We start from the raw sequence: 144,179 nt of genomic DNA on the forward strand, positions 1-144,179 counted from the left end.
TATTTTAGAGCACGGCGGTGCGTGACTTGGTAGTTGGTTTGTGCTATGAAAGTAGTCCCAAAGGTGATAGGTACCCAAAGAGGATACAAACACTTCCATCTTCATGTGCATTGAGTAGAAAGAGAAGTCTGATTCCTCTCAATTAGTTTTGAGACGTGGATTTGGTAATATTAAGAGTTATGTTAGTAGGGTGTTGTGGATCTAGAAATACTTGTGTTGAAGTTAGTGATTCCCGTAACATGCACGTATGGTGAACCACTATGTTAGGAAGTCGGAGCATAATTAATCTATTGATTGTCATCCTTTGTGTTGCGGTCGGGATGACGCGATGGTTAACACCTACCAACCCTACCCCTAGGAGTATGCGTTTAGCACTTTGTTTTGATTACTAATAAAAACTTTCGCAACAAGTATGTGAGTTCTTCATGACTAATGTAAGTCCATGGTATAGATGCATTTTCACCTTCCGCTATTGCTAGCCTCTCTAGTACCGCCCAATTTTCGCCGGTGCACAAACCCACCATATGCCTTCCTCAAAACAGCCACCATACCTACCTACTATGACATTTTCATAGCCATTCCGAGATATATTGCCATGCAACTCCCACCGTTCCGTCTCATGACTTGCGCCGTCACTCTCATATAGCCATCGCATGATCGTAAGATAGCTAGTGAGATGTTTCAACGTCATACGCCAAGCTAGATCGTTGCACATCCTGGTACACTACCGGAGGCATTTCCTATAGAGTCATCATCGTTCTAAGCTTTGAGCTGTGAGTAAATAAAGTGTGATGATCATCATTATTAGAGTACTGTCCCATGTGAGGAAAAAAAGGAAAAAGTTGCCCACATAAAAAAAGAGAGGCCAAAGAGCCCAAATAAAAAAGAGGGAAGAGACAATGCTACTATCTTTTTCCACACTTGTGCTTCATAATAGCACCATGTTCTTCATGATTGAGAGCCTCTCGTTTTGTCACCACCATATACTAGTGGGAATATTTATTTCATAACTTGGCTTGTATATTCCAATGATGGGCTTCCTCAAAAATTGCCTTAGGTCTTCGTGAGCAAGCAAGTTGGATGCACACCCACTAGTTCTCCTTTTGAGCTTTCACATACTTATAGCTCTAGTGCATCGTTTGTATGGCAATCCCTACTCATTCACATTGATATCTATTAATGGGCATCTCCATAGCCCTTTAATATGCCGAGTCAATGTGACCATCTCCTCCTTTTTTTGTCTCACGACCACCACCACACTCTATTCCACCTATAGTGCTATATCCATGGCTCACGCTCATGTATTGTGTGAGAGTTTAAAAAGGTTTGAGAAAGTAAGAGTGCGAAAACAATTACTTGGACAATACCGGGGTTGTGCGTGATTTAAGTTAGTTGTTTGAGTATGATGGAGCATAGCCCGACTATATGATTTTGTAGGGATAATTTTCTTTGGCCTTGTTATTTCGAAAGTTCATGATTACCTTGCTAGTTTGCTTGAAGTATTATTGTTTTCATGTCAATAGCAAACTATTGTTTTGAATCTTACGGATCTGAACATTCATGTCACATGAAAGAAGTTACAAAGGACAACGATGCTAGGTAGCATTCCACATCAAAAATTCAGTCTTTATCACTTCCCTACTCGAGGACGAGCAGGAGTTAAGCTTGGGGATGCTTGATACGTCTCCAACGTATCTATAATTTTTTATGGTTCCATGCTATTATCTTGTCAAACTTTGGATGTTTTGTATGCCTTTTATATCTTTTCTCGGACTAACTTATTAACTCAGTGCCAAGTGCCAGTTCCTGTTTTTTCGTGTTTTTGACCCTTTTCACAGGAGGATTTTAAACGGTGTCCAAATGGAATAAAACTTCCGAAAAGATTTTTTCCGGAATAGAAGATACGCACCACACTTGAGAACCAAGGCAGGGGCTAGCAGGGGACCCCACAAGCCCCCTAGGCACGACCAGGGGGGCCACACCTAGCAGGCTTGTGGGCCCCCTGTGGCTCGTCTGCCCTACCTCTTCCACCTATAAATTCAGAAAAATTCCAAAACTACGCGAGAGATCCACGAAAATACTTTTCCGCCGCCGCAAGCTTCTATCTCCGCAAGATCCCGTCTGGGGCATGTTCTGGTGGCATGCCGGAGTGGGGATTCGGATACAGAGGGCTTCTTCATCTACACCATGACCTCTCCGATGATGCGCGAGTAGTTCACCATAGACCTTCGGGTCCATAGCTAGTAGCTAGATGGCTTCTTCTCTCCCTTGGATCTTCAATACAAAGTTCTCCATAATCTTCATTGAGATCTCTCCGATGTAATCTTCTTTTGTGATCTGTTTGTTGAGATTCGATGAATTGTGGATTTATGATCAGATTATCTATGAATCTTATTTGAGTTCCTTCTGATCTCTCTTATGAATGATTTCATATCCTTGTAATTCTCTTCGAGTTGTGGATTTTGTTTGGCCAACTTGATCTATGATTCTTGCAACGGGATAAGTGCTTAGTTTTGGGTTCATACCGTGTGGTGACCTCACCCAGTGACAGAAGGGGTAGCGAGGCACGCATCGTGTTGTTGCCATCAAGGGTAAAAAGATGGGGTTTTCATCATTGGTTTGAGTTTATCCCTCTACATCATTTCATCTTGCTTAAAGCATTACTCTGTTCGTCATGAACTCAATACAGTAGATGCATGCTGGATAGTGGTCAATGTGTGGAGTAATAGTAGTAGATGCAGAAAGTATCGGTCTACTTGTCTCGGACGTGATGTCGTCATGACTTTGCGCGGTTCTATCAATTGCTCGATAGTAATTTATTCACCCACCGTATTATTTGCTATTTTGAGAGAAGCCTCTAGTGAACACTATGGCCCCCGGGTCTACTTCACACCATATTTTCAGCCTTACACTTTTACTTCGTTGCACTTTCCGCCTTCAGATCTCACTTTGCAATCAATCTTGAAGGGATTGACAACCGCTTTATAGCGTTGGGTGCAAGCTATTTTGTGTTTGCGCAAGTACTCTGGATTTGACGCGATTCTCCTACTGGATTGATACCTTGGTTCTCAAACTGAGGGAAATACTTAATGCTCCTGTGCTGCATCGCCCTTTCCTCTTCAAGGAAAAAACCAACGCAAGCTCAAGAGACGACAAAAGGATTTCTGTCGCCGTAGCATTGATCCACTTGCCTGACAGTTGCGTCATCCCCACGAGGCGCGTGGAAACCAAAATTTTGAATCCCGTAAGATCCGGACTTCAGCAGTGATCACTCATATCAAAAGATCCTGTCAGTCACTCGGAATGAGCCCAAACATCTGAAATCACTCGGGTAAACTTCACAATAGAATCGATCAAGGCGAATGACAAAGATTTCAGTCAACCAGAAGTTTTGTCAATCCCAGGAAAAGGACCAAGATCAGAACGACTCGACAAGAACTCACGTCGACTCCTTCATCACTCGAACCCCGATCCATTCGGGGGCTAATGATGGGGATACGTACCTAGGGTAGGGTCACAAGCCTGACCTAAATGTCCTACCCAAGGGCACCTCATTATTAGGCCAAGGGTCAGACAGAAGATTTCGACTGGATTGAAGACCAGAAGTCACCCACAAGGGCCAACGGACACACGTTCATCCAATGGTCTTTAGTAGCATTTATTACCCACTTACGTTATTAGTAACGTATATCTTTAACTCATATTGATCGAGCCCTTAGATGCTGAGGTATTGATGAGAGGTGGCGCACTCTATATAAGCCACCCCTCCCCTCTAGCACAAGGGTTCGCACCCCCTGTATTACACAATCCACATCGCAAGAGCTCCCGAGCACCTGAGACGTAGGGTTGTTACCTCCAATAGAGGCGCATGAACTCATACATCTTGCGTACAATCTTGCCATAGCTAGGACTCTGCCCTCTCCAATTGTACCCTACACCTCTACTGTCAGGTTTACTCCCACGACATCTCGTGGACTTGTTGAGAACACGGTAAGCATGAGAATTTGTAGCATAACCAAAAAATATGCCCTCATGAGATCTAGCTTCAAATTTAGCCAAACGAACACCTTTCTTGAGTATGAAACACTTACAACCAAACACCCGTAAGTACTTGAGGTTGGGCTTGTTCCTGGTAAGAATCTCATATGGAGTCTTGTTCAAGCCTTCGCGGAGGTAGAGTTGATTCGATTCATGACATGCGGTGTTAATGGCTTCGGCCCAAAAGTTATACGGAGATTTGAACTCCGCCATCATGGTTCTTGCCGCGTCCATCAACGTCTGATTCTTCCTCTCTACCACACCGTTTTGTTGAGGGGTATAGGGTGCTGAATATTGGTTCTTGATCTCCTCGTCTCTAAGGAACTCATTCAAGGTGTAGCTCTTGAAATCAGTGTCGTTGTCACTTCTAATCATCAATATCTTTGCTTCATGTTGATGTTGAGCTCCATTAGCAAAGTCGATGACGGTTTGTTGAGTCTCGCTCTTCCTCTTGAAGAAGTATACCCAAGTGTACCTTGAATAGTCATCCACAATCACCAAGCAATACTTTCTTCCCCAAAGATAATCAAAAGTTGGAGGACCAAAGAGATCCATGTGAAGAAGCTCCAAGGGCCTTTTAGAGTAGATGATAGTCGTGGGACGGTGAGCTGTTTCGTGAAGCTTGCCTTCAATACAAGCACTTCAAACACGGTCTTTGGAAAAACTCACATTTGTTAGTCCACGAACATGGTCCCCTTTGAGGAGACTTTGCAAAGATCTCATATTGACATGAGCTAGATGGCGATGCCAAAGCCAACCCACATCAACTTTAGCCATTAGACTAGTCGCGATCTTAGGAGGTCGCTCCGAAAAGTTCACCACATAGAGACCATTCACGACATGTCCAACAAAGTTTACTTTAAGAGTCTTGCTCCACAAAAGGGCCACAGTATCAAGATTAAAGAATGTGGAAAAGCCCATAATTGCAAGATGGCGAATAGAAAGCAAATTGTATGCAAGGGACTCAACAAGCATGACCTTCTCTATGGATAAATCTTGAGAGATGACTACCTTACCAAATCCCATTACCTTAGATGTTGATGCATCAACAAATTGGACATGGGTGGGCATAGATGGAATTGGATGCACGTCCACCACCAAGTCCTTGCTCCCGGTCATATGATTTGTGGCTCCACTGTCGAGCAACCATGACACTCCACCGGAAGCAAACTCCTACAAGAGATCAATGCTTGGAGTTAGGTACCCATTCTTGAATGGGTCCTTTGATGTTATAAACAAGGGTCTTAGGAACCCAAATATCCCATTCAATGTACTCATAATAAGAACCAAAAAAATTTAGCATAAACATCCCCATCACTAGCAGGTCATAAAACATAAGAGGGGTTAAAGTCACCGGCTTTGTTGGTAGAGGTGGTTTGACCTTCTTGGCATTATCACCCCCTTCCTTGTTCTTCATCTTCTTATGAGTACTATCACCCTCTTTGACAAAAAAGTCCTTGAGAGGGGAAGATAGCTTGGTCTTGTTCTTCGTTTTCTTCTTAGACTGGGGTGCAAACCCAAGTCCCTTCTTTCCTACAACTTACTTTTGATTACTCAAAAGGTCATTTAGGTTCTTCACGCCTTGGATGCATGAAACAAGGCCCTTTTCAATTTGTTCTTTCAACTTAGCATTCTCCTCCACAAGATGCACATGCTCACAACAAGGATTAGTAGCATAAGCATTATCGATTAGAACAAAAGGAGGACAAGTAGAAATATCCTTGGTTAGTTTTACTTGGAGTTGATCATGAGACTCCTTAAGAGAATAATGAACACCTTTCAAAACCTTGTGGGCCTCGTCAAGTGTGTCAAATTCTTTCTTTATTCTATCATGGCCAATCACAAGTGCAACTTTCTCGGATTTAAGCACACGGGTAAGAATAATAGCATGATCAAGATCTTTTTGCAATTTAGCATGATCAACATTGTGTGACTCCTCAAGAGCCAAACGAAGACCACGCTATTCTTTTAGAGCAATGGATAGCTCCACAATCTTATCGACATAATCACGACTATGTCCCACCAACTTGGAGATAGTATCCTCATGAGTCTCAATGAGATCATTGGCATCACCAAGTTTTTCCAAAAGAGCAACAAAGTGCTTCTTCGTTTCACCTTTGATCTTACACAAGCATTTGTCAAACTCATTCTCATCAAGCTCCACAACTTCACTATCATCAACTGAGTCTAACAATGAAGGAGAAGTAGTGATAGTGGTCTTGATGTTGGGGGTCACCTTATTGATACCTTTGGCCATGATGAACTTGGCAATGCGGTTCTCGTTGGTGGCGCCGAAGAGAGACACATTGGGGGAGGAAGTGGCAATGGCCACGGTAGCCATTGCATCCCCTCACGGCCTGTACCATCTCCGTCATCATCGGGGGTGTACTCTTTATGGGACACCAAATCCCTTGGAGGAGTATTCTTGGTGAAGGTGTTCTTTCTTGGGAAAGTCTTGGCTTTTTCTTTGCGAATGAGCTTGCCCCAATTGTCTTCATTCTTCTCATAAGGACAATCTGCCACAATGTGACTCACATTGCCGCAATTGTAGCATGTCCTTACTCGTTGCTTGTTCTTTGACCCACTTGAGTTGTTCTTGGAGAAGTTGGGCCTTGAGTTTCTTTTGTTGCCCCAAAATTTCCTTGATGCAAGAGCCATGTGCTCGTGATAAACATACTTTGTGTCTTCGGGGCAGACATCTTCTTCCTCTTCTTCTTCTTCATCAACAATGACCTTGGCTCTCAAGGCAAGGTTTGGTGATGCTATCTTTGACCGGACATGAGCAAGAGCATTGTAAGCGGTCTTGTTCATGATATTCATGGCAATGAACTCATCCAACACTTCGCTTGAGGTCAAGGTGTGGAAATCCGGCCTTCGATGAATGATGGAGGACATGGGTTTGTTGAATGGCATGATGGCCTTGAGAAAGTTGCCCTTGATCCAAGTGTCATCCGTACCCTTGCTCCATGATCCTGAAGAGCAACAGCAAGAGTAGTCACCCTCCGGTAGAGAGCACGGGGGTCCTCATCTTCTAACATCAAAAACTCATCGGCCTCATCTAGAACCACTTCAAAGTTGGATCGTTGAATGCTTGAGCTCCCCTTGTACAACACCATGATGTGCTCCCAACAATCCTTTGCACGGGTGAAGTGGCGCAAGTGAGATAGATCCTCAGGAGGAACCACTGGTTGAAGGATGAACAAAGCAGAATGATTGTATTGATTGTCTGCCTGTTCTCTTGGAGTGAGGTTGTTTGGATCATGTGGGTAGAAGCCTTGTTCGATGATTCTCCAAAGATTTGTTGAGCTGTGATTCAAATGAGACTTGATGCAAAAGCCCCAATTAACGAAATAACCTTTAACAAGTTTAGGAGGAGGACCGAGGTTATTAATATGCGGTTTAGGGACCGGTCCTCCATAGTCCACGGGAGGAGGAACCGAGGAAAAGGTTCCCGTCCCATTCTTGTCAAGAGGGAAGAAGTTCGAGTACCCTTAGCCATTCCCTTTTCAGAATTGGCCTCCGACTCTGATGTGGTGGGTTTAACCACAAGAAACGGGTCTAGAGAATTATTCATCCCCTCAAGTAAATCTTTAAGCATGGACTTGACTTCGGTCATCATGGACGTCTCGAGTGAGGCCATAGCCTCATTCAAGTCATCCCGTGTGATCGAACTTAACTCCACGTCCTTGGGCACTTCGTGCCCAACCACACCGTCGTCAACCATACTCTTCAGGTGGTGAAACCCTTAATAAAGAGATGTGACTCTGATACCAATTGAAAGGATCGATATGGTTGACTAGATGTGTGTGTGTGTGGGGGGGGGGGGGTGAATAGGCAATTACCAATTTGTAGCTCTTCTTAACAAATTAGGGTTAGGAACAAAAGGTTCTCTAGATGAACAACTAGGTGAGCAACCTATATGATGCTAACAAGCACGACAACAAGTGCAAGCAACGACTACACCACAACAATAATAAGTACAAAGTAAAGGTAAGAGATAACCGCAAGTGGAACCGGTGGAGACGAGGATGTGTTACCGAAGTTCCTTCCTTTTGTGAGGAAGTATGCCTCTGTTGGAGTGGTTTGGACGCACAATGCTCCTCAAGAAGCCACTAGGGCCACCATATGCTCCTCACGCCCTCACACAATGCGAGATGCCGTGATTCCACTGTTGGCGCCCTTGAAGGCGGCGACCGGATCTTTACAAACAAGGTTGGGGCAATCTCCACACAAAGCTTGGAGGATCCCAATAAGACCACGAAGATTCACCACAATGGAATGTGGCTCCAAGGTGACCTCAACCGTCTAGGGTGCTCAAACACCCAAGAGTAACAAGATCCGCAAGGGATTAGTGGGAGGAATCAAATATCTCTTGGTGGAAGTGTAGATCGGGACCTTCTCAACCAATCCCTAGGAAATCAGCAAGTTTGATTGGCTAGGGAGAGAGATCGGGCAAGAATGAGCCTTGGAGCATCAATGGAGCTTGGGTAGGTAAGAGGTAAGCTTCCAGAGGAAGAAGACCCCTTTATATAGTGGGGGGGGGGGATCCAACCGCTACGCCCCACTCACAGCACGAGCAGAGCGGTACTGCCGCTGCTAGGAGCGGTATATTGGAAATATGCCCTAGAGGCAATAATAAATTAGTTATTATTATATTTCTTAGTTCATGATAATCGTTTATTATCCATGCTATAATTGTATTGATTGGAAACACAATACTTGTGTGGATACATAGACAAAACACTGTCCCTAGTAAGCCTCTAGTTGACTAGCTCGTTAATCAAAGATGGTCAAGGTTTCCTGGCCATAGGCAAGTGTTGTCACTTGATAACGGGATCACATCATTAGGAGAATCATGTGATGGACTAGACCCAAACTAATAGATGTAGCATGTTGATCGTGTCATTTTGTTGCTACTGTTTTCTGCGTGCCAAGTATTTATTCCTATGACCATGAGATCATATAACTCACTAACACCGGAGGAATGCTTTGTGTGTATCAAACGTCGCAACGTAACTGGGTGACTATAAAGATGCTCTACAGGTATCTCCGAAGGTGTTAGTTGAGTTAGTATGGATCAAGACTGGGATTTGTCACTCCGTGTGACGGAGAGGTATCTCGGGGCCCACTCGGTAATACAACATCACACACAAGCCTTGCAAGCAATGTAACTTAGTGTAAGTTACGGGATCTTGTATTACGGAACGAGTAAAGAGACTTGCCGGTAAACGAGATTGAAATAGGTATGCGGATACTAACGATCGAATCTCGGGCAAGTAACATACCGAAGGACAAAGGGAATGACATACGGGATTATATGAATCCTTGGCACTGAGGTTCAAACGATAAGATCTTCGTAGAATATGTAGGATCCAATATGGGCATCCAGGTCCCGCTATTGGATATTGACCGAGGAGTCTCTCGGGTCATGTCTACATAGTTCTCGAACCCGCAGGGTCTGCACACTTAAGGTTCGACGTTGTTTTATGCGTATTTGAGTTATATGGTTGGTTACCGAATGTTGTTCGGAGTCCCGGATGAGATCACGGACGTCACGAGGGTTTCCGAAATGGTCCGGAAACGAAGATTGATATATAGGATGACCTCATTTGGTTACCGGAAGGTTTCCGTGCATTACCGGAAAAGTTTCGGGCTCATCGGTAGTGTACCGGGAGTGCCGGGAGGGGTGCCGGGGACCATCGGGAGGGGTGTCACGCCCCAAGGGGTCTCATGGGCTATGGGAAGAGATAAACCAGCCCCTAGTGGGCTGGAATAAGTTCCCACTAAGGCCCATAAGGTTTGAGAAGGAAAAAACACAAGGTGGAAAGAGTTTCCAAGTGGGAAGGTGGAATCCTACTCCAAGTAGGATTGGAGTAGGACTCCTCCACCTCCAATTTCGGCCAAACCTTTAGGTTTTGAGGCTGCCTCCTCCCCTGCCTCCCACCTATATATACGGAGGTATTAGGGCTGATTTGAGACGACTTTTCCACAGCAGCCCGACCACATACCTCCACGGTTTTTCCTCTAGATCGCGTTTCTGCGGAGCTCGGGCGGAGCCCTGCTGAGACAAGGTCATCACCAACCTCCGGAGCGCCGTCACGCTGCCGGAGAACTCTTCTACCTCTCCGTCTCTCTTGCTGGATCAAGAAGGCCGAGATCATCGTCGAGCTGTACGTGTGCTGAACGCGGAGGTGCCGTCCGTTCGGTACTAGATCGTGGGACTGATCGCGGGATTGTTCGCGGGGCGGATCAAGGGACGTGAGGACGTTCCACTACATCAACCGCGATCTCTAATCGCTTCTGCTGTACGATCTACAAGGGTACGTAGATCACTCATCCCCTCTCGTAGATGGACATCACCATGATAGGTCTTCGTGCGCGTAGGAAAATTTTTGTTTCCCATGCGACGTTCCCCAACAGTGGCATCATGAGCTAGGTTCATGCGTAGATGTCTTCTCGAGTAGAACACAAAAGGTTTTGTGGGCGGTGATGTGCGTTTTGCTGCCCTCCTTAGTCTTTTCTTGATTCCGCGGTATTGTTGGATTGAAGCGGCTTGGACCGACATTACTCGTACGCTTACGAGAGACTGGTTTCATCGCTACGAGTAACCCCGTTGCTCAAAGATGACTGGCAAGTGTCGGTTTCTCCAACTTTAGTTGAATCGGATTTGACCGAGGAGGTCCTTGGATGAGGTTAAATAGCAACTCATATATCTCCGTTGTGGTGTTTGCGTAAGTAAGATGCGATCCTACTAGATACCCTTGGTCACCACGTAAAACATGCAACAACAAAATTAGAGGACGTCTAACTTGTTTTTGCAGGGTATGATTGTGATGTGATATGGCCAATGATGTGATGTGATATATTGGATGTATGAGATGATCATGTTGTAATAGAAATATCGACTTGCACGTCGATGGTACGGCAACCGGCAGGAGCCATAGGGTTGTCTTTATACTAACATATGTGCTTGCAGATGCGTTTACTATTTTGCTAGGATGTAGCTTTAGTAGTAATAGCATAAGTAGCACGACAACCCCGATGGCAACACGTTGATGGATGATCATGGTGTGGCGCCGGTGACAAGAAGATCGTGCCGGTGCTTTGGTGATGGAGATCAAGAAGCACGTGATGATGGCCATATCATGTCACTTATGAATTGCATGTGATGTTAATCCTTTTATGCACCTTATTTTGCTTAGAACGACGGTAGCATTATGAGGTGATCTCTCACTGAAATTTCAAGACGAAATTGTGTTCTCCCCGACTGTGCACCGTTGCGACAGTTCTTCGTTTCGAGACACCACGTGATGATCGGGTGTGATAGACTCAACGTTCACATACAACGGGTGCAAAACAGTTGCACACGCGGAACACTCGGGTTAAGCTTGACGAGCCTAGCATGTGCAGACATGGCCTCGGAACACATGAGACCGAAAGGTCGAGCATGAATCGTATAGTTGATATGATTAGCATAGGGATGCTTACCACTGAAACTATTCTCGACTCACGTGATGATCGGACTTGAGATAGCGGATTTGGATCATGTACCACTCAAATGACTAGAGAGATGTACTTTTTGAGTGGGAGTTCTTAAGTAATATGATTAATTGAACTAATTGTCATGAATATAGTCTAATGGTCTTTGTGAATTACGATGTAGCTTGCGCTATAGCTCTACTGTTTTTATATGTTCCTAGAGAAAATTTAGTTGAAAATTGATAGTAGCAAACTTTGCAGACTGAGTCTGTAAAACCGAGGATTGTCCTCGTTGCTACACAGAAAGCTTATGTCCTTAATGCACCACTCGGTGTGCTGCACCTCGAGCGTCGTCTGTGGATGCTGTGAACATCCGACATACACGTTTCTGATGACTACACGATAGTTCAGTGCAAAGTACTTAATGGCTTAGAAGCAAGGCACCGAAAACGTTTTAAAACGTCACGGAACATAAGTGATGTTCTAAAGAGATGAAATTGTGATTTCATGCTTGTGCCCTTGTTAAGAGGTACAAGACCTCCAACAAGATTCTTTGACCACAAAGTGGAGGAGAAAAGCTCAATCGTTGAGCGTGTGCTCAGATTGTCTGAGTACAACAATCACTTGAATCAAGTGTGAACTAATCTTCCAGATGAGATAGTGATGGTTCTCCAAAGACACTGCCACCAAGCTGTGAGAGCTTCGTGATGAACTATACATATCAAGGATAGATACAATGATCCTTGAGCGATTCGTGATGTTTGACACTTCGAAAGTAGAAATCAAGAAGGAGCATCAATAGTTGATGGTTTGTAAAACCACTAAAGTTTCAAGAAAGGCAAGGGCTAGAAGGGATACTTCGTGAAACGGCAAAACAGTTGCTGCACTAATGAAGAGACCCAAGATTAAACCCAAACCCGAGACTAAGTGCTTCTGTAATGAGGGGAACAGTCACTGAGGCGGAGCAACTCTAGATACTTGGTAGATAAAGAAGGCTGGCAAAAGTCGAAAGAAGTGTATTTTATATACATGATGTTGATGTGTACTTTACTAGTACTCCTAGTAGCATGAGGGTATTGGATACCGGTTCGGTTGCTAAGTGATTAGTAACACGAAATGAAAGCTACGGCATAAACGGAGACTAGCTAAAGGCGAGGTGACGATACGTGTTGGAAGTGTTTCCAAGGTTGATATGATCAAACGTCACACGCCCCCTTTACCATCGGGATTGGTGTTGAACCTAAATAATTGTTATTTGGTGCTTGCGTTAAGCATGAACATGATTGGATCGTGTTTATTGCAATACGATTATTCATTCAAAAGGAATAATGGTACTCTATTTGCTTGAATAATCACCTTCAATGGTTTATTGAATCTCGATTGTAGTGTTACACATTGGTGACAAAAGATACGAGTTAAATGATGATAGTACCACTTACTTGTGGCACTGCCGCTTGAGTCATGTTAGTATAAATTGCATGAAGAGGCTCCATGCTGATGGATCTTTACTCACCTGATTTCGAATCACTAGTGACATGCAAATCATACCACATGAGCAAGGCCTTGTTTTCATTGAGATGAAACAAGATAGTAACTTGTTGGAAGTGATACATTTTGATGTATGCAGTCCAGTGAGTGTTGAGGCACGCAGTGGATATCATTATGTTCTTACTTCACTGACGACTTGAGTAGATACAGGAGTATTTACTTAATGAATCACAAGTCTGAAATATTGAAAAGTTCAATTCTGTTTCAGAGTGAAGTTCGTCGTAACAAGAGGATGAACTGTCTACGATATGATCATAGAAATGAATATCTGAGTTACGAATTTTTGGTACACAGTTAAGACAATGTGGAAATTGTTTCACAGTTCATGCCACCTGGAACATCATAGTGTGATGATGTGTCTGAACGTCATAGCCACGCACTATTTAGTATGGTGCATGCTGGGATGTCTCTTATCGAATTACCACTATCGTTTATGGGTTATGCATTAGAGACAACCACATTCACTTTAAATGGGGCACCGCGTATTTCCGTTGAGATGACACAGTATAGACTGAGGTTTAGAGAAATCTAAACTTTCGTTTCTTGAAAGTTTGGGGCTTCGAAACTTATGTGAAAAAGTTTCAGTCTGATAAGCTCGAACCCAAAGCGGATAAATGCATCTTCACAGGATATCCAAAACAGTTGGGTACATCTCCTATCTCAGATCCGAAAGCAAAGTGTTTGTTTCTAGAAACGGATCCTTTCTCGAGAAAAGGTTTCTCTCGAAAGAATTGAGTGGGAGGGTAGTAGAACTTGATGAGGTTATTGAACCATCACTTCAACCAGTGTGTAGCAGGGCGTAGGAAGTTGTTCCTGTGGCGCCTACACCAATTGAAGTGGAAGCTGATGATGGTGATCATTAAGCTTCGAATCAAGTTACTACAAACCTCGTAGGTCGACAAGGTCGCGTACTGCTGCAGAGTAGTACGGTAACCCTGTCTTGGAGGTCATGTTGTTGAGCAACAGTGAACCTACGAGTTATGGAGAAAGCGATGGTGGGCCCAGATTCCGACAAATGGCTGGAAGCCATAAAATCCGAGAGAGGATCCATGTGTGAAAACAAAGTGTAGACTTTGGTAGAACTACTTGATGGTCATGGGACTATTGGGTAAAATGGATCTTTAAAAGAAGACAGACGATGATGGTGATAAGTCACTATTAAGAAAAGCTCGACTTGTCGCAAAGATGTTTTCGACAAGATCAAACAGTTGACTATGATGAGTCTTTCTCACTCGTAGCGATGCTAAAGGTCTGTTAGAATTATGTTAGTAGTTGCTGCATTATTTATGAAATATTGCACGTAGGATGTCAAAACATTGTTTCCTCGACGGTTTCCTTGAGCAAACATTGTATGTGATACAACCAGAAGGTTTTGTCGATCCTAAAGATACTAGCAAGTATGCAAGCTCCAGTGATCCTTCAATGGACTGGTGCAAGCATCTCGGAGTTGGAATAAGCACTTTGATGAGATGATCAAAGATTTTGGGTGTGTACAAGGTTTATGAGAAACTTGTATTTCCAAAGAAGTGAGTGGGAGCACTATAGAATTTCTGATAGGTATATGTGGTTGACATATTGTGGATCAGAAGTAATGTAGAATTTCTGTAAAGCATACAAGGTTGTTTGAAAGAAGTTTTCAAAGTAGTACCTGGATTATGCTACTTGAAGGTTGAGCATCAAAGATCTATGGAGATAGATCGAAAGCGCTTAATAGAAGTTTCAACAAGATGCATGCCTTGACAAGTTTTTGAAAGAGTTCAAAATAGACCAGCAAAGAAGGAGTTCTTGGTTGCGTTGTGAGGTGTGAATTTGAGTAAGACTCAAAACCCGACCACGGCAGAATAAAGAGAATAGATGAAGGTTGTCTTCTATGCCTTAGCCGTAGAATCTAAAGTATGCCATGCTGTGTACCGCACCTGAAGTGTGCCTTGACTCAAAGTATGTTGAGAGGTACAGAGAGTGATCCATGTTTGAATCACTAGCAGCGGTCAAAATTTATCCTTAGTAACAAATGGACTAAGGAATTTTTCTCGATTATGGAGGTGGTTAAAGAGTTCGTCGTAAAGGGTAACGTCGATGCAAGCTTTGACACTAATCTGAATAACTATGAGTAGTGAAACGGATTCATATAGTAGAGTGGATATTTGGAGCATTTCCGAATAGCACGTAGTAGCAGCATCTATAAGATGACATAAAGATTTGTAAAGAACGCACGGATCTGAAAGTTTCAGAACCGTTGACTAAAACCTCTCTCACAAGCAAGACATGATCAGACCCCATAACTATATGGGTGTTGGATTCGTTGGAATCACATGGTGATGTGAACTAGATTATTGACTCTAGTGCAAGTGGGAGACTGTTGGAAATATGCCCTAGAGGCAATAATAAATTAGTTATTATTATATTTCTTAGTTCATGATAATCGTTTATTATCCATGCTATAATTGTATTGATTGGAAACACAATACTTGTGTGGATACATAGACAAAACACTGTCCCTAGTAAGCCTCTAGTTGACTAGCTCGTTAATCAAAGATGGTCAAGGTTTCCTGGCCATAGGCAAGTGTTGTCACTTGATAACGGGATCACATCATTAGGAGAATCATGTGATGGACTAGACCCAAACTAATAGATGTAGCATGTTGATCGTGTCATTTTGTTGCTACTGTTTTCTGCGTGCCAAGTATTTATTCCTATGACCATGAGATCATATAACTCACTAACACCGGAGGAATGCTTTGTGTGTATCAAACGTCGCAACGTAACTGGGTGACTATAAAGATGCTCTACAGGTATCTCCGAAGGTGTTAGTTGAGTTAGTATGGATCAAGACTGGGATTTGTCACTCCGTGTGACGGAGAGGTATCTCGGGGCCCACTCGGTAATACAACATCACACACAAGCCTTGCAAGCAATGTAACTTAGTGTAAGTTACGGGATCTTGTATTACGGAACGAGTAAAGAGACTTGCCGGTAAACGAGATTGAAATAGGTATGCGGATACTAACGATCGAATCTCGGGCAAGTAACATACCGAAGGACAAAGGGAATGACATACGGGATTATATGAATCCTTGGCACTGAGGTTCAAACGATAAGATCTCCGTAGAATATGTAGGATCCAATATGGGCATCCAGGTCCCGCTATTGGATATTGACCGAGGAGTCTCTCGGGTCATGTCTACATAGTTCTCGAACCCGCAGGGTCTGCACACTTAAGGTTCGACGTTGTTTTATGCGTATTTGAGTTATATGGTTGGTTACCGAATGTTGTTCGGAGTCCCGGATGAGATCACGGACGTCACGAGAGTTTCCTAAATGGTCCGGAAACGAAGATTGATATATAGGATGACCTCATTTGGTTACCGGAAGGTTTCCGTGCATTACCGGAAAAGTTTCGGGCTCATCGGTAGTGTACCGGGAGTGCCGGGAGGGGTGCCGGGGACCATCGGGAGGGGTGTCACGCCCCAAGGGGTCTCATGGGCTATGGGAAGATATAAACCAGCCCCTAGTGGGCTGGAATAAGTTCCCACTAAGGCCCATAAGGTTTGAGAAGGAAAAAACACAAGGTGGAAAGAGTTTCCAAGTGGGAAGGTGGAATCCTACTCCAAGTAGGATTGGAGTAGGACTCCTCCACCTCCAATTTCGGCCAAACCTTTAGGTTTTGAGGCTGCCTCCTCCCCTCCCTCCCACCTATATATACGGAGGTATTAGGGCTGATTTGAGACGACTTTTCCACAGCAGCCCGACCACATACCTCCACGGTTTTTCCTCTAGATCGCGTTTCTGCGGAGCTCCGGCGGAGCCCTGCTGAGACAAGGTCATCACCAACCTCCGGAGCGCCGTCACGCTGCCGGAGAACTCTTCTACCTCTCCGTCTCTTTTGCTGGATCAAGAAGGCCGAGATCATCGTCGAGCTGTACGTGTGCTGAACGCGGAGGTGCCGTCCGTTCGGTACTAGATCGTGGGACTGATCGCGGGATTGTTCGCGGGGCGGATCGAGGGACGTGAGGACGTTCCACTACATCAACCGCGATCTCTAATCGCTTCTGCTGTACGATCTACAAGGGTACGTAGATCACTCATCCCCTCTCGTAGAAGGACATCACCATGATAGGTCTTCGTGCGCGTAGGAAAATTTTTGTTTCCCATGCGACGTTCCCCAACACGGTACTACCACTGCTAGGAGTTGTACTACCGCACGGTAGGTTCACCAACCACGGTAGTAAAAAAATACTACCATGCCTACCACTTCCGAGGCAAAAGGATGCGCAAAAAAGTCCGACGTAGCGGTAGTAAAAAACTACTACCGCCCAGAGAGCGGTACTACCGCCCATAGAGCGGTAGTGAAAAACAACTACTACCCAGAGAGCAGTACAACCGCTATGCCTGCGGTACTACCGCTGGCCCTTTTGCACAGACAGGGAAAAACATGTTGGATCTCCATTGAAGCAAGGGAAAGGTGGTGCAATAGAAATGTGTATGTGTTGATTCCACCCAAACCTTTTCGAAGCGGACCCCCTCTTATTAGTACGGCTTTTCTACGACTCAAATCCACCAAAGAGAAACATAGAAAGAAACCATCTTTGAAAGACTCTGAGGGGCACTGAATCGTCTTGTGCCTAGTTAGGAATTATCTGAAATGCTCAATGCACACCATTAGTCCGCACATGTGTTGTCATCAATCACCAAAACCACTTTGCGAGAAATATGCCCTAACACATGCTAGTCCAATGATGCATATGTTGTGATCAATTATCAAAACCACCCGAGGGAGCAATTGTGCTTTAAACCATGCCCATTCAATGCCCCATCTATCCGTGTGCCACCATTAAACAGGCTCGTGGACTGAGGAACCCACTCCAGCGCTGAGCATTGATGCACCCGGACGCATGGCCTCTCCAATATCCACTATTTAAAGATGTCCACAGACGGCTAACTCCACCCCATGACATACGCCGCTCCACACCCTCATCCCTTGCACCACATCCGCATGACTTCATGCGTCAACGCTCTAAGGGAGATCCTTTTGATGGAGATGAAGCATGAGGTGGCCACCCTTGCAGCCACCTGGTAGAGATGACGTCCTAGGCGTATTGAGGCCAATATGCTGGCCAACTCGCCCGAGGTCTCCGATGACGTTGACAACCCCACGAAGGAGACGAGCTCCTACGACACCGCACCAGAGCCCACGCCTGTGGATGCCGACTTTACCATGGAGCATGCGCATGAACACTTCAACACCGCCATGGCAGAGGAGCAGCTTGCGTTGGCGCCTATGTTGGCGTTCTAGAAGGCGCGGGAGGAATAGAGGTACAACCTTTTGCTCCTAGAGTAGCACCATCTGGCGGAGGGCCAAATTGGCAGCGAGCATGTGAGCAAGGAGGACGTGGCGGCCATGGCCATGACAAACCCCTACTTCGTCGTGCAACAATGTGCGATCTACGAGGCCGTCCGCTCTCGAGCCGCCGCTCGCCATGAAGTGGCCTCCACGGAGGTGCACATGCGCAACTGCTTGCGGTCACGGACGAGAACAACGCCAGGTGCGCCTGCTACGTGCTGTTGACAAACTATCAGGCGACCCGATGGGATGATGATAGTGAGGGTGCCATCATCTTATTATGGACATAACGTCCAACGACGACGGATAAGGCGCAAACTCCTCCCAGGATGAGTAGGGCATGGGAGGCAGCAGTGCCTTGTGTCTCATGTGGGCCAATTTGTACCCCATTTTCTACTCTTCCTCGTCGGAGATCGCATCTTCACTTCATTCGTCTTATCGCCGGTGTTCATGGAAACGACAGATGGAGAATGACAAGGGAATTGACGGCGGACGTTCTCATAGGATAGGTTTACGGTCGAAACTTTTTCTTTTGTTCGAAATGTAATGAAAATCCATCATGTTTATATGAATGTCGTCCGATTTTTGTATGAAATCCCTCATGTTTGCATGAATTTTGTTCGGTTAGTTCAATTAGTTGTTGAAATGTATGCACACAATGTTGAATGACGGCCTAACACATGAGTGTCTGCTGACTGGTCCTCTTGTGTGCGAATAGATGCCGAAAAAATGGGTTAGCGTTGGAGGTGCCCTTAGGGCAACTCCAACGCACGAGGTGCCCTTAGGGAAAATCCAATGCATGACCCCAAATAATCCGGGTCTGCCTGTTTGGGGGTAAGCGGACACACGAGACGACCCAACGCGCAACCCCATCCGCAAAAGCATCCATTTGTGGTCCGGCTCGCCCCATTCTCAGCGCATATTTGGTCGAGGTCAAGCGGACACCGAACGAACGGTTTGTTTGTCCTCCGCGTGTGCTGCAGCTGAGCACTGGCACATCTGCCATCCACACTAGAGGGACTCACCCACCCACCCCTCCTCCTTTCTCTCATCCTTTCCAGTATTGCTTCTGCCCACCATGCCGACAATGGATGTCTCGCTGTTGCTGCACGTTTCCACCACGTTGCGGTGATGGATCCCCCACCGATGCCGTGAGAACGCCCGACTCCTGGTCCTGCCGCCGCCCCCATGCTGCAACCGAGCATTGGATGGGGATCGGCGAGCGCGGCGCGCGTACAGGCGGGAGCGTGCGGCCAAGGAGAGCGCGGGCACGCGATGGGCGCGCTTAGCGTGACAAGGCGAGGGAGCGGCGGAGGGCGGAGCGCGGCGACACGGTGGATGGCTGGTGCGACAGTGCGAGGACGCGACTGACATGGGTGGGCGGCGGCTAGCGCTGCGGGGTGAGAGGCGGCCAACGCTGCGGGGTGCGGCCAACATGAGCGGGCACGTGGTCGGACGGTGGCCAGCATGGTGGGCACGGCTGGCGCTGCGACGAGCGTTGCAGGGTGCGACAGTGTGCGCGATGGCTGTTGGGCATGCGAGCGCGGTGGCTGGCATGGTGGCGGGCGCGAAAGGCACGGTGGCTGTCATGACGCGCGAGCAGTTTCAGATGGGATAGCTTCGTTGGATGCACACACGACTTCCGAACTAAGAGCATCTCCAACAGGCGCCCAATGCGCGGCGCATAAAATTGAGCTTACAACGCACACATCGCAAAATTTAACTCGCCGGCGAGCGCTGGCTCCAGCGAAAGCCGTAAAATTTGGTGCGCGCGCGACACTCCAGCAGACGCATGAAACTTCAGCACATGCAACCTGCATTTTTTATCATATGGTATTTTAAATGATACATAGCGATACATAGCATAGTTGCATATATAGCCTAGATAGATAGAAAACGCTAAAAAACGCTAAAAACGACACATAACATAGATAGTCTAGATAGATAGAAGACTACTCCTCATTGTCGTCGCCGGACTCCGATGCGCCGGTGTCCAATTCCTCCGTCGTGATGAAGGCGTCAACCCAACGATCATTGTCGGAGGACCAAGTCGACAATTCCTTCAACTCAATCTGAAAGAGTGTGGCTTGCTTCCGCGTACGCCTATCTTCACGATAGACGGCTTGCTCCGCCCTCTTCGCCCTCCTTTGCGCGAACAATTCACGCTCGTTTAGGACGTCCTACGTGAACTGTCGGCGCCACTCCGCCATGGCATGCTCGTCCATCTCAGCAATGCTGAGGTGGCGCTCCCGCCTCCGATTTCGGCGACGGTCCTTTTCGGTGACAACCCGTGGACGAGGCGCGAGGTTCTGCGCCCACTCTAGCGTCATCACCTCGGGGAAATTCATCTCCCTACAAGGCCTGTTGAGGTGCCACGCCTCCGCGTCGTACGCGCGGGCGGCCTCGTGGGCGGTCTCGAACGTGCCGAGGCCGAGGTGCATGTCGTCGGATCGGATCTCGGCGTAGAAGGTGCAGGAGGGGCGCGCGTGGACGCCACGGTAGCCCGAAATTCCTCGGCGGCGCGGCGGCGGCGAGGCGAGAAAAGAGGCGGAGGGGCGCGTGGCATGGCGAGGGAGGGCGCGTGGCGAGGCTTGGGGGCGACGTTTTCGGTGGAAGGGCGTGTTACGGGCGCCGCATTTTATAGACGCGCTGGACGTTGCGCCCCAAATCTAGCGCGCCTGCCCGCTTTTCCTCGCGCGCACAATCGTTTTCCGCGCGCTTGAGTTACCGCCTCCGTTGGAGCGTGCGAAACCGTGCCACGTGCGCTAAAATGGCATTTTACCCCGCGCGCACGTTTTGTACAGACGTTGTTGGAGATGCTCTAAAGATAGACGTCCGACAGATACCGACGTCTGTTTTTCTGTCGCAAACAACGAAATCAGGACAAAACGAACATCTTTTTTGGGTCTAGCGTTCAAGTTCCACTGCGTGAACATTCGGTTCAGTTGGTCCTAGCTTGTCTCCGCCTAAAACCTGGGGAATCGACAAGTGTTCCTCTACTTGATGAATGAGTCCACTCGCAACCCTGGCTTGCACTAGTCTTATTGCTCCCTTCCGTACCATGAATGTCGGCTCTTGTTACTTCACACTGACAAATACAAGGCGCACATGTATCGTGGCTCTTGTTTCTTCCTACTGACAAATACAAGCCACACATGCAATCGTCTAGCAAAGAGACCACATTTCATCTTCTGTGAGGCAGCGTCTGCTCTCCAATCTGCCAGCATGTTAGATTGTGACCACAGACAGGGAGCAACGTCGTTTCCTTGCGCAAGTGTTACCCAGCGGCAGTAGGTTGGCAGCCACTCGAGCAACTCGTTCGATCATGCAGACAGATGGGACGCTGCTGCTCTAGTTAGTTAGGCCGCGTTCGGATTCCCTCCGCTCCCCGACTCTGCGTCGGAGCGAAGTGACGTCCAGTTATAACTTGTGGAGCTGGTCAAAACGAGCTCTGCGGGCTTCGCTTCAGGGGGCGTTGCCGAACAGGCACTTAGTGTCAAGTATCATGCAGAGAGGTGCAGGAGCCCCAAGTCCCTTGCACTTACTTTTTTTTAGACTTTTGATTTCAAAATTTTCATATATTTTGAAATAAAAAAATTTAAATTAGGTTCTATTTTTATATCCTATCACGAGTCGTTTCGAATACCTTTGGAGAATTTTAAAAAATACGTGAGGTTCCAACCATTAAAAATTAGTATAAAATTATAAGTTCTAACCATTAAAAATTAAAACTTACTATGAGTTCATACGGGATTAAATTACTTCACAAATCACGAGGTAATCGAGCGGTCGGACATGGCTTGACAGATGCGCACCTGTGTACCCCTGCGAATGTCCGAAGTCTCATGTCTTTCTTTTGTTGTGAGTGTGTGAGATCATTTGGCCGGTGGTAATTGGAGTACTGGGCCAAACGTGCGGTGATGCGAAGGAGTGATGATACTATTCTGCTCACAGCCGAGTCATGCGTCTTTTCTTCCGTGAGGAGGCCGCGAGTACTCAACTTCTCTTCTGTGAGAGCGAGTGTGCCACTACACAGATAAACAAAATCAACGGACACTTTCGATCAAGTCTTACTGCTAGCTACCGTCGAGTGAAAGATCAGAACAAATGCGTCTAAAAGGAAGAAAAAAACAAAGGACACGACTACGCAAACAATAGACGAACTGTGCACACAATAGACGAACTGTGGGTTGTTGTGGTAATGCATCATACATTGATGTACAACTAGTAAAAGGCCCGTGCGTTGCAACGGGAAAAAAGTACCGTTGTACTTGCTTGCCAAAGAAAAGCTTAAAGCACCACTCAAGATCTTTCACTTGTCAGAAACGAGAAATTGAAATTCTCTTAATAATATTCCAACTCTATAAGATCAATAATAACATTTATAACTCCTAAATAGATTTAATTTAATGATGCTTTGCTACAATCAAACACCATTTGCAATGTACTTGGGTTGACCAGGTCGAGTAACATGATGGAAGAGCGCTTTTCGTATCCCACTGGCGAGAGAAGGATAAAGATACTCCGTCCTTGGTCTAATATAATAGGGAAAATTGAGGAATTCATGTCGCTGATCTGAGCCGCTAACTGCGTTTTTCATTTGTTTCCGATTCCGCTACATTCTCTCATGTTGTTCATCTTGTTCACACCACATAAAGGTTGTATGTTTAATTGCATAATTGCATCTTTGCTTCTGGTTCTGTTTACCATAAACAGAACAAAATATTAGGTTGACTCATAATAACTTCAGCATAGAAACATTACCGTGTCTCTGATCATCTCAAAGTCATATAATCTTATGCTTTTAGACATCGAAACCGAGATATGGCCAACTATGTTGTCGCTGCTGTGCTGCAAAGGGTAGGCGCAACCAACATTTATTAGGCTACCAGATAATTCTTTTGTGTTATGAATGTACTCCAAATATCATGATAATTTTAATAGATTGTATTCCTCTACAACTGAATTAAATGAATATATAATTGAAAGATGTCACGTGCCATCATCAAACTTCAAAGAAACGAATATCATGTATAATGTTTCGTCCCATTCAATCTTGAACAATTAATCTAGTTTCACAAGAAGATTTTGGGCTTTCCCTTGGCAATGTTCTGAATCTGGTTCTTCAACATGTGTAAGACAAATCTGAACATATATGAAAATCAAGATCCAACAAATACGCTAGCAAGAGTATCAGCAAAACTCTAGCCTACAAAATATTTAGTTTGTTCTTGTTGCCTGGACATGAAGTAAGAACATGAATCAATTTACCTAATGAGGACGTGTCTAGTTTCAACTTATATTCTCATCGGAAAGAAATTGTTATGATTATTGTGAAAAATCTCTTCATGCACCAAACCACATGATGAAATTAGAATGAAACTTCAGGGTGTTACTTGTTGAGAACTTGCCCGACATTCCAAATTATAAACCTTATCTACACAGAATGGGCGAGCAACCCTACCCCATTAATCTATTATACTAATCTTTTGCCAGGCATTTATTTAGGTCCATCAATAGAAGGTTTTTTTGTAAAACCGCCAGCGACGGACGACAGAAACGCTCCATGCTTTATTATTAGGGGAAGATATGAGCCTCTATCTCAATCTATACAAGGAAATAGAAGGTTAGTTTGATGTACAAGAAATAATCTATACATGTCACAGTATACACTCAACATCACTCCGCAGTCGAAGCGTCGTCATCACGTCGGCGAACTGTTGTGGTGTCGGAACGTGAAGGACACGTATGCGACCAAGAGCAACATGTCCGCACACAAGGTGAATATCCATCTCAGTATGCTTCGTCCAGCGATGATGGTCAGGGTTGGCGAAGAGATAAACAACCGAGGCGTTGTCGCAGTAGACAATAATGGCGTTATGAACCTCATAAAGGAACTGAAGGAGCCAAGAACACTCGGCAACGGCATAAACCTCTGCTCGGTACTCCGCCTCAACACTCGAGCGAGAGACCGTGGGTTGTCGCTTGGACGACCACGGAATCAATGAGGACACGAGGTAGACAAAGTAGCCGGACGTAGAACGACGCGTGTCAGGGCAGGCAACCCATTCAACATAGGAGTAGGCGACGATGTCGATAGGGCGAAAGCCATGAGTGTGAGACCCATGCCTATAGTGCCGCGTATGTACCGAAGAATACGCTTCACTAGAGTCCAGAAGGAGTCGCATGAGGAGTGCATATGTAGGCACACCTGCTGAACAATATACTGCAAATCCGGTCATGTGAGTGTCAAATACTGCAAGGCGCAAAGAATGGAGCGGTGAAATGCGGCATCGGCGAAGGAGCACCCTCCAGAGGTGAGACCTTGGCCTTTGTGTCAACAGGTGTGGTGGCGAGCTTGCAGTTAAGCAGGTCGGTGCACTCGAGTAACTCATGGGCATACTTTTGCTAGTGTAGAAAGAACCCATCACCACGCCTGATAACCTCAATGTCGAGGAAGTAATGCATCAATCCCAAATCCTTGAAGGCAAACTCGTCATGGAGGCGAGCACTGAGCTATTGAAGCAGCTCACCAGAGGATGCTGTCAGGATGATGTCATCAACATAAAACAAAAGATATGCGGTGGTAGCCCCTGATGGTAGACGAAGAGGGAGAGGCATCAAAACGGGTGGACCGAAAACCAGGCTGTTGGAGAAATGCTGCAATACGATGATACCATGCCCGTGGTGCTTGCTTGAGCCCTTAGAGAGAAAGGGAAAGTGGACGAACGTGATCGAGATGAGCAGCATCGAAGAATCCAGTGGGCTGCTAACAAAAGACCTGCTCGGCAAGGTGCCCATGCAGCAAGGCATTGGGGACATCCAATTGATGCACTGGCTAGGCACGAGAGACTGCCAACTGGAGAACGAAATGAATGGTACCCGGATTAACAACCAGGGCAAAAGTGTCAGTGAAGTCCATGCCAGCACGCTGTCAAAAACCACCGACCACCCATCGATCCTTGTAGCACTCGAGGGATCCATTGGTACGGGTCTTGTGACGAAATACCCACTTGTTAGTGATGATGTTAGCGTGGGAAGGCCGCGAAACAAGCCGCCATATCCGGTTGCGCTGAAGAGCATCAAACTCCTTTTGCATTGTAGCGCACCATTGAGGATCACGAAGGGCTGCCCGAGCTGACGAAGGAAGAGGGGACGGTAAAGACGGAACAACCACGAGTAGATACTCGTAGATCGTGTATCGGGTGCTCGGGCAATGAATACCCGCCTAAGCGTGTGTCGTCATATGGCAAGCCGGTGGAGCCAGGGCGACAGGGGTTGGACATGATGACGATCCCATCGCTGCAGTAGGTCATGCCGGCAGAGCCAACCAAGCCGGCCGAAGAGGCTAAGGGGGTCTGCCAAGCTAGCCGAGCCGACCAAGGGGGCGAAGTGGGTGCCACAGATATGGACACGAGCGCGGGAGCCCGGGGCGCCTCAAAACCAGGGGATGTGCCAAGGTGTGCGTGGAAGCGCCCTAGAGGGGAGGCCGACAGAGGGCCATTGGGAGCCGATAGTGACGGGGGAGCAGCTGGAAGAACCTGGTGAAACGGAAAAACCATCTTGTCAAAGTAAACGTGCCTCGATGTGAAGACTCAATGGGAAATAGGACCATAACAACGATAGCCTTTGATGTTGGGAGGAAATCTAAGGAAGATGCAAGCAAGTGAGCAAGGTGCAAGTTTATGAGGCACAATTTCTGCGGTACTGGGATAACAAAGACACCCGAACACTTGTAAACCATCATAGGAAGATGGAGTCGCGAAGAGTAAGTGATGAGGTCCATAGTTCCAATGAGGACGACATGGTCGGATGTTAATAAGAAGGGATGTGGTAGCAAAAGCATCCAACCAGAAGTGAGGTGGCACATTAGCATGAAATAAGAGTGTACGAACACAGTAATTGAGCGTGCGAACGACCCTTTTTGATATGAAGTGTAAGGACATGTAAGTCGAAAGACAATACCATGGGCGGTAAGTAAGGAGCGGATGCCTGATTGTCAAACTCTTTCTATTGTCGGTTTGAAGTGCATGAATGGGCCGACCAAGCTGCATAGTGACATAGGAATAAAAATCATTCAGTGTAGGGAGCACATCCGATTTGTGTCGTAATGGAAAAGACCACACATATTGAGGGAAGTCATCAAGAATAACTAGGTAGTGAAGAAACCCCATGTTGCTTGCAACCACAGAGGTACACACATCACTATGTAGGAGTTGAAAGGGAAAGGATGCAATGGTGGCAGAATTATTAAAGGGAAGCCTAACATGTTTGCCAACACGACAAGCATGTCAAGTATGATCCTCAATCTTATTACAACTAAAACTAAAACTCTTAAGAATATGACGAAGTGTGATGGGATTGGGATGACCCAATTGAGCATGCCAAAGATCTAGGCCGGTGGAGAGAGCGACTTGGGTGGTGGCGGTGGAAGACGAAGCACGAGGTAGAGGTCTTTGGGACTATCACATCGGTGAAACACCATCCTAGTTCGTTCGTCCTTGACACAACAACCAAGTTTGTCAAATTCAACACTAATAGGATTTTCTCGAGCGAGACATCGAACATAGACAAGTTTTAATGAGGTTAGGCAAATCAAGTATGTTAGACATCGGTAATCGTGTGGAAGTGGATGGAACTGATGCATGCCCAACATGTGTAATGGGAAGATAAGAACCGTCATTGACGATGATGCGAGTAGAAGTAGTGACAAGATGATAGGATGTGAGATTACCAGGATGAGAGAACATGTGAGTCGTCGCCCTAGTGTCCATCTAACAATCGCCGCCACCGGTGTAGCTGTTGGGTGAAGGAGCAGTGTGGAGCGTGGCGCGGAGGGCCAGAACCCACGACGTGGGCGGTTGGGGAAGCAAGCTGGCTGGGTGCAGCGGAGGAGGTAAGTAACCTCCTCGCAGGGGGCTCCATACGGTGGCCCGAACTGCGGCTGCCCACCATACTGTGGCGCGACAAGGTACGCCTGGGGAGGCACCGGGCGAGGGCCAAGGATGCCAACACTCGGGGCGTGAGGGATCGGCATGGTGCACACTTGCATCATGTTTGTCCACGGGTTGAACCCGCCGACCCACAGTAGCATAGGCTGGTGCTGGCGAGGCCCCCTGCCCGGTTCTGCGGCGGCTTGCGGCCACCGCGTTTGGTGTCATGGCCACGAGCGGTAGGAGGTGTCGGCGACGGCTAGAAGGTGGGCGGGGGCGTCGTGTACTTCTGTAGTGGCGGGGCAGGAGGACACAACTATCGGAAGTCGGGCGGCGGTGGAGGATGCCCGCCCCAGGTGGTACCAGCGGTGAGGGCGGTGTGCATCGCGAATGTCTTATCCCGCTTCATCCAACGCTCCTCCAAGCGAAGGTAGGCGACGAACTTGGAGAAGGAGGGTTCCGTCATCAAGGTGATCTTGGACGCGACGTTGCTGAAGTCGTCATTGAGCTTGGCGGTGAGTGTGCTGAGAAGAGGATCATCATCGATCTTTGCACTGATGTCATGAAGCTCGTCGGCGAGCGCCTTATGGTGCCGGCAGTAGTCATCAATGGATTGGTCATCTTGGTGACACCCAAAGAATTCTTGCTGTGGAAAGACGCAATGTTGGAGACGATTGTCGGTGAAGAGTCCACTGGGCTTAGTCTACACGGCACGCACATCATTGCCATTGCTCACGACCAAGTGAAACAGGTCCTTCGAGATGGTGAGATAGAACCACCGGATGAGCATAACATCAATGGTGGTACACTCATAGTCATCGCGCATGGCGCGCGCGCTGACGGGGCCGTCGACGTTATCGAGGAGATTATACTTCCGGAATACGAGGGCGAAGTAGGTCTTCCAGGTGTAGTATGTGAAGTCCTGTTGATCAAGAAGGACGAAAACCCGGTCGAATATGTTCATGTCGCGGATGTCGGTGGGATCGTGGCACTAGTGGAAAACGGGCCTTTGGCCTGGACCCTTTAGTCCCGGCCTCCCTCTGGGTCGGGACTAAAGGCTCGGCCACGTCGCCCCAAATCGCAATGCCGCCCACGAGGCTTTGGTCCCGGCCCGTAAGGAGCCTTTAGTCCCAGTTTTTCTCTCAAATCGGGACTAAAGGGCTACGCTGTGTGCAGCCCGCATGTGCGCCACCTTTAGTCCCGGTTTGTGTCTCAAACCGGGACTAAAGTCCTCTGCCTATATATAGCACAACCCCCCTCTCCCCTCTTCCTTGCATTTTTCTTGGATGGAAGAGTGTGGGTGTGTGCTAGCTCTCCATTTTTTTGATGCACTAGAGGTGTTTGTTGAAATGTGTGTTAGAGCGATGTCGCTTCAGTTCACCGAACACAACTACATATGAGATGCCCGAGCCACGCTGAAACCTCTTCCTCTTTATTTCTACTTATTCTAAAAGGTTAGCAACTATATTTCCTCGTTTAGACCGTGCGGTACTAATTTTTAGGATCGTGATTGTATCTGATATACTGTCGTATAGCGCAGATGAGCCATCCATGGATGTACGGTGATCGACGCACAACCGCTTACAGAGAAGGCGTGCATTCTTTTCGAGATGCAGCCGATGCGAACAAGCATGGTGGTGGCTATATGTTTTGTCCATGTGTTGAATGTCGGAATGAGAAGGATTACACTTCCTCAAGAGTCATTCAGAGCCACCTGCTTCGGTCCGGTTTTATGTCGGGCTATAATGTTTGGACCAAGCACGGAGAAAGAGGGGTTATGATGGAAGACGACGATGAAGAAGAAGAGAACGATGATGACAACTACCGATCTATGTTCCCTGAGTATGCTGATACCGCAATGGAAGACAATGAAGAAGAAGATCAGGATGAAGAACGGAAACCAGATGAGCCCGCTGATGATCTTGGCCGGGTCATTTCTGAGGCACGGAGAGGTTGCGACACAGTAAAGGAGAGGTTGCAGTTCGAGCAGATGTTACAGGACCACAACAAATTGATGTACCCAACTTGTGAAGATGACCAGAAGAAGCTAGGTAGCACACTGGAATTGCTGAAGTGGAAGGCAGAGACCGGTGTGACTGACTCGTCATTCGAAAAGTTGCTGGTACTAATGAAGAAGATGCTTCCAAGAAAGAACGAATTGCCCGCCAGCACGTACGAAGCAAAGAAGCTTGTCTGCCCTCTAGGATTAGACGTGCAGAAGATACATGCATGCCCTAATGACTGCATCCTCTACCGCGGTGAGAAGTACGAGAATATGGATAAATGCACGGTATGCACTGCATTGCGGTATAAGATCAGAAAAGATGACCCTGGTGATATTGAGGGTGAGCCACCCAGGAAGAGGGTTCCTGCCAAGGTGATGTGGTATGCTCCTATAATACCACGGTTGAAACGTCTGTTCAGAAATAAAGATCATGCAAAGTTGTTGCGATGGCACATGGAAGATCGTATGAAAGACGATAAGTTGAGGCACACCGCTGATGGTCGGCAGTGGAGAAAAATCGAGATAGAGTTCCTGAGATTTGCAGCTGATGCAAGGAACTTATGGTTAGGTCTGAGTACAGATGGCATTAATCCTTTTGGGGAGCAGAGTTGCAGTCACAGCACCTGGCCCGTTACTCTATGTATCTACAACCTTTCTCCTTGGTTGTGCATGAAGCGGAAGTTCATTATGATGCCAGTGCTTATCCAAGGTCCAAAGCAACCCGGCAACGATATTGATGTGTACCTAAGGCCATTAGTTGATGAACTTTTACAGCTGTGGGCCGAACCAGGTGTACGTGTGTGGGACGAGCACAAACAAGAGGAATTTGACCTTCGAGCGTTGCTTTTCGTAACCATCAATGATTGGCCTGCTCTTAGTAACATTTCAGGACAGTCAAACAAGGGATACAATGCATGCACGCACTGTTTGGATCAGACAAAAAGTATATATCTGGACAAATGTAGGAAGAATCTGTACCCATACAATCGTCTTTTTCTTCTGCCCAAGCATCCCTTAAAGAAAAAAGGCAAGCATTTCAATGGCAAGGCAGAACCCCGGGGGAAGCCTGTCATCTGTACTGGTGCTGAAGTATTTGATATGGTCAAAGATTTAAAAGTAATCTTTGGATAGGGTCCTGGCAGCCAACCTGTTCCTAACGGCCCTGATAAGCGCGTACCCATGTGGAAGAAGAAATCTATATTTTGGGAGCTACCCTACTGGGAAGTCCATGAGGTCCGCTCGGCAATCGACGTGATGCAGCTGACGAAGAATCTCTGCGTGAATATTCTAGGCTTCCTGGGCTTGTATGGGAAGTCAAAAGATACACCGGAAGCACGGGAGGACCAGGAACGTCATAAAGGAAGAGATGGCATGCATCCAGGGCAGTTTCAAGGGCGTGCCAGCTACACTCTTACTAAGGAAGAGAAGGAAATCTTCTTTGAAGTCCTTTTTAGTATCAAGGTCCCGACTGGCTTCTCGTCGAATATAAAGGGAATCGTAAATATGAAAGACAAAAAATTCCAAAACCTAAAGTCTCATGACTGCCACGTGCTTATGACGCAATTGCTTCTGGTTGCATTGAGAGGAATTCTATCGGAAAATGTTCGCCTGGCAATTGTGAAGGTATGTGCATTCCTCAATGCAATTTCTCAGAAGGTAATCGATCGAGAAAGTCTGTCAGGGTTACAGATTGATGTGGTCCAATGTCTGGTCAGCTTTGAGTTGTTGTTCCCGCCATCCTTCTTCAATATAATGACACACCTCCTAGTTCACCTAGTCGAAGAGATTAGAATTCTCGGTCCTGTGTTTCTACACAATATGTTCCCCTTCGAGAGGTTCATGGGAGTCTTAAAGAAATATGTTCGTAACCGTGCTAGGCCAGAAGTAAGCATCTCCAAGGGCTATGGAACAGAGGAGGTCATTGAGTTTTGTGTGGACTTTCTTCCTGACCTTAAGCCGATTGGTGTTCCTGAATCTCGGTATGAGGGTAGGCTGACAGGAAAAGGCACACTAGGAAGGAAAGCAAAATTATGTATGGACGGGCATTCTTTCTCTCAAGCACACTACACAGTTCTACACAATTCCACCGTGGTGGCTCCGTATATCGTGAGACACAAGAATATTCTACGCTTCGAAAACCCGGGGAAGGTTGACTCTTGGATTAAAGGGGACATGAGAAGACTTTCGGCAGTTGGTTGCAGACACATCTCATGAATGACGACACCGTTGGAGATCAGTTGTACTGTTTGGCCAGGCCACCATCTTCGACTATATGTAATTTCCAAGGGTATGAGATAAATGGGAATACATTTTACACGGTTGCCCAAGATAAAAAGAGCACCAACCAAAATAGTGGTGTCCGCTTTGATGCAACAGGTACATAGAGGAGATATGGGAACTTGACTATGGACCTACTTTTAAGATCCCTTTGTTTCGGTGCAAATGGGTGAAGCTGACAGGAGGCGGGGTAGTTGTAGACCAAAAGTACGGCATGACAACAGTGGATCTCAACAATCTAGCGTACATGGACGAACCATTTGTCCTAGCCAATGATGTCGCTCATGTTTTCTATGTGAAGGACATGTCTACAAAAATGAGAAAAAGAAATCAGCAAAAGAAGATATCGTCCGCTGAGCCAAAACGCCACATAGTTCTTTCAGGGAAAAGAAACATCGTGGGAGTAGATGACAAGATAGACATGTCAGTAGATTATAATAAGTTTCATGAAATTCCGCCCTTCAAAGTGAAAACTGACCCAAGCATCCTACTGAATGATGAAGATTCTCCATGGCTACGACCCAGAAGAAAACAGAAATAATAGATAGGAATATTGGTACAATAATGTAATAATGTCGTAGCCCTCTCAACTTTTTAACACATGCTACGTGGGTGAAATGATGACAGCATGCCAACTTTCAACATTTTCAGAGTTCATTTGTAGTGCTTTTCAATTTCAGGGTCAACTAGCTCAAAAAAAAATAAGTAAATGCACGAAGAATACCAAATGAAGTCAGAAATTGTTGAAATTTTGTGATGTACCTTTGAATGGTGCATTTCGAACACACAAAAAGTATGGAGTTCAAATAAGTTCAAAAAAATGAAATCCCTTTGTAAGAGATGAGTTCTCGTTCGAAACCCTGATACTTCGAGAGAGATTGTCCGTTTTGTACACGAAGTGCATCCAGTTTTTGTAGTAGCCCTCTCAACTTTTTAACACATGCTATGTGGGTGAAATGATGATAGCATGCCAATTTCAACATTTTCAGAGTTCATTTGTAGTGCTTTTCAATTTCAGGGTCAACTAGCTCAAAAAAAAAGTAAATGCACGAAGAATACCAAATGAAGTCAGAAATTGTTGAAATTTTGTGATGTGCCTTTGAATGGTGCATTTTTAACACACAAAAAGTATGGAGTTCAAATAAGTTCAAAAAAATGAAATCCCTTTGTAAGAGATGAGTTTTCGTTCGAAACCCTGATACTTCGAGAGAGATTGTCCGTTTTGTACACGAAGTGCATCCAATTTTTGTCGTAGCCCTCTCAACTTTTTAACACATGCTATGTGGGTGAAATTATGATAGCATGCCAACTTTCAACATCTTCAGAGTTCATTTGTAGTGCTTTTCAATTTCAGGGTCAACTAGCTCAAAAAAAAGTAAATGCACGAAGAATACCAAATGAAGTCAGAAATTGTTGAAATTTTGTGATGTGCCTTTGAATGGTGCATTTTGAACACACAAAAAGTATGGAGTTCAAATAAGTTCAAAAAAATGAAATCCCTTTGTAAGAGATGAGTTCTCGTTCAAAACCCTGATACTTCGAGAGAGATTGTCCGTTTTGTACACGAAGTGCATCCAGTTTTTGTCGTAGCCCTCTCAACTTTTTAACACATGCTATGTGGGTGAATTGATGATAGTATGCCAACTTTCAACTTTTTTAGAGTTCATTTGTAGTGCTTTTCAATTTCAGGGTCAACTAGCTCAAAAAAAAGTAAATGCACGAAGAATACCAAATGAAGTCAGAAATTGTTGAAATTTTGTGATGTGCCTCTGAATGGTGCATTTTGAACGCACAAAAAGTATGGAGTTCAAATAAGTTCAAAAAAAATGAAATCCCTTTGTAAGAGATGAGTTCTCGTTCAAAACCCTGATAATTCGAGAGAGATTGTCCGTTTTGTACACGAAGTGCATCCAGTTTTTGTCGTAGCCCTCTCAACTTTTTAACACATGCTATGTGGGTGAAATGATGATAGAATGCCAACTTTCAACATTTTCAGAGTTCATTTGTATTGCTTTTCAATTTCAGGGTCAACTAGCTAAAAATATAAGTAAATGCACGAAGAATACCTAATGAAGTCAGAAATTGTTGAAATTTTGTGATGTGCCTTTGAATGGTGCATTTTGAACACACAAAAAGTATGGAGTTCATTATCATAGTTTTGTCAAATTCTCAAATATGCTAAACATAGTTTTTAATTGAAAATAACAAACTAGTTAATAGTTTGGATAGTCAAAATAATTAATTTCGAAAATAGAAAATAGTTTTGAATTATTTATTCAATTTCAAACACTTTTCATTATCATAGTTTTGTTAAATTCTCAAATATGCAAAAAGAATTTTAATAAACATAGTTTTTAATTGAAAATAACAAAAGAGTTAATAGTTTGGATACTCAAAATAATTAATTTCGAAAATAGAATATAGTTTTGAATTATTTATTCAATTTCAAACATTTTTCATTATCATAGTTTTGTCAAATTCTCAAATATGCAAAAACAATTTTAATAAACATAGTTTTTAATTGAAAATAACAAAATAGTTAATAGTTTGGATAGTCAAAATAATTAATTTTGAAAATAGAAAATAGTTTTGAATTATTTATTCAATTTCAAACACTTTTCATTATCATAGTTTTGTGAAATTCTCAAATATGCAAAAAGAATTTTAATAAACATAGTTTTTAATTGAAAGTAACAAAATAGTTAATAGTTTGGATAGTCAAAATAATTAATTATGAAAATAGAAAATAGTTTTGAATTATTTATTCAAGTTCAAACACTTTTCATTATCATAGTTTTGTCAAATTCTCAAATATGCAAAAAGAATTTTAATAAACATAGTTTTTAAATGAAAATAACAAAATAGTTAATAGTTTGGATAGTCAAAATAATTAATTTTGAAAATAGAAAATATTTTTGAATTATTTATTCAATTCCAAACACTTTTCATTATCATAGTTTTGTCAAATTCTCAAATATGCAAAAAGAATTTTAATAAACATAGTTTTTAATTGAAAATAACAAAATAGTTAATAGTTTGGATAGTCAAAATAATTAATTTTGAAAATAGAAAATAGTTTTGAATTATTTATTCAATTTCAAACACTTTTCATTATCATAGGTTTGTCAAATTCTCAAATATGCAAAAAGAATTTTAATAAACATAGTTTTTAATTGAAAATAACAAAATAGTTACTTTTGAAAATAGAAAAAATTGAAACTATATGAGAATTTATAGAGAAAATTAAACCTAAATTCAAAGTGACCTCACTTTGAATTCAGGTTTAATTTTCTCCATAATTTCAAATATAGTTTCAATTTTTTATTTACATTCAGTTTAGGCCCGTAAGCCTGCTTTAGAGAGGAGCTCGATGGAGATGCTGCGACGGGGCTTATAAACTAGTGTTAGTCCCCCTCACTGGGCGAGGTGGGACTAAACTTATAGTGCAGCGAGTGGACGGGCTTTAGTTCCGGGTGGAGCCACGACCCGGGACTAAAGCCCCTCGCCTGCCGCCTGCCGAGCACGGGCCTTTAGTCCCGGGTCGTGGCTCCACCCGGGACTAAAGGCCCCTGCTTCCCGCCTTTTGGTCTGCCGAAAAAGGCCTTTAGTCCCGGGTCGTGGCTCCACCCAGGACTAAAGGGTGTCTTTAGTCCCGGTTCGAGCCCCGAACCGGGACCAAAGATCCTACTATATAAGCGGAAGTTGGAAATTTCCAACCCAAATCGCCATTTCGTTCTTCTTCCTCGGACTCTATTGCCCGACGCGACACCGACGAACTCGACGCCGCCAAGCTGCCCCCCGTCCTCCTCGCCGTCGCCGTCATCCTCCTCGCCGCCGCCTGCCGTCCTCCTTGCCGTCGTCGACGCCCTCCCCTCCCACTCCGGCCGGTAAGCCCTCTGCCCCCTCCTCCCCAACACTCCGGCCGATAGAAGAAAAAGGAGAAGAAAAGAAGAAAAAGGAGAAGAAAAGAAAAAAAAGGACAAGAAAAGAAGAAAAAGGAGAAGAAAAGATGAAAAAGGGAAGAAAAGAAGAAAAAGGAGAAGAAAAGAAGAAAAAGGAGAAGAAAAGAAGAAAAAGGAAAGAAAAGAAGAAAAAGGAGAAGAAAAGATTTTTTTGTCATTTAGTTCCTATTGTTATTAGGTTTGTGCTAGATTTTTAGGGTTAGTAATATTTAGAATTAGGTTAGGGTTACAAGAAGAAGAAAGATGAACAAAAATAAGAAAATAAGATTAGGAAAAAGGAAAATGAGAAGAGGAGGAGAAGAAAGAAGAAAAAGGAGAATAAGAAGAGGAGGAGAGGAGAAGAAGAGGAAAAATAGAAGAAGAGGAGAAGTAGAAGAAGAGAAGTTGAAGAAGAAGCGGAGAAGAAAATAAGAAAGAAGAAGAAGAAGAAGAAGAAGAAGAAGACATTTCTATGTATATAGGTGCTTAATTAGTGTTTCTTAGATTATTGCTTAATTTTGCTATTGTATATGCTTAAGTGTTAATAGTTTATTTTACTATATATACAATTAGTTTATTTTTAGCAAGAAAATTAATAGAACTAGTTTATTTTTTTAGTTCATTTTACGATGACTATCCCGCATCCTCGTCGTCGACTCGGCGGAGGACACCTGCTTGATCAGAGGGGCCATGTCCGGGACTGGGCTCCGCCCGGCTGGTATTGGGAGGTGCTACCTTCCAGGGGGCGTAGGTTGGTGAGGAGCCAGCCCGTTGTTGACCCGATCCTTGTTTGGTGGCGGTCGCGTGGGCCAGTGACGGTGCCGAGGCTTCCGGACACCACGGAGGTGGTACGTCACCGTGTCAGCGAGGAGGATGAGCACGTCCGTCGCTACATGGTTGCGTTGGAGGGCAGGTTCAAGCATACCTGGCAGGTTCTTCAGGGATCTCACTGGAGCTATGATCCTGTGATGGTTCCTTCTCTTTGGGTGTCCACCGCCCGCGACGATACCCGTCGGGCGCTACGGTTCCAGCTGTATCTGTGATGCTATATGTATGATAGTATTCGAGGAGTATTAGTGATAATATTCGACGATGTACGGACAAAAGAGATGATGTAGTTTTGCTTATAATTGAATGCATGCTAATTTGAATACTACTTTATTTTACGATTTGGTTTTGCTTATTGAATGCTCAAATTGGAAAAGTACTCCTACTTTGAATACTATGCGGAAATTTAGGATTCCCGGGTGGAGCCACGACCCGGGACTAAAGTTGTTTTGGAACGGAGTTCCTGATAGAATAATTCTTTTTTGGTACAAAGTTCAACAAAGTCCTTTGACACTAGACAATGTGACATATAGAAGGGTAGATGAGATCAGGAAAAATAGGATCATTTTCTACACATCTATAATGTCGCCATTTTGTTAAATCCTTAAAGGTTAAGAGAATCCGTTAGACATATTTTAGAGTTTAGGTTCTAGCCAAGACCCGGGACTAAAGGTCCTCCTACATAAAACGACACTTCGAAGTTTCCAACCCCTCTTATATAGTTTGTTAGTTTATTAGTTAATCAAATGTCCGTTTTTTTGCAGAACTATGGATCCACATACCAGGAACCTCGAAGAGGAAGAACTTCTCGAAGATATAATCAAAGACGGCCCCGACATTGAACCAGCTGAATCTCCGTCGTCATATCTAAACCCCTCCGGATATGGAATGGAGGTCGACCGACACGAAGATGAAGCCGATGGGGCAGGAGATAGGTCCAATGATGGAGAAGGTGATAGCTCCACTAATGGAGAAGCCGGTGGAGAAATAATAAAGTCCGACGAGGTATACATATGAAGTTCGACAATCACTTGTAATCTGTGAAAAATATTGGAGATAGCTCTATATTGTATACAGATACATTCATTTGACGAATGTTTCTCCCTCTTAGGCCTCCACATCAAGCAAAGCTACGAAACGAGGCCCGACTAGAAAATTGGATGCACGGACGCATTACACCTTTGAGGTGATATTGCCTACGGGCGAACCCAAGCTTCCTAAGAATGCTGCTGACACATTCAAGAAGCAATGCGGAGTTCTCGTTAGGGATCACGTCCCGATCAGCGTTCGGGAGTGGAACAAGCGCAAAGGGGCAGCCGATAGTGACTATGTCGCCGAAAGGTACAAAGATAATCTTTGGAATGATCTCATGTCACATTTCAACCTGCCAGAATGTGAGAATGAAGACGCCGCAAAAAAAACTGAGGGCCAAAGTCAAGCAGTGGACTCTAAAGAAGATGGCCGAACTGTTCCGTAGCTCGAAGAAGAAGCTATGGAAAAACTATCTGAAGACAAAGAAAGTGCCAGTATTCGAGGGGTATCTAGCCAAGCAGGCGAATCACTGGAAGGCATTTCAAGAGTACAAGGAGTCAGAAGATGCCCCGGCATTATCAGAAAAGAACCAGAAAAATGCCGAGAAGAAGAAATATCACCACAAGCTGGGGCCAGGGGGCTATGAGACTGCCATTCCAAAGTGGGATAAGAAAGAGCAAGATCTGCTAGCTAAAGGCATCATACCTGAACCACTCCGTGATGAGTGGGAATTGAGAGCAAGAAATTGGTTCCTTGCGCATGGTGGTTCGTACGACAAAGAAACAGGGGACCTCATCTGGAGTGACGGTCTTAGGATACCCAGGGAGAATTGGAAAAAGATAGTGAAAGAAATTAAGGAGGGAAAAAGACAGTTCACTGCAGATAGAGAGAAAGATTTGCTCACACTGGTCCTCGGCAATGACGAACATGGAGGACAAACGCGAGGGGCTTCGGTCCTTCTTACCCGTGGTGGCTTGGGTTTGCCAGAGACCAAGACGCTTATAGAAGCCGAGCGAGAGCAAAGAAGCGACAGCAGGATGAGGAGAATGACAAGTTCAACCAGTTGCTTGCCAGGATTAACGAGCAACAAAAGCAGATTGATGAGCTTAGAGGAGTAGCGCGCTAGGAAGATCCTGCACTCGATATTACCGGCGCCCCATCTAAGCGGAAAAGCAGCGTGGCTGAATCTGAGGCCCCGCCCGAAGATGCACGAAGAATGATAGAGGGCGGTCCCGGCTACCCCGTGGATGGAATCAAGGAGTCAAAATCATGTGAACTCCATCAGAAATTCAAGAACATATCCATGAAGGTGGACGTCGGACAAGCTTTACCTTCTGGCCCTGATGCACGCTGGCATGGCCGTGAGATTCCAGCTGGCTTTGCTAAAGTCGGGGTGGATGAAATCATGGCGGTGTTTCATGATATGGAGCTCAACATAGTTGGACCCGAAGATGAAAGGACACTCGGAGAAGTACTGGGTGGAGTCATCCTATGGGACAAGAACTACATCAAGCTTCCAGGCTCGGCCCAAGCACAACACCGCTTCCGAGTCGTTGCAGGTCACCTACACCTCCATCATCTCCAAGCCCTCCACATGACGACGACCAGCACAACACGAGTCCATCTCGATCACCGCCGCCGGACTTGGGTCGTCCGTCTCCGCCGCCGCACACTCCGGATACTAAGCGGAAGCGTGCCAGCAAGAACGCTCCGCCGATGATTTCTAAGCGACGGAGCTCCCCAAAGCGCAAACTATCGCCCCTCCCAAAGGTACCTCATGCTAATCTTCCTATCAGACCTTATGATCGTACCGCCGAGGAAAACGCGAGGATAGCGAAGGAACATCATGATGCGCAGATGAAAAAGAAGGAACCCGAGCCCTGCCCGGAATACACCGAGAAGCAAATAGCATTTGCAAAATACTTCACGAGCCTTCCATCACAGTATGACTTACACCATAAGCCTGATGACTATACACGCACATTGTAGAAGGAAGTGAAAAAGAGCAGATCACGTGCAAGTGCAAGTGGGAGCAAATCAAGTTCAACTACAAGCAAAAAAGATCAGACGTTCCTCAGCTTGGACAACATGCCAAACAGTCGATCCCACCCCTCAGGGTGTTACCCGAGAATGTCCCCCCTCTGATGCAGGGGCAAGATTTGGAATTAGCAAAGAAGTGGGCGGATGAATGGGGTATCCCGGTTGAAGACGTTCTGGCTTCCCAAGACGACGGGTTACCCAAGGCTGTGGTAGCCCCTAAGCCATAGTTTGTCATGGGAGCGCCTTTGGTCAGCAAAGATGATCTCCCAACAAATATGCGTTACTTGCAAACATGGTACTTAAGTGAATCAAAGAATGGGAGAACGATGATCGTGGTGAGTGTCCCACGGGAGTACTACGGCCGCCCCGAAGAAATCCATATCGACTTTGATGAACTCTTCCAGATATATAATGCCGACGCCCTCGACAAATCGCTTATGAGTTGCTATTGTCTATAAGTTTTTCAATTCGTTGTCTACATATAACTTGTTTAGTTATGTCAATTCATTGTCTACATATAAATTGTACTCTATTATGCAAAATGAAGATTCTGGATTGTAAAAATAGGAACATCCTAAATATTGGGTTTATTGACCCAGATAAAATACATATAGCGATGCTAACTGATAAACCCAAGGAGACGGAGGAATACCTTCTAAGGTTTCTAACAGATCAAAATTTCTGTGACCACATACTGTTTCCATACAACTTCAGGTGAGGGTCTTTACTCTATTGTGTCCATTCACTTATAAGTGTAATTGATAAGTTACTGACACACACACACACACACACACACACACATATATATATATATATATATATATATATATATATATATATACATGTGCAGCTTCCATTGGATTCTGTTGGACATTCAAATTGATAAGGGAAGAGTTGATGCCTTCGACCCATTATAGAGACCCTTGGAATAGTTCCAAAGCCTGCATGACATGCTCCAAGGGTAATTTCAATCATTCTTGCGCTCTATCGGTCTCTTTCGATGATTTTCTGATATATCAATTAATGAAAAACTTAGCAAATCATTTTCCATGTCGGGCAGGGTTTGGAAGCGGTTCAAGTGCGTGACTCCCGGTATCGAGCATGAGAAGCTGACCTTTAGAGCGGCTCAGGTAAGTAGTAGTATGATATACTTCTATTTTCAATACATTTATGATGCTAGATTATTATTTTGATTATATATAATCTATTCTCGTAAAGTGCGACCAGCAGCCACGGGGGACGCATCTATGCGGATACTATGTTTGCGAGACCATTCGCACGTTTACCTCTGAGCACAAGGATCACAGATACGACGTAAGCAATGAACATTCACACCTGTATTTTTACCCGTCATTCTTTGTTATCATGATTGATATTCATATTCTTCTCCTCTTCTTATATAGTACACGACCATGAGGGAGAAGGTCCTACCAGAGCAACGCGCGATTGCTGTTGCAGAGGAGCTTGCGACCTTTCTGAGGACGGAAGCTATAGATGACAAAGGACGATTTAGTGTAGCTAGGGGCCATTACTGATGTTGGTCCATGTAATCGAATAGACGGGCTCTAGTCCCGATAATTCAGATCTCCATATAATTGTATATATATGCTCGCTTGTAAGATAAGTTAATCTTATATATATATGCATAAACATGTATATTTAGAATTATATGAAAACTAATTCCCGAATACCAAACGAGGCATCACGTTAATCTCCCGAACACCTAAATCCTAGAACCCTAAAACCCTAAAATAAACAAAATCTGCAGAAACTCTTTAGTCCCAGTCCGTGTTAAGACCTGGGACTAAAGGGCCTGCCCCTGAGGGCGCTCCGAGGCGCCCACGTGGAGCACCTTTGGTCCCGGCTTGGAACAGGGCCGAGACTAAAGGTTAGGCCTTTAGTACCGCCCCTTTGGTCCCGATTGGTGAACCGGGACTAAAGCCCCTTATGGGCCGGGACTATAGCCCCCATCCCCACTAGTGTGGCCAGCAAAGGTATTGCTAGGACGGGAGAGAGAAGAGGCATAAGACACAACGGTGGCTGGGTGGTGATTCTAGGGTTGTAGATGAAGGGGGTGGGTGCAGCGAAGGCTAGGAGATGTAGCGACGGCATGGAGGGGTAGGGAAGAGGCGGCGGCAAGGTGCGGTGGCACCGTGGAGGGGAAAGAGCGGCAACAACAATGGGTGCGGCAACGATGCAAGGGAGCGGAATCTAGGGTTGGATCGCGGTAACTGATACCACGTGGATAGTTGTGGTAATGCACGATATATTGGTCGTGTAATAAGCATGTATATAGATGTACAATGTGGGCCTCGACATCAATCTATACAAGGAAATAGGAGTTGGGCTTGATGTACAAGAATCAATCTACCATGCCACAATATATACTCAACATGAACAACTCGAGAGACCTTACACTCATAAAACAAATACCCTATAACATCTCTAACCGATCCCCAATAAGGTATTAGGGGAGGATACATTCGGTTTTTCTTATTATATCGATACTTAACCAAACTCCTAAAAAACTTTGGTGAAGGATATTTCTTACTCCCCAACGTCCGCGGCTCCTAAATATACTCTGCCGTCCATCTGCGGTGTTGAGTGTCGTGATTAGATTGGAAACATATGATAGACAAGGAGGTATTCGGGCTTGTCTTATACTACAGGTAGATCATGTACTCCTATATATATGCCCACAAGGCTCAAGAAGTACATCCAAATATTCCACCAATCCCTCTATCCCTTCTAACATGGTATCAACCTAACAGATCCAACCCTAGCCACCGCCCGCCGCTTCCACTCCGCGCCGCCCCTGGAGCAACCTTCCTCCATGACCGTTGTCGGGGGCCGCGCCGCGTGTACCTATTGTTCATCCATCGGTCGTGTTGATCGCCTGCCCTAAAGAGTCTTTTTCCCGAGTCCTTTCTCTGGATTTTCTCTCTCTCGCCATCACTTTGATTAGTGTTTTCTTTGCGGTTTTTGAATTTAAGATCGGTTTGCGTTGCCGGCCGCCGCCGTCGACCCCGTGCCTGTACTCCGATACCGGCGCGACTACCCAGCATCTTCACTGACCGTCGCGTCTTCTTGCCCGTTGCCCATTGCCGGTTGTTGTTGCCCTTCTCTGACCGTAACTTCTCCATCACCACCGGACGTCGATGCGCCTGTATGGCCTCCCAACCGTGTGCCTTGCCGGCTGCATAGGGCCCGCTACTTGCTCTGACTGCCCGCTATTGGCTGTGTAGGCCTCGCCGACTGCCTCGGGCCGATAGCCAGCTCCGGCTGCATCAGGTTTGTACGCACATCGTCACATGCTTCATCTTGCACTCCGTCGCCATCCCGCCTCCAACGTGCAACATCCCCGCCCTCGTGCACGATCATCAATGACGTGCGACCGATCTGGCCCATCAGTTGCGTGCACCTTCGTAGGTCCTATGAAGACTGTCCCCAGTATATCACGCCCCTCCATCGATCAAGCAATATGCTGCACCACGTCGCCCCGTTGGGCTGTCGTGCCGACACCCCATGGTTCTCCCCGCGGCTGCACCAACTCGTGCGTTGCAACTACGTCGCCCCTTCGGGTTGTAGTGCCACGACAATGAGTCCCTGCGACCTGAGCCGCCTCTACACCACCCCTTTAGGCTGTAGTGTCGTGACACGTGGTCGCCACCGCCGCCCGAGGCCGTCCCGTAGCTGCATCGACCCACCCTCCGCCGCTGTGCCGTCCCTTCGGGTCGTCGCGCCACATATCATGGTCCATGCCACCGCCCTGAGGTCTTCCCGCCGTTTCCTAGACCTGCACACCATTATTGCATCTCCCCTTCGGGCCATAGCGCCACGACTCGCAGTCCAATGTGTCGTTCCCATGCATCGACTTCTATGTGGCATGTTCCGTGCTACCTGCCTCGGATCAAGAACACCATCGTCCTCATGGGTTTTCGTCATGCTATTGGGTTCTTCCTCGCCTACTTCAAGCATCACCGCCTTGCTCCTAAACAGTCGTGGCCGCCGCTCCTCTTTGGTGCCGCTGTAGCTCACTCACCCGAGCCTTCACCCCCTTCATCTTCGTCCAACACTAGCTCATTGCCATCATCGTAGTTGTATTCCCTAACAACTTAATATACTCAGACCACCGAGGGCCACATCGGCCCCTGCCGATTTGTGTTGCAACCATTGTCGAGTCCTTCTCTACTATCCCCCTCAACACGGCATACCAGCTTGTGCAGATTCTCGTCTACGCATGCCCGGTGCTGGCACCACCGTCACGTTCCTTCGTCCTCGACGTGTTCCTAAGTGTGTCAAACCAGGAGCAGCGCATCGTCAACATCGTCTTCATCCATCCGCGTATGCCCGATGCGGGCAACACTGATGCATGCCTTCATCCACGAAGTGTCCTCGGGCTTGGCAAACCCGGCGCTACATGTCGTCAACTCCGCCTTCTTATCGGTGCACCACTGCACCCATGACTAACACGGCACCTCCTTGTGTCTGTGGCTCCACGCCAACTTCCTGGACACCGGACACCTCGACTCGACATCGACCACGATGTTCTTCACATGGACACCTCAACTACAACTACATCACCCTATGCTCTTGGCTACCTCCATAATGGCATAAAGGGATATAAGCTTAATTTTGCAACCTCATCGGTTTTCCACTCCTGCCACAACTTCTGCGATGCATCGACCGTTACGACTGTGGGGGGTGATCGTTGGCTTACATGTGGATTCTTCTCCAGTCTCGCTGTCTGTGTTGCTACCATTGTGACTGCACGAGCATGTTGAGTATCATGATTAGATTAGAAACATGGGATAGACTAGGAAGTATTACACTTTGTCTTGTACTCCAAGTACATCATGTACTCGTATATATATATATATATATATATATATATATATATATATATATATATATATATATATATATATATATATATATATATATATATATATATATATATATATATATATATATATATATATATATATATATATATGCCCACGATGAAACATGGGATAGACTAGGAAGTTTTACAATTGTGTGACTTCTCGAATACTAACTACAATGATTTTATTAGTACTCCGATACCACCCGCCACTAGTGTGTAGTTTTATGATATTACCGTTGCACTCCTAAATCTTCTTATGAAAGAACAATTTTATAGAAGTCCTAATGAGGACCGGGCTTCCCATCTCAATAATTTTGTTAAATTATATGATACACCAAAGAACAAGGATATGGAAAATGATATAGTGAAATTGAAATTATGTCCTTTTTCATTAAGAGGCAAATCTAAAGCTTGGTTTTCATCTTTACCTCGTTATAGTATTGGAACACGTGATAAGTGTAAAGATGCTTTTATTGCAAAGTATTTCCCTCTTGCTAGGTTTATCGCTCTTCGTAATCAGATTATGAATTTTAAACAACATGATCAAGAACATGTTTCACAAGCATGAGAGAATGAAATTGATGATTAGGAATTGTCCCACACATGGTTTGAGTTTATGGATGATTATACAAAATTTCTTTGCGGGGTTAAACTTTGTATCTAGAAACCTTCTAGATTCTGTTGCACATGGTAACTTTATGGAAGTAACACTGTGAGAGGCTACAAAACTTCTGGACAACATCATGAGAAATTATTCTCAATGGCACACCCAGCGAGATCCAACGGGTAAGAATGTAAATTATGTTGAAGAAATTGCCACTTTGAGTGATAAAATGGATGCTATTATGAATATGGTTGCTAATAAACATGCTCATGTTGATCCCAATGATATGCCACTATCTACTTTTATTGAGCAAAATAATGATGCTATTGATGTGAATTTTGTCTCTCGGAATAATTTCAACAACAATGCTTATAGAGGGAATTTAAATGTTAGAGCGTACCCCGGTAATTCCTCTAATAATTATGGTAATTCCTATAGAAATTATTCTTCTAATAATAATAGTATAACCTAGGATCTTGAGAACACCATTAAAGAATTTATTAGTTTTCAAAAGATTTTCAATACTATGACGGAAGAAAAACATTATAAAGTTGACGATGTGGCTACAAATATGGATAGGAGTTCTCATGATGGATAAACTCTTAGAAATAAAAAATTGGCACCTAAGAATGATACTAATGATTCCATTAAATATATCCAAGTCTCTATTAATGGAAGTAAGTAGAGGGCCGCTAAGTTGAGAGCTAACCGACAATTCTTAGAAAAAGCTCTTCCACCAAGTTCTCCTATTGATTATTTATTTACTAATATTAAAACTTATGATAAAGGGACTGTATATGAGTCAAATTTAGCTATAATGCGCCCCGCTTTTGAGGAGGGTGATGATCTTAATTATAAAAATGAAAAAAGTGGGTTTGGAAAGGTCAAAACTTTAGCTAGTGATGTGCCCACTACCTTGGATTAGAAGGAATTTAATTATGGAAGTTGCACTTTAGTTGAATGTATTTCCTTTCTGCAATCCATAATTGGCTCATCTAATGCTTATGAACAGAATAAAGCTTTCTGCTAAACATATTGTAGAAGCTATGATGAAAGCTCATGAAGAGAAACTTGACCAAGAAGTTTCAATACCTAGAAAGTTGCATGATGAATGTGAACCCACTATTAAAATTAAGCTTCAAGGGTATGAATGTAATGATTTGTGTACCTTTTTGCTAGTATTTCTACTATACCTAAATCTCTTTGTGATGTGCTGGGTCTCATCGATATACAAGATTGTTCCCTTAACTTGCATCTTGCAGATTCCACTATTAAGAAACGTTTACTTAGAATAAATGATGTGCTTATTATTGGTAACATAAATTATGTGCATGTAGATTTCATTGTGCATGATATTAAATGCAATCCGTATTGCCCAATAATACTGGGTAGATCTTTCTTACGAACTATAGGTATTATTATTGATATGATGGAAGGAATTATAAGATTATAATTCCCATTAAAGAAAGGGATGTAAAAATTCCCTTGAAATATAATTAAACCACCTTATGCATATATCATTAGGTCCACTTATGTAATGAATGTCAAAGATGATATCACTTGATACCATGGATTATCCCTAGCTAGGGGGCATAAAACGATAGCGCTTCTTGAGAGGCAACCCAATAGTTATCTTAAATATTTGTTCTACTTTCTTTTATTGTGACTTGACATGATTATTGCTATTGCAATGATTATGTTTTTATGTGTTAATTAGTGTTTGTGACAAGCAAAGTCCGTGTGATTGATATGGATGATAGTATAATTGATACAATGCCAAAATAGAAACTTTTACGTACATAATTTTTCTAATTTTACTGGAACGTCTTTTTGATCTGAATTATTTAAAAAGGATTGATATAAAAATTCCCAAGGTTGGTCTAATGTTTTAGAATTTTTGAAGTTACAAAAGTATGGTATTAGTGCTGATCATTACAGGTTGTTCTGTTTTAAATGGATTCTGATTTTTCTTGCATAGTTTGCATGTTTTGATGATGCTATGGATTATATTAGCGGGTATACGTCATGAAGAAGTTACAATAAATAAACTTATTTAATAATTAAATATGAATCAATTACAATAGTACCTAAAGTTTATGATCTGCCTATTGTATTAACAGATCTCACGAGGTTTCTATTGAGTTGTGTGTGCTGAAGTATTCAAGTTTTAGGTGTGATCACGATGGATGAAGGAATAAGGAGCGGAAAGAACCTAAAATTGTATAACAAAGGAACCCCAAAGTAATATTCTATGAATACTCAAGCATCTAAGCTTGGGGATGCCGCTGAAGGCATCCGCACTTTCATCTCTATTCCATCGGTATGTCACTCAGAGCTATGTTTTTATTCATCACATGATATATGTTTTTCTTGGAGAGTCGTGTATTATAGTTTGCTTTGCTTTTATTTTTCCACAATCTTTGTTTTTTGTACACACCTATTTGAGAGACACATGTCTGTCATGATTTGTTAGAATACTCTATGTGCTTCACTTATATATTTTGAGCTAAGCAGTTGCTCTAGTACTTCACTTATATCTTTTAAAGCACGGTGGCGTGTCGATTTTATAGAAATAATTGCACTCTCGTTCTTCACATATCTTTGTTTGAGAGTAGAATATATAGTAACGGTAATTTGCATGGGTTATAAGATTAGTCCAAAAAGGATAGGTATTCAAGGATGCTATAATAGAAACCTTCATGTAGCACATTAAAGAGAACTATGGGTTAATGATATTGATGTAGTAATATGCAAGGACATCATTGTTTGTTGGTAGAAATATTGGTATTAAACCCTGTTATTAATTACACATCTAAATATTTATTATGCCATGATGATGATGTGTGAGCGTTCTTATGTGTGAAAGAAATCCTATGTGTTGTTTGGATCAGAGGTGCATGATGGTTAACTCCTACCAACCTTCTCCCTAGGGGTATGCGGTAGTACTTTTCTTTGAGAGAGATAATAGGATTTGCAATAAGTATATGAGTTCTTTATGACTAATGTGAATCCATGGATATGCACACTCTCACCTTTTCATATTTGCTAGCCTCTTTGGTACCATGCATTTCCCATTCTCACCTAGAGGATCGGTGCAACCTTTGCCAGTGCATCCAAACCCCGTGATATGATACACTCTATCATACATAAGCCATCCTATATCTTCCTACAAACATCCACCATACATATCTATCACGTCATTTTCTTAGCCTTTCCGATATATATACCAATGCAACTTCCACCATCACATGATACTTGTGATCTGCGTTGGGTTTTCCGTGAAGAGGGGCGGGTTATCGTAGCACAAATGAGTAAGTATTTCCCTAAATTATGAAACCAAGGTTTATAGAACCAATATGAATATGAACCACAACCGTTTTCAGCGGCTGCACACAAAATAACAAACAACTTGCACCCAACGCGGGCAAGAGGGTTGTCAATCCCCTTGGTCTCGTTATTTGCAAGCAAATGAGGTGTGTAGATAATTGTAAGTAATTGTAAAATGCAAAATAAAATAAAGTCAAATAAATGGCAGCAAGGTATTGGAGGTTTTAGCAATATGTTGTGAATAGACCCAGGGTCCATAGCTTTCCCTAATGGCATCTCTCATAAAAATAGCACACGGTGGGTAAACAAATTACTGTTGGGCAATGGATCGAAGAGCAGATAGTTATGCCATTTTCATGGCAATGATCATGTAAATATAGGCATCAAGTCCATAAACAAACATGCCGAATCCTTCACGCACCTATTACTATTACTTCACTTCAAGAGCGCTTCTATGCTTGCCTCTCTATGTATTAAGTTCATGACGAATGAAGTAATGCTTGGAGTAAGAAACCATGATGTAGACAAAGTAAACTAAACCAATATGAATAAACCCCATCGTTTATCCTTAGTAGAAGCAACACAAAGATGCAACTTGTCCCCTTCTGTCACAGGGATATAGAAAGTCGCTAGGTTGAACCTACTACAACACACCTCTCTCACCAAAGAAATATCAATCTAGTTGGCCAAACTATTTCGATAGATCAGAGAGAATTACGAAGCTATCATAATCATGCATATAAGAATCATATTACATATCAGAGGAGACTCAAATATTTATCATGAATAATCTGAACATAAACCCACAATTCATCGGATCCCAACAATCGCACCGTGTAAAATAGCAACCTCATATGGATCAAAGCAAATATGTGATGATCATTGTATTGAAGATCAAAGAGAGAGATTGCCATCTAGGTACTGCTATGTGTTGGGGAACGCTGCATGAGAAACAAAAAATTTCCTACGCACACGAAGACCTATCATGGTGATGTTCATCTATGAGTGGGAGACCGGATCCACATACCCTTGTAGATCACTAAGCGGGAAGCGTTAAGAAACGCGGTTGATGTAGAGGAACAACTTCGTGATTCAAATCACCGTCGTCCCACGATCCTTCCCGATCTAGCACCGAACGGACGGCACCTCCGCGTTCAGCACACGTACAGATCGATGACGATCTCCGCCTTCTTGACCCAGCAAGAGAGACGGGGAAGTAGATGAGTTCTCCGGCAGCGTGACGACGCGCCAGTGATGGCGATGATCTATTCCTGCAGGGCTCCGCCTGAGCTCCGCAGAAAACCGATCTAGAGGAAGAACTACGAAGTAGAGGTTTAGGGTTACACGTGGCAAAGCTGTGTCTCAAAAAACCTAAAACCTCTAGTATATATAGGAGGAGGGGAGGGGCTAGCCTTGGGGCTCAAGAGAGCCCCTAGGGCGTCGGCCGAGTGGAGGAGGAGGGACTCCCACTCCAATTCCGTTTGGGAAGGAGGAGTCCCTTCCTTCCTTCCCACCTCCTTTTTTTTCTCCTTTGATTTTTCATCTTGGCCGAAAGAACCCTATTGGGCTGGCCTCACCAGCCCACCAAGGGCTGGTGTGCCACCCATAGCCTATTAGATTCTTTCCCGGGTGGGTGCCCCCCTCCCAGTAAAAACCCGGAACCCATTCGTCACTCCCGGTACACTGCCGGCAATGCCCGAAATCCGGAGGTCAAATGAAACAATCCTATATATCAATATTCGTTTCCGAACCCTTCCGTAAATCCTCGTGACGTCCGTGATCTCATCCGGGACACCGAACAAACCTTTGGTCACCAACACCTATAACTCAACTGTACCGAAACGTCATCGAACCTTAAGTGTGCATACCCTGTGGGTTCCAAAACTATGCAGATATGACCTGAGACACTCCCCGGTCAATATCCAACAACGGGACCTGGATGTCCATATTGGATCCTATATTCTACCAAGATCTTATCGGTTGAACCTCTGTGCCAAGGGTTCATATAATCCCGTATACCATTCCCTTTGTCCTTCGGTAGTTACTTGCCCAAGATTTGATCGTCGATATCCCTATACCTACTTCAATCTCGTTACCGGCAAGTTTCTTTACTCGTTCCGTGATACAAAATCCCGTGACTAACACATTAGACACATTGCTTGCAAGGCTTATATGTGATGCTGTATTACCGAGTGGGCCCCGAGATACCTCTCCGTCACACGGAATGACAAATCCGTGAATCGATCCATGCTAACTGAACGGACACCTTCAGAGATACCTGTAGAGCACCTTTATAGTCACCCAGTAACGTTGCGACGTTTGACACACACAAGGTATTCCTCCAGTGTCAGTGAGTTACATGATCTCATGGTCATAGGAATGAATACTTGATACGCAGAAAACAATATCAACAAAATGACACGATCACATGCTACGTTTATAGTTTGGGTCTTGTCCATCACATCATTCTCCCAATGATGTTATCCAGTCATCAAGTGACAACACTTGCATATGGTTAGAAAATATTAACCATCCTTGATCAACTGGCTAGTAAACTAGAGGCTTACTAGGGACAAAGTTTTGTCTATACATCCAGACATTCATTTATGTTTTCATTCAATACAATTATAGCATGGATAATAAATGATTATCTTGAAACAGGAAATATAATAATAACTATTTTATCATTGCCTCTAGGGCATATTTCCAACATTCTCCCACTTGCACTAGAGTCAATAATCTAGTATCACATTGCTATGCGATTTACATTGGAATGAATCTAACACCCATACAGTTCTGGTGTTGATCATGCTTCACTCGTGGAAGAGGTTTAGTTAGCGGATCTGCAACATTGAGATCCGTGTGCACTTTGAAAATATTTACGTCCTCTCTTTAGACATAGTCGCGGATGAGGTTGAAGCGTCGTTTGATGTGTCTGGTCTTCTTGTGAAACCTTGGTTCCTTGGCTAGAGCAATGGCACCAATGTTGTCACAGAACAGAGATATTGGATTTAGTGCGCTCGGCATAACTCCAAGATCCGTCATGAACTGCTTCATCGAGACACCCTCCTTAGCCGCCTCCGAGGCAGCCATGTACTCCGCTTCACATGTAGAATCTGCTAAGACGCTTTGCTTGGAACTGCACGAGCTTACCGCACCCCCATTGAGAATAAATACGTATCCGGTTTGAGACTTAGAGTCATCCAGATTAGTGCCAAAGCTTGCATCGACGTAACCCTTTACGATGAGCTCTTCGTCACCTCCATAAACGAGAAACATTCCCTTAGTCCTTTTCAGGTACTTCAGAATATTCTTGACCGCCGCCCAGTGTTCCACTCCTAGATCACTTTGAAACCTGCCTGCCATACTTATGACCAGGCTGACGTCCGGTCTTGTGCACAACATTGCATACATGATAGACCCTATGGCTGAAGCATAGGGGACGGTACTCATCTTTTCTCTATCTTCTGTAGTTACTGGACACTGAGTCTTACTCAACTTTATACCTTGTAACACTGGCAAGAACCCCTACTTGGATTGCTCCATTTTGAACCTCTTCAAAACTTTATCAAGGTATGTGCTCTGCGAAAGTCCTATTAGGCGCCTCGATCTATCTCTATAGATCTTTATGCCTAATATGTAAGCAACTTCTCCTAGGTCTTTCATTGAAAAACATTTGTTCAAGTAATCCTTTACGCTCTCTAAAAACTCCACAGTGTTTCCAATCAGCAATATGTCATCCACATATAATATTAGAAACGCTAAAGAGCTCCCACTCACTTTCTTATATATACAAGATTCTCCAACAACTCGTATAAACCCAAATGCCTAGATCACCTCATCCAAGCGCTTATTCCAACTCCGAGATGCTTGCACCAGTCCACAAATGGATCGCTGGAGCTTGCATACTTTGTTAGCATTCTTTGGATCGACAAAACCTTCGGGTTGCATCATATAAAAGTCTTCCTTAAGAAAACCATTAAGGAACACCGTTTTGACATCCATCAGCCAGATTTCATAATCGAAAAATGCAGCTATTGCTAACATGATTAAGACGGACTTAAGCATCGTTACCGGTGAGAATGTCTCATTGTAGTCAACTCCTTGAACTTGTGAAAAACACTTTGCCACAAGTCGAGCTTTATAAACGGTCACATTATCGTCCGCTTCCGTCTTCTTCTTAAATATCCATTTGTTCTGAATAGCCTTGTGACCTTCAGGTAATACTTCCAAAGTCCAGACTTTGTTTTCATACATAGATCCTATCTCGGATTTCATGGCCTCTAGCCATTTTTTGGAATACGGGCCCACCATTGCTTCTTCATAATTCGCAGGCTCATTGTTGTCTAACAACATGATAGATAAGTCAGGATTCCCATACCACTCAGGAGCAGTACGTGATCTTGTCAACCTGCGAGGTCCGATAGTAACTTGATTCGAAGCTTCATGATCATCATCGTTAGCTTCCTCCTCAATTAGTGTTGCCTCGATAGAGATTTTCTCTGCTCTGCACCAGCATCCTGTTGGAGCAAAGGTTCCACAACTCAATTCTTTCGAGAGAAACTCTTTCTCAAGAAAAGCTCTGTTCTTAGCAACAAACACTTTGCCCTCGGATCTGAGATAGAAGGTGTACCCAACTGTCTGTTTTGTGTAACCTATGAAGACACACTTTTCCACTTTGGGTTCCAGCTTTTCAGGCTGAAGCTTTTTGACATAAGCATCGCATCCCCAAACTTTAAGAAACGACAACTTTGGCTTCTTGCCATGCCACAACTCATATGGTGTCGTCTCAACGGATTTTGATGGTGCCCTATTTAAAGTGAATGCAGCTGTCTCTAATGCATAGCCCCAAAAAATTATGGCAAATCGGTAAGAGACATCATAGATCGCACCATATCTAACAAAGTACGATTATGACGTTCGGACACACCATTACATTGTGGTGTTCCAGGCGGTGTCAACTGTGAAACAATTCCACATTGTCTTAAGTGAGCACCAAACTCGAAACTCAGATATTCGCCCCCTCGATCAGATCATAGGAACTTCATCTTCTTGTTATGATGATTTTCAACTTCACTCTGAGATTGTTTGAACCTTTCAAACGTTTCAGACTTGTGCTTCATCAAGTAGATATATTCATACCTACTCATATCATCAGTGAAGGTGAGAAAATAACGATATCCACCGTGTGCCTCCACGCTCATTGGCCCACACACATCAGTATGTATGATTTCCAACAAGTCCCTTGCACGCTCCATTGTTCCAGAGAACAGAGTCTTAGTCATCTTGCCCAAGAGGCATGGTTCGCACGTGTCAAGTGATTCAAAATCAAGTGACTCGAAAAGCCCATCAACATGGAGTTTCTTCATGCGCTTTACACCAATATGACCTAAGCGGCAGTGCCACAAAAAGGTGGCGCTACCATTGTTAACTCTGCATCTTTTAGTCTCAATGTTATGGAAATGTGTGTCATCACAATCAAGATTCAATTTGAACAAATCCCTCACATTGGGTGCATGACCATATTTACTCACAAAAATAGAACAATCATTATTCTATGACTTAAATGAGTAACCGTCTCGCAATAAACAAGATCTAGATATAATTTTCATGCTTAACGCATGCACTAAATAACAATTATTTAAGTTCATAACTAGTCCCGATGGTAACTGAAGTGAGACCATGCCGAAGGCGATTGCATCAACCTTGGAACCATTTCCCACACACTCACTTGATCTTTCGCCATCCTTTGTTTATTCCGCAGTTCCTGCTTTGAGTTGCAAATGTGAGCAACAGAACCGGTATCAAATACCGAGGCACTACTATGAGAGTTGGTTAGGTGCACATCAATAACATGTATATCACATATACCTGGTTTGGCGTTGGCCGCCTTCTTATCAGCCAAATACTTGGGGCAGTTGCGCTTCCAGTGACCCATCCCCTTGCAATAATAGCACTCTCTTTCCGACTTAGGTCCAGCCTTGGGTTTCTTCGTTAGAGGGGCAACATTTTTGCCGCTCTACTTGGAGTTTCCCTTCTTGCCTTTGTCGTTTCTCTTGAAACCAGTAGTCTTATTGACCATCAACACTTGATGTTCTTTCCGGAGTTCTGACTCTACGACTTTCAGCATCACAAATAACTCGCCGAGTGACTTATTCATCCCTTGCATGTTATAGTTCAACACAAAGCTCTTGTCGTTAGGTGGCTGTGATTGAAGAATTCTGTCAGTGATAGCCTCTTGCAGGAGTTCAACTCCCAGCTCAGCTAGACGGTTTGAGTACCTAGACATTTTGAGCACATGTTCACTGACAGACGAATTCTCCTCCATTTTGCAAGCATAGAATTTATCGAAGGTCTCATACCTCTCGATCCGGGCATTCTTCTGAAAGATAAAATTCAACTCCTGGAACATCTCATATGTTCCATGATGTTCAAAGCGTCCGTTGAAGTCCCGGTTCTAAGCCATACAAGACTGCACATCGAACTACTGAGTAGTCCTCCTTACGTGCTTGCCAAGCGTTCAAAACATCTTGTTCAGACGTAGCGGGTGGTTCATCTCCTACCGCTGCATGAAGGACATAATTCTTTTTCCCACCTTGTAGGATAAGCCTCAGATTACGAGCCTAGTCTACAAAGTTGCTACCATCATCTTTCAGTTTAGCTTTCTCTAGGAATGTATTGAAATTCAGGGTTGCAACTGCGTGAGCCATTGATCTACAACATAAATTTTGCAAAGTTTACTTAGACTATGTTCAAGAGAATTAGAGTTCAGCTAATCATATTACTAATAAACTCCCACTCAAATAGTCATCCCTCTAGTTATTTAAGTGTGGCATGATCCAAATTCCACTAACTCAAGTCCGATCATCACGTGAGTTGAGTGTCGTTTCAGTGGTAAACATCTCTATGTTAATCATATCAACCATACGATTCATGCTCAACCTTTCGGTCTCTTGTGTTCTGAGGCCATGTCTGTACATGCTAGGCTCGTCAAGTTTAACCCGAGTGTTCCGTGTGTGCAACTGTTTTGCACCCATTGTATGTGAACGTTGAGTCTATCACACCCGATCATCACGTGGTGTCTCGAAACGACGAACTGTCGCAACGGTGCACAGTTGGGGAGAACACGATTTTATCTTGAAATTTAGTAAGGGATCACCTTATAATGCTACCGTTGTTCTAAACAAGATAAGGTGCATAAAAGGATTAACATCACATGCAATTCATAAGTGACATGATATGGCCATGATCTTGTACTTCTTCATCTCCATCACCAAAGCGCCGGCATGATCTTCATGGTCACCTGCACCACACCATGATCTCCATCATCGTGCCGCCATCGAGGTTGTTGTGCTATCTATGCTATCACTACTAAAGCTACAACCTCACAATATAGTAAACGCATCTGCAAGCACAAACGTTAGTTTAAAGACAACCCTATGGCTCCTGCCGGTTGCCGTATCATCGACGTGCAAGTCGATATTTAACTATTACAACATGATCATCTCATACATCCACTATATCACATCATGTCTTTGGCCATATCACATCACATGCATACCCTGCAAAAACAAGTTAGACGTCCTCTAATTTGTTGTTGCATGTTTTACGTGGCTGCTATGGGCATCTAACGGTGCATGGGAAACAAAAAATTTCCAACGCACATGAAGACCTATCATGGTGATGTTCATCTACGAGAGGGAGATCGCTAAGCGGGATGCGTTAAGAAACGCGATTGATGTAGTGGAACAACTTTGTGATTCAAATCATCGTCGTCCCACGATCCGTCGCGATCTAGCACCGAACGGACGGCACCTCCGCATTCAGCACACGTACAGCTCGATGACGATCTCCGCCTTCTTGATACAGCAAGAGAGACGGGGAAGTAGACGAGTTCTCCGGCAGCATAACGATGCGCCGGTGATGGTGATGATCTATTCCTGCAGGGCTCCGCCCGAGCTCCGCAGAAAACCGATCTAGAGGAAGAACTACGAAGTAGAGGTTTAGAGTTGCACGTGGCAAAGTTGTGGCTCAAAAAACCTAAAACCTCTAGTATATATAGGAGGAGGGGAGGGGCTAGCATTGGGGCTTAAGAGATCCCCTAGGGCGTCGGCCGAGTGGAGGAGGAGGGACTCCCACTCCAATTCGGTTTGGGAAGGAGGAGTCCCCTCCTTCCTTCCCACCTCCTCTTTTTTTCTCCTTTGATTTTTCCTCTCGGCCGAAACAACCCTATTGGGGTGGCCTCACCAGCCCACCAAGGGCTGGTGCGCCACCCATAGGCTATTAGGTTCTCTCCCGGGTGGGTGGCCCCCTCCCGGTAAAAACCCGGAACCCATTCGTCACTCCCGGTACACTGCCGACAATGCCGGAAATCCGGAGGCCAAATGAAACAATCCTATATATCAATATTCGTTTCCGGACCATTCCGGATATCCTCGTGACGTTCGTGATCTCATTCAGGAAACTGAACAAACCTTCGGTCACCAACACCTATAACTCAACTGCACCGAAACGTCACCGGACCTTAAGTGTGCACACCCTGCGGGTTCCAGAACTATGCAGACATGACGTGAGACACTCCCCGGTCAATATCCAATAGCAGGACTTGGCTGTCCATATTGGATCCTACATATTGTACGAAGATCTTATCGGTTGAACCTCTATGCCAAGGATTCATATAATCCCGTATACCATTCCCTTTGTCCTTCCGTATGTTACTTGCCTGAGATTTGATCGTCGGCATCCCTATACCTATTTCAATCTTGTTACCGGAAAGTCTCTTTACTCGTTCCGTCATACAAGATCCCGTGACTAACACTTTAGCCACATTGCTTGCAAGGCTTATATGTGATGTTGTATTACCGAGTGGGCCCCGAGATACCTCTCCGTCACACAGAGTGACAAATCCCAGTCTTGATCCATGCTAACTCAACGTACACCTCTATAGCATGTATAATAAACGATTATCTTGAAACGGGAAATATAATAGTAATGATTATCTTGAAGGTGTCCGTTGAGTTAGCATGGATCAAGACTAGGATTTGTCACTCGGTTTGACGGAGAGGTATCTCGGGGTCCACTCGATAATACAACATCACATATAAGCCTTGCAAGCAATGTGGATAAATGTGTTAGTCATGGAATCTTGTATTATGGAGTGAGTAAAGAGACTTGCCGGTAACGAGATTGAAATAGGTATAGGGATACCGACGATCAAATCTCGGGCAACTAACATACCGAAGGACAAAGGGAATGGTATACGGGATTATATGAATCCTTGGCACAGAGGTTCAACCGATAAGATCTTCGTAGAATATGTAGGATCCAATATGGACATCCAGGTCCCGCTATTGGATATTGACCGAGGAGTGTCTCAGGTCATATCTGCATAGTTCTCGAACCCGTAGGGTCTGCACACTTAAGGTTCGCTGAAGTTTCGATAAAGTTGAGGTATAGGTGTTGGTGATCGAAGGTCGTTTGGAGTCCCGGATGAGATCACGGACATCACGAGGGTTTCCAGAGTGGTCCGGAAACAAAGATTGATATATAGGATTGTTTCATTTGGCCTTTGAAAAGATTTCGGGCATTACCGACAGTGTACCGGGAGTGACGAATGGGTTCCGGGTTTTTACCGAGAGGGAGCCACCTACGCGGGTGAGAACCTAATAGCCCATGGGTGGCGCACCAGCCCTTGGTGTGCTCGTGAGGCCAGCCCAATGGGGCTATGTTGTCTAGAAGAAAAATCAAAGGAGAAAAAAAGAGGGAGGTGGGAAGGAAGGAGGGGACTCCTCCTTCCCCAAACCGAATTGGAGTTGGAGTCCCCTCCTCCTCCACTCGGTCGACGCCCTCGGGCTCTCTTAAGCCCCAAGGCTAGCCCATCCCCTCCTCCAATATATACTAGAGGTTTTATGGTTTTTGAGACACAACTTTAGCCACGTGCAACCCTAAACCTCTACTTCGTAGTTCTTCCTCTAGATCGGTTTTCTGCAGAGCTCGGGTGGAGCCCTGCAGGAATAGATCATCACCATCATGGGCGCATCGTCACGCTGCCGGAGAACTCATCTACTTCCCTGTCTATTTTGCTGGATGAAGAAGTCGGAGATCGTAATCGAGCTATACGTGTGCTGAACACGGAGGTGCCGTCCATTCGGTGCTAGATCGGGACGGATCGTGGGACGACACCAGCCCTGAATGCTTAAACCTATCAATCCTCTCCTAAATTTCTTTCTTTTTGTCGTTGGGAAAGGTGCAATCTATTTAGCACTTTCCGATGGGGACCAAAAGCCACTGGGGTGATTTGAATCACGAAGGTGTTCCACTACATCAACCGCGTCCCTCTCAGCGATCTACAAGGGTATGTGGATCCGATCTCCCTCACATAGATGAACATCACCATGATAGGTATTCGTGTGCGTAGGAATTTTTTTGTTTCCCATGCAACGCTCCCCAACAATTCTTGCCCTTACACACATCTTGGTTCAACTCCACAACACAAAGTAGGAGGCTCCCAAGCGACACCTAACCAATCTAGGAGGCACCACCCTCCGAAAGGTAATAGATCTGGTAGAACGATGAACTCCTTGCTCTTGTGCTTCTAAAGATAGTATCCTCAACACTCAATCACCCTCTCTTAGATTTGGCACGGGTATGAGAGATTGACCCTGTGGAAAGCAACTCGAGGAGGCTAGAAATTAAGGTTCAAATGGTTGGAGTGGAATATCTTAATCTCAACACATGAGTAGGTGGCTCTCTCTCAGAAAAATGGATCTGGCAAGTGTAAGTGTGTTTTGAGGGCTTCCTCTACGAATGAGAGGTAGGTGGAGGGGTATATATAGGCATCTCCCAAAATCAAACCGTTACACCATTATTGGCAAAATTGGTGAAACCGAAATGTTAATATCGGTGGTACCGAGTGCACTAATGTGGCAACTTTGAATTCTCGGTGGGACCGATATATGAATCTCGGTGTTACCGATACAATGACCTAGACTGGATTTCCAAACTCGGTGAGACCGACTTCAAACTCGGAATTTCTGAAACTTGAGATTAGCTTAACCGAATGTTGGTCACCAATCTCGGTGGCACCGTTAGGAATGTTGGTTGTACCGAGATGGTGGGATTGGCATAGGATGTGTCTAAGTGTAAAATTGGTAGGGCCGAATGGAAATTGTTGGTGGCACCGATTTTCCATATTTGCCTTGGGACAGATATATTTTGTTGAAGAGTGGCTCAGTATTTTTGGTGGCTATCTCTAAGCACTTGAGCAACCAATTCATCATAATACCTCATCCCCTTTTAATAGTATTGGCTTTCCTATGGACTCAAATGTGATTTCTTACAAAGTGTAAAATGAAGAGTCTTCCTACTTGAAACTTTAGCCAATCCTATTCCTTTTTTGCATCAAGGGGCATCTCCTCACAATCCTATAGCCAAAGCTCTCTATGGACTATACCTGAAATATACTAGGTAAAAGTGTTAGTCCAAGAGCCAATGTATGCTTTCAATCTCCCCCTTTTTTGTAATTGATGACAACATACACTCAAAGCTTCAATGAAAGATAGGCATTAGAATATGACAGCTTTGAAAGATACAAGACTAGTACAAGCTCCCCCCTAAATGTGCGCAATCCCTTTTAAAGGATAGTTGCTTTGTACTGCATGGGCACACACATGGTAGAAGGACAAGACAACTCATATAGATCTTGGCTATAGTACTCTTGTGTTATCTAACATTTGTTTTCCTAAGTATACTCCTACTGCCAAGACGCTCAAGAACCTTAAGGTAAGTATATGCATCACATCCTTGTTCATGATGATCTCTTGTCTCTTGCACATATTCTTTGCAAGAGTGAGTCATGAACATGGAAGTTCTACATTCACATATGTTTGATGCATCTATTGTAAATATGCAAAGAGCTTCAAAAGTACCAAGATATTGAAGACATATTGAAAATAAGATTTGATGATAGATATGTCTCCAAGAGAATTTTAGAACTTTCTCCCCTAAGAATGAATATGTAAGAATTTCCTCTCCCCCTGAATCAAAGCATGTAGATATTGGGCGCGGGTAGGGTAAGACAAGTTCAATCCAATAGCAATGATATCTGAAATAATTTTATCTCTCTCCCCCTTAATATGTAAGGTATGTAAGGTTTGACACATCTCCCTTTACGAAGATCTCCCCTTAGGCAGACCTTCCCTTAGGAACACTGATGACCCACAAATATAGGGGATCAATCTTAGTCCTTTCGATAAGTAAGAGTGTCGAACCCAACGAGGAGCAGAAGGCTGTGATAAACGGTTTTCAACAAGGTAATAACTGCAAGCACGGAAATTAGCGGTAATAAGTGATGGTGTGGTGAGGTGAAATGTACCAGGTGAAAAGTAACAAGTAATAGCAACGGTGCAGCAAAGTGGCCCAATCCCTTTTGTAGCAAGGGACAAGCCTGAACAAAGTCTTATAGGAAGTAAAGCGCTCCCGAGGACACATGGGAAATCTGTGAAGCTAATTGTCATCCTGTTCACATGGTTCGCGTTCGTTACTTTGATAGTTTGATATGTGGGTGGACCGGCGCTTGGGTACTGCCCTTACTTGGACAAGCATCCCACTTATGATTTACCCCTCTCGCAAGCATACGCAACTACAAAAGAAGAATTAAGACAACGTCTAACCATAGCATTAAACTAGTGGAACCAAATCAGCCCCTTACGAAGCAACACATAGACTGGGGTTTAAGCTTCTGTCACTCTAGCAACCCATCATCTACTTTCTACTCCCCAATGCCTTCCTCTAGGCCCAAATATGGTGAAGTATTATGTAGTCGATGTTCACATAACACCACTAGAGAAAAAGACAACATACAACATATCAAAATACCGAACGAATACCAAATTCACATGACTATTAATAGCAAGACTTATCCCATGTCCTCAGGAACAAAAGTAACTACTCACAAAGCATGGATATATTCATGACCAAAGAAGTAATGAATATCATAATGGATCTGAACATATAATCTTCCACCAAGTAAACCAACTAGCATCAACTACAAAGAGTAATCAACACTACTAGCAACCTTACGGGTACCAATCAGCGTCGCGAGACGGTGATTGGTTACAAGAGATAGACTAGGGTTTGGATAGGAGATGGTGTTGATGAAGATGTCGATGGAGATGACTCCCCTCCGACGAGAGGAGTGTTGGTGTTGACGATGGCGGCGATTTCCCCCTCCGGGAGGGAAGTTTCCCCAGCAGGATCGTCCTGCCGGAGCTCTAGATTGGTTCTGCTCAAGTTCCGCCTCGTGGCGGCGGCGCCTCCTCGAAAAAGCTCCGCCCTGATTTTTTTTCGGACAAAACCCTTCATATAGCAGAAGAGGGGGGACAGTGGGCCACCAGGGTGCCCACAAGCCCTGTAGCCGCGGCCAGGGGGGCAGGCCGCGGCTACCCGGCTTGTGGGCCCGTTGCAGCTCCCCTGTGGCACTTCTTTCGCCCAATATTTTTTATATATTCCCAAAAAATTCACGTTAATTTTCAGGGCATTTGGAGCTGCGCAGAATAGAGGACTCAGACTTGCTCCTTTTCCAGTCCAGAATTCCAGCTGCCGGTATTCTCCCTCTTCAAATAAACCTTGCAAAATAAGAGAGAAAAGGCATAAGTATGGTACCACAAAGTATAATAATAGTTCATAATGCGATAAATATCAACATGAAAGTATGATGCAAAATGGACGTATCAACTCCCCCAAGATTAGACCTCGCTTGTCCTCAAGCAAAAACCAAGATGCATAAACATGTCCACATGTTTAGGGATGAAGGTGTCGATAAAACATAATACGGACACGAGGGTATCATGATCACACATAGAACAACAATACATCATAAAGATTCTTATGGGAACGTAACAATTCCTTCACAAAGCAAAGTATGAATCAAAAACCTTACCGAGAAGTAGCCAATAACAGTCCATAGTCATTGAAGCAATTGCAATTTATCATAACATCAGAAAGAGTCAAATAAGAGCTTGTAAAGCAAATCCACATACTCAATCATCTCTTTTGTTTTCTACAATTGTTACAACTCACGTGGTACTCATGGTCCCAAAGTTTCAGTTGGACACAGAGAAAGATAGGGGCTTATAATTTTGCCTCCCTAACATTTACCTCAAGGGTAAAGTCAACAATAATAAAGCATAAGTACTCATCTCCAAGTTGATATATGAATATAGATCTTTCCCTAGCATATGACGTTCACCAAGATGAAGACGGAATAGGGAATTGGCGTTGATCACCATGACTTTCAGAAGGAAAAAAGTAAAGGTACAAGATAGGCCCTTCGCAGAGGGAAGCAGAGGTTGTCATGCGCTTTTAAGGTTTGGATATACGACCTCTTAGTGTAAAGGAACGTCAATTTATATTGCCCCCTGTGATAAATACCTTTATTATGCAGTCTGTCGCTTTTATGTCTTCCTCATCACAGGTTCGTACAAAGCTTATTTTCCACACACTAATAAATCATACATACTTTAGATAGCAACTTTTTATTGCTTGCACCGATGACAACTTACTTGAAGGATCTTACGCAATCCATAGGTAGGTATGGTGGACTCTCATGGCAAAACTGGGTTGAAGGTTTATGGATGCACAAGTAGTAGTTCTACTTAGTACGGAAGTTTTGGCTAATATGAGGTGGAAGCAATCGTCACATGCTAAGGGATCTCTAGAGATATAACATTGTTTGGAACCAAGCAAACACAATTCATTATGTTGTCTTCCTTGTCCAACATCTACTTCTAAGCATGTAATAGTTTGGTGAGTGCTCACAATTATAGAAAGTGTCTAAGATGATATATTTATATGTGAACCTCTCTTTCCTTATTACTTCTTATTAATTGCAACAATGACTGGGGTCTATGTTGGTCTATTCTCAACAAGTTTCAATCATCATACTTGTTATATGTGAAGCTATCACTTTCCATAAGATCATCTCATGATCTTTCATGCTATCGTTCTTTTCATACTTTTGATCACGGCACAAAACAAAGCCCTTGACTAAGATACTCTTTATTATATAGCTCGCAAGCTCGAATACATCGGGGGAGACACACGGCAAAAGACTCAAACTAAACACTAAAGACTTATCCCACTAAGAGAAGAAATAAAAACTGAAAAGGAAAGAACTAAAACAAAGGTAAAAGCAAAAGATATAAAGGTGATACGATACCAGGGCAACTCCCCCAAGCTTGGCAAAAGCCAAGGGGATTGCCCATACCAATGCTCAGTTGTCTTCCTTTGGTGGTGGTGGTGGTGGAGGAGTTGCAATATGAGTTTGATCCTCCATCTTCCAAGGCATAGGTGCTCCATCATGGCAGGATGAACAAGTCTCCGGAATCCTCAAATCTGCAGCCAACCGTATTGATTTAAATCTATACTCATACTCACAGTTTGGGTTCTGCAGGTCATAGATCTGGCCATGGAGTTGATCAACCCTGTCATAGAGCCTGGAGAGGTGCTTCCCAATGTCATTGGCATCCATCTTGTTCTTGTTGGTGAACTCCGTGATCATCATGTGGTTGGCGTTGAGTCCACGCTCCACCATCCCTTGGCACTTGAAGACTTGTTGCTCCATTTCTTCGAGCCTCGTCTCCACGCTTTCGGTCTTCTTAGGCCCCTCAACATCACGGATGTGCAACATCCCCTCGCGGATCTCAATAGATTGAGGGTGTTGCAGCACTTCCGTGAGGTAGGGATTGATGACCTTCTCGAAGATCTTGTCCTTAGGAGATTTTGGGGAAGTCATGACAATCTAGATCTGCAACAGAAACATGCTCGAAACAAAAAACAGAGGAAATCTGCGTAATACGGGGTCAGACCAAACGGAAGTATATATAATGATTTTTTCTAGACCAGAAGGAGTGCTCCACAAGAAAACGGAGTCCGGGAGGCACACGAGGTGCCCACAAGCCGTGTAGCCGCGGCCAGGGGGGGAGGCCGCGGCTACCAAGCTTGTGGCCGCCTCGTGCGCTCTCCGGACTGCTTTTTATTTTTCTATTTTTCCATAAATTCCAAAACAGAGAAAATTTCCTACTAGAAAAGTTTTGTAGTCCAATTACTTACCGAAACACATACCTCTTTGTTTTCAGAGTCTGGAACAGGCTGAGAAACATCCCTTATGTACTCCTCTTGAGTTATGATATTGATGATATTGCTCTCAACATTTATGGGAGTACCAGAGATATAATGCTTGATTCTTTGCCCATTTACCACTCTAGGAAAATTACCTTCCGTGTTATTGATTTTGATGGCACCGGAACGATATAATTCCTCGACAATGTAGGGACCTTCCCATTTAGAGAGAAGCTTGCCTGCGAAGAATCTTAAGCGAGAATTGTATAGCAGGACATAATCACCTACATTAAACTCACGTTTTTGTTTTCTTTTATCGTGCCATCTCTTAACCTTTTCCTTGAACAACTTGGCATTCTCATATGCCTGAGCCCTCCATTCATCTAATGAGCTGATATCAAACAACCGCTTCTCACCGGCAAGTTTGAAATCGAAGTTGAGCTCTTTGATTGCCCAATAAGCTTTGTGTTCTAGCTCAAGAGGTAAATGACAGGCCTTACCGTAAACAATTTTATACGGCGACATGCCCATGGGATTCTTATAAGGAGTCCTATAAGCCCATAGTGCATCGTCAAGTTTGCTAGACCAATTCTTTCGAGAACTATTGACAGTCTTTTGTAAGATCAATTTGATCTCCCTATTACTCAACTCCACTTGACAACTAGACTGAGGATGATAAGGAGATGCAACTCTATCGTTGACATCATACTTAGCGAGCATCTTGCGGAAAACACCATGGATGAAGTGTGAACCGCCATCAGTCATCAGATATCTAGGGACTCCAAATCTTGGTAAAATGACTTCTTTAAGCATCTTAATAGAGGTGTGGTGATCAACATTTCTAGTGGGGATAGCTTCTACCCACTTAGTGACGTAAGCAACAACAACTAAGATGTGAGTATACCCATTGGAACTCGGGAAGGGTCCCATATAATCAAAGCCCCAGACATCGAATGGTTCAATGACAAGTGAATAGTTCATAGGCATTTCCTGACGTTTACTGGTGTTCCCTATTATTTGGCATCCGTCACAAGACAAGACAAACTTACGGGCATCCTTGAAGAGAGTGGGCCAATAGAAACCTGATTGCAATACCTTATGAGCAGTTTTATCTCCAGCATGGTGTCCTTCATAGGCTTCAGAATGATACTTCTACAAGATCTGTCCCTGTTCATGTTCAGGCACACAACGTCTAATAACACCATCTACTCCTTCCTTATAAAGGTGAGGATCATCCCAAAAGTAGTGTCTCAAATGAAAGAAGAACTTCTTCTTTTCCTGGTAGGTGAAACTGGGTGGTATGTATTTGGCTACGATATAGTTTGCGTAATCACCATACCACGGTGCATTATGTAAAGTACAGATGACAATCAATTGCTCATCAGGAAAGCTGTCATCAATAGGTCGTGGGTCATCAAGGACATTCTCTAGCCTGGACAAGTTATCTGCTACAGGGTTATCAGCACTCTTTCGGTCAACAACGTGCAAATCAAATTCCTGTAGCAGGAGAACCCATATGATTAGCCTAGGTTTAGCGTCCTTCTTCTCCATAAGGTACTTAATAGCAGCATGATCAGAGTGAATAATGACTTTGGAATCAACTATACAAGATCTGAACTTTTCACATGCAGACACGACTGCTAAAAATTCCTTCTCCGTAGTGGCATAATTTCTTTGGGCACTATCTAGAGTTTTACTAGCGTAGTGAATGACATTCAACTTCTTGTCAACTCTTTGTCCTAGACCAGCACCAACAGCATAATCACTAGTATCGCACATGATTTCAAAGGGCAAGTTCCAATCAGGTGGTTGAACAATAGGTGTAGTTATCAAGGACTTCTTAAGTATTTCGAAAGCTTCCTCACAATCCTCATCAAAAACAAAAGGAACATCCTTCTGCAAGAGGTTGGTAAGAGGCCTAGAAATCCTAGAGAAGTCTTTAATGAACCTTCTATAGAAACCAGCAAGACCTAGGAAACTTCATATACCTCTGATATCTATGGGGCAAGGCATTTTCTCAATTGCATCAACCTTAGCCTTATCAACTTCAATGCCTTTCTCAGAAATTTTGTGTCCTAAGACGATGCCTTCATTAACTAGGAAGTGGCACTTCTCCCAGTTCAAGACGAGGTTGGTATCTTTGCATCTCTGTAAGACTCGATCAAGGTTGCTGAGGCAATCGTCAAAGGAAGAACCGTAAACGGAGAAATCATCCATGAAAACCTCAACAATCTTTTCACAAAAGTCAGAGAATATTGCCATCATGCATCTTTGAAAGGTGGCAGGTGCATTGCATAAGCCAAAAGGCATACGTCTATAAGCAAAGGTACCGAAGGGGCAGGTGAAAGTGGTTTTCTCCTGATCAGATTGTGCAACAGGTATTTGCAAGAAACCTGAATAACCATCTAGAAAGCATAAGTGTGTGTGTTTAGATAGCCTTTCTAGCATTTGGTTGATAAACAACAAAGGATAATGGTCTTTCCTAGTTGCCTTGTTCAGTTTCTGGAAGTTTGTCACCATCCTATAGCCAGTAATAATCCTCTGTGGGATTAGTTCATTCTTATCATTAGGAACGACGGTGATACCTCCCTTCTTGGGTACACAATGCACTAGACTTACCCAATCTCTATGAGCAACAGGATAAATGATTCCTGCTTCCAGAAGCTTTTATATTTATTTTCTCACGACCTCTTTCATCCTAGGATTTGATCTCCGTTGATGATCAACAACTGGCTTAGAATCAGGATCGGTTTTAATCTTGTGCTGACATAGAGTGGGACTAATACCCTTAAGATCATCAAGAGTATATCCAATAGTAGCACGGTGCTTCCTCAAAGTTTTTAATAACTTCTTCTCTTCGTGATTCGAGAGGTGAGCACTAATAATAAAAGGATATATCTCCTTCTCATCAAGATAGGCATACTTAAGTGTATCTGGTAACTGTTTTAGCTCGAACACAGGATCACCCTTTGGTGGGGGAGGATCCCCAAGCAGTTCAACAGGCAGATTATTCTTTAGAATAGGATATTGTTGTAAAACAATTTTATCTATCTCATCTCTTTCATCCATATGCATATCATTTTCATGCTCAAGCAGATATTGCTCTAAAGGATCCGTAGGAGGCACGACAATAGAGGCAAGAGAAATGATTTCATCCCTACCACACAACTCTTTTTCATGGGGTTGTCTTCCAAACTTGGAGAAGTTAAATTCATGAGACACACCCTCGAAACTAACAGTGACAGTCTGGTTAATGCAATCAATATGAGCATTGACAGTGTTGAGAAAGGGTCTACCAAATATGATGGGACAAAAGCTATATTGTGCAGTAGCAAGGACGAGGAAATCAGTAGGATACTTCGTCTTACCACACATGACTTCTATGTCTTTCACAATTCCCACACAGCAGATAGTGTCTCTATTAGCTAGCGTAATAGTGACATCAATGGGTTCTAACTCAGCAGGTGCAATCTCATCTTTGATTTCATCATATAGGGACGGGGGTATTGCACTAACACTGGCACCCATATCACATAAACCATGATAACAGTGATCTCCTATCTTGACAGAATCAACGGGCATGCCAATAATAGGTCTGTGTTTGTCTTTCGCATGAGGTTTAGCAATTCTAGCGGCATCCTCACGGAATTTGATAACATGCCCGTCTATGTCTTTGGCTAAGAGATCTTTGATAATAGCAATACTAGGTTCAACTCTAATTTTCTCAGGGGGTGCAAGTGATCTAATGTAACCCCTACATAACAGAGTTGAAGCTTTAGAATAATCCTTTTTCCTAGCAGGGTAAGGTGGTTTCTCAGTGTAGGCACAAGGAACAATAGGATCATTATAGGCAATGACTTTCTCTTCAACTAGATTGGGTTTAACTATGTTGACTTCTACGGGAGGATGATACTTAAACCACTTCTCTTTGGGAAGATCAATATGAGCAGCAAAAGATTCACATAGAAAAGCTATTATCTCAGAGTCAAGTCCATACTTAGCGCTAAAATCTCTAGAAGTGTTTGTTTTAACAAAAGATTTAACGCAATCAAACTGGAAATTCATACCCGACTCCTTACCTTCTTCAAGCTCCCAATCTTCAGAGTTACGTTTGATTCTTTCCAATAAATTCCACTTGTGGTCAATATCCTTCTTCATAAAAGAACCGTTACAAGAAGTGTCAAGCATGGTACGATCATCATGAGAAAGCCGAGCATAAAAGTTTTGAGTGATAATTTCTCTCGAGAGCTCATGATTGGGGCATGAATATAGCATTGCTTTAAGCCTCCCCTAAGCTTGAGCTATGCTTTCCCTGTCAGGAGGTCAAAAGTTATAAATATAATTCCGATCACGATGTACTAGATGCATAGGATAAAACTTTTGACGAAATTCTAATTTCAACTGATTGTAGTCCCATGATCCAGTATCATCACATAGCCTATACCATGTCAATGCATTATCCTTCAAAGATAAAGGAAATAATTTCTTCTTTACCTCATCCTCGGGCAAACCTGCAAGCTTAAATAAACCACAAACTTCATCTACATAGATTAGATGCAAGTCTAGATGTAATGATCATTCTCCTGTAAAAGGATTAGCCAACAGTTTCACAAGCATACCTGAAGGAATTTCATAAAAGATATTTTCAGTAGGTACCTTAGGTTGAGGAGCAACTCCTCGTGCTTCCGTTCGTGGTGAAGATACCCCAAAAAAATTACTCAAAGGAACAGTTTCCATAGTGACAAGTGACAATAAATTTCAGCACAGTATATAACTGTTTCCTTAGCAAATTCCACTTACCAAAGGCGCTTCACTCCTCGGCAACGGCGCCAGAAAAGAGTCTTAATGACCCACAAGTATAGGGGATCAATCTTAGTCCTTTCGATAAGTAAGAGTGTCAAACTCCACGAGGAGCAGAAGGCTCTGATAAACGGTTTTCAGCAAGGTAATAACTGCAAGCACTGAAATTAGCGGTAACAAGTGATGTTGTGGTGAGGTGAAACGTAGCAGGTGAAAAGTAAAGAGTAACAAGTAACAAATAATAGCAACGGTCCAGCAAAGTGGCCCAATCCCTTTTGTAGCAAGGGGCAAGCCTGAACAAAGTCTTATAGGAAGTAAAGCGCTCCCGAGGACACATGGGAAATCTGTCAAGCTAATTGTCATCATATTCACATGGTTCGCGTCCGTTACTTTGATAGTTTGATATGTGGGTGGACCGGCGCTTGGGTACTGCCCTTACTTGGACAAGCATCCCACTTCTGATTAACCCCTCTCGCAAGCATCCACAACTACAAAAGAAGAATTAAGACAACGTCTAACCATAGCATTAAACTAGTGGATCCAAATCAGCCCCTTACGAAGCAACACATAGACTGGGGTTTAAGCTTCTGTCACTCTAGCAACCCATCATCTACTTACTACTCCCCAATGCCTTCCTCTAGGCCCAAATATGGTGAAGTGTTATGTAGTCGACGTTCACATAACACCACTAGAGGAAAAGACAACATACAACATATCAAAATACTGAACGAATACCAAATTCACATGACTATTAATAGCAAGACTTATCCCATGTCCTCAGGAACAAAAGTAACTACTCACAAAGCATGGATATATTCATGACCAGAGAAGTAATGAATATCATAATGGATCTGAACATCTAATCTTCCACCAAGTAAACCAACTAGCATCAACTACAAAGAGTAATCAACACTACTAGCAACCTGACGGGTACCAATCGGCGTAGCGAGACGGCGATTGGTTACAAGAGATAGACTAGGGTTTGGATAGGAGATGGTGCTGATGAAGATGTTGATGGAGATGACTCCCCTCTAACGAGAGGAGTGTTGGTGATGACGATGGCGACGATTTCCCCCTTCGGGAGGGAAGTTTCCCCAGCAGGATCGTCCTGCCGGAGCTCTAGATTGATTATGCTCAAGTTCCGCCTCGTGGCGGCGGCGCCTCCTCGAAAAAGCTCCGCCCTGAGTTTTTCCCGGACGAAACCCTTCATATAGCAGAAGAGGGGGACAGTGGGCCACCAGGGTGCCCACAAGCCCTGTAGCCGCGGCCAGGGGGCAGGTTGCGACTACCAGGCTTGTGGGCCCCTGGCACCTCCCCTCTGGCACTTCTTTCTCCCAGTATTTTTTATATATTCCCAAAAAATTCCACATTGATTTTCAGGGCATTTGGAGTTGCGCAGAATAGAGGACTCAGACTTGCTCCTTTTCCAGTCCAGAATTACAGCTGCCGGTATTCTCCCTCTTCAAATAAACCTTGCAAAATAAGAGAGAAAAGACATAAGTATGGTACCACAAAGTATAATAACAGTCCATAAAGCGATAAATATCAACATGAAAGCATGATGCAAAATGGACGTATCAAACACATATCTCCCCTTATTGATATTTCTCCCTCTTTTGCATAAGATTATTAGTGATATTTCTCCCCTTTATATAGGTTCATTGGAAGCTTTGATATTTCTCCACCTTTGGCATTAATTCCCAAAATGTTCATAGGGCAAGGGATCATTGAGAGAAAAGGGATCCCTGATTCTTCTCTCTTTGATAAGGGTTCCTTGAATTTGACTTTTCTCCCCCTTTGGTAGGAGGTAAGGGTTCATAGAAAGTTCTCCCCTTTAATATTAAAAAATGTCCTTGAACTATCTGCCCCTATTTTAGGGATCCACGATGATTCTCCCTCTTATATTGTGTGGGATCATCAGATTTTCTCCCCTAGAGAAGTTTTCTCCCCATTGAAAAATATGCTAAAACAAGTTCTTATTTCCCAAAAAGTGTTCAATAAGATCTTAGATGTCAATGAAACATGGGATCATTGATAATCTTTCTCCCCTAAGGCAAAGGTCTAGAAAATATTTGAAAAACAAAGGCAGTGATAAATATCGGAGTCACCGAGGCAATGTGATTCGGTAGAACGGAGTATAATAGAAGGCCTCTGAGAGAAATTGGTTGGATCGAGTTTCTGAGATCGGTGAAACCAAGTTGCAATGAATATCAACTCCAAAACTGAAAGTATGCACATAATTATCAAAAGATTGTTATAAGATTCCAATTGTGAAAGAAAACATAAAACGTCACCAAATGATAAGTTTTTTTAGATATACATACATATGATTGAGAGTTGAATGGTTCCAAGAAATCATGCAATGAAAAATGTGAACCATACAAGAAACTCCATCTAGATGTAGGGCGGTGACTAGGTCACCTATATTAGAGTATTGGACTTGAGGAGTCAAGCAAGAATGCTTGATCATAGGTCATACTCATCATTAAGCGCAAAATGGGATTACCATTTTTTGATTAAGCATTTTTAATGTATTCATATCACTTGAGTTGCTCTACCTCATGACTTGGTGCAAAGCTTTATCACGGATATGAGTACATACCTTCGAATGATGTTGATGACATGGCATGTAGGTGAAGTTGTTGTGGATGCTTAAAGTTGATGAAGATCATCTTGAGTTGGGAGCTATCCATGTCATTTTGCTTCACTTTTCACATACAATGGTTAGTCATGCAAGGAAGAACATAATATATCCAAATGACATAAGTGAATTTTATTATCATATAATTTTCAAGGATATGATTTTGTTGTCTTCTTCCTCCATCTCCGAAGAAAGATTGTTGATACTTGGCTAAGACAAGATTGCTTTTGATATGATTTGATGGACATCTGGTGGAGTGTTGTTCTTCCAAGTACCTACAAAATGTTAGTTGCAATACAAGGGAGCATAGTTTTCCAAGATATATGACAATGTCAAATCAATTGCATCATGCAATAGTCAATAAAGCTCATGACCTTGCATGCATCCGAGTGAGTCTAGATCAAGTTTGAAGCATCAATGATTTTCAACTCACTCCTCAAATGACAAAATACTTTCTCATTGAGTGGTTCTGTAAAGATATCAGCTAATTGTTTGTCGGTACGAACATGCTTAAGATCTATATATCCTTTACCAACATGATCACGAATGAAATGATGTCGCACTTGAATATGTTTTGTTCGAGAAGGTTGCATAGTATTATAAGCAATTTTAATAGCACTTTCATTGTCACATAATAATGGAACATTTTTAAAATGAATGCCATAATTCTTAAGAGTTTGAGTCATCCATAGTAATTGCGCACATCATGATCCGGCGTCTATATATTCAGGTTCGATGGTAGATAAAGATGTCGAGTTTTGTTTCTTGGATGACCAAGACACAAGAGATCTCCCAAGAAATTGACATGTACCGGAGGTGGATTTTCTATCAACCTTGTCTCGTGCATAGTCTGAGTCAGAATAGCCAACAAGATTCAAAGAAGATCCTTTGGGATACCATATGCCAAAGTTTGGTGTATGTATTAGGTTTCTCAAGATTCTGTGAAAAACCAATAGATGCCACTCTTTGGGTGCCGCTTGGTATCGGGCACACATGCAAACTCTCAACATGATATCAGGACAGGAGGCAGATAGATATAGAAATGAGCCAATCATTGATTGATAAACTCTTTGATCAACTGGGTTGTCCTCCTTAGTGAGGTCAACATGTCCACTAGTAGGCATGGGGGTTCTCATACCTTTGCACTCTTGCATATTGAACTTCCTGATTAAGTCCTTGGTGTACTTGGTCTGAGAGATTGTTTGATTTGCAATCCAAGGAAAAAATTTAGCTCACACATCATTGACATATCATATTTCTGTGACATCAACATTCCAAATTTCTAACTAAAATGTGGGTTAGTAGAACCAAAGACAATATCATCCACATATAATTGGCACACAAATAGTTCTCCATTAACTCTTTTAGTAAATAAGGTTGCATCAAATTTACCAATCTTTAAACCCATTTCAATGAGAAACTTTCTTAGACATTTGTACCAAGCTCTAGGGGCTTGTTTAAGACCATATAAAGCTTTACCAAGTTTGTAAACATGATTAGGTTTCTTGGGGCTCACAAAGCCAGGACGTTGTTTGACATAAACCTCCTCCACAATTTCACCATTTAGAAAAGCACTTTTGATATCCGTTTGGTAAAGAGTAATATCATGGTGATTGGCATAAGCGAGAAGAATGTGAATGGCTTCAAGTCTATCGGCGGGGCATAGGTCTCACCATAGTCCATACCTTCAACTTGTGTGTATCCTTGGGCTACAAGATGTGCCTTATTGCATACAACTTATCCATCTTTATCTTGCTTGTTCCGAAACAACCATCTTGTACCGATGATGTTGTGCTCATCTTCGGGCTTTTCAACAAGTGTCCACACTTGATTTGTCTCAAAGTTGTGTAGCTCTTCGTGCATGGCATTCACCCAATCAGGGTCTTGAATGGCTTCTTCTACCTTTAAAGGCTCAATGCTAGAGATGAAAGAATAATGCTCGCAAAAGTTAGCTAAATGAGATATAGAGCGAGTGATTCTCCCGGTTTGTATGTCACGAAAGATTTGATTCAACGAATGATCTTTTTCCTCTCTTTTTGAAACTCATGACAACTTCTTCTTGTTGTATGGTGGAGGTTCTTCATCATCATCATCTTGCACATTGTCGTTGAAGGTTTCATCTCCTTGAGGTGGTGGTGAGGAAGGTTGAGGTGGATCATCACGATGTACTTCTTCCTCTTCTTCATCATGTCGTGTACCTCTAGTGGATGCCTGCATATCATTTTCTGGTTCTCCTTGACGCAAAGTAGGAGATTCCACTTGAACTAATGAAGTACTTTCCTTGACCTTCATGGGACGAATCTTGCCGGTAGGTAGATCTTGGATAGCTTCCGAAGGTTCCTTATCTCCTACATCATTTGGCAACTGTTCGACTTGCGAACCATTAGATTCATCAAACTTCACATCTACCGTCTCTTCAACTTTTCGAGTGAAACTATTGTAGACACGGTAAGTATGAGAGTTCGATCCATAACCAAGTAGGAAACCTTCTTGAGATTTAGGAACAAATTTAGTGTGACGATGCTTATCAAGAATCCAGCACTTCGAGCCAAATACTCGAAAGGATCTAACTGGGGGTTTGTTACTGGTGACTAGCTCATATGCCATTTTACCGAGAAGCTTGTGTAAGTAGAGTCGGTTTTATGGCATGACAAGTTGTTTCCACGGCTTCTGCCCAAAAGTGTCTTGGCGTCTTGTATCCGTCAAGCATCATTCTCGCCATCTTTATGAGAGTCCAGGTCTTCCTCTCAACAACTCCATTTTGTTGAGGTGTGTACGTCACCGAGAACTCATGTGCGATACCTTCTTTGTCACGAAAAGTATCCACATTATTGTTCTTAACCTCCATTCCGTTGTCGCTCCAAACTTTCTTGATCCTCACGTCAAACTTATTTTGAGCTTTCCAAGCGAAGTTCTTGAAGATCATTTGTACCTGCGACTTATCATCAAGAAAGAATACCCATGTAAATCTGGAAAAATCATCAACAATGACTAAACCATAAGAATTTCCACTAAGGCTCTTGTAAGCATTGGGACCAAAAAGATCCATGTGAAGAAGCTCGAGTGGCCTTCTTGTAGTCATGATGTTCTTCACGGGATGACTTCCACCAACTTGCTTTCCTGCTTGACAAGCACTAAAAAGTCTATGATCACCTTTGATAAACCTGTCAAGGTTACGCATACCTACATGTCCTAACCTTCTATGCCACAACCAACCTTTAGAAGATTTTGCAATAACACATGTATGGGGTTTGGATTTTTTATTGAAATCGACAACGTATAGATCACCTCTACGGAAACCAGTAAAGACCATGTTATGGTTGTCGATACAAAACACTTGGGAGTCAACTTTCATAAATAGCACATTGAAACACAAGTCTGCTAGTCTAGATACAGAAAGAAGATTGTAGCCAAGGGATTCAACAAGCATGACATTTTGAATGGAACTATCATGAGCTATGGCCACCTTACCAAGACCAAGTACCTTACCTTGGATTTGTCACCAAAGGTCACATACCTTCTAAGTCCACGGTTTGGTGTGATGTCATGGAACATGTATTTATCTCCTATCATGTCATCAGTGCATCCACTATCAAGAACCCACTCCTTTCCTCCAGCCATGTAGTCTCTAAGGTTTGCCATAAGACTAAGGTTCCTCGTGGTGTTCTTATACTCGATGTCAAACTCTTCATATTCTTTGTAGTAGCCATGCTCCACATTGTCATCTTCAGATGAAGTATCCTCGTCATAAGAAACAAGAAATTCATCAGAATTTTGACTATGACTATGTTCATATTTATGCATATGAATGGATTCAACAATGACATTGTTAATGGTAATGGCATCCCCTTTAGCACACATGAGGTCACGAAGCTCAAAAAGCCATTTATCAAAGTTAGGATCGGTTGGCTTCATTTTGTGAAAGGCAATGCATTTATGGAAAATGATCTCAAGATTTTCAGTGAATAGTCGGGATATATTTTCTCTACCTTTTCCCACAAAGTGTAAGCACATTCGAAATTGTGCAATTGATTAAGCACATTTCTTGGCAGGCCTCTAATGATTAGATTTACAGTTTTAAGATTACCAAGCATATCAAGTTCTTCGTCATGATAAGGATGCAAATGATCAATGGGGGGCTCATAGGGATATTTAACATACTTGTGCAAAAGGAATTTATCAAATATATCAAACATTTCATCTTTCCATTGTCTAATATATTCCCCATCAAGAACAGGCACTCTACAACTAATATTCCCCAAACTAGGAACATCCATCCTCCTCCAATGGTAATTAAACCAAGGTTTTGGAGACCTTGCTCTGATACCTATTGAGAGATCGATGGAATATGTGTCTAGAGGGGGGTGAATAGACTACTTGCAAAAATTAAAATCTTAGCCTCTTCCCAACTTAATGGTTGGTAGATTTTAGCAATTCTAACAAGTCTAGTGCACCCTAAACATGCTAGTCAACAAATAAGGTAGCGGAAAGTGAAGACTTTGCACGTGTAGTAAGGAGTAGAGTTTAGGAAGATCAAACATGAAGAAGTTGACACGGCGATTTTTGGCATGGTTTCGATAGATGGCGCTATCGTACGTCCATGTTAGTGGATACTTCAAACCACGGAGGGTAACGGCTGCGGGAGTCCACGAAGGGCTCCACCCATAAGGGGTCCACGAAGAAGCGGCCTTGTCTATTCCACCACGATTTTCGTCCACATAGGACTAGCCTCACTCATGGTAGATCTTTACAAAGTAGGCGATATCCTTGACCTTACAAACATCTTGGTTCAACTCCACAACACGAAGTAGGAGGCTCCCAAGCGAGGCCTAAGAAATCTAGGAGGCACAACCCTCCAAAAGATAATAGATGTGGTAGAACGATTGTCGGTGCATGCATGCACACGGTCACCTATGGGATCTTCAGGCCCCTTGTGGTTCGGCGGGGAGGTCGTATCACACAAAGAGTAGAGACTACGAAACAACACGGTGATGTGACTCGGGGGTTTTAACCCAGGTTCGGGCCGTTGTGAAGCGTCAAAACCTACTCCTCCTTTTTGTGGATTGATTGGGGAAGATGAAGTTGCACGAAGCTATACCCCAGCAAGGGTAGCCGGGCAGAGCTAGCATGTGTGTGTGCTTACTCTTGGCTCTAATCCCACTGGGACCTAATCTACCAAGTGTTGAATCTGTGAGCACTCAAATGCCCAAAGATCTGAATCCTTTGCTAGGTTGCCTCGGGCCTCCTTTTATAATTTAAGGGGCGTCCATAGTGGGAACTAACATGGTCAGATAACTAACAATGCTATCATACCTAACTCTCGCACTTAAGACAGAGCGCCAAAAATGCGGCCCTAGGTGGCGAGCGGGGGTGCGTTCCCGACAGGCCTCTGCCATCTTTGAGTTGGCCGTGGCTTGAGGTCTTGACATGCTTCTGGATGGGTGTCAAAAGGTCTCAACATGTCTTCAGGCGAGGCGCCACGTAGCTAGCGAGAGCCACCTTGAAAGTGCATGTAGTCCTCATTTGTTGTTTTGGTAATTGATGACAATCCTAATGAACTAATGTTTGCATTGAGTTATACATTTTAAGGAATGTTATATTTTCAATACATGAATAATATTGGATGAATTGAAGTATTTTTCTTCCATGAATATGCAACAATGAGCTCGAATGAATTCTAAATGAATGTCATATGCATATTGTTGTGCATGCATCCAGGATGAGCTCAATGATTGAATCAAATATGATACGATCAAGATGAATTCCATGTGATGAACAATATGTGATCTATGTGGAGTTCATTGAGGAACAATATGTGGTTTGAACCATGATGGATCAAGATCTTGAGAGAATAATTAAAGAGAAGAATTCTACATATGTTTTGAAAATAGGATCATGATGAGCTCATATGTTGAGTCATGGATAATTACGTCTTGAAGCAAGTAATTCAAGTGAAGAATTCATTGTGCCTCTCAAGAAACTATGTTGTATCATGAAGCCGAGCAAGTTATAGCCAATATGAGATTCATGGAGAAACTTGATATGGTCATGGTGAATTGAGATATTGGTAATCATTTCTTAAAGCAATGAAGCCTAATAAGAAATCAATAGGGCCTTCAAGACATTAAGATTAATCATGGATGAAAGATAAATGTTGACCAAGATGAGGATCAAAGAGTTAACTCAAAGTTGGTCATCACACAAGCGCAAATGATGTACCACATGGGATATTGTGGTATGGTAAGTAATTGTCTATTGCATTTTGTGTACTAACCCACATGGGATATTGTGATGAGCGTTAGGTAATTCTCATGGGCTCTCATCAAGAGAGAGATTCCAAGTGTCCATGAGAGGATGACATCAAGTGTTCATAATCATGTTTGACAAGGGAAAGTGCAAGATAAGCAACCCTAAGGATTACATGCTTGAAGCTTGTGGATGTTAATGTGCTGAACGCAGAGGTGTCGTCCGTTCGGACCTAGATCGGAACGGATCGTGGGACGACAGTGATTTGAATCACGAAGTTGTACCACTACATCAACCGCGTTTCTTAACGCTTCCCGTTTAGCAATCTACAAGGGTATGTGGATCTAATCTCCTCTCGTAGATGAACATCGCCATGATAGGTCTTCGTGTGCGTAAGAATTTTTTTGATACCCATGCAACGTTCCCCAACAGTGGCATCATGAGTTTGGTTCATGCGTAGATGTTATCTCGAGTAGAACACAAAAGGTTTTGTGGGCGTTGATGTTCGATTTGCTTCCCTCCTTAGTCTTTTCTCGATTCGGCGGTATTGTTGGATTGAAGCGGCCCGGACCGACATTACTCGTACGCTTACGAGACACTCGTTTCATCGACTAACATGCAACTCGTTGCATAAAGATGACTGGTGGGTGCCTGTTTGGTCAACTTTAGTTGAATTGGTTTTGACCGAGGCGGTCCTTGGAGAGAGGTTAAATAGCAATTTGCACATCTCCATTGTGGTTTTTGCGTAAGTAAGATGCGATCATACTAGATACCCATAACAGCCATGTAAAACATGCAACAGCAAATTAGAGGACGTCTAACTTGTTTTTGCAGGGTATGCTTGTGATGTGATATGGCCACAGACATGATGTGATATATTGGATGTATGAGATGATCATGTTGAAATAGTTAATATCGACTTGCACGTCGATGCTACGGCAACCGGCAGGAGCCATAGGGTTGTCTTTAAACTAACGTTTGTGTTGGCAGATGCGTTTACTATATTGCCAGGTCGTAGCTTTAGTAGTAATAGCATAGATAGCACGACAACCTCGATGGCGACACGATGATGGAGATCATGGTGTGGGGCCGGTGACAAGAAGAACATGCCAGTGCTTTGGTGATGGAGATCAAGAAGCACAAGATCATGGCCATATCATGTCACTTATGAATTGCATGTGATGTTAATCCTTTTATGCACCTTATTTTTCTTAGAGCGATGCTAGCATTATAAGGTGATCTCTCACTAAAATTTCAAGATGAAATTGTGTTCTAACCAACTGTGCACCGTTGCGACAGTTCGTCGGTTCGAGACACCACGTGATGATCGGGTGTGATAGGCTCAACGTTCACATACAACGGGTGCAAAACAGTTGCACACGCGGAACACTAGGGTTAAACTTGACGAGCCTAGCATGTGCAGACATGGCCTCGGAACACAAGAGACCGAAAGATCGAGCATGAATCGTATAGTTGATATGATTAGCATAGAGATGCTTACCATTGAAACTATTCTCAACTCACGTGATGATCGGACTTGAGATAGTGGATTTGGATCATGCACCACTCAAATAACTAGAGAGATGTACTTTTTGACTGGGATTTTGTCAGTAATTTGATTAGTGAAACTCTAATTATCTTAAACATACTCTAAGTCCACTTTGCAATATTTTATGTTGTAAATCAATGGCTCACGCAGTAGCAACCCTGAATTTCAATACGTTCCTAGAGAAAGCTAAGTTGAAAGATGATGAAAGCAACTTTGTAGACTGAGCTCATAATCTAAAGCTTCTCCTGCAAGCTGGGAAGAAGGATTATTTCCTTAATGCAGCGCTAGGAGATGAACCACCCTCTACGTCTAGCCAAGATGTTTTGAACGCCTGGTTAACACGTAAGGAGGACTACTCAGTAGTTCAATGTGCAGTCTTGTATGGCTTAGAACCGGGACTTCAACGTTGCGTTGAGTGTCATGGAGCATATGAGATGTTCCAAGAGTTGAAGTTTATCTTTCAGAAGAATGCCTGGATCGAGAGGTATGAGACCTCCGATAAATTCTATGCTTGTAAGATGGAGGAGAATTCGTCTGTCAGTGAACATGTGCTCAAAATGTCTGGGTACTCAAACCATCTAGCTGAGCTGGGGATTGAACTCCCGCAAGAGGCTATCACTGACAAAAATTCTTCAATCACTGTCACCTAGCTATAAGACCTTTGTGTTGAACTATAACATGCAAGGTATGAACAAGTCACCCGGCGAGTTATTGGCGATGCTGAAAGTCGCAGAGTCAGAACTCCAGAAAGAGCATCAAGTGTTGATGGTCAATAAGACCACTGGTTTCAAAAGAAATGGCAAAGGCAAGAAGGGTAACTCCAAGAAGAGCGGCAAGCCTGTTGCCAATCCGATGAAGAAACCCAAGGCTGGACCTAAGCCAGAAACAGAGCGTTATTATTGCAAAGGAATGGGTCACTGGAAGCGCAACTGCCCCAAGTATTTGGCTGATAAGAAGGCGGCCAAGGAAAAACCAGGTATATTTGATATACATGTTATTGATGTGTACTTAACCAACTCTCATAGTAGTGCCTGGGTATTTGCTACCGGTTCTGTTGCTCATATTTGCAACTCGAAACAGGAACTGCGGAATAAACGAAGGCTGGCGAAGGATGAAGTGACGATGCGCGTGGGAAATTATTCCAAGGTTGATGCAATCGCCGTCAGCACAGTCTCACTTTAGTTACCATCAGGATTAGTTATGAACTTAGATAATTGTTATTTAGTGCATGCGTTAAGCATGAACATTATATCTGTATCTTGTTTATTGCGAGACAGTTACTTGTTTAAGTCAGAGAATAATGGTTGTTCTATTTCTATGAGTAATATATTTTATGGTCATGCACCCAATGTGAGAGGATTGTTCATATTGAATCTTCATAGTGATGATACACATATACATAACAATGAGACCAAAAGATGTAGAGTTAACAATGATAGTGCCATGTTTTTGTGGCACTGCCGCTTAGGTTATATTGGTGTAAAGCGCATGAAGAAACTCCATTCCGATGGGCTTTTGGAGTCACTTGATTTTGAATCACTTGACACGTGCGAACCATGCCTCATGGGCAATATGACTAAGACTCCGCTCTCCAGAACAACAGAGCGTGCAAGTGACTTGTAGGAGATCATACATATCGATGTGTGCGGTCCGATGAGTGTGGAGGCACGCGACGGATATCGTTATTTTCTCACCTTCACTGACGATTTGAGTAGGTATGGATATATCTACTTAATGAAGCACAAGTCTGAAACGTTTGAGAAGTTCAAGCAATTTTAGAGTGAAGTTGAAAATCATTGTAACAAGAAGATCAAGTTCCTACGAACTGATTGTGGGGGTGAGTATCTGAGTTTCGAGTTTGGTGCTCACTTAAGACAATGTGGAATTGTTTCACAGTTGACACCGCCTAGAACACCACAACGTAATGGTGTGTCCGAATGTCGTAATCATACTTTTTTAGAAATGGTGCGATCTACGATGTCTCTTACCGATTTGCCGTTATAGTTTTGGGGTTATGCATTAGAGATAGCTGCATTTACTTTAAATAGGGCACCTTCAAAATTCGTTGAGACGACACCATACGAGCTGTGGTATGGCAAAAGACCAAAGTTGTCGTTTCTTAAAGTTTGGGGATGTGATGCTTATGTTAAAAAGCTTCAGCCTGAAAAGCTGGAACCCAAAGAGGAAAAGTGCGTCTTCATAGGTTACCCAAAGGAGACAGTTGGGTACACCTTCTATCTAAAATCCGAGGGCAAATTGTTTGTTGCTAAAAACGGAGCTTTTCTTGAGAAGGAGTTTCTCTCGGAAGAATTGAGTGGGAGGAAGATAGAACTTGATGAGGTTGTCAAACCTCTAATCCCTCAAGATGGTGGCGCAGGGCAGGGGAAACCTTTGTTGAAGCGATGCCGGTTGAGGAGGAAGTTAATGATGATGATCATGAAACTTCGGATCAAGTTCCTATCGGACCTCGCAGGTCGACAAGATCACGTACTCTCCTAAGTGGTACGGTAATCCTGTCTTATCAATCATGTTGTTAGACAACAATGAACCTGCGAATTATGAAGAAGCAATGGTGGGTCCGGATTCCAACAAATGGCTGGAGGCTATGAAGTTCGAGATATGATCTATGTATGAAAACAAAGTGTGGACTTTGGAAGTATTACCTGAAGGCCGCAAGGCTATTCAGAACAAATGGATCTTTAAGAAAAAGACGGACGCGGACGGTAATGTGACCGTTTATAAAGCTCGACTTGTGGCAAAGGGTTTTTCACAAGTTCAAGGAGTTGACTACGATGAGACGTTCTCATAGGTAGCGATGCTTAAGTCCGTCCGAATGATGTTAGCAATAGCTGCATTTTTTGATTACGAAATCTGGCAGATGGATGTCAAAACGGCGTTCCTCAACGGTTTTCTTAAGGAAGAGTTGTATATGATGCAACCCGAGGGTTTTCTCGATCCAAAGAATGCTAACAAAGTATGCACGCTCCAGCGATCCATTTATGGACTGTTGCAAGCATCTCGGAGTTGGAATAAGCGCTTTGATGAGGTGATCAAAGCATTTGGGTTTATACAAGTGATTGGAGAATCTTGTATTTACAAGAAAGTGAGTGGGAGCTCTCTGCGTTTCTAATATTATATGTGGATGACATATTGCTGATTGGAAACAACGTGGAGTTTTTGGAGAGCGTAAAGGATTACTTGAATAAAAGTTTCTCAATTAAGGACCTAGGAGAAGCTGCTTACATTCTAGGCATTAAGATCTGTAGGGATAGATCGAGGCACCTGATAGGACTTTCACAAAGCACATACCTTGATTAAGTTGTGAAGAAGTTCAAAATGGAACAGTCCAAGAAGGGGTTCTTGCCAGTATTACAAGGTATAAAATTGAGTAAGACTCAGTGCCCAGCAACTTCAGAAGATAGAGAAAAGATGATTACCGTCCCCTATGCTTTAGCCAAAGGTTCTATCATGTATGCAATGTTGTGCACTAGACCGGATGTCAGCCTGGCCATAAGTATGCCTGGCAGGTTCCAAAGTAATCCAGGAGTGGACCACTGGACGGCGGTCAAGAATATTCTGAAGTACCTGAAAAGGACTAAGGAAATGTTACTCGTTTATGGAGGTGACGAAGAGCTCGTCGTAAAGGGTTATGTCGACGCAAGCTTTGACACTGATCTGGATGACTAAGTCTCAAACTAGATACATATTTATTCTTAATGGGGGTATGGTAAGCTGGTGTAGTTCTAAGCAAAGTGTCGTAGCAGATTCTACATGTGAAGCGGAGTACATGGCTGCCTCGGAGGCAGCTAAGGAGGGTGTCTGGATGAAGCAGTTCATGAGGGATCTTGGAGTTGTGCCGAGTGCACTAAATCCAATAACTATGTTCAGTGACATCACTCGTGCCATTGCTTTAGCAAAGGAACCAAGGTTTCACAAGAAGACCGGACACATCAAATGACGCTTCAACCACATCTACGACTACGTCAAAGGAGAGGACGTAAATATTTGAAAAGTGCACACGGATATGAATGTAGCAGATCCGCCGACTAAACCTCTTCCACAAGCGAAGCACGATCAACACCAGAACTGTATGGGTGTTAGATTCATAACAATGTAAATCACATAGAAATGTGAGGACTAGATTATTGACTCTAGTGCAAGTGGGAGATTGTTGGAAATATGCCCTAGAGGCAATGATAAAATAGTTATTATTATATTTCCTGTTTCAAGATAATCGTTTATTTCCATGCTATAATTGTATTGAATGAAAACATAGATACATGTGTGGATACATAGACAAAACAATTTCCCTAGCAAGCCTGTAGTTGGCTAGCCAGTTGATCAAGGATGGTTAAGGATTTCTGACCATACACAAGTGTTGTCACTTGATAACTCGATCACATCATTAGGAGAATCATGTGATGGACTAGACCCAAACTATGAACGTAGCATGTGATCATGTCATTTTATTGCTATTGTTTTTTGCGTGTCAAGTATTTATTCCTATGACCATGAGATCATATAACTCACTGACACCGGAGTAATACCTTGTGTGTATCAAACGTCGCAACGTAATTGGGTGACCATAAAGGTGCTCTACAGGTATCTCCGAAGGTGTCCGTTGAGTTAGTATGGATCAAGACTGGCATTTGTCACTCCGTGTGACGAAGAGGTATCTCGGGGCCCACTCGGTAATAAACATCACAAACAAGCCTTGCAAGCAATGTGACTAAGTGTAAGTCACGAGATCTTGTGTTACGGAATGAGTAAAGAGACTTGCCGGCAACGAGATTGAAATAGCTATACGGATACCGACGATCGGATCTCGGGCAAGTAACATACCGAAGGACAAAGGGAATGACATACGAGATTATATGAATCCTTGGCACAGAGGTTCAACCGATAAGATATTCGTAGAATATGTAGGATCCAGTATGGACATCTAGGTCCCGCTATTGGATATTGACCGAGGAGTGTCTTGGGTCATGTCTGCATAGTTCTCGAACCCGCAGGGTCTGCACACTTAAGGTTCGATGATGTTTTAGTATAGTTGAGTTAAATGTGTGGTTACCGAATGTTGTTCGGAGTCCCGGATGAGATCACGGACGTCACGAGGGTTTCCGGAATGGTCCGGAAACGAAGATTTATATATAGGATGGTTTCATTTGGTCACGGAAAAGTTTCGGGCATTACCGACAGTGTACTGGGCGTGACGAATGGGTTCCGGGTATTCACCGGGAGGGGCCCACCCACCCGGGAGTGAGCCCAGTGACCCTGGGATGGCGCACCAGCCCTTAGTGGGCTGGTGAGGCCAGCCCAATAGGGCCATGGTGCCACAAGGGAAAAATACCAAAGGAAAGAAAAAAAGGAAAGAGGGAGGTGGGAAGGAAGGAGTGGACTCCTTCCCCAAACCAAATTGGGATGGGAGTCCACCTCCTCCCTTCGGCCGGCGCCCATGGGGCTCCCTTGAGCCCCAAGGCTAGTCCCTCCCCTCCTCCTATATATACTGGTAGTTTTAGGGCTTTTGAGACACAACTTTGCCACGTGCAACTCAAACCTATACCACGTAGTTCTTCCTCTATATCGGATTTCCGCGGAGCTCGGGCGGAGCCCTGCAGGAGTAGATAATCACCACCACCTGAGCGCCATCACGCTGTCGAGAACTCATCTACTTCTCTGTATCTCTTACTGGATCATGAAGGCCGAGATCGTCATCGAGTTGTATGTGTGCTGAACGCGGAGGTGTCGTCCGTTCGGCGCTAGATCGGAACGGATTGTGAGTACACGGTGATTTGAATCACGAAGCTGTACCACTACATCAACAACATTTCTTAACGCTTCCCGCTTAGCGATATACAAGGGTATGTGGATCTAATATCCTCTCGTAGATGGACATCACCATGATAGGTCTTCGTCTGCGTAGGAATATTTTTGTTTCCCATGCAACGTTCCCCAACAATTTGAAACTCTTTGAAACTTTTGAGTTAGAGGGAATAAAATGACTTTCCCCCTTTTGATTTTGAATTCTATTTCATCCAATCCAAACTAGTGAGATAAGATGACATGGCTTCTTCAAAATAAAAGATTTGAAATGTGGAATTGAAAACTATTAAAAAAATTCTATTTAATACTTGGCCCTATTTTGAAAGTTTAAATGAATTCAAATTCCTTTGCCCAAATACAAAAAAATGAGAGGAGAAACATGACCCTCCATGGCAGGGTATTTTTGTGAATTTATTTGAGCCATACAACCCAAGGGGTTATTTGAAAAATATTTGCAAAAAGAAAATAAACCAATTTAGGGATTTTCTGCAAGACCTTTTTATAAGTATTTATTCTGGTCGTGGAAAAATGTTCATCTTATTGGATTTATGTTTCTCATAATTTTGATATATAATACTCCTATATTTTGAATTATCTTTATCTTCATGTTTATGTTTTAATTTCCTATTTTCAAATAAAAGGAATAAATCACTTTAAAAGGTACAAAACGCAGCCCATTAGAGAGTGGGCCTCCCTCGAGAGGTCGTCTTCCACCTCGAGTTCAACTGCCTCCAGGTCGTTGCTGGAAGACCACGTCCGCGATCCCCGCGCCCGGTGCCCCCCTTACTTCCTGTACTCCCGCAGAAGTTTCCTCCCCTCCACATCCTTCCTTTCCCGCTCCTCCCCATCATTAAGACGCCTTAATGGCCGAGACGCCGTCACAAAAAAATCCGGCCATGACCGGAATGGCACGCCCTTGCTGACGCATGCTCGACTCTCCTTGCCCCTATATAAAGACCCCTCGAGGCCCCCCTCATTCCCCTCGACCGATTTTCCCCTCGGGAGCCCAAACCACCCTTCCTATCAAGAGAAATAGCTCGTCGGAGTTCCCAAACTCCAGCAGCCTCTTCACCGCCGTCCGAGGATCGGTTGGCCCTTCCACAGCCTCCCCTCAGGTTGTTGCGACAATCCCTTCCCCGTGTCATGCTCAACTACCTCTGGGAGTCACTGAATCATCGTACCCAAACTACTTCCCGTCATCTTCTCCAACTCCGGCGACTATCTCTCGTGAGCAACAGAAATCCCGTAACTGCTTTTTTTTACAAAGAGCAAACTTAGGAAAATCATATCTATTAGTCTACAACTCCAAATCTAGTGATTCGTTTTGCTACCGGTTCAAAAAAATCTCATTTATTACGTGGACCCAACATAAAAATATTTTTGAATTTTTAAATTTGAATTCAAACAGATTTGATTCAAATCTTGTTTTCTAAATATCTTGTGTTTAAAAATAGGTTTTGACTTAATTCTTCTTGCTACTAGTCACTAGTGATCTTATTCCTGAGTAGGTATAACTTCAGAATTTTTAGAATACTTTAAGTTAGGGTTTTATGCAAAACAGATTTTGTTTTAATTCTTTTTAGGGGCTTTGCTATTTCTTTTGTTTTAATTGTTTTAATTTGTTTTCTTTTATATTTGTAGACAAGTTTTACTTTGTTTTATGTTTGTTAACATTAGTATTTCAACCAAAATTATTTTATTTTATTTATTGTTATTTGATATCATGAAATCAATTCTAGTTTTACAATAACTTGCCAATTGATTTCATTGCTAGTTTGATTTCGTATTTGAAAATACTTCCAAATAATATTGTTTTATAAGTTTTATTTTGTGTTAACTTTTGTTTAGATCAGAAACAATTTGTATTAAAGTTGAAATTGTTTTTGATTTAATTCAAGATAACCTATTTTAGTTCATACGTAGAGTTGGATAAAAGATTTTCCATTAGTTCTTTTGCTAACAAAATTTGATGAAAAATAATTTTTGTTATTTTAGTAGTTTTATATTTTTGTTTTCTGTTATTTTAGAATACAGTGTTTTTCTTTGCTGTTAACTTTAATTAGGACAAAAAAAACTATTTTGTGTTTGTTGTAGTAGAAGACTCCATGGTTTTCTTTAAAGTTTCTTTTGAAAACTTATTTGATATTTCTTACTGATTTTTATTGCATCAATTTTTAATTTTTGTTTGTTAGGATGTTTGCTAGTATGATTGCTTATGTGAATACTATGTTTGATTATATAGATTTCATCGGAGAGTGACTACCAAGTTATTTCCTGTGAGCGATATCTATCTTCACCAACCGCGCCACACAAGTTCACATTGATCATCTTTTTACCTATGGTTTTATTGCATTAGTTTCAATCTCCTCCACCAAATGCATGCAAAGTAGGTACTTGAAAATTTCGTTCTTCATGTAGTATCATGTGGTAGGCACTCATAAACCCTTGTTACATTGGTCGTGACGTTACTTTCCTATGCTTCTAGTTGACTGGGTTTGGTTGAGTGTTTATCATGAGTGTTGTGAGAACTTAATAATAAAGACCTGAAGACTTCAAGACTTTCAAGACCTCATGATGCAATATACCTCAGGGTGAAGGACGGTTCAGATGGGCACCCTCGCGAAGCCAGTGGATGACCCGGGATGCATGCGGAAGCGCCATGACATCTTGCGGAAAGCTTCACCTAGGCACAAAGAGATGTATGGATTCTTCAAGACCCGAGGCTTACCTGCACAACCACAAGTCATTATGGGCTCTGGCTTGGTTGTACATCGTGGTGACCCTGGACGGCGATGCTACAAGATGTAGAAGAACGGTAGGATTGGATGGGCACCGACAGTGTCTCAGAGGAACCCTTTGGAAGACCATGTTTTGTTCATCATGTTCTCAAACACCCTGAAGTGCGAGGACTTCAACGGAGGCGATCAAATCTTGTGGGGAACGTGTGCAAAACTTTGCGCAGTACTCAAAACCTAATCGATTAGCAGTGTCCACGGTCATGGACAACTTGAGCCAAAGGAACTGAAGCTATTAGGAATTCTCAACACCATTAACTTATTGATGTGGGTAATATTGATAACTTGGGTATGAGAAATGGTTGGTCGAACCTTCTCATTAACAACCAACAATGTAGTAAATTTTGCTTTTATCCTCTCTATTGTTGTAAGAAAAAATTTCTTTACGCAAAACTTAAACTACAGCCCCACCTGCCATATATGCATATAGTATAGATGATATTTTCACCCCTCTCTTTTGTGACTTGCCGGCATATTCAATATGCTGACCTACATGGTTGTCGTTGGTGTTTATTGGGATCCACTCCCACTGTCTGTTTCCGCTGAGATTTTGAGGTATATATCAGTTTTACGTTTTTACATGTGATTGCACTTTGAGATATACATTGATGTACTGTGTGTGCCATCATACTGATCAAGGGATGGCACAGAACACATAGAGGCTTGACTCGTTTTGAGTCGGGTCGCTACAAATATGGTATCAGAACACATGTTGACTGTAGGACGTGACCCTAGAAACTAGAAAGCTCCTAGGACAGGATATCTATAAAACTTTACTTTCGAAAGATCCTTTACATCTCATCTATTCTGAGTTTTATCAACTATTCTCTCTTACTCAAAATAGTTAGACAATACCCTTTCCCTTTGATCACACGAAGGATCAACTGAGACCACTTAAAGAAGGACGAGATATCGAAACAACTTATGGCCACTTCAAAGTAAAGACGATTTCACCATGCATTTGAAGATTTGAAGATGCACCAATTGAAGACTCTGAAGTCCCGAAGAATTCGAAGAACATGAAGCGTTCCAATATTTATATGACATTTATAGTATCAATCCCCTGTTATATACCCACGTTAGATACGATGATTTGTGAGATATCATTTGTGTGTATTTTTTCGACATCCACAAATAAAACATATTTTCAAAACTATTGGTTGTATTGTGCGTATCTCCCTCTATACCTCTGTCATATCTCATCACAAACCCCTTGGACCCAATAGATGATGAATGACGATGGACTTGTGTTTTCTAGATCGATCACTCACTTGGAGATGGAACGATGGATTCAAAACATAATGGATCACCTAAGGAGTAACTTTGTTGCAAGCAAAGAGATGGTCCAGTATGCTCTTCGGTACTTTGCAGAAGGCGCCGCAACTTGGTGGAAGATGCATGAAGCCATCCATGGAAGGCAAGGTGCAATCACTTGGGAAGAATTCGAGAAGACTCTGTTAAAATCCCGTCTCATTCAAAAGCACTATGGTAACCCTATGAAGAAGCCTTGTGCATGCAAGATATGTGGGAAAATAGGACAACCCATGAAGAACACAAGGATGGATGCCCTCATTGTGAAGAAAATCACCCTGCAGAAGAATGCCCAACTAGTCAGGTGACTTGTTTCTTGTGTGAAGGAACCACCCACTACCCAGCTCAGTGTCACATTTACCCCAAGGTGCAACAAGTTGTCAAGCAGCAGAAAGAAGCAATGAAGGAAACCCTCAAGAAGAAGATTCTAGAAGAACCTGTGATGAAGGAAAATATAGAGGACCCTGATGGACAAAGCCTAACTAGATTTTTCTCCAATGCCTGCTACTTATGTGGTGAAGAAGGACATTTTTCACATGAGTGCATGAAGGAAAGCCAAGAGTGTCTGGGAGACTTCCCGACGGAAAAAGTAGAGTTTGATTCTCATGAAATAGAAGAACTGGCCACAACGAAGAAGTCTGGAAAGAAGAGAAAGTACACTCGGATGAGCCAAATCTCTGTAGATAAGGACCTGAGTCATATCCCATGTTTTAAACACAAGACCTTAGGTAACTATGCCGATATGTGCCTACCAAGGAAACAGGAAACCCAAGGAACAAAAGCAAACACCAAGAAGCCTCGAGACAGGTCGGAAGTCATTCGTTTTCGTTGCAAGGAAGCAGGACATTATGCTACTAAATGTCCACATTGGAAGAAAGCTAAAATGGAGTAGTTAAGTTTTTGACAATGGCAATAAGCATAACATGAAGCACTCTTGTTTTTCATGAGATTATGGAGTTGAATTTTGTAATGTAAGACTCAGAGATTGTAATAACTTCATGAATCAATGGAATTTATTGTGTCATGATTTCCTATGTTGAATTGTATAAGTTGTTTCTCTATGAACAAAGATCTCTGACCATTTTCGAGGATATGAGACAATATGGTCTACATAGGCATGAGTATATTTTATTTTAAGCGTGGTAGTAAGTGGTAAAACCACAGGAGCCAAGGAAAAAGAATGTATCGTCGTGCCCATGGAGTCTGGACAAGAATAAGTATGTGATTTATTTTGGTTACCCCGAGAGTATGATGGAATGAAACACTATTGGATTTAAAGGCGGTGTAATTCCAAGTATGAGTTAAAGTGGGTCTGCAACCCACAGACCCCGAGATTAAGAAGGATCAAGCACTACCTTTATGAAGGAATAAACTTGTAAGAAGCTATGATGTATCAGCACACGATTTCTTAGGAGGATACGAAAACCCGAGATTTGTGAAGAAACGATAGATGTTTTCGCAGCTTGCAGAATCAATGGATTTATCCGAACTTCTTTCATGTACAAGAGAAATTCTGCAACGCTTGTGAGATTGCCCAAGTGTTAGAATTGCGAGATTCGCTAAACCTTATACATAGTAATGATTTGTGTGTGGAATGGATTGATTACCATGACGACTTACTCTTATCATTCTCTTGCTATTGGAATGTTAAAATCTGAGAGACTTACCCATACAGAGAGACGACGTTCTTTGAAGCTTTTGTTTAAGCCTTATAATGGTATAATGAAAGCCCATGTACATGGCAATTATTGTCATGCGTATGACATTTTACGGTGAGGATGAAGCCAAGACTCTTCTCACTAGAGGATAACCACAAATGGTAGACCACCACGAGAATCATCGATATGTTATTTAGAATGATCACGAGACTTGTCAGTTAAGAAGACTGAGTGACGGAAGAATCTTATATTACCGAAAGAACACCGGATTTTGAGGAAAACGTTACAAATATAACGGAATGAGCATCACCAAAGGAGTTAGTATGAAGAATGTGAACAGACAGATGCCAAGACCCCAGAGGATTGCTAAATTTTTTGAGGGGACAGTAACTCTCATTTTAAGTGTGGTAGCACCCCACTTTGGAGGAGAATGGATTTGTTAGAAGACCTCAAACCCTAACATTTTCTTTCCAGCCCCTTCGTATCTCGACGAGATTTATTTGAAGTGTGGCAGGTTTTGTAACACTCCAAACTTTGGAATGTTATATTAATAATTGAATGATTGATTGTTTGAATGAATTTGAGTGAAATTTGAAACTTTGAAATTTTTTAGTGAGAGGGAATAAAATGACTTTCCCCTTTTGATTTTGAATTCAATTTCATCCAATCCAAACCATTGAGAGAAGATGACATGACTTCTTCAAAATAAAGGATTTGAAAAGTGGAATTGAAAACTATTTAAAATTTTCTATTAAATACTTGGCCCTATTTTAAAGTTTGAATGAATTCAAATTCCTTTGCCCAAATTCAAAAAAATGAGAGAAGGAACATGACCCTCCATGCCAGGGTATTTTTGTGAATTTATTTGAGCCATACAACCCGAGGGGTTATTTGAAAAATATTTGCAAAAAGAAAATAAGCCAATTTAGGGATTTTCTAAAAAATAATTTTTTTGAAGTATTTATTTTGGCCGTGGAAAAATGTTCATCTTATTGGATTTATGTTTCTGATAATTTTGATATAGAATACTCCTATATTTTGAGTTATGTTTATCTTCCTTTTTATGTTTTACTTTCTTGTTTTCAAATAAAAGGAATAAATCGCTTTAAAAGGAAAAAAACGCAACCCATTAGAGCCTCGGCCTCCCTCCACACGTCGTCTTCCACCTCGTGTTCAACTACCTCCAGATCGTTGGTGGAAGACCACGTCCGGGATCCCTATGCCCGGTGCCCCCTTCCTTCCTCTACTCCCGCGGAAGCTTCCTCCCCTCCAGATCCTTCCTTTCCCACTCCTCCCCATCATTAAGACGCCTTAATGGCCGAGATCGCCGTCACAAAAAAATCCGGTCATGACGGGAATGACACGCCCTTGCTGCCGTACGCTCGACCCTCCTTGCCCTATATAAAGATCCCTCGAGGCCCCCCTCATTCCCCTCGATTGATTTTCCCCTCGCGAGCCCAAACCACCCTCCCTATCCACAGCAATTGCTCGCCGGAGTTCGCAAACTTCGGCAGCTTCTCCACCGCCGCCCGAGGATTCTTTTGCTACTAGTCACTAGTGATCTTATTTATCAGTAGGTATAATTTCAGAATTTTTAAAAGATTTTAAATTAGGGTTTTAAGCAAAACAGATTATGTTTTAGTACTTTTTTGGGGCTTTGCAATTTCTGTTGTTTTAATTGTTTTAATTTGTTTTCTTTTATATTAGTAGACAAGCTTTACTTTGTTTTCTATTTGTTAACATTAGTATTTCAACCAAAATTATTTTATTTTATTTATTTTTATTTGCTAGCATGAAATCAATTCTAGTTCTATAATAACTTGTCAATTGATTTCATTGCTAGTTTGATTTCGTATTTTAAAATACTTTCAAATAATATTGTTTTATAAGTTTTATTTTGTGTTAACTTTAGTTTAGACGATAAACAATTTGTATTAAAGTTGAAATTGTTTTTTATTTAATTCAAGTTAACCTTGTTTAGTTATTAAGTAGAGGTCGATAAAAGATTTTCCATTAGTTCTTTTGCTAACAAAATTTGATGAAAAATACTTTTGTTATCTTAGTAGTTTTATATGTTTGTTTTCTGTTATTTTAGAATTTTAGTGTTTTTCTTTGCTGTTAAGTTTAATTAGTACCAAAAAAACTATTTTGTGTTTGTTGTAGTAGAAGACTCCATAGTTTTCTTTAAAGTTTCTTTTAGATTCTTATTTGATCTTTCTTACTGATTTTTATTGCATCAATTTTTAATTGTTGTTTGTTATTGGTTGTTAGGATGATTGCTAGTATGATTGCTTATGTGAATACTATTTTTGATTATATAGATTTCATCGGAGAGTGACGAATAGTTTTATCAAGTTATTTCCTCTGAGCGATATCTATCTTCATCAACCTCGCCACGCAAGTTCACATTGATCATCTTTTTACCTATGGTTTTATTGCATTAGTTCAACCTCCTCCACCCAGTGCATGCAATGTAGGTACTTGGAAATTTGGTTCTTCGTGTAGTATCATGTGGTAGTCACTCATAAACCCTTGTTACTTTGGTTGGGACGTTACTTTGCTATGCTTCTAGTTGACGGGTTTGGTTGAATGTTTATCATGAGTGTTGTGAGAACTTAATAATCAAGACCTTAAGACTTCAAGACTTTCAAGACCTCCTAATGCAATATACCTCTGGGTGAAGGACGGTTCAGATGGGCACCCTGGGGAAGCCAGTGGATGACCCGGGATGCATGGGGAAGCGCCATGACATATTGCGGAAAGCTTCACCCAGCCACAAGTCATTATGGGCTCTAACTTGGTTGGACACTGTGGTGACTCTGGATGGGCGGTGCTACGAGATGTAGAAGAACGATAGGATTTGATGGGCACCAACAGTGTCTCAGAGGATCCCTTTGGAAGACCATGTTTTGATCATCCGGTTCTCAAACACCCTTAAGTGCGAGGACTTCAACGGAGGCGATTCTTGATAACCCACAAGTATAGGGGATCGCAACAGTTTCCGAGGGTAGAGTATTCAACCCAAATTTATTGATTCGACTCAAGGGAAGCGAAAGAATATTCTCAAGTATTAGCAGTTGAGTTGTCAATTCAACCACACCTGAAAGATTTAGTATCTGCAGCAAAGTATCAGTAGCAAAGTAGGGTGACAGTAGCAGCAGCAAAGTAACATAGCAAGGACCAGTAGGAAAAACTCATAGGCATTGGATCGGTGATGGATGATTATGCCGGATGTGATTCATCATGTAACAGTTATAACATGGATAGATAAGTAACTAGCTCCAGTTCGTCAATCTAATGTAGGCATGTATTCGGTATGTAGTCATATGTGCTTAGGGAAAAGAACTTGCATGACATCTATTGTCCATCCCTCCCGTGGTAGCGGGGTCCTAATGGAAACTACGGGATATTAAGGTTCTCCTTTTAATAAAGAACTGGACCAACGCATTAACACTTGGTGAATACATGAACTCCTCATACTATGGTCATCTTCGGGAGTGGTTCCGGCTATTGTCACTCCACGGTTGCCGGGGTCATAACACATAGTAGATGACTACAACTTGCAAGATAGGATCTAAAACACACATATATTGGCGACAACATAATAGGTTCAGATCTGAAATCATGGCACTCGGGCCCTAGTGACAAGCATTAAGCATGGCAAAGTAGTAGCAACATCAATCTCCGAACATAGTGGATACTTGTTGGAAATATGCCCTAGAAGCAATAATAAATTAGTTATTATTATATTTCTTTGTTCATGATAATCGTTTATTATCAATGCTATAATTGTATTGATTGGAAACACAATACTTGTGTGGATACATAGACAAAACACTTTCCCTAGTAAGCCTCTAGTTGACTAGCTCGTTGATCAAAGATGGTCAAGGTTTCCTGACCATAGGAAAGTGTTGTCATTTGATAATGGGATCATATCATTAGGAGAATCATGTGATGGACTAGACCCAAACTAATGAACGTAGCATGTTGATCGTGTCATTTTGTTGCTACTGTTTTTCTGCGTGTCAAGTATTTATTCCTATGACCATGAGATCATATAACTCAGTGGCACCGGAGGAATGCCTTGTGTGTATCAAACGTCACAACGTAACTGGGTGACTATAAAGATGCTCTACAGGTATCTCCAAAGGTGTCCGTTGAGTTAGTATGGATCAAGACTGGGATTTGTCACTCCGTGTGACGGAGAGGTATCTTGGGGCCCACTCGGTAATACAACATCGCACACAAGCCTTGCAAGCAATGTGACTTAGTGTATGTCACTGGATCTTGTATTACGGAACGAGTAAAAATATTTGCCGGTAAACGAGATTGAAATAGGTATGCGGATACCGACGATCGAATCTCGGGCAAGTAACATACCGAAGGACAAAGGAAATGACATACGGGATTATATGAATCCTTGGCACTGAGGTTCAACCGATAAGATCTTCGGAGAGTATGTAGGATCCAATATGGGCATCCAGGTCCTAATATTTGATATTGACCGAGGAGTGTCTCGGGTCATGCCTACATAGTTCTCGAACCCGCAGGGTCTGCACACTTAAGGTTCGGTGACGTTTCGGTATAGTTGAGTTATAGGTGTTGGTAACCGAAAGTTGTTCGGAGTCCAATATGAGATCCAGGACATCACGAGGAGCTCCGGAATGTTCCAGAGGTAAATATTGATATATAGGAAGTCCTGTTTTGGTCACCGGAAAAGTTTCGGGCTCATCGGTAATGTACCGGGTGTGTCGGGAGGGGTGCCGGGGACCATCGGGAGGGGTGTAACGCCCCAAGGGGTCTCATGGGCTATGGGAAGAGATAAACCAGCCCCTAGTAGGCTGGAATAAGTTCCCACTAAGGCCCATAAGGGTTGAGAAGGAAAAAACACAAGGTGGAAAGAGTTTCCAAGTGGGAAGGTGGAATCCTACTCCAAGTAGGATTGGAGTAGGACTCCTCCACCTCCAATTTCGGCCAAACCTTGAGGGTTTGAGGCTGCCTCCTCCCCTCCCTCCCTCCTATATATACTAGAGGTATTGAGGGTTTTTGAGACACAACTTTGCCACGTGCTGCTCGACCCTATACCACGCAGTTTTTCCTCTAGATCGTATTTCTGCGGAGCTTAGGTGAAGCCCTGCCGGAGTAGATCATCACCACCACCGGCGCGTCGTCACGCTGCCAGAGAACTCTTCTACCTCTCCGCCCCCTCTTGCTAGATCAAGAAGGTGGAGATCGTCATCGAGCTGTATGTGTGCTAAACGCGGAGGTGCCGTCTGTTCGGCACTAGATCGGAACGGATCATGAGACGGATCGCAAGACGGTTCGTGCAACGGATCGCGAGATGGTTCGTGGGACGGATCGCAGGACGGTTCATGGGACGGTTCGTGGGGCGGTTCGAGGGACGTGAAGACGTTCCACTACATCAACCGCATTTCTTAACGCTTCCTGCTGTGCGATCTACAAGGGTACGTAGATCGAAATCTCCTCTCGTAGATGGACATAACCATGATAGGTCTTCGTGCACGTAGGAAATTTTTTGTTTCCCATGCGACGTTCCCCAGCAGTGGCATGATGAGCTAGGTTCATGTGTAGATGTTATCTCGAGTAGAACACAAGTTTTTGTGGGCGGTGATGTGTGATTTGCTGCCCTCCTTAGTCTTTTCTTGATTCCGCGGTATTGTTGGATCGAAGCGGCTCGGACCGACATTACTCGTATGCTTACGAGAGAATGGTTTCATCGCTACGAGCAACCCCGTTGCTCAAAGATGACTGGCGAGTGTCAATTTCTCCAAATTTAGTTGAATCGGATTTGACCAAGGAGGTCCTTGGAGAAAGGTTAAATAGCAACTCATTCATCTCCGTTGTGATGTTTGCGTAAGTAAGATGCGATCCTACTAGATACCCATGGCAACCACGTAAAACATGCAACAACAATTAGAGGACGTCTAAGTTGTTTTTGCAGGGTATGCTTGTGATGTGATATGGCCAACGACGTGATGTGATATATTGGATGTATGAGATGATCATGTTGTAATAGTTAATATCAACTTGCACGTCGATGCTACGGCAACCGGCAGGAGCCATAGGGTTGTCTTTAAACTAACGTTTGTGTTTGCAGATGCGTTTACTATATTGCTAGGACGTAGCTTTAGTAGTAATAGCATAGCATAAACGACAACCTCGATCGGGCACGATGATGGAGATCATGATGATAGGGATCATGGTGTGGCGCCGGTGACAAGAAGATCATACCGGTGCTTTGCTGATGGAGATCAAGGAGTACTTAATGATGGCAATATCATGTCACTTATGAATTGCATGTGATGTTAATCCTTTATGCACCTTATCTTTCTTAGAATGATGGTAGCATTATGAGGTGATCTCTCACTAAAATTTCAAGACAAAATTGTGTTCTCCCGACTATGCACCGTTGCGACAGTTCGTCGTTTTGAGACACCACGTGATGATCGGGTGTGATAGACTCAGCGTTCATATACAACGGGTGCAAAACAGTTGCACACGCCGAACACTCGGGTTAAACTTGACGAGCCTAGCATGTGCAGACATGGCCTCGGAACACAAGAGACCGAAACGTCGAGCATGAATCGTATAGTTGATATGATTAGCATAGAGATTCTTACCACTGAAACTATTCTCGACTCACGTGATGATCGGACTTGAGATAGTGGATTTGGATCATGTACCACTCGAATGACTAGAGAGATGTACTTTTTGAGTGGGAGTTCTTAAGTAATATGATTACTTGAACTAATTATCATGAACGTAGTCTAATGGTGTTTGCGAATTACGATGTAGCTTGCGCTATAGCTCTACAATTTTTATATGTTCCTAGAGAAAATTTAAATGAAAGTTGATAGTAGCAATTTTGCGGACTGAGTCTGTAAAACTTAGGATTGTCCTCGTTGCTGCGCAGAAGGCTTTTGTCCTTAATGCACCACTTAGTGTGCTGCACCTCGAGCGTCGTCTGTGGATGTTGTGAACATCCGACATACACGTTTCTGATGACTACGCGATAGTTCAGTGCAAAATACTTAATGGCTTAGAAGCAAGGCACCGAAGACGTTTTGAAATGTCACGGAACATAAGAGATGTTCTAAAGAGATGAAATTGTGATTTCATGCTTGTGCCCTTGTTAAGAGGTATGAGACCTCCGACAAGATTCTTTGTCCACGAAGTAAAAGGAGAAAAGCTCAATCGTTGAGCGTGTGCTCAGATTGTCTAAGTACAACAATCTCTTGAATCAAGTGGGAGTTAATCTTCCAGATGAGATAGTGATGGTTCTCCAAAGTCACTGCCACCAAGCTGTGAGAGCTTCGTGATGAACTATCACATATCAAGGATAGATACAATGATCCTTGAGCGATTCGCGATGTTTGACACTGCGAAAGTAGAAATCAAGAAGGAGCATCAATAGTTGATGGTTAGTAAAACCACTAAGTTTCAAGAAAGGCAAGGGCTAGAAGGGATACTTCATGAAACGGCAAAACATTTGCTGCACCAATGAAGAGACCCAAGATTAAACCCAAACCCGAGACTAAGTGCTTCTGTTATGAGGGGAACGATCACTGAGGCGGAGCTACCCTAGGTGCTTGGTAGTTAAGAAGGCTGGCTAAGTCGACAGAAGTATATTTGATATACATGATATTGATGTGTACTTTACTAGTACTCCTAGTAGCACGAGGGTATTGGATACTGGTTCGTTTACGAAGTGATTAGTAACTCGAAATAAAAGCTACGAAATAAACGGAGACTAGCTAAAGGCGAGGTGACGATACGTGTTGGAAGTGTTTCCAAGGTTGATATGATCAAATGTCGCATGCTCCCTCTACCATCGGGATTGGTGTTAAACCTAAATAATTGTTATTTGATGTTTGCGTTAAGCATGAACATGATTGGATCGTGTTTATTTCAATACGATTATTCATTTAAAGAGAATAATGGTTACTATATTTGCTTGAATAATCACCTTCAATGGTTTATTGAATCTCGATCGTAGTGTTACACATGTTCATCATATTGGTGCCAAAAGATACAAGGTAATGATGATAGTACCACTTACTTGTGGCACTGCCGCTCGAGTCATGTTGGTATAAATTGCATGAAGAGGCTCCATGCTGATGGATCTTTATACTCACTTGATTTTGAATCACTTGTGACATGCAAATCATACCACATGAGCAAGGCCTTGTTTTCATTGAGATGAAACAAGATAGTAACTTGTTGGAAGTAATACATTTTGATGTATGCAGTCCAATGGGTGCTGAGGCACGCAGTGGATATCATTGTGTTCTTACTTCAATGACGATTTGAGTAGATACAGGAGTATTTACTTAATGAATCATGAGTCTGAAATATTGAAAAGGTTCAATTCTGTTTCAGAGTGAAGTTCATCGTAACAAGAGTATAAACTATCTATGATATGATCATAGAGATGAATTTGTGAGTTGCGAGTTTTGGTACACAGTTAAGACGATGTGGAAGTTGTGTCGCAATTCATGCCACCAAGAACACCATGGTGTGATGGTGTCATAGCCGTGACCTATTTGATATGGTGCATACTATGATGTCTCTTATCGAATTATCACTATCATTTATGGGTTATGCATTAGAGACAACCGCATTCACTTTAAATAGGGCACCGCGTAATTCCGTTGAGATGACACAGTATAGACTGAGGTTTAGAGAAATCTAAGTTGTCGTTTCTTGAAAGGTTGGGGTTGCGACACTTATGTGAAAAAGTTTCAGTCTGATAAGCTCGAAGCCAAAGCGAATAATTGCATCTTCATAGGATATCCAAAACAGTTGGGTGCATCTCCTATCTCAGATCCGGAAGCAAAGTGTTTGTTTCTAGAAAACGGGTCCTTTCTCGAGGAAAGGTTTCTCTCGAAAGAATTGAGTGGGAGGGTGGTAGAACTTGATGAGGTTATTGAACCATCACTTCAACCAGTGTGTAGGAGGGCGCATGAAGTTGTTCCTGTGGCGCCTACACCAATTGAAGTGGAAGCTGATGATGGTGATCATTAAGCATTGGATCAAGTTACAACAAACCTCATAGATCGACAAGGTCGCATACTACTACAGAGTGGTACGGTAACCCTGTCTTGGAGGTAATGTTGATGAACAACAATGAACCTACGAGTTATGGAGAAGCAATGGTGGGCCCGGATTCCGACAAATGGCTGGAGGCCATGAAATCCGAGAGAGAATCCATATGTGAGAACAAAGTATAGCCTTTGGAAAAACTACTTAATGGTCGTAGGACTATTAAGTAAAGATGGATCTTTATAAGGAAGACAAACGATGATGGTGAATCGTCACCATTAAGAAAAGCTCGAATTGTCGCAAGGATGTTTTCCGACAAGTTCAAGAAGTTGATTGTGATGAGACTTTCTCACTCATAGAGATGCAAAAGGTCTGTTGGAATTATGTTAGCAGTTGTTGCATTCTTATTAAATATTGCACATAGGATGTCAAAACATTGTTTTCCTCAACGGAAAGGTTGTATGTGATACAACCGGAAAGTTTTGTCAATCCTAAGGATGCGAACAAGTATGCAAGCTCCAGCGATCCTTCTATGGACTGGTGCAAGCATCTCGGAATTGGAATATATGCTTTTATGAGTTGATCAAAGCTTTTGGGTTTATACAAGGTTTATGAGAAACTTGTATTTCCAAAGAAGTGAGTGGGAGCACTATAGAATTTCCGATAAGTATATGTGGTTGACATATTGTTGATCAGAAGTAATGTAGAATATCTGTGAAGCATAAAAGGGTGTTTGAAAGGAGTTTTTCAAAGGAATGCATGGATTGAGCTACTTGAACGTTGAGCATCAAGATCTATGGAGATAGATCGAAACGCTTAATAGAAGTTTCAACAAGATTCATGCCTTGACAAGTTTTTGAAGGAGTTCAAAATAGATCAGCAAAGAAGGAGTTCTTGACTGTGTTGTAAGGTGTGAATTTGAGTAAGTCTCAAAACCCGACCACGGCAGAATAAAGAGAATAGACGAAGGTCGTCTTCTATGCCTTAGACGTAGACTCTAAAGTATGCCATGCTGAGTACCGCACCTGATGTGTGCCTTGCAGCAAGTCTGTTAAGAGGTACACAGAGTGATCCAGGATTGAATCACTGATCAACGGTCAAAGTTATCCTTAGTAACTAAATGGACTAAGGAATTTTTCTCGATTATGGAGGTGGTTAAAGAGTTCGTCGTAAAGGGTTACGTCAATGCAAGCTTTGACACTAATCCGAATAACTATGAGTAGTGAAACGGATTCGTATAATAGAGTAGATATTTGGAGTATTTCCGAATAGCACGTAGTAGCAGCATCTATAAGATGACATAAAGATTTGTAAAGAACACATGGATCTGAAAGTTTCAGAACTGTTGACTAAAACCTCTCTCACTAGCAAGAGGTGATCAGACCCCAGAACTATATGGGTGTTGGATTCGTTGAAATCACATGGTGATGTGAACTAGATTATTGACTCTAGTGCAAGTGGAAGACTGTTGGAAATATGCCCTAGAGGCAATAATAAATTAGTTATTATTATATTTCTTTGTTCATGATAATCGTTTATTATCCATGCTATAATTGTATTGATTGGAAACACAATACTTGCGTGGATACATAGAAAAAACACTGTCCCTAGTAAGCCTCTAGTTGACTAGCTCATTGATCAAAGATGGTCAAGGTTTCCTGACCATAGGCAAGTGTTTTCACTTGATAACGGGATCACATCATTAGGAGAATCATGTGATGGACTAGACCCAAACTAATGAACGTAGCATGTTGATCGTGTCATTTTGTTGCTACTGTTTTTCTGCATGTCAAGTATTTATTCCTATGACCATGAGATCATATAACTCACTGGCACCGGAGGAATTCCTTGTGTGTATCAAATGTCACAACGTAACTGGCTGACTATAAAGATGCTCTACGGGTATCTCCGAAGGTGTCCGTTGAGTTAGTATGGATCAAGACTGGGATTTGTCACTCCGTGTGACGGAGAGGTATCTCGGGGTCCACTCGGTAATACAACATCACACACAAGCCTTGAAAGCAATGTGACTTAGTGTATGTCACGGGATCTTATATTACGGAACGAGTAAAGAGACTTGCCGGTAAACGAGATTGAAATAGGTATGCGGATACCGACGATCGAATCTCGGGCAAGTAACATACCGAAGGACAAAGGGAATGACATACAGGATTATATGAATCCTTGGCAATGAGGTTCAACCGATAAGATCTTCGAAGAATATGTAGGATACAATATGGGCATCCAGGTCCCGCTATTGGATATTGACCGAGGAGTCTCTCGGGTCATGTCTACATAGTTCTCGAACCCGCAGGGTCTGCACACTTAAGGTTCGGTGACGTTTCGGTATAGTTGAGTTATAGGTGTTGGTAACCAAAAGTTGTTCGGAGTCCCATATGAGATCTAGGACGTCACGAGGAGCTCCCGAATGGTCCGGGGGTAAAGATTGATATATAGGAAGTCCTGTTTTGGTCACCGGAAAAGTTTCGGGCTCATCGGTAGTGTACCGGGAGTGCCAGGGACCGTCGGGAGGGTTGTAACGCCCCAAGGGGTCTCATGGTCTATGGGAAGAGATAAACCAGCCCCTAGTAGGCTGGAATAAGTTCCCACTAAGGCCCATAAGGTTTGAGAAGTAAAAAACACAAGGTGGAAAGAGTTTCCAAGTGGGAAGGTGGAATCCTACTCCAAGTAGGATTGGAGTAGGACTCCTGCACCTTCAATTTCAGCCAAACCTTGAGGGTTTGAGGCTGCCTCCTCCCCTCCCTCCCTCCTATATATACTAGAGGTATTGAGGGCTTTTGAGACACAACTTTGCCACGTGCTGCTCGACCCTATACCACGCAGTTTTTCCTCTAGATCGTATTTCTGCGGAGCTTAGGCGAAGCCCTGCCGGAGTAGATCACCACCACCACCAACATGTCGTCATGCTGCCGGAGAACTCTGCTACCTCTCCGCCCCCTCTTGCTGGATCAAGAAGGTGGAGATCGTCATCTAGCTATACATGTGCTGAATGCGGATGTGTCGTCCGTTCGGCACTAGATCGGAACGATCATGAGACGGATCGCAAGACGGTTCGTGCAACGGATTGCGAGACGGTTCGTGGGACGCATCGCGGGACGGATCGTGGGACGGATCGCGGGACGGTTCGTGGGACGGTTCGTGGGGTGGTTCGAGGGACGTGAAGACGTTCCACTACATCAACCGCGTTTCTTAGCGCTTCCTGCTGTGCGATCTACAAGTGTAGGTAGATCCAAATCTCCTCTCGTAGATGGACATCACCATTATAGGTCCTCGTTCGCGTATGAATTTTTTTGTTTCTCATGCGACGTTCCCCAACAATACTAGGGATCAATCCCCGTCAAAACTAACTCAATTACATGATAGATCTCATCCAACCCATCACCATCCAGCAAGCCTACGAATAGATTACTCACGAACGATGAAGAGCATCATGGAATTGGCGATGACGGAAGGTTGATGATGACGATGGCGAAGATTTCCCCTCTCCGGAGCCCAAAACAGACTCCAGATCTGCCCTCCAGATGAAGAACAGGAGGTGACGGTGCCTCTGTATCGTAAAACGCGATGAACTCTTCACCTCGATTTTTTTCGGGCGAGACGGACTAAATAGAGCTGAGATTGGAGGCGGTGGAGCAACATGGGCTCCACAAGCCTGCCAAGCGCGTCCAGGGGGGCCCGCGCCTGGTGGGCTTGTGGGTTCACGGCTCCACTCCCTCTGCTGATTCTTGCGATAGTATTTTTCATAAATTCCAGAAAAATTCTTCGTAAATTTTCAGGTCATTCTGAGAACTTTTATTTCTGCGAAAAAACAACACCATGGCAATTCTTCTTAAAAAAACGTTAGTCCGGGTTAGTTCCATTCAAATCATGCAAATTAGAGTCCAAAACAAGGGCAAAGAGTTCGGAAAAGTAGATACGACGGAGACGTATCAACTCCCCCAAGCTTAAAGCCTTGCTTGTCCTCAAGCAATTTAGTTGACAAACTGAAAGAGACAAAAGAAAAACTTTGACGAACTCTATTTGATCTTGTTTTTGCAACTATGTCTAGCTCATATCCAGAGTTTCAGCAAGATCACAAGCAAACCACATAAGCAAATGACATCTAGGTCTCACGGTAAACTCATATCAATGGCATAATCAACTAGCGAGCAAATAATAATAAGTCTCAAACGTCAACACTTTAATCAAAACAATCATGAAGCAGTACGAACAGATGGTATCTCGCTAGCTCTTTCTGAGACCGTAAAACATAAATGCAGAGCACCTTCAAAGACCAAGGGCTGACTAAACATTGTAATTCATGGCAAAGAAGATCCAGTCACAGTCATACTCAACACAGTTAAAAGCAAAGCATAAAAATGACATAGGTGCTCTCTAATTGGTGCTTTTATAAGAGGAGGATGACACAACAGGAACATAAATAGAAAGGCCCTTCGCAGAGGGAAGCATTGATTTGCAGAGGTGCCAGAGCTCAAGCTTTGAAAACGGAGATAATAATTTTGGGTGGCATGCTTTCATTGTCAACGCAATGACCAAGAGTTCTCACCATCTTCCACGCTACACATGCTATAGGCGGTTCCCAAACAGAAAAGTAAAGTTTTGACTCCCCCACCACCAATCAATCACACTCCACGGCTAGCCGAATCCTCGGGTAGCGTCCATACCGACATCAATCCAGGGGGAGTTTTGTTTGCAATTATCTTTTCGATTTGAGCATGGAACTGGGAATTCCAATTACCGGCCCCTTTCTCGTGAATGATAGTGAATAAACACATATCGAGGATAACACGCCTAGCATGGAAGATACTGATAGCCCCCTGTCACCACATGAGCGGTTTGGGCATGCAAAACAACTTATTTCTTGAAGATTTAGAGAGTGGCACATGCAAATTTACTTGGAACGGCGGGTAGATACCGCATATAGGTAGGTATGGTGGACTCATATGGAACAACTTTGGGTTTATGGAAGTGGATGCACAAGCAGTATTCCCGCTTAGTACAAGTGAAGGCTAGCAAAAGACTGGGAAGCGACCAACTAGAGAGCGACAAGAGTCATCAAAATGCATTGAGATTCACTAACATTGAGTGCAAGCATGAGTAGGACATAAATCACCATGAACATGAATATCATAGAGGCTATGTTGATTTTGTTTCAACTACATGCGTGAACATGCGCCAAGTCAAGCCACTTGAATCATTCAAAGGAGGATACCATCCTATCATACTACATCATAGTCATCTCAAAATTGTGGGCAACCAAGACAAACCATTATAAGCTCCTAGCTAATTAAGCATGGCATCAGAAACTATGATCTCTAAGTTGTCATTGCAAACATGTTTATCTCACAACAAAGCTGAACTAGAAACAGTGGGCTAGTCAAATTTACAAAAACAAAATAGATCGAGTTCATACCAGCTTTTCCAGGCTCAGTCACTTCATCATATATCGTCATTATTGCCTTTCACTTGCACGACCGAATGATGTGAACAATAATAGGAGTGCTCTTGAATTGGACTAAAGCTGGAATCTGCAGGCAAACACAAAGGAGAAGACAAAGTAATATGGCTCTTTCACAGCTAAACAGGTATGCATGCGAGAGCTACTAAACATTGTAACCATTATCTTCTACCTTGACCCAAATAAAAAAGAAAACTATCTACACGGGAAAGCTCCCAACAGGCAAAAGAAGAAAAAGAAAATATTTTTGGGTATTCTCAAACTAGACATACACACAAAAAGAAAACGAGAAAAAGAAAATAAACTAGTATGGATGATACAGTGGCAAAGTGTGAACACCGACGAACAAAGTGAATGCATAAGCAAGAATGTAAAGTCAGTGAGAAACACGTACACCCCCAAGCTTAGGCTTTTGGCCTAAGTTGGTCTACTCCCAAGGAGGGAAATAACCAGCTCCGGGGTACTCCGGAGTGTACTGAGGGTGCCACTGCTGTGTGAGCTCCTCTGGCTCCCACTGATAAACTTGCGTCTGGTACTCGACTGGTGGCTCGGGCACGGGCACCTGTGGTTGGGCTAAGCCCCAATATGCATAGATGTCCAAGGGCATAATAATGTACCTGCCTGCATGAAGATTGAACAAAGAAGGAGCAGGCAAAGTAATACTCTCACGAGTACCCTGACTAAATACCAGGTTATAAATCATCCTTCTATTTATATCTCTATCAAGAAAGTCATGGCGAACCATGCTATCATAATCTAGATATCTCTCAGGAAGAAGGATCTCTTCTTCCTCGTCCAGTCTAATAGGTATCTCAAAGTGTCTGGCAAGACGGGTAGCATAGATACCTCCATAGACAACACCTTTAGAACGGTTCATGTTAAACCGTTGAGCTACTATAGCGCCCAAGCTATAAGTTTTATCATTATAAAGGGCTTCGCGCAAGACCGCAAGATCTGGGGAGCTAAGGGACCCAGCTTTCCCACGGCCGATCAAAATTTTCCCACGAATAGTGAGAAGTACCGAAGCACGGGAAAATGAATGCTAGCAGCTCTAGCGCAAGACACTCCTCTCTCCTCTCCTACAGCAATTGTATCAATGAAAGCCTCCAAGTCTCGTGGACGAGGTTCATGAATATCCCCAACAAAAGGCAATTTGCAAACATTGCAAAAATCCTGGAGTGACATGCGCTGGGGGATATCATATAATTTGAACTCAACCATAGGAGGATTCTTCCTTGGATAAAAGTTAAAGCTTTGTACGAAGATATTAGTGAGGAGGAAGTATTGCAGACACTTATCTTCAACGAAGGCGGTAAGGCCTGCGTTCTCCACCAAGTGATAAAAGTCCTCGAAAAGTCCGTCGGCGTGTAAGAACACATCGCTTGGCCATTCGCACGCTCGAACTTCTGCAACTCGAGGGACCGGATACTTGGGCTTCTTCTCACTTCCATCATCCTTGGGGTCACGGATTGAAGAGCCTCTTAAGAACCTCCTCATCTTTTCCATTTTCTATCTCTGAAAATTTCTGAAATTTTTAGTGACTCCAAGAAAAAGTGAACAAGGTTCAATAAAACTCATAGCAACTACTCCAACAAGTGCCTAGAGGCCATATTACGCATCAAAACTACTTGGGAGCAGCAAAAATTAGCATGCAAAGCTCAAGAACAGGGTCACCAAGGCAGCAAAAATATGCGGAGTATAAGGCACTAGAGCAAAAACTAATTGGACCAATGGAGGAGTCACTTACCAAGGAGCAATTTCCCCAAAACAGTTCGAAGAATGGTGCTTTGCACAAGGAGATCGAAAATCCCAGCAAGAAGAGCAAGAACACGGGTTTGAGCTGCGAAACGATTTTTTCTGGAGGTAGGAGAAGCAGATGGGAGCTAGAATGAGTGGAGGGGGTGCACACGGGCCCCACAAGCCAGGTAGGCACGGCCAGGGGGGTGCCCGCGCCCCCAGGGCTTGTGGCCCACTGGTGCAGCCCCCACACTAGCTCTTCGTCCCAGTATTTTTCATAAATTCTAGAAAAAATCAAACTTGATTTTCAGGACGTACGGAGAACTTTTATTTTTGGGGTACTTTTCCACTGGACGCTAAAGCAGAAAATAGGGAAAACTAAACTAAACCTATCATTTTTCTTCTAAGCAACCGAAGGTGAAAGCTTGGAACAGAGGTTTGTGACTCCTCGATTCATCCATCTCATGGTCATCGAAAGAAATTCGTCAATGAGGTTGATCAAGTCTCTTTGACAAACGTTTTCGAATCGCAAAAGAGAACGGAGAATTTTTGAATAGTCACTAGGTTACCTCAATGGGGATGTGAATCTCCCCAATAAGCAAATCATACTTCATCTTAACAGGTGGAATAGGGCATTCAAAGCTCCCAATAAGGATCGATGAAGTTTTTTCGATAGCATTGATGCAATGTACTCAATATTGTTTCTTCGGAAAGTGCACCGTATGCTCATTACCGTTGACATGGAAAGTGACATTGCCTTTGTTGCAATCTATAACAGCCTTGCAGTGTTTAAAAAGGGTCTTCCGAGGATGACCACCATGGCATCGTCCTCGGGAATATCCAGAATAACAAAGTCCGTTAAGATAGTAAGTTAGCAACCACAATAGGCACATCCTCGCAAATGCCGATAGGGAAAGCAGTTGATTTGTCGGCCATTTGCAGAGAGATTTCAGTGGGTGTCAACTTATCCAGTTCAAGTCTATGATAAAGAGAGAGAGGCATAACACTAACACCAGCTCCAAGATCGTATAACGCAGTTCTAACATAGTTGCCTTTAATGGAGCAAGGTATGGTGGGCACACCGGGATCACCTAGTTTCTTAGGAGTTCCACCCTTGAAGGTATAATTAGCGAGCATGGTGGAAATATCAACCTCATGTATCCTCCTCTTATTAGTCACAATATCCTTCATGTACTTAGCATACAGAGACATTTTGAGCATATTTGTCAAACACATTTGCAGAAAGACAGGTCTGATCATTTCAACAAAGCGCTCAAAATCCTCATCATCTTTTTTCTTGCATGGTTTGGGAGGAAAGGGCATGGGTTTATGAACCCATGGTTCCCTTTCTTTACCATGCTTCCTAGTAGTAAAGTCATTCTTATCGTATCTCTTATTCTTAGGCCGTGGGTTATCAAGATCAACTGGTTCAATCTCCACATCCTTATCATTGCTAGGTTGAGCATCATCATGAACATCACTATTGATATTATCATTAGGCTCATGTTCATCACAAGATTGTGTTTCAGCATCAGAGACAGAGACATCGTTTGGACTCCCACGTGTAGCAGCAACAGGGTTGCTAGCGTGCAGGTACCTATCATCTCTCTTCTTCTTCCTAGGATGACAAGGTGCATCAGTGCTAACTCCTTGAGATTCTTGTTCAATTCTCTTAGGATGACTCTCAGGATATAAAGGTTCCTAGGTCATTCTACCGCCTCTAGTGACGACTCTGACAGAATTGTCATTCAACTCATTGAGCAAGTCATTTTGAGCTTTAAGTACTTGTTCTACCTGAGTAGTAACCATAGAGGCATGTTTACTCAGAAGCTTAAGATCATTGACGTTTTTGTCCACACAAGCACTTAATGACTAAGCATACGAGCATTCTGTTCCAGTTGTCTGCTAACATAATCATTGAAACTTTGTTGTTTGGCAACAAAGTTATCAAATTCATCCAAGCATAAGCTAGCAGGTTTATCAAAAGTAATATCACTTTCATGAAACCTACACAGAGAATTTACTTCTACTACCTGTATCGGGTTATCAAGACCATGGATCTCTTCGATAGGTGGTAGATTTTTGACATCTTCAGATTTAATGCCTTTCTCTCGCATAGATTTCTTAGCTTCTTGCATATCTTCAGGACTGAGGAATAGAATACCTCTTTTCTTCGGAGTTGGCTTAGGTGGTGGTTCGGGTATAGTCCAAGCATTCTCATTGCACAAGATGTTATTCAATAGGATCTCAGCGTGTTCTACAATTCGTTCCCTAAAAACACAACTAGCGCAACTATCTAGGTGGTCTTTAGAAGCATCGGTAAGTCCATTATAGAAGATATCAAGTATTTCATTCTTCACAAGAGGGTGATCAGGCAAAGCATTCAATAGCTGGACGAGCCTCCCCCTAGCTTGTGGGAGACCCTCTTCTTCAACTTGTGCAAAGTTGTATATTTCCTGCAAGGCAGCTTGCTTCTTATGGGAAGGGAAATATTTTTCAGAGAAGTAGTAGAGCATATCCCGGGGGCTACACACACAACGAGGAGCAAGAGAAGTGAACCAGGTCTTAGCATCATCCTTTAGCGAGAAAGGAAACAGCTTGAGGATATAGTAGTGGCGGATCTTTTCCTCACTCGTGAATAGGGTGGCTATATCGTGCAGTTTGGTAAGATGGGCTACAACCGTTTCAGACTCATAACCATGAAAAGGATCAGATTCGACCAGAGTGATTAATTCAGGGTCGACAGAGAATTCATAATCCTTATCGGTCACAAAGATAGGTGAAGTAGCAAACTTCGGGTCGTATTTCATCCTAGCGTTCAGAGATTTTTCTTTCCACTTGAGCAGTAATTTCTCAACATCATAGCTATACTTACAAGCAAGAAAGTGCTCAGCTATCTCTCCCTCCATAACATAACGCTCAGGCATATCAGACAATTCATATCTAGGAGAGCTAGTTCTAGCAGGCAAAATAGCAGGTTCTACTTCAATAGTATCAGCAGTTTCAGAAGTATCATCACATCTAGCAGCAACTCTAGCAATGTGTGCATCAAGGAATGCACCTAGTGGCAAGGCAGTATCAGGCATAGCATCATCAGGCAAAGCAGTATCAATCATAGCATCATCATAAGCATCATGGGCAGCAGAAGTAGCATCATCAAGCACAGGCGACATATCAAGATTTCTAGCAGGAGGTGGTGTCACAAACTTACGCATAACCGAAGGTGAATCAAGTGCAGAGCTAGATGGCAGTTCCTTACCTGCCGTCCTAGTTGAGGGCAAGACTTTAGTTCTTGGATCTCTCAGATTCTTCATAGTGACCAGCATACGCAAATCCCAAGTGACTCAGAGAATATAGCTGTGCTTCCCCGGCAACGGCGCCAGAAAAAGGTCTTGATAACCCACAAGTATAGGGGATCGCAACAGTTTTCGAGGGTAGAGTATTCAACCCAAATTTATTGATTCGACTCAAGGGGAAGCGAAAGAATATTCTCAAGTATTAGCAGTTGAGTTGTCAATTCAACCACACCTGAAAGATTTAGTATCCGCAGCAAAGTATCAGTAGCAAAGTAGGGTGACAGTAGCAGCAACAAAGTAACGTAGCAAGGACCAGTAGGAAAAACTCATAGGCATTGGATCGGCGATGGATGATTATGCCGGATGTGATTCATCATGTAACAGTTATAACATGGAGAGATAAGTAACTAGCTCCAGTTCGTCAATCTATTGTAGGCATGTATTCTGTATGTAGTCATACGTGCTTACGAAAAGAACTTGCATGACATCTATTGTCCATCCCTCCCGTGGCGGCGGGGTCCTAATGGAAACTACGGGATATTAAGGTTCTCCTTTCAATAAAGAACCGGACCAACGCATTAACACTTAGGGATACATGAACTCCTCATACTATGGTCATCTCCGGGAGTGGTTCCGGCTATTGTCACTCCGGGGTTGCCGGGTCATAACACATAGTAGGTGACTACAACTTGCAAGATAGGATCTAAAACACACATATATTGGCGACAACATAATAGGTTCAGATCTGGAATCATGGCACTCAGGCCCTAGTGACAAGCATTTAGCATGGAAAAGCAGTAGCAACATGAATCTCAAAACATAGTGGATACTAGGGATCAATCCCCGTCAAAACTAACTCGATTACATGATAGATGCCATCCAACCCATCAGCGTCCAGCCAGCCTACGAATAGATTACTCACGAACGGTGAAGAGCATCATGGAATTGGCAATGAAGGAAGGTTGATGATGATGATGGCGACGATTTCCCCTCTCCGGAGCCCAAAACGGACTCCAGATCTGCCCTCCAGATGAAGAACAGGAGGTGGTGGCGCCTCCATATCGTAAAATGCGATGAACTCTTCTCCTTGATTTTTTTCCGAGCGAGACGGACTAAATATAACTGACATTGGAGGCGGTGGAGCAACGTGGTCTCCACAAGCCTGGCAGGCGCGGCCAGGGGGCCGCGCCTGGTGATCTTGTGGGCTCACGGCTCCAGTCCCTCTGCTGATTCTTGCGCCAGTATTTTTCATAAATTCTAGAAAGATTCTTCGTAAATTTTTAGGTCATTCCGAGAACTTTTATTTCTGCGCAAAAACAACACCACGACAATTCTGCTGAAAACAGTGTTAGTCCGGGTTAGTTCCATTCAAATCATGCAAATTAGAGTCCAAAACAAGGGCAAAAGAGTTCAAAAAAGTAGATACGACGGAGACGTATCAGCGATCAAATCTTGTGGGAATGTGTGCAAAACTCTGCAGAGTACTCAAAACCTAATCGATTAGCCGTGTCCACAGTCATGGACAACTTGAGCCAAAGGAACTGAAGCTATCAGGAATTCTCAACACCATTAACTTATTGATGTGGGTAATATTGATAACTTGGGTATGAGAAATGGTTGGTGGAACCTTCTCATTAACAACCAACAATGTAGTAAAATTTTCTTTTACCCTCTCTATTGTTGTAAGAAAAATTTGCTTTACGCAAAACTTAAATTGCAGCCCCACCTGCCATATATGCATATAGTATAGATGATATTTTCACCCCCTCTCTTTTGTGACTTGTCGGCATATTCAATATGCTGACCTACACGGCTGCAACGTCTTATGTTGCGGATACTTTCTAGGACGAGTAAGAGTACGATTCAGGGTTACGGTCTGCACTCAACCTGCCGTTGGTGTTTATTGGCACTCCACACCCATTGACTGTTTTCAATGAGATTTTGAGGTATATATCAGATTTACGTTATTTACATGTGATTGCACTTTCCTATATATATTGATGTACTTTGTATGCCAGCATACTACTCCAGGGATGGCACAGAACACACAGAGGCTTGACTCGTTTTGAGTTGGGTCGCTACAGATCATCATCTCCATCCCTGATATGCTATAGTTCATCGCGAAGCTCGGTAGCTTGGTGGCAGTGACTTTGGAGAACTATGTCAATCACTATCTTATCTGGAAGATCAACTCCCACTCGATTCAACGGATTGTAGCACTGAGACAATCTAAGCACATGCTCAACGATTGAGCTTTTCTCCCTTACTTTGCACGCAAAGAATCTTGTCAGAGGTCTCATACCTCTCAACATGGGCATGAGCCTGAAATCCTAATTTCAGCTCGTGGAACAACGCATATGTTCTGTGGCATTCAAAACATTTGGGTGCCTCAATTCTAAGCCGTAAAGCATCACACACTGAACTATCACGTAGTCATGAAAACGTGTGTGTCAGATGTTCACAACATCTACACACGACGCTTGGGGTATCTCATGGAGTGGTGCATTAAGGACATAAGCCTTCTGCGCAGCAATGAGGACAATCCTCAGTTTATGGACCTAGTCCGCATAATTTCTACTATCATCTTTCAACTTAGTTTTCCCTAGGAACATATCAAAAACAGGGGAGCTACAGCGTAAGCTAATCATCTACAACATAATTTCCAAAGACATTTTGATTTATGTTCATGATAATGAGTTCAATTAATCATATTAGTTAAGAACTCCCACTCAAATTGACATCCCTCTGGTCATTCGAGTGGTACATGATCCAAATCCACCAACCCAAGTTCGATCATCATGTGAGATGAGTTGGCTTCAATGATGAACATCTCTATGTCGATCATATCTACTATATGACTCATGTTCGACCTTTCAGTCTCTTGTGTTCTGAGGCCATGTCTGTACATGATAGGCTCGTCAAGTTTAACCCGAGTGCTCCGCGTGTGCAAAACTGTCTTCCACGTTGTATGCGAACGTAGAGTCTATCACACCCGATCATCACGTGGTGTCTCAAAACGACGAACTTTCGCAATGATGCACACTCGGGGAGAACACAATATTATCTTGAAATTTTAGTGAGGGGTCACCTTATAATGCTACCGTCATCCTATGCAAAACAAGGTGCATAACAAACGATTAACATCACATGCAAATCATAAGTGTCATGATATGGCCATGATCTTGTGCTTTTGATCTCCATCTCCAAAGAACCGGCATGATCTCCATCGTCACCGGCACAACATCATGATCTCCATCATTGTGCTGCCATCGAGGTTGTCGCACCAACTATGATGTTACTACTAAAGCTACTGAACTAGCAATAAAGCGAAGCATCACCAAGCGCCAAAATAAATTAAAGATAACCATATGGCTCCTAGAGGTTGCCATAGCATCGACATGCAAGTCGATATTTAACTATTACAACATGATCATCTCATACATCAAATATACAACATCATGTTCTTGGCCATATATTATCACATCATACCCTGCAAAAACAAGTTAGACGTCCTCTAATTTGTTGTTGCATGTTTTACATGGCTGCTATGGGTATCTAGCAAGAACTATTCTTATCTACGCAAAAACCACAACAGTGATACACAAGTTGCTACTTAACCTTCTCCAAGGACCACCTCTGTCGAATCTGATTCAACTAAAGTAGGAGAGACATACACGTGTCAGCCATCTTTATGCAACATGTTGCGTGTTAGTCGGTGGAACCGGTCTCTGGTAAGCGTATGAGTAAGGTTGGTCCGGGCCTCTTCATCCAACAATACTGTTGAATCAATAAAAGACTAAGGAGGGAAGCAATCTGAGTATCAACGCCCATAAACTCCTTTTTGTTCTACTCGAGATGTCATCTACGCGTAGACCTAGCTCATGATGCCACTGTTGGGGAACGTCGCAAGGGAAACAAAAAAATTCCTACGCTCACCAAGATCTATCCATGTGATAACCATCTATGAGAGGAGAGATTGGATCCACATACCCTTGTAGATCGCTAAGCGGAAGCGTATATAACGTGGTTGATGTAGTCGAACATATTTGCGATCCAAATTGCAATCCGTCCCTTGATCCCATCACGGTCCGTCCTGCGATTTCATCATGATTTGTCCCACGATCTCATCACAATCCATCCTGATCTAGTGCTGAACGGACGACACATCCGCATTCAGCACACGTACTGCTCGATGAAGATCTCCGCCTTCTTGATCCAAGAAGAGGGGGCGGAGAGGTAGCTGAGTTCTTTGACAGCCTAACGTCATGGCGGCGATGCTGGTGGAGCTGATCTGACACGGCTTCGCCGTGCACTGCCAAACCAATCTAGAGGAGGAACGAACTAGAGGAAGAGAGAGGGGATTGCGCCTTGCATTGTGGTGTAGCTGCCCTCTCTTTCCTCCACAATATATAGGAGGGAGGGGGAGGGATGTCGCCCTAGGGTTTCCCCTAGGGTTGGCCGGTTGCGCCCAAGAGGAGTAGTCCTCCTCCAAGTGGGTTTGGTGGAGGCGCTAGGAGGACTCCTCCTCCTAGTCAAACTCCTCCCATTCTCCACTATTTCGGTTGCATAGGCCCATGAGGCTGACCGCCCAGCCCACCAGGGGCTGGTGCGCTACATCTTAGGCCTATGTGGCCCCCAAGGGTGGTTGGCCCCTCCCAGTGAACCCCCTGAACCCATTCATCACTCCCGGTACACTACCGGAAATGCCCGAAACTTTTTCGGAACCTGAATACCTCTTTCCTTTATATCAATCTTCATCTCCGGACCATTCTGGAACTCCTCGTGACGTCTGGATCTCATCCAGGACTACAAACAACTTTCGGTCACCAACATACATAACTCAACTATACCGAAACATCACTGAACCTTAATTGTGCATACCCTACGGCTTCAAGAACTATGTAGACATGACCGAGACACTCTCCAGTCAATAACCAATAGCGGGACCTAGATGCCCATATTAACTCCTACATATTCTACGAAGATCTTTATCAGTCGAACCTCTATGTCAAGGATTCAGTTAATCCTGTATACTATTCCCTTTGTCCATCGGTATGTTACTTGCCCAAGATTTGATCGTCGGTATCTCTATACCTAGTTCAATCTCATTACCAGCAGGTCTCTTTACTCGTTCCGTAATATAAGATCCCATGACTAACTCCTTAGTCACATTGCTTGCAAGCTTCTTGTGATGTTGTATTACCGAGTGGGCCCAGAGGTACCTCTCTGTCATACGGAGTGACAAATCCCAGTCTCGATTCATACCAACCCAACACACACCCTCGGAGATACCTGTAGAGCACCTTTATAGTCACCCAGTTACGTTGTGACGTTTGGTACACACAAGGCACTCCTCCGGTGCCCGGGAGTTCCATGATATCATGGTCACAGAAACAAATACTTGACATGCAGAAATAGTACCAATAAACTGACACGGTCATATGCTACTTCCATAGTTTGGGTCTTGTCCATCACATCATTCTCCTAATGATGTGATCCCATTATCAAACGACATCTCATGTCTATGGTTAGGAAACCTTGACCATCTGTGATCAATGAGCTAGTCCATCAGAGGCTCACTAGGGATAGTGTGTTGTCTATGTATCCACACATGTATTTGAGTTTCCAGTCAATACAATTCTAGTATGGATAATAAACGATTATCATGAACAAGGAAATATAATAATAACTAATTTATTATTGGCTCTAGGGCATATTGCCAACACAACCAACTCAGACAACTTTCATGTCAGGCCGAAACATACTAGAGGGTGTGGTGGTCCTCCATGAAACATTGCATGAAATCCATTCGAAGAAACTAGATGGGGTTATCTTCAAAGTGGATTTCGAGAAGGCGTATGATAAAGTTAAATGGACTTTCCTATAGAAAGGCTTGCGTATGAAGGGTTTCTATGAAGTTTGTACAGAAGTGTAGCATTGGAGTTAAAGTGAATGATGATATAGGTCACTACTTCCAAACCCATAAGGGTCTAAGACAGGGTGACCCAATGTCTCCTATCATGTTTAACATTGTAGCGGATATGTTAGCGGTTATGATAGGAAGAGCTAAAGAGGAGGGCCGAGTAGCAGGACTGGTCCCACATCTAATTGATGGTGGAGTGTCCATTTTACAATACGCTGATGACACTATTCTATTCATGGCATGATTTGGAAAAAGCTAGAAACATGAAGCTTGTTTTATGCCTATTTGTAAAGTTCTCGGGTTTGAATATAAACTTTAACAAAAGAGAATTGTTCGGCTTCGGGATAACCAAAGACAAGCAAGATGCTTATAAACAACTGTTTGGATGTGAATTGGGTACTTTACCTTTTAGGTATCTCGGAAGTACCTATTCATCACCGCAAGCTCACTAATAAGTAATGGAAGTGTATCGAGTATCAATTCAGAAAAATAGCTAAGCTGCTGGAAGGGTAAGCTCATGTCTTAAGAAGGTCGGCTAATACTGATTAGCTCAGTTTTGACGAGTACGTTGATGTTCCTCTTGTCCTTCTTTGAGGTGCCTGTCGGGGTACGAAAAAGGTTGGACTTTTGTCGAACTCGTTTCTTTTGACAGAGCAAGGACACTGAGAGAAAATATCGTCTTACTAGATGGGATATCATTTGTAGGCCGAAAGACCAGGGTGGCCTTGGGATCGAGAATTTAGAGGTTAAGAACAAATGTCTGCTCAGTAACTGGCTGTTGAGATTATCTATTGAAGATGAAGGCATGCGGGTACAAATTCTGCGTAATAAGTACTTACAAACTAAGACCTTGGCCGAGGTTTCCATGAGACCCAATGATTCACCTTTTTGAAAGGGCCTCATGAGGACGAAGGCAGCTTTTTTCCAAAGAACTAAGTTCATCACTATAAATGGAGAGTCGATGAGATTCTGGGAGGATATATGGTTAGGGGAGACACCGCTTGCTACCCGGTATCCATTTCTCTATAATACTGTACAACGTAAAGATGCTTATGTTGCTACAGTATTACAGACTATTCCTCTAAATATACAATTCTGAAGAGCTCTAGTTGGAGATAGATGGGCATCTATTTCTCTAAATATACAATATGCCCTAGAGGCAATAATAAATTGGTATTTATTATATTTCTTTATTCATGATAATCGTTTATTATCCATGTTGGAATTGTATTGATTAGAAACTCAAATACATGTGTGGATACATAGACAACACACTGTCACTAGTGAGCCTCTACTTGACTAACTCGTTGATCAAAGATGGTCAAGATTTCCTAACCATAGACAAGTGTTGTCACTTGATAACGGGATCACATCATTGGGAGAATGATGTGATGGACAAGACCCAAACTATAAACATAGCATATGATCGTGTCAGTTTATTACTACTATTTTTATGCATGTCAATGTATCTTTTCCGATGACCATGAGATCATGCAACTCCCGGACAACAGAGGAATACCTTGTGTGTATCAAACGTCACAACGTTACTGGGTGAGTATAAAGGTGCTCTACAGGTATCTCCAAAGGTGTCTGTTGGGTTGGCAAGGATCAAGACTGGGATTTGCCAGTCCGTGTGACGGAGAGGTATCTCGGGGCCCACTCGATAATACAACATAATGCTGCCTGTTGAGCTTGCGTTGGTTTTCCCTTGAAGAGGAAAGGGTGATGCGGCACAGGGGCAGTAAGTATTTCCCTCAGTTTTGAGAACCAAGGTATTAATGCAGTAGGAGAATCAAGCCAAGTGTCTAGAGTACCTGCGCAAACACAAACGAGCTTACACCCAATGCTATAAAGGGGTTGTCAATCCCTTCAAGATTGATTGCAAAGTGAGCTCTGAAGGCGGAAAGTGCAACGAAGTAAAAGTGTAAGGCTAAAAATATGATGTGAAGTAGACCCGGGGGTCATAGTGTTCACTAGAGGCTTCTCTCAAAATAGCAAATATTACGGTGGGTGAACAAATTACTATCGAGCAATTGATAGAACCATGCAAAGTCATGACGATATCTAAGGCAATGATCATACATATAGGCATCACGTCCGAGACAAGTAGACCGATACTTTCTGCATCTACTACTATTACTCCACACATCGACCGCTATCCAGCATGCATCTAGTGTATTGAGTTCATGACGAACAGAGTAACGCCTTAAGCAAGATGACATGATGTAGAGGGATAAACTAAAACCAATGATGTAAACCTCATCTTTTTACCCTTGATGGCAACAACACGATGCGTGCCTCCCTACCCCTTTTGTCACTGGGTGAGGTCACCGCATGGTATGAACCCAAAACCAAGCACTTCTCCCATTGCAAGAATCATAAATCAAGTTGGCCAAACAAAACCCACAACTCAAAGAGAATTGCAAGTATATGAAATCATGCATATAAGAGATCAGAAGAAACTCAAATAAGATTCATAGGTAATCTGATCATAAATCCACAATTCATCGATCTCGACTAAGACGCCGCAAAAGAAGATTACATCGGATAGATCTCCATGAAGATCATGGAGAACTTTGTATTGAAGATCCAAGACAGAGAAGAAGCCATCTAGCTACTAGCTATGGACCCGAAGGTCTATGGTGAACTACTCACGTATCATCGGAGAGGTCATGGTGTTGATGAAGAAACCCTCTGTATCCGAACCCCCCCCCCCCCCCCGGCAGGGCACAAGAACGTGCCCCAGATAGGATCTTGCGGAGACAGAAGCTTGCGGCGGCGGAAAAGTATTTTCGTGGATCTCTTTCGCAATTTTGGATTTTTCGGGAATTTATAGGCGGAAGAGGTTGGGCAGACGAGCCACAGGGGGCCCACAAGCCTGCTAGGCGCGGGGCCCCCTGGCCGCGCCTAGGGGGCTTGTGGAGTCTCCTGGTGGCCTCTACCTTGGTTCTCACGTCCCCTGCGTATCTTCTGTTTCAGAAAAACAATCTTTTCGGAAGTTTTATTCTGTTTGGACATCGTTTAAAATTCTCCTCTGAAAGGGGTCAAAAACACGGATAAAACAGGAACTGGCACTTGGCACTGAGCTAAGAAGTTAGTCCCAAAAAAGATATAAAAGGCATACAAAACATCCAAAGTTCGACAAGATAATAGCATGGAACCATCAAAAATCATAGATACATTGGAGACGTATCAAGCATCCGCAAGCTTAACTCCCGCTCGTCCTCAAGTAGGGAAGTGATAAAGACTGAATTTTTGATGTGAAATGCTACCTAGCATAGTTGCCCTTCGTAAATTCTTTCATGTGACATGAATGTTCAGATCCGTAAGATTCAAAACAATAGTTTGTTATTGACATGAAAACAATAATACTTCAAGCAAACTAGCAAGGTAATCATGAACTTTCGAAATAACAAGGCCAAATAAAGTTATCCCTACAAAATCATATAGTCTAGTTATGCTCCATCATCCCCACACAACTAATTTAAATCATGCACAACCCCGGTATTGGCCAAGTAATTGTTTTCGCACTCTTACTTTCTCAAATCTTTTTCAACTCTCACGCAATACATGAGCGTGAGCCATGGATATAGCACTATGGTGGAATAGAGTGTGGTGGAGGTTGCGAGACAAAAAGGAGGAGATGGTCACATTATCTCGGCATATCAAAGGACTATAGAGATGCCCATTAATAGATATCAATGTGAATGAGTAGGGATTGCCATACAACGGATGCACTAGAGCTATAAGTATGTGAAAGCTCAAAAGGAGAACTAGTGGGTGTGCATCCAACTTGCTTGCTCACGAAGACCTAGGGCAATTTTGAGGAAGCCCATCATTGGAATATACAAGCCAAGTTATATAATGAAGATTCCCACTAGCATATGGTGGTGACAAAACGAGAGGCTCTCAATCATGAAGAACGTGGTGCTATTATGAAGCACAAGTGTGGAAAGAGATAGTAGCATTGTCCCTTCTCTCTTTTTCTCTCTTTTTTTTGTTTGGGATCTTTGGCCTCTTTCCATATCTCTCTTTTTTTGTGGGCAGCTTTGGCCTTTTTTATTTCCTCACATGGGACAATGATCTATTAATGATGATCATCACACTTTTATTTACTCATAGCTCAAAGCTTAGAACGATGATGACTCTATAGGAAATGCCTTCGGCAGTGTACCGGGATGTGCAACGATCTAGCTTGGCGTATGACGTTGAAACATCTCGCTAGCTATATTACGATCATGCAATGGCAATATGAGAGTGACGGCTCAAGTCATGAGACGGAACGGTGGGAGTTGCATGGCAATATATCTCGGAATGGCTATGAAAATGCCATAGTAGGTAGGTATGGTGGCTGTTTTGAGGAAGGCATATAGTGGGTTTGTGCACCGGCGAAAATTGCGTGGTACTATAGAGGCTAGCAATGGTGGAAGGTGAAAGTGCATCTATATCATGGACTCACATTAGTCATGAAGAACTCACATACTTGTTGCGAAAGTTTTTATTAGTAATCAAAACAAAGTGCTAAACGCATACTCCTAGGGGAAGGGTTGGTAGGTGTTAACCATCGCGCGATCCCGACCGCAACACAAAGGATGACAATCAACAGATTAATTATGCTCCGACTTCCTAACATAGCGGTTCACCATACGTGCATGTTACGGGAATCACTAACTTCAACAGAAGTATTTCTAGATTCACAACACCCTACTAACATAACTCTTAATATTACCAAATCCACGTCTCAAAACTAATTGAGAGGAATCAAACTTCTCTTTCTACTCAATGCACATGAAGATGGAAGTTTTATTGTATCCTCTTTGGGTACCTATCACCTTTGGGACTACTTTCATAGCACAAGCCAACTACCAAGTTACGCACTGCCGTGCTCTAAAAGATCTAACTAAAGCACATAGAGCAAAATTGTCTAGCTCAAAAAATATAAGTGAAGCACAATGAGTATTCTAGCAAATTCACGATGAGTGCATGTCTCTCTCAAAAGGTGTAAAGCAAGGATGATTGCGACAGAACAAAAAGAAAATACTCCTACGATACAAGATGCTCCAAGCAAAACACATATCATGTGGTGAATAAAAATTTAGCTCCAAGTAATGTTACCGATGGATTGAAGACGAAAGAGGGGATGCCTTCCCGGGGCATCCCCAAGCTTAGGCTTTTTGGTGTCCTTGAATTTGACTTCGAATGCCTTGGGCATCCCCAAGCTTGAGCTCTTTCCACTCTTTATCCCTTTGTCCACGAGAACATCACCCAAAACTTGAAAACTTCACAACACAAAACTTAAACAGAAACTCGTGAAATCATTAGCACAAGAAAACAAACTACCACCTCTTTAGGTAGTGTAGCAATCTTGATTTCTATTTATATTGGTGCTATATTACTGTATTCTCACTTTTCCATGGCTAGTACCCCCCCCCCCCCCCCCGATACTATCCATAGTTTCATCAAAAACAAGCAACCAACACAACAAAAACAGAATCTGTCAAAAACACACCAGTTTGTAGCAATCTGTATACTTAGTATAGTTCTGTTACCTCAAATATTCTGAAAAATTACGGGAGTCTGGGAAAAAGGCATATCAACCAGCAGCAAAAAGAATCAACTCAAAATCTCTTTCCGAATAAAAATGAAAAATAATTTCATGAGCGAAAAGTTTCTGTCTTTTCCAGCAGGATCAAACAACCATCACGAAACTAATCATAAAGGTTTTGCTTCGCTCAAACACAAAAACACAATCATAACAGAATTATGATGGTGTGGACGCAACAAACATAAAGAAAAATATAAATTCATTGGGTTGCCTCCCAACAAGCGCTATTGTTTAACGCCCTTAGCTAGGCATAAGGCGGTAGAATCACGTATCGTCGTCTTTGGTGCTCAAACCATAAGTAGGGTGATCACTCATCATCTTAAGGTCTTCATCTCTCTTACTAGATGGTTCACCACTATTTTTAGGAACAAAAACAGACTTGGTGGCCTTATTGTGGGCAAAATTTGGAGTGTTCTGCACAGCGGCAAAAGCGGAACCCAAGTTGGTTATAACATCCTCTAGTTTGCCAATCCTAGCGGAATCATGACCTAATTTTTCGTTAACTGTGGGTTCCTTCTCCTTTAAATTTATCAAAGCCATTCCCACCTCGGATCCATACTGAGTGATTTGATTGTGGATCTTTTTATCCAAATTCTCAATGAGTTCGATCGTAGCAACTTTATTTTCAATGATATCCAGCCTACGCATCACATGTTCCACAGTTAAGGTAGTTCCATTAACCATGAGTGGGGGTGAGCCTAGGAAATTTATTAAAGCTCCGTAAGAATGAACGGTATGGCTACCCAAGAAATTTCCTCCTACGATGGTGTCAAGAACATACCTATTCCAAGGGGAAATACCCACATAAAAGCTGCGAAGCAGGACGGTAGTAGATTGCTTACGAGTAGATCTATTCTGAGCATTCCAAATCCTATACCAAGCGTCCTTTAAGTTTTCTTCCTCATTTTGCTTGAAGTTGAGAACTTCGTTCTCGGGAGTATCGTTTGAAGCAGTGGGTCTAGCCATGGGGACAGGTAGACTATCCCACACAAGCGAACAGAAAGCAAGCGAGAGAAAAGGGCGAACGAAAAAGGCAAATATTTTTGTAAATGTTTGTTTTTCAGAAGTGGGGCAGAGGAAAAAGAGAGGAAAAAAAGTAAATGCAAGAGATGAGTTTGCCACACTTACTTGGATGAGCTTCACCTAGAACTTGATCCTCCCCGGCAACGGCGCCAGAAATCCTTCTGCTGCCTCTTGAGCTTGCGTTGGTTTTCCCTTGAAGAGGAAAGGGTGATCCAGCACAGGAGCAGTAAGTATTTCCATGAGTTTTGAGAACCAAGGTATCAATCCAGTAGGAGAATCAAGCCAAGTATCCAGAGTACCTGCGCAAACACAAACGAGCTTGCACCCAACGCTATAAAGGGTTGTCAATCCCTTCAAGATTGATTGCAAAGTGAGATCTGAAGGCGGAAAGTGCAACGAAGTAAAAGTGTAAGGCTGAAAATATGATGTGAAGTAGATCCGGGGGCCATAGTGTTCACTAGAGGCTTCTCTCAAAATAGAAAATATTACGGAGGGTGAACAAATTACTGTCGGGCAATTGATAGAACCGCGCAAAGTCATGACGATATCTAAGGCAATGGTCATACATATAGGCATCACGTCTGAGACAAGTACACCGATACTTTCTGCATCTACTACTATTACTCCACACATCGACCGCTATCCAGCATGCATCTAGTGTATTGAGTTCATGACGAACAGAGTAACACCTTAAGCAAGATGACATGATGTAGAGGGATAAACTCAAACCAATGATGTAAACACCATCTTTTTACCCTTGATGGCAACAACACGATGTGTGCCTCGCTACGCCTTCTGTCACTGGGTGAGGTCACCGCACGGTATGAACCCAAAACCAAGCACTTCTCCCATTGCAAGAATCATAGATCAAGTTGGCCAAACAAAACCCACAACTCGAAGAGAATTACAAGGATATGAAATCATGCATATAAGAGATCAGAAGAAACTCAAATAAGTTTCATAGATAATCTGATCATAAATCCACAATTCATCAGATCTCGACAAACACACTGTAAAAGAAGATTACATCAGATAGATCTCCATGAAGATCATGGAGAACTTTGTATTGAAGATCCAAGAGAGAGAGGAAGCCATCTAGCTACTAGTTATGGACCCGAAGGTCTATGGTGAACTACTCACGCATCATCGGAGAGGTCATGGTGTTGATGAAGAAGCCCTCCGTATCTGAATCCCCCCCGACAGGGCACCAGAACGTGCCCCGGATGGGATCTTGCGGAGACAGAAGCTTGCGGCGGCGGAAAAGTGTTTTCGTGGATCTCTTTCACAGTTTTGGATTTTTCGGGAATTTATAGGGGGAAAAGGTAGGGCAGACGAGCCACACGGGGCCCACAAGGCTGCTAGGCGCGGCCCCCCTGGCTGCGCCTAGGGGGCTTATGGAGTCTCCTGGTGGCCTCTGCCTTGGTTCTCACGTCCCCTGCGTATCTTCTATTCCGAAAAAATCTTTTCGGAAGTTTTATTCCGTTTGGACGCCGTTTAAAATTCTCCTCTGAATGGGGTCAAAAACACAGAAAAAATAGGAACTGGCACTTGGGACTCAGTTAATAAGTTACTCCCAAAAAAGATATAAAAGGCATACAAAATATCCAAAGTTTGACAAGATAATAGCATGGAACCATCAAAAATAATAGATACGTTGGAGACGTATCACATAACAACAAGCATTGCAAGCAATGTGACTAAGCAATTACTTACGGGATCTTGTATTACGGAATGAGTAAAGAGACTTGTCGGTAACGAGATTGAACTAGGTATGGAGATACCGACTATCGAATCTCGGGAAAGTAACATACGGAAGGACAAAGGGAACAACATACGAGATTAACTGAATCCTTGACATAGAGGTTCAACCGATAGGGATCTTTGTAGAATATGTGGGAGCCAATATGGAAATCCAGGTCCCGCTATTGGTTATTGACCGGAGAATGTCTCAGGTCATGTCTGCATAGTTGTCGAACCCGCTGGGTCTGCACACTTAAGGTTCGGTGACGTTTCGGTATAGTTGAGTTATATGTGTTGGTGACCGAAGGTTGTTAGGTGTCCCGGATGAGATCCAGGACGTCACGAGAAGCTCCAGAATGGTCCGGAGGTAAATATTGATATATAGGAAGTCCTGTTTTGGTCACCGAAAAAGTTTCGGGCTCATCGGTAGTGTACCGGGGGTGCCGGGAGGGGTGTCACGCCGCAATTGGCCTCATGGGCTGTGCGAAGAGAAAAACCAGCCCCTAGTGGGCTGGAATAAGTTCCCACTAAGGCCCATAAGGTTTGAGAAGGAAAAACACAAGGTGGAAAGAGTTTCCAAGTGGGAAGGAGGAATCCTACTCCAAATAGGATTGGAGGAGGACTCCTCCTCTCCTCCTTGCACAAGGTAAGAAAGGGAAGCCCTAGGGCGCAGCCCTCTCCCTCCTCCTCCTATATATACTAAGGGTTTTGAGGGTTTTAGACACAACAGAAAACAACCACGTGTTGCCCTCTTTCTCTAGATATGTTGCACCTCTAGTTTCAGCGGTGCTTAGGCGAAGCCTTGCTGGAATAGCACCACTACCACCACCACCACGCCGCCGTGTTGGAGAACTCATCTACCTCTATGCCCCTCTTGCTGGAACAAGAAGGCGGGGATCGTCATCGAGCTGTACGTGTGCTGAACACGGAGGTGTCGTCCATTCGGCACTAGACCCGGATGGATCGTGATGGGATCGCGGGACGGATCGTGACGAGATCGCGGGACGGGCTGCGATTTGGATTGCGAAGATGTTCCACTACATCAACCGCGTTATATACGCTTCCGCTTAGCGATCTACAAGGGTATGTAGATTCACTCTCCCCTCTCGTAGATGAGCATCACCATGGATAGGTATTGCGTGTGCGTAGGAAAAAAAAATTTCCCATGCTACGTTCCCCCAAAGTGGCATCATGAGCTAGGTTCATGCATAGATGATATCTCGAGTAGAACACAAAAGAGTTTGTGGGCGTTGATATTCAATTTTCTGCCCTCCTTAGTCTTCTTGATTCGGCGGTATTGTTGGATTGAAGCGGCCCGGACCAACCTTACTCGTACACTTGCGAGAGACCGGTTTCATCGACTAACATGCAACTTATTGCATAAAGATGACTCGCGGGTGTCTGTTTCTTCAACTTTAGTTGAATCGGATTTGACCGAGGTAGTCCTTGGAGAAGGCTAAATAGTAAATTGCATATCACCGTTGTGGCTTTGCGTAAGTAAGATGCGATCATACTAGATACCCATAGCAGCCACATAAACACATGCAACAACAAATTAGAGGACGTTTAACTTGTTTTTGCAGGGTATGCATGTGATGTGATATGGCTAAAGAAATGATATGATATATTGGATGTATGAGATGATCATGTTGTAATAGTTAAATATCGACTTGCACGTCGATGCTACAGCAACCGACAGGAGCCATAGGGTTGTCTTTAAACTAACGTTTGTGCTTGCAGATGCGTTTACTATATTGCTGGGTAGTAGCTTTAGTAGTAATAGCATAGATAGCATGACAACCTTGATGGCGGCACAATGATGGAGATCATGGTGTGGGGCCGGTGACGATGAAGATCATGTCGGTGCTTTGGTGATGGAGATCAAGAAGCACAAGATCATGGCCATATCATGTCATTTATGATTTGCATGTGATGTTAATCCTTTTATGCACCTTATTTTCCTTAGAATGACGGTAGCATTATAAGGTGATCCCTCACTAAAATTTTAAGATAAAATTGTGTTCTGCCCGGCTGTGCACCGTTGCGACAGTTCGTCGTTTCGAGACACCACATGATGATCGGGTGTGATAGACTCAACGTTCACATACAATGGGTGCAAAACAGTTGCACACGCGGTAGACTCGGGTTAAACTTGACGAGCCTAGCATGTACAGACATGGCCTCGGAACACAAGAGACCGAAAGGTCGAGCATGGATCATATAGTTGATATGATCAACATGGAGATGTTCACCACTGAAACTATACTCAAGTCACGTGATGATCGGAGTTGAGTTAGTGGATTTGGATCATGCGCCACTCGAATGACTAGAGGGATGTCTATTTTGAGTGGGAGTTATTAGTAATATGATTAGCTAAACTCAATTATCATGAACATAGTCAAAAGGTCTTTGCAAACTATGTTGTAGTTCTACTGTTTTAGATATGTTCCTAGAGAAAAATTTAGTTGAAAGTTGTTAGTAGCAATTATGCGGACTGGGTCCATAAACTCAGGATTGTCCTCATTGCTGCGCAGAAGGCTTATGTCCTTAATACACCGCTCGGTGTGCTGAACCTCGAGCGTCGTCTGTGGATTTTTCAAACATCTGACATGCACGTTTTTTGATGACTACGTGATAGTTTGGTGCATAATGTTAAACGGCTTAGAATTAAGGCACCGAAGACATTTTGAACATCACAGAACATATGAGATGTTCCAAGAGATGAAATTAGGATTTCATGCTCATGCCCTTGTTGAGGGGTATGAGACCTCCGACAAGATTCTTTGTCTACAAAGTAAGGGAGAAAACCTCAATCGTTGAGCATTTGCTCAGATTATCTGAGTGCTACAATCGCTTGAATCGAGTGGGAGTTAATCTTCTAGATGAGATAGTGATGGTTCTCCAAATTCACTGCCACCAAGCTACTAGAGCTTCGTGATGAACTATAACATATCAAGGATTGATATGATGATCCTTAAGCTATTCATGATGTTTCACATCACGAAATTAGAAATCAAATAGGATCAACAATTGTTGATGGTTAGTAAAACCACTAGTTTCGAGAAGGGCAAGGGCAAGAAGGGATATTTCATGAAACGGCAAACCAGTTGTTGCTCTAGTGAAGAAACACGAGGTTGAACCCAAATTCGAGACTAAGTGATTCTGTTATGAGGGGAACGGTCACTGAGGCGGCATGATACGTCCATTATGCATCATGCTTTCATGTTGATATTTATCGCTTTATGGTCTGATTTATTACTTTGTGGTACCATACTTATTCATTTTCTCTCTTATTTTGCAAGGTTTATTTGAAGAGGGAGAATATTGGCAGCTGGAATTCTGGACTGGAAAAGGAGCAAGTCTGAGTCCTCTATTCTACGCAACTCCAAATGCCATGAAAATCAACGTGGAATTTTTTGGGAATATATAAAAAATACTGGGCAAAAGAAGTGCCAGAGGGGAGCTGCAAGGGGCCCACAAGCCTGGTAGCCGCCACCCCCCTAGCGGCGGCTACAGGGCTTGTGGGCACCCTGGTGGCCCACTGGCCCCCCTCTTTTCCTATATGAAGGGTTTCGTCCAGGAAAAAATCAGGGTGGAGCTTTTCGTGGATTCTCCGCCGCCACGAGGCGGAACTTGAGCAGAACCAATCTAGAGCTCTGGCAGGACGATCCTGCCGGGGAAACTTCCCTCCCGGAGGGGGAAATCGTCGCCATCATCATCACCAACACTCCTCTCGTCGGAGGGGAGTCATCTCCATCAACATCTTCATCAGCACCATCTCCTCTCCAAACCCTAGTTCATCTCTTGTAACCAATCTCCGTCTCGCGACTCCGATTGGTACTTGTAAGGTTGCTAGTAGTGTTGATTACTCTTTGTAGTTTATGCAAGTTGGATAACTTGGTGGAAGAGTTTATGTTCAGATCCTTGATGCTACTCATTACACCTCTGATCATGATTACAATTATGCTTTGTGAGTAGTTACTTTTGTTCCTGAGGAGATGGGATAAGTCATGCTGATAATAGTCATGTGAATTTGGCATTCGTTCGGTATTTTGATATGATGTATGTTGTCTTTTCCTCTACTGGTGTTATGTGAATGTAGACTACATAACACTTCACCATATTTGGGCCTAGAGTAAGTCATTGGGGAGTAGTAAGTAGATGATGGGTTGCTAGAGTGACAGAAGCTTAAACCCGAGTCTATGCGTTGCTTCGTAAGGGGTTGATTTGGATCCACTAGTTTAGTGCTATGGTTAGACATTGTCTTAATTCTTCTTTCGTAGTTGCGGATGCTTGCGAGAGGGGTTAATCATAAGTGGTATGCTTGTCCAAGTAAGGGAAGTACCCAAGCGTCGGTCCACCCACATATCAAACTATCAAAGTAACTAACGCGAATCATATGAACATGATGAAACTAGCATGACAAATTCCCGTGTGTCCTCGGGAGCGCTTTTCCTCTTATAAGACTTTGTTCAGGCTTGTCCCTTGCTACAAAAGGGATTGGGACACTTTGCTGCACCGTTGCTACTACTTGTTACTTGTTACTTTTCACTTGCTACGTTTCACCTCACTACACCATCACTTGTTACCGCTACTTTCAGTGCTTGTAGTTATTACCTTGCTGAAAACTGTTTATCAGAGCCTTCTGCTCCTCGTTGGGTTCGACACTCTTACTTATCGAAAGGACTATGATTGATCCCCTATACTTGTGGGTCATCCATACTCTTTTCTGGCGCCGTTGCCGGGGAGCGAAGCGCCTTTGGTAAGTGGAATTTGGTAAGGAAACATTTATATATTGTGCTGAAATTTATTGTCACTTGTCACTATGGAAACTGTTCCTTTGAGGAATTTTTTCGGGGTATCTTCACCACGAACGGAAGTGCGAGGAGTTGCTCCTCAACCTGAGGTACCTACTGAAAATATCTTTTATGAAATTCCTTCGGGTATGCTTGAGAAACTGCTGGCTAATCCTTTTACAGGAGATGGATCATCACATCCAGACTTGCATCTAATCTATGCAGATGAAGTTTGTGGTTTATTTAAGCTTGCATGTTTCCCCGAGGATGAGGTAAAGAAGAAAGTCTTTCCTTTATGTTTGAAGGATAAGGCATTGACATGGTATAGGCTATGTGATGATACTAGATCATGGGACTACAATCGGTTGAAATTGGAATTTCACCAAAAGTTTTATCCTATGCATTTAGTACATCGTGATCGGAATTATATTTATAACTTTTGGCCTCGTGACAGGGAAAGCATAGCTCAAGCTTGGGGAGGCTTAAATCAATGCTATATTCATGCCCCAATCATGAGCTCTCGAGAGAAATTATCACTCAAAACTTTTATGCTCGGCTTTCTCAAGATGACTGTACCATGCTTGACACTTCTTGTACCTGTTCTTTTATGAAGAAGGATGTTGACCACAAGTGGAATTTATTGGAAAGAATCAAACGTAACTCTGAAGATTGGGAGCTTGAAGAAGGTAAGGAGTCAGGTATGAATTTCCAGTTTGGTTGCGTTAAATCTTTTGTTGAAACAAACACTTCTAGAGATTTTAGCGCTAAGTATGGACTTGACTCTGAGATAGTAGCTTCTCTATGTGAATCTTTTGCTGCTCATGTTGATCTTCCCAAAGAGAAGTGGTTTAAGTATCATCCTCCTGTAGAATTCAACATAGTTAAACCCAATCTAGTTGAAGAGAAAGGCATTGCCTTTAGTGATCCTATTGTTCCTTGTGCCTACGCTGAGAAACCACCTTACCCTGCTAGGAAAAAGGATTATTCTAAAGCTCCAACTGTGATACGTAGGGGTTACATTAGACCACTTGCACCCCTTGAGGAAATTACAGTTGAACCTAGTGTTTCTATTATCAAAGATCTCTTAGCCGAAGACATAGACGGGCATGTTATCAAATTCTATGAGGACTCCGCTAGAATTGCTAAACCTCACGCGAAAGACAAATACGGACTTGTAGTTGGCATGCTCGTTGTTTCTCTCAAGATAGGAGATCACTGTTATCATGGTTTATGTGATATGGGTGCTAGTGTTAGTGCAATACCCCGGTCCCTATACGATGAAATCAAAGATGAGATCGCACCTGCTGAGTTAGAACCCATTGATGTCACTATTACGCTAGCTAATAGAGACACTATCTGCCCTGTGAGAATTGTGCGAGATGTAGAAGTCTTGTGTGGTAAGACGAAGTACCCTACTGATTTCCTCGTCCTTGCTACTGCACAAGATAGCTTTTGTCCCATCATATTTGGTAGACCCTTTCTCAACACTGTTAATGCTCATATTGATTGCATTAAACACACTGTCACTGTTAGTTTCGAGGGTGTGTCTCATGAATTTAACTTCTCCAAGTTTGGAAGACAACTCCATGAAAAAGAGTCGTCTGGTAGGGATGAAATCATTGCTCTTGCCTCTATTGACGTAACTCCTACGGATCCTTTAGAGCAATATCTGCTTGAGCATGAAAATGATATGCATATGGATGAAAGAGATGAGATAGATAAAATTGTTTTAGAACAATATCCTATTCTCAAGAATAATTTGCCTGTTGAACTGCTTGGGATCCTCCCCCACCAAAGGGTGATCCTGTGTTCGAGCTAAAACAGTTACCAGATACTCTTAAGTATGCCTACCTTGATGAGAAGGAGATACATCCTGTTATTATTAGTGCTCACCTCCCGAATCATGAAGAGAAGAAGTTATTAAAAACTTTGAGGAAGCATCGTGCGGCTATTGGATATACTCTTGATGATCTTAAGGGTATTAGTCCCACTCTATGTCAGCACAAGATTAAAACTGATCCTCATTCTAAACCAGTTGCTGATCATCAAAGGAGATTAAATCCTAGGATGAAAGAGGTCATGAGAAAAGAAATATTAAAGCTTATGGAAGAAGGAAGCATTTATCTTGTTGCTCATAGTGATTGGGTAAGTCCAGTACATTGCGTACCTAAGAAGGGAGGTATCACCGTCGTTCCTTATGATAAGAATGAACTAATCCCACAAAGGATTATTACTGGCTATAGGATGGTGATAGACTTCCAGAAACTGAACAAGGCAACCAGGAACGACCATTATCCTTTGCCGTTTATCGACCAAATGCTAGAAAGGCTATCTAAACACACACACTTCAGCTTTCTAGACGGTTATTCTGGTTTCTCGCAAATACCTGTTGCACAATCTGATCAGGAGAAAACCACTTTCACCTGCCCCTTTGGTACCTTTGCTTATAGACGTATGCCTTTTGGCTTATGAAATGCACCTGCCACCTTTCAAAGATGTATGATGGCTATATTCTCTGACTTTTATGAAAAGATTGTTGAGCTTTTCATGGGTGATTTCTCCGTTTACAGTTCTTCCTTTGACGATTGCCTCAGCAACCTTGATCGAGTCTTACAGAGATGCAAATATACCAACCTTGTCTTGGACTGGGAGAAGTTCCACTTCATGGTTAATGAAGGCATCATCTTAGGACACAAAATCTCGGAGAAAGGCATTGAAGTTGATAAGGCTAAGGTTGATGCAATTGAGAAAATGCCTTGCCCCACAGATATCAGAGGTATACGAAGTTTCATAGGTCATGCTGGTTTCTATAGAAGGTTCATTAAAGACTTATCTAAGATTTCTAGGCCTCTTACCAACCTCTTGTAGAAGGATGTTCCTTTTGTTTTTGATGAGGATTGTGAGGAAGCTTTCGAAATACTTAAGAAGGCCTTGATAACCTCACCTATTGTTCAACCACCTGATTGGAACTTGCCCTTTGAAATCATGTGCGATGCTAGTGATTATGCTGTTAGTGTTGTTCTAGGACAAAGAGTTGACAAGAAGTTGAAAGTTATTCACTATGCTAGTAAAACTCTAGATAGTTCCCAAAGAAACTATGCCACTACGGAAAAGGAGTTTTTAGCAGTCGTGTTTGCATGTGAAAAGTTTAGATCTTATATAGTTGACTCTAAAGTCACTATTCACTCTAATCATGTTGCTATTAAGTACCTTATGGAGAAGAAGGACGCTAAGCCTAGGCTAATCAGATGGGTTCTCCTGCTACTGGAATTTGATTTGCACGTTGTTGACCAAAAGGGTGCTGATAACCCTGTAGTAGATAACTTGTCCAGGCTAGAGAATGTCCTTGATGACCCATGACCTATTGATGACAGCTTTCCTGATGAGCAATTAAATGTCATCCGCACTTCACATAGTACACTGTGGTATGCTGATTACGCAAACTATATCGTAGCCAAATACATACCACCCAGTTTCACCTACCAGCAAAAGAAGAAATTCTTCTTTGACTTGAGACACTACTTTTGGGATGATCCTCACCTTTATAAGGAAGGAGTAGATGGTGTTATTAGACGTTGTGTGCCTGAACATGAACAGGGACAGATCTTGCAGAAGTGCCATTCCGAAGCCTACGGAGGACACCATGCTGGAGATAGAACTGCTCATAAGGTATTGCAATCACGTTTCTATTGGCCCACTCTCTTCAAGGATGCTCGTAAGTTTGTCTTGTCTTGTGACGAATGCCAAAGAATAGGGAACATCAGTAAACGTCAGGAAATGCCTATGAACTATTCACTTGTCATTAAACCATTTGATGTCTGGGGCTTTGATTATATGGGACCCTTCCCGAGTTCCAATGGGTATACTCAAATCTTAGTCGTTGTTGATTATGTCACTAAGTGGGTAGAAGCTATCCCCACTAGAAATGCTGATCATCACACATCTATTAAGATGCTTAAAGAAGTCATTTTCCCAAGATTTGGAGTCCCTAGGTATTTGATGACTGATGGTGGTTCACACTTCATTCATGGTGTTTTCCGCAAGATGCTTGCTAAGTATGATGTCAACCATAGAGTTGCATCTCCTTATCATCCTCAGTATAGTGGTCAAGTGGAGTTGAGTAATAGGGAGATCAAATTGATCTTACAAAAGACTGTCAATAGATCTCGGAAGAATTGGTCTAGCAAACTTGACGATGCACTATGGGCTTATAGGACTGCTTGTCAGAATCCCATAGGCATGTCGCCGTATAAAATGGTTTACGGTAAGGCCTGTCATTTACCTCTAGAGCTGGAACACAAAGCTTATTGGGCAATCAAAGAGCTCAACTTCGATTTCAAACTTGCCGGTGAGAAGCGGTTGTTTGATATCAGCTCATTAGATGAATGGAGGGCCCAAGCATATGAGAATGCCAAGTTGTTCAAGGAAAAGGTTAAGAGATGGCACGATAAAAGAATACAAAAACGAGAGTTCAATGTAGGTGATTATGTCCTGCTATACAATTCTCACTTAAGATTATTTGCAGGCAAGCATCTCTCTAAATGCGAAGGTCCTTACATTGTCGAGGAAGTATATCGTTCCGGTGCCATCAAAATCAATAACACGGAAGGTAATTTTCCTAGAGTGGTAAATGGGCAAAGAATCAAGCATTATATCTCTGGTACTCCCATAAATGTTGAGACCAATATCATCAATATCATAACTCGAGAGGAGTACATAAGGGATGTTTATCAGCCTATTTCAGATCCTGAAAACGAAGAGGTATGTGTTTCGGTAAGTAATTGGACTCCCAAACTTTCCTAGTAGGAAATTTTCTCCGTTTTGGAATTTATGGAAAAATAGGAAAATAAAAAGCAGTCCGGAGAGAGCACGAGGCGGCCACAAGCTTGGTAGCCACCACCTGCCCCCTGGCGGCGGCTACAGGGCTTGTGGGCACCTCGTGTGCCTCCCGGACTCTGTTTTCTTGCGGGGCACTCCTTCTGGTCCACAAAAAATCATTATATTTACGCCCGAGGGTTTTGATCTCGGTATCGCGCAGTTTTCCTTTGTTTTCGTTTTGAGCCTGTTTCTATCGCAGATCTAGATCGTCATGACTTCCCCAAAACCTCCTAAGGACAAGATCTTCGAGAAGGTCATCAATCCCTACCTCACGGAAGTGCTGAAACACCCTCAATCTATTGAGATGCGTGAGGGGATGTTACACATCCGTGATGTTGAGGGGCCTAAGAAGACGGGAAGCATGGAGACGAGGCTCGAAGCAATGGAGCAACAAGTCTTCAAGTGCCAAGGGATGGTGGAGCGTGGACTCAATGCCAACCACATGATGACTACGGAGTTCACCAACAATCACAAGATGGATGCCATTGACATTGGGCAGCACCTCTCCAGGCTCTATGACAGGGTTGATCAACTTCATGGCTAGATCTATGACCTGTAGAACCAAAACTGTGAGTATGAGTATAGATATAAATCAATACGGTTGGCTGCAGATTTGAGGATTCCGGCGACTCGTTCATCCTGCCGTGATGGATCACCTATGCCTTGGAAGACGGAGGATCAGATTACTTCAACAACACCACCACCATCACCACCAAAGGAAGACAACTAAGCATTGGTATGGGCAATCCCCTTGGCTTTTGCCAAGCTTGGGGGAGTTGCCCTGGTATCGTATCACCTTTATATCTTTTGCTTTTACCTTTGTTTTAGTTCTTTCCTTTTCAGTTTTTATTTCTTCTCTTAGTGGAATAAGTCTTTAGTGTTTAGTTTGAGTCTTTTGCTTTGTGTCTCCCCCGATGTATTCGAGCTTGCGAGCTATATAATAAAGAGTATCTTAGCCAAGGGCTTTGTTTTGTGCCGTGATCAAAAGTATTAAAAGTATGATAGCATGAAAGATCATGAGATGATCTTATGGAAAGTGATAGCTTCACATATAACAAGTATGATGATTGAAACTTGTTGAGAATAGACCAACATAGACCCCGGTCATTGTTGCAATTAATAAGATGTAACAAGGAAAGAGAGGTTCACATATAAATATATCATCTTAGACACTTTCTATAATTGTGAGCACTCCCCAAACTATTACATGCTTAGAAGTAGATGTTGGACAAGGAAGACAACATAAGGAATTTTGTTTGCTTGGTTCCAAACAATGTTATATGCCTAGAGATCTGTAGCGACCCGACTCAAGACGAGTCAAGCCTCTGTGTTTTTGTGCCATCCCTGGATCAGTATGCTGGCACACACAGTACATCAATGTATATATCAAAGTGCAATCACATGTAAATAGCGTAAAACTGATATATACCTTAATTATTTCAGCGGAAGCAGTCAAGGGAGTGGAGTCCCAATAAACACCAACGACAAGTTGAGTGTAGACCGTAACCCTGAATCGTACTCTTATTCGTCGAAGAAAAATATCTGCAACATAAGACGTTGCAGCCGTGTAGGTCAGCATATTGAATATGCTGGCAAGTCACATATGAGAGGGGGAAAATATAATCATCTATCTCTACATGCATATATGGCAGGTGGTGTTGTAAGTTTTAGCGTAAAGCAAATTTTCTCCTACAACAAGAGGGGCTAAAAGCAAAATATTACTACGCTGTTGGTTGTTAATGAGATGGTTCCGCCAACCAGTTCTCGTACCCAGGTTATCAATAATACCCACATCAAATATATATAATGGTGTTGAGAAATCCAAATAACTTCAGTTCCTTTGGCTCAAGTTGTCCATGACCGTGGACACGGCTAATCGATTAGGTTTGAGTACTCTGCAGAGTTTTGCACACGTTCCCCACAAGATTTGATCGCCTCCGCGTATGTCCTCGCACTACAGGGTGTTTGAAGACCGGATGATCAAAACATGGTATTTCAACGGCTCCCTCTGAATCCCTGTCGGTGCCCATCCAATCTTATCGTTCTTCTACATCTGCTAGCACCGCCTGTCCAGAGCCGCCGCGTTGTCCAACCAAGCCAGATCCCATAATGACTTGTGGCTGTGCAGGTAAGCCTTGGGTCTTGAAAATATCCGTCCGTCTCTTTCAGCCTGGGTGAAGCTTTCCGCAAGATGTCATGGCCGTCTCCAGCATCCCGGGTCATCCACTGGTTTCTCCAGGGAGCCGATCAACCGTCCTTCACCCAGAGTTGCATTGCATCACGAGGTCTTGAAAAGTCTTGACTTAATCGGTCTTGGTTATTAAAGTAGTCTCCCATCACTCGTGATAAACTCTCAACCAGAATCCCGTCTACTCAAGCATAGCAATATGAAATTTGTCGTCCCGGGCCAATTAACGGGGTTGTTGGGTGCCTACCACATGATACTACAATATGTAACCATAATTTCCAAGTACCTACTCAGCATGCAATTGGGCATAGGATGGTAGAACTACGATGCATAAAACATAGGTGATACATGATCAAATGACTTGCCTGGCGATGTTGACGAAGAAGAATTTCTCGAGAAATAACTTGATAGACTACTCGTCACTCTCCGATGAAATCTATATAACAAACATATCATTCACATAAGCACTCATACTAGCAATCATTCTAGCAATCAAAACAAAAGAGAGAGCGAAAAAGAATCCTAAAGAAACTTCAAATAAAACTAGGGAGTCTTCTACTACATCAACACTAAATAGTTTTTTTCTAACAGAAAATAAAATACTTAAATAACAGGGAACTAAGATATAAATTTAACTAAGATAAAATAAAGTATTGTTTCACAAAACTATTTGAAAGTATTTCCAAACGGGATTTGAAACCATGGAGAAACCAATTGCAAGTTATTAGAGAACTAGAATTGATTTCATGACAACATATAAAAATCAAAATCAAAACTTGTTGCAAACCTACTGTTATCTAACAAAAAACCAAATATAAACTTTCTCAAATATAAAAGAAACTAATTTAAAAACAAATATAGAAAAAGAAATAGCTATAATCCTAAAAGAACTAAAACAGAATCTGTTTTGGTAAAAATATCCAATTAAAAATATTTAAAAAAATTGAAACTTAAACTACTGAAAGATATGATCAATAGGAAGCAGCAGCAAAAAGAATCAAATTAAAAGCTATTTTTAAACTCCCGGAATAAGCAAAACAAGCTTTAATTCAAATCTGATCTAACTGAATTTTTATAAATCCAAACATAGACAAATTATATATCTACAGAAACTACATAAAATTTGTGATCCAATGCAAAAAGAATCACCTAATTCGGAGTTATAGACTAATAGATATGAATTTTCTAAGATTGCAATTTTCTGAAAAAAAACTGCAATACGGGATTTCGTGAATCTCACCATGGGTGATGGAGAGGAAGAACTCCGGCGAGGTAGCTGCTCCGGCGAGGTGGGGAGGTCGCCGGCGGGGTGGGGAATCGGTGGAGGAGTAGCACGGCAGGGGGTGGGGCGCTGGAGAGGCTCGACAGGGGTGATGGGGAAGCGCCACGAGACCTACTGTACTCCGTTTTTGACAGGAAGATGAGGATGGTGGCGCCGTGGCTACGAGCAGGGAGAAGGCGAGGTGATGGGGAAAATGGAACGAGGAGAGGAGGGGCATGTGGGGGGCTCGAGAAGGAAGTGTAGCCCGTGAATCGGGGGAGGGAAGCTTCCTCGGAAGCTTCTGCCATGTCCACAGAAGGAAGCTCGTGAGGAGGAAGAAGAAGGTGGGATTGGGCCAGATTGGTTTCCTAACGTGACCCAAGTACATTCCTAAAATAAGAGATATGTTTCCCTTTTTATTAAAACAGGAATTAATACGATTAAAAGGAAATAGAATATCCTCGTAATATAGGGGTATAATATATTAAAATTTTCAGAAAAATAAATCCAAAAAAATGGGCATTTTTCCACTACCAAAATAAATACTTAAAAAATGTTTTTTTAGGAAATCCCTAAATGCTTTATTTCTTTTTGCAAATATTTTCTCAAATAAATCTTGGGTTTCATAGCTCAAATATTTCAAAGAATATCCCCGGGTTTTGGAGGGTCGTGTTTCTCCTCTCTTTTTCTTGCTTGACAAGATATGGTTCCGGCTTCCGTGAGTGTGGAAGAAACAAAATGCATAGCAAAATCGAAAGGAATTCCAATGCCACCTTGATTCAAATTCTTTATAGTTGAAGAAGTCATGCTATCTCCTCTCGCTGATTTTAAAAAAAAGATGAATTTGAATTCACAGGAAAAAGGGGAAAGTCATTTTATTCCCTCTCATTCAAAAGTTTTTGAAAAGTTTCAAATTTCACACAAGTTTCAATCACTCAAGTAAACAAACAAACAATCTAGTAATTATTTTAACATTCCAAAATTTGTCATGTTACAAACCTACCACACTTAAAATGAATCTCGTCCTCGAGATTCGAAGAGGCTAGAAGGAAAGGTTAGGGTTTGGGGGTCTTCTAACAATTCCAATCTCCTGCAAAGTGGGATGCTACCACACTTAAAATGAAGGCTACTGGTCCCTTAAGATTTTAACAAACCTCTGGGTTTTCTCGCATCTGACTCCTCACAGTCTTCATATCTTCCGCTATATTCATAACGTTTCCATTAAAACGAGGGTCCTTCTATTGATATAAGCTTCTTCCTTTACTGGGTCTTCTTAACTGACAGTCTCGTGATCAATTCTAAATAACCTATCGATGATTCTCATGGTGGTCTACCATTTGTGGTTATCCTGCAGAGAGAGGGGTCTTGGTTTCATTCTCACCGTAAAATTTCCTACGCGTGACAACAAATGCCATGTACATGGGGCTTTCATCATACCATTCTAAGGCTTAAACAAAAGCTTCAAAGGACGTCGTCTCTCACTATGGGTAAGTCTCTCAGATTTACCATTTCGAATAGCAAGAGAATGATAATAGTAAGTCGTCATGGTGGCCAAGCCATGTCGCACTGAAATCATTACCTTGTATAAGGCTTAGTGAATCTCGTATTCTAACACTTTGGCATCCTCACAAGCATTGCAGAATATCTCTTGTCCACGAACAAAGTTCGGATAATCCATTGGTTTTGCAAGCTCAACAAAACATCTATCGTATCTTCACAACTCTCGGGTTTTCGTATGCTCCTAAGAAAACGTTTGTTGATCCATGTTTCCTTCTCCAAAAAGATAGTACTTGGTCCTTGTTAGTCCCGGGGTCTATGGGTTTCAGGCATACTTGGGGTAAATGTGACACTGAGCTGGGTAGTGGGTGGTTCCTTCACAAAGGAAACAAGACACCTGACTACTTGGGCACTCCTCAGCTAGGTGATTTTCTTCACAATGAGTACATCCATCCTGGTGTTCTTCCTGGGTGTGTCCTATTTCTCCACAGATCTTGCATGCACAAGTCTTCTCCTTCGGATTATCATAGCACTTTTGAATAAGACGGGATCTTAACAACGTCTTCTTGAATTCGTCCCAGGTTTCTGCTCCACTAAATCCTTGTATGGCATGATGCATTTTCCACCAGATTGCAGCACTTTGTGTAATGTACTGAAGAGCGTGTTCCATTTCATACTTCCTTGAGATCAAGTTGCTCCCGAAGTGGTTCTCCATGTTTTGAATCCATATATCAGCCTCCAGCTGGGTCATTGGTCTAAAGACTACAAGTCCAGCTTCATACTCCATCTGGTAGGGTTGAGGTTTTGGGGATGAGACGGGTAAGAGAGGGAGGGAGATACACGCAATACAAACAATATTTTTGAGGATAGGTTTTAGTTGTGGCCGTCGGAAAACACACACTAATGACGGCTCACAAATCATCGTAACTAACGGGGGTATATAACAGGGGTTTGGACTTCTAATGGTCATATAAATATTTGAACATTTCGGGGTCTTCGAGTTCTTCGGGTCTTGAGAGTCTTCAATTGGTGTAGCTTCAATTGCATGATGAAATCCTCTTTACTTTGAAGTGGGACTCAGTTGATCCTTCATGTCGTGAAAGGGGTAAGGGTATTGTCTAACTATTTGAGGTGAGAGAGAACATTCGATGAAATCAGAAGAGATGAGAAGTAAAAGGTGTTGTTGAAAATAAAAAATTTGAGAGATCCTTTCCTAAGAAATTTCCAGTTTCTAGGGTCACGTCCTACAGTCAACATGTGCTCTGATACCATTTCTGTAGCGACCCGACTCAAGACGAGTCAAGCCTCTGTGTTTCTGTGCCATCCCTGGATCAGTATGCTCGCACACACAGTACATCAATGTATATATCAAAGTGCAATCACATGTAAATAGCGTAAAACTGATATATACCTTAATTATTTCAGCGGAAGCAGTCAAGGGAGTGGAGTCCCAATAAACACCAACGGCAAGTTGAGTGTAGACCGTAACCCTGAATCGTACTCTTATTCGTCGAAGAAAAATATCTGCAACATAAGACGTTGCAGCCGTGTAGGTCAGCATATTGAATATGCTGGCAAGTCACATATGAGAGGGGGGAAATATAATCATCTATCTCTACATGCATATATGGCAGGTGGTGTTGTAAGTTTTAGCGTAAAGCAAATTTTCTCCTACAACAAGAGGGGCTAAAAGCAAAATATTACTACGCTGTTGGTTGTTAATGAGATGGTTCCGCCAACCAGTTCTCATACCCAGGTTATCAATAATACCCACATCAAATATATATAATGGTGTTGAGAAATCCAAATAACTTCAGTTCCTTTGGCTCAAGTTGTCCATGACCGTGGACACGGCTAATCGATTAGGTTTGAGTACTCTGCAGAGTTTTGCACACGTTCCCCACAAGATTTGATCGCCTCCGTGTATGTCCTCGCACTACAGGGTGTTTGAAGACCGGATGATCAAAACATGGTCTTTCAACGGGTCCCTCTGAATCCCTGTCGGTGCCCATCCAATCTTACCATTCTTCCACATCTGCTAGCACCGCCTGTCCAGAGTCGCCGCGTTGTCCAACCAAGCCAGAGCCCATAATGACTTGTGGATGTGCAGGTAAGCCTTGGGTCTTGAAAATATCCGTCCGTCTCTTTCAGCCTGGGTGAAGCTTTCCGCAAGATGTCATGGCCGTCTCCAGCATCCCGGGTCATCCACTGGTTTCTCCATCTGGTAGGGTTGAGGTTTTGGGGATGAGACGGGTAAGAGAGGGAGGGAGATACACGCAATACAAACAATATTTTTGAGGATAGGTTTTAGTTGTGGCCATCGGAAAACACACACCAATGACGGCTCACAAATCATCGTAACTAACGTGGGTATATAACAGGGGTTTGGACTTCTAATGGTCATATAAATATTTGAACGTTTCGGGGTCTTCGAGTTCTTCGGGTCTTGAGAGTCTTCAATTGGTGTAGCTTCAATTGCATGATGAAATCCTCTTTACTTTGAAGTGGGACTCAGTTGATCCTTCATGTCGTGAAAGGGGTAAGGGTATTGTCTAACTATTTGAGGTGAGAGAGAACATTCGATGAAATCAGAAGCTTGGGGGAGTTGATACGTCCATTTTGCATCATGCTTTCATGTTGATATTTATCGCTTTATGGTCTGATTTATTACTTTGTGGTACCATACTTATGCCTTTTCTCTCTTATTTTGCAAGGTTTATTTGAAGAGGGAGCATACCGGCAGCTGGAATTCTGGACTGGAAAAGGAGCTAGTCTGAGTCCTCTATTCTACGCAACTCCAAATGCCTTGAAAATCAACGTGGAATTTTTTGGGAATATATACAAAATACTGGGCGAAAGAAGTGCCAGAGGGGAGCTGCCACGGGCCCACAAGCCTGGTAGCCGCCACCCCCCCTAGCGGCGGCTACAGGGCTTGTGGGCACCCTGGTGGCCCACTGGCCCCCCTCTTTTTCTATATGAAGGGTTTCGTCCAGGAAAAAATCAGGGTGGAGCTTTTTCGTGGATTCTCCGCCGCCACGAGGCGGAACTTGAGCGTTACCAATCTAGAGCTCCGGCAGGACGATCCTGTCTGGGAAACTTCCCTCACGGAGGGGGAAATCATCGCCATCGTCATCACCAACACTCCTCTCGTCGGAGGGGATTCATCTCCATCAACATCTTCATCAGCACCATCTCCTCTCCAAACCCTAGTTCATCTCTTGTAACCAATCTCCGTCTCGCGACTCCGATTGGTACTTGTAAGGTTGCTAGTAGTGTTGATTACTCTTTGTAGTTGATGCTAGTTGGATTACTTGGTGGAAGAGTTTATGTTCAGATCCTTGATGCTACTCATTACACCTCTGATCATGATTACGATTATGCTTTGTGAGTAGTTACTTTTGTTCCTGAGGACATGGGATAAGTCATGCTGATAATAATCATGTGAATTTGGTATTCGTTCGGTATTTTGATATGATGTATGTTGTCTTTTCCTCTAGTGGTGTTATGTGAACGTCGACTACATAACACTTCACCATATTTGGGCCTAGAGGAAGGCATTGGGGAGTAGTAAGTAGATGATGGGTTGCTAGAGTGACAGAAGCTTAAACCCCAGTCTATGCGTTGCTTCGTAAGTGGCTGATTTGGATCCACTAATTTAATGCTATGGTTAGACGTTGTCTTAATTCTTCTTTTGTAGTTGCGGATGCTTGCGAGAGGGGTTAATCATAAGTGGGATGCTTTTCCAAGTAAGGGCAGTACCCAAGCGTCGGTCCACCCACATATTAAACTATCAAAGTAACGAACGCAAATCATATGAACATGATGAAACTAGCATGACAGAAATTCCCGTGTGTCCTCGGGAGCGCTTTTCCTCCTATAAGACTTTGTTCAGGCTTGTCCCTTGCTACAAAAGGGATTAGGCCACTTTGATGCACCGTTTCTACTACTTGTTACTTTTCACTTGCTACATTTCACCTCACTACACCATCACTTGTTACCGCTACTTTCAGTGCTTGCAGTTATTAACTTGCTGAAAACTGTTTATCGGAGCCTTCTGCTCCTCGTTGGGTTCGACATTCTTACTTATCGAAAGGACTGCGATTGATCCCTTATACTTGTGGGTCATCACGGCACTACCCTAGATAATTGGTAGATGAGAAGGCTGGCAAAGTCGACAAAAGTATATTGGATATACCTGATATTGATGTGTACCTTACTAGTACTCCTGGTAGCACCAGGGTATTAGATACCGGTTTAGTTGCTAATTGTTAGTAACTCGAAATTATAGCTACGGGTTAAATGGATACTAGCAAGGGTGAGGTGACAATGTGTGTTTCAAGTAATTTTAAGGTTGATGTGATCACACATCGCACGCTCCCTCTACCACTGAGATTAGTGTTAAACCTAAATAATTGTTATTTGGTGTTTGCATTGAGCATGAACATGATTAGATCGTGTTTATTGCAATAC

Source organism: Hordeum vulgare, chromosome 3H, assembly GCF_904849725.1.
Source record: "Hordeum vulgare subsp. vulgare chromosome 3H, MorexV3_pseudomolecules_assembly, whole genome shotgun sequence".
Taxonomy (NCBI): Eukaryota; Viridiplantae; Streptophyta; class Magnoliopsida; order Poales; family Poaceae; genus Hordeum; species Hordeum vulgare.